Source organism: Panthera pardus, unplaced genomic scaffold (genome assembly GCF_024362965.1).
Source record: "Panthera pardus isolate Hobbes unplaced genomic scaffold, ASM2436296v1 HiC_scaffold_7, whole genome shotgun sequence".
Taxonomy (NCBI): domain Eukaryota; kingdom Metazoa; phylum Chordata; class Mammalia; order Carnivora; family Felidae; genus Panthera; species Panthera pardus.
The window spans coordinates 48,197,386-48,324,201 of record NW_026527002.1 but is presented as its reverse complement, the minus strand read 5'-3'; the positions used below and the strand labels follow the sequence as shown (position 1 = coordinate 48,324,201).

At 42.7% G+C, this 126,816-nt stretch overlaps 1 protein-coding gene, 2 long non-coding RNA genes and 1 pseudogene across 6 annotated transcripts; 2 read left to right on the top strand and 2 right to left on the bottom strand.

The window, feature by feature from the left end:
* Positions 1-6,027: 6,027 nt before the first annotated feature.
* Positions 6,028-26,142, bottom strand: LOC109277969 (uncharacterized). Its single transcript, XR_002085420.2, has 5 exons — positions 25,033-26,142; positions 9,956-10,074; positions 9,313-9,423; positions 8,718-8,881; positions 6,028-8,371 (listed from the first exon to the last, which is right to left on the bottom strand). It is a non-coding gene; the product is annotated as an uncharacterized LOC109277969 (long non-coding RNA).
* Positions 26,143-44,703: 18,561 nt separating this feature from the next.
* ATP6V1C1 (ATPase H+ transporting V1 subunit C1) lies at positions 44,704-92,350 on the bottom strand. 2 transcript variants are annotated; one of them, XM_019467945.2, is made up of 13 exons: positions 92,171-92,350; positions 75,018-75,188; positions 73,661-73,728; positions 67,602-67,687; positions 62,957-63,051; positions 60,907-60,998; positions 59,775-59,873; positions 57,711-57,779; positions 50,482-50,574; positions 50,296-50,389; positions 48,180-48,277; positions 47,197-47,323; positions 44,704-45,611 (listed from the first exon to the last, which is right to left on the bottom strand). In XM_019467945.2, the coding sequence occupies exons 2-13, from the start codon at positions 75,147-75,149 to the stop codon at positions 45,516-45,518; spliced, it is 1,149 nt and encodes a 382-aa protein (XP_019323490.1). In that variant the 5' UTR covers positions 75,150-75,188; positions 92,171-92,350; the 3' UTR covers positions 44,704-45,515. The 2 variants fall into 2 exon arrangements, with proteins under 2 accessions (XP_019323490.1, XP_019323491.1); XM_019467946.2 differs by lacking the exons at positions 73,661-73,728; positions 75,018-75,188.
* LOC109277971 (centromere protein N-like) lies at positions 64,158-65,224 on the top strand (annotated as a pseudogene).
* A 15,994-nt stretch (positions 92,351-108,344) lies between the features above and the next one.
* Positions 108,345-109,831, top strand: LOC109277973 (uncharacterized). Of its 3 annotated transcripts, none has more exons than XR_002085424.2 (4): positions 108,345-108,518; positions 108,593-108,732; positions 109,093-109,217; positions 109,724-109,831. It is a non-coding gene; the product is annotated as an uncharacterized LOC109277973 (long non-coding RNA). The 3 variants fall into 3 exon arrangements; XR_002085425.2 differs by having other exon boundaries at positions 108,346-108,518; positions 108,611-108,732; XR_002085423.2 differs by lacking the exon at positions 108,345-108,518 and having other exon boundaries at positions 108,529-108,732.
* Positions 109,832-126,816: the final 16,985 nt, after the last annotated feature.

Here is a 126,816-nt window from a genome sequence, read left to right as displayed (position 1 = left end):
TAAGCCCTATACAGAAAAAACAGTGAATCTCTTTTGGGTCCTCAAAAATGTATGGGGACATTTTAGGGGGACAAGGTGTGGGGGGGTGATTAGAGAACGAAAGAAAAGTCAGTGGTCATGGTGAGGAACGAGTTAAAGCTAAATATCTAAACCTCTCTGGTCAAAGCTCCGGGGAGCTCTACTTGCCTCAGAGACTGAGAAACCTCCTGGGAAGATTTGGGAAAATCAAGCTTGCTCAAAAAGCAAGGTCTGAGCGGTCAGAAAGAGAGACGGTTCTCAGTGCAGCCTCATGGCGGTTATTCAGTTCACCACCTGCCCTGCTGATGCCCCTGGTCCTCCAAACCCTCCCCCTCTATGAACCTGTTGGACCCAAAGCCTGTAGAAAGGAGGAGGCTGTAAGCAAAACTAGAAAATACTCCCACTCAGAGCTGTTTGTGGTGCTTGCCAGAGGCTGGGGTGGAGAGTAGGCGAAATGAGTGAAGATGGTCAAAAGGTATAACTTGCAGTTAGAATATAAATAAGTCCTGGGGGTGTCAGGGACAGCATGGTGACTACAGGTAACGACACTGTATTGCATATTTGGACATTGCGAAGAGAGTAGATGGATGTGAAGCGGACTTATTGTGGTGAGCATTTCACGATGAGTACAATTACAGAATCACTGTGCTGTCCGTCTGAAGCTAATGTGATATTACGTGTCAGTTATACCTCCATAAATAAGATTAAAAAATCTTTAAAGCTGTCGGATATTAGGGCATAGATGTCACCCCTTTGGCACTCCCCTCAGCAATGAAACATATAGAAAAACAGGAGAGATATGTGCTCTGGCATGTCTATCAGGAGACTGCAGCACCCAGAAGAGACGTGGAGACCCCCAGGGAGATAACAAGGGCGCCCAGTAGAAAAGCCAGACATCTGCTGGAGACATGGCAACAAGTGGGACTTTGTTATAAGAGCAACACAAAGTATTTTTCTCAGAAGAGACACTAATCTGCTTTTTGGTTGTTTTTTTTTTTAAAGATCACTTGTGTAGAGAACTGATTTTAGGGAACCAAGAGAAAAAGTAGGGAGATCAGTTTGGAGCCTGTTGCAATAATCAAGGCAAGAGATAGATGACAGCAGCGTACAGACAAAGGAAGGTGGCAGGGAGGATGAGGAAAACGGATAGACTGGAGGCACATTACGGAGGCAGAGTCAGGAAGGCTGGCTGATGTTTTGGATGTCAAGGGTAAGGAAGAGGGAGAAAACAAGAATGACTCTGATTTCTGCTTGCTTCGCAGGGTGGGTAAGGAAGACTTGCTGAGAAATTAATTTAGAGGAAAAAAATCAGGAGTTCTGTTTTAGACACTTTGAAGTTAATTAAGCATGTCTGGGAGTTAAGAGAAGACAGAACATCAAAGGAAGGTCAGTGCTGCAGCCACAAACAAAAGTGTGGGATTCCGCAAGGAGAGAGAAGTGAGTGCAGAGGGAGAGGGGAAGGGGTGGCCTGGGATCCACCCTGAAGAAACCACTCTTCAGAGGACAGGTAAAGGAAAATGAACTTGAGAAGAGGACGGAGAAGGGGAAATCAGAGAAGTGAGAGGTGGCATCCCAGAAGCCAAGAGAAGAGGACCAGCCAAGAGAGCAGCCAGTTTTGACAAAAGCTGCTGAGAAGTGGCACAGGTCAAGGATGAAGAACATTGCGTTGGGTTTCGGAACATGGAGTCACTGGTGACCTTGGTGAGAGAGATGTCAGTGGAGGCGGAGCCAGAGTGGGTGGGTTCATGAGCAAGTGAACATGCGCATTCAACTTTACTGCCTCTTGAAACACCACAAAAACAACAATAATGTGATCGTCTTTACCATAAACCCAAAAGGATGGTGAGAAGGGACGAACACACAACAACCACAATGTTTTGCAAGCTAAAAATCACCGATGAGCTATAACTGATTAAGCAGACTGAAGGAAGCCAGATCCTGAGTCAGTAGTGAGGAAGCCTCAAACTAACACAATTTACATTTTCAAAGTCTCAGGGAATGGTGGCACCAGGAAACTTTAAAAGTAGAGGTAAGGTTAGAGGACTGGGAATTGGCATTTGAGTAATGGAAACTGGTTGAAAGCAGTCTGAAAAGTAATCATATTTGCAACCCCCCCCCACCCCCCAACCATGTCCTGAATAGTTTTTTTACTGCTCTCCCCAGGCCTGGCAGAAGACAGGTTCATTCTCTGGAAAGATATGACCATGAGTCTCCAGACTGGGGTACCAAGCAGGAAGATTAAGAGACTGTATGCTTTTGTGTGCTGAGACTCCTCAAGACTCCTCCCCTCCTCACCTTCCAGAACTCAGGGAAGATTCTCTTGGGAAACTGCCCAGTCCAGAGGCAAGATACCTGCATCAGGGTTACCCAAGGAAATAGCCAGGGCAGACTGCCCTCCTCTGAAGCTCACAGTTGACAAGCTCCATTCATGTTAACAAAGCTTCAAATCAGCTTTTTTGCCCCCACTACCAAGCATAAGCAGGCAGCTATTAAAAGATATCTGAAGAAAGCCACTTGGAGAAAATAAAGACTATACAAGAGGAAGAAAACTTCCAGAAAATGATATATTTAGTATCCTCACAGCGTTTAGAAGAGATAGTGCAACCAGGAAAGAAGAACAGATTGCAAGTAAAAATAGGACCCTCAGAGAACAAACAACAACCTAAAGACCTTGGAAATTAAATTTATGATGGCAGAAATGAAAGCCTCAGTAGAAGGGCTACAAAAATAAAACTTAGGCAAAAAAAAAAAAAAAAAAAAAAAAAAAAAAAAACCAAAACCAAAACCAAAAAAAAAACACAATAAAATGGAGTATAGGAAAAAAAAAAAATATGGAAATTAGGGGATCTGTCTAGGAGTTCCAGTACCCAAATAACAGGAGTGCCAGAAAGAGATATGAAAACACAGAGGGGAGGAAATCGTCAATGAAATAATTTAAGAAAATTTTCTAGAGTTGAACTGTCAAAATGGATGAAGGTAAACCTATCCCCAAGCACATCATTGTAAAATTTCAGAACACTAGGGACAAAGAGGGGAGACTGCAGGCTTCCCTAGAGAAAATAGATGACATTCAGAGGGTTAAGAATCAGAATGTGTTGGGGCACCTGGGTGGCTCAGTCAGTTGAGCGCCTGGCTCTTGATTTTGAATCAGGTCACGGTCCCACAGCTCATGGGATCAAGCCCTGCATCAGGCTCTACGCTAACAGTATGGAGCCTGCTTGGGATTCTCCCTCTCTCTCTGCCTCTCCCTCACTTGTGCTTGCTCTCTCTCTCAAAATAAATACATAGACATTAAAAAAAAAAAAAGAATGTCTTTGGACTTTTCAATCATAACACTGGAGGCTAGATCACAAGGCAATGTTGCTTTCAAAATTCTGAAGGAGTTATTTTCAACCTAGATTCTTTTTATACCTAGCCCAACCATCTATTAAGTAAAAGCTTAGAATACAGACAGTTTCACTTGCAAGGTCCCCCCCAATTTACCACCCATCCACTTTTCTCAAGAAGTGACTGAAAGATGTGTCCCACAAAAATAGGAAAGGAGAAGAGTTTGGACTTGGGATTGAAGAAAAAGATGAAAAGAATCCCAGGCTGATAGTGAAGGAACCTCCTAAGAGACAGTGCCACCTACAACAGCTCAGGAAGACAGACTGGAGACGATCTACATGAGGAAGGTGGTCAGAAGGCTGTGGAAGAGATTTCCTCAAGAGGATAAACAAATTTGATAGCTGAATCTAAACATCTTGAGAGGAGTTAAATAGTGACAGCCTTTAGTGGAACTGGTGGTGAGTACATGGAAAACTAAGTAAATGAAAAAAGGCATTCCCAGGAAAATTAAAGGGTGTATAAAAAAGAAAAAGTCATCTACATTTCAGATATGCCTCAGCTCTCAATATCATAATAAAATAAACACTGATTTTTTAACGAAGCAAAACTATAACGTCACCATGCCCTCACCCTGATGTAAGTGTATATGTGAGTGTTGCAGGGAAGAGGAAGGAATGATGGAAAAAATGAGAGTCAAATCTTCACTCTCTCTAAGGGAAAGTCAGTAGGTAAAAGTGCCTAAAATTGAGGGATCAAGAAGAAGCATGATACTAGCATTTTATTTAAAAAACAGAGAGTTCAATGCCAAAAAGAAAATCAGCAGGGCCCCTGGGTGGCTCCGCTGCTTAAGTGTCTGACTCCGATTTCAGCTCACGTCATGATCTCACGGTTCATGGGACTGAGCCCTGCATCGGGCTCCACAACAACAGCATGGCGTCTGCTTGGGGTTCTCTCCGTCTCTGCCCCTCCCTCAGTTGTGCTTGCTCTCTCTCCATCTCTCTCTCTCAAAATAAATAAATAAACTTAAGAAAGAAAGAAAGAAAGAAAGAAAGAAAGAAAGAAAGAAAGAAAGAAAGAAAGAAAGGAAGAAAGGAAGAAAGAAAAAGAAAATCAGCAAAAGGAGTTATAAGTAGCTGTCTTTGATGCGGGAAGCAGACCAGGGGACTATTTTTCATCACAAGCCTTATGGAACTACTTGATTCTTTAAAAAAACATGTGTGGATCATCCCACCAAAAACAGAAACCAAAGAGAAATGAAGGTAAACAGAAAGTGCAGAAGTGATGATGGCATGTGTAGACAAGTGTTTTGAGATATTTGGTTCTAAAGGGGAACAGAAAAGTGAGGTAGCTTGGGTCAAGGGTGGGTTTTTTAAAGATGGGACAGGGAGCACATTTGGCATGAGACTTGTCTACCAAGAGAGAGACTGGTGGTGCAGCAGAGGGAGGATTCCAGAAGGAGTGAAGTCCCTGGGAAGATCAGAGGGATGGGATCCAAAGCCCACAGGGTGGGGATAGGTGTTGATATGGGAGGAACACCTCCTTCCCTGGAATAAGAACAAAAAGATAGACACAGACACAAATAACATTGCAGAATTTGTTGCGACCCTGCCTCTTGCCTTGTCAGGCCTCAACAAGATACCCAGAGTGGAACCCAATGCAAGACACTGGCAGTTATCCGAGGAGTAACACACACAGCATCTCCAGGCGTGTTCCTGGTTCTTTCAACCCTCCCACGGTGTGGGATGCCAAACTGCCTCTGCTCGATGAGTAACTCTCCCACAATGGATGTATTAACCTTTCATCTCACAGGAATAAGCACGTCTACCTTTGAAGATAAAGATGTCCACTGGTAAGGTGCTGGATTCAATTTTCCGGGGCGGGGGGTGGGGGGCTGGGGAAACCCTCCTGCTGCAAAACGACTACATCCCAGGTAAAAGCATACTTACTGATGCAACACTGGGCTTGTAGGAAATCAGGGAAATTGCCAAGGGACCCCCTCCCCGCAAAAAAAAGGAGCAAACCATAAGTGGAAATTAGAGCTGCAAGCAGGGATCAGGCAGGGAAGAACAGAACTGTCCTCGGAGCAAATGGTGGCAGCCGAGGCACGATGCTGATACCCTTGAGCCAGCAGCCTGGAGGGGGAGCCGAACCTTGGACTCTTCCATTAGGCCACAACTGTGGAAGAGGTCTGAGTGGTTCCAAGTTAGCAGCGCTTGGCAGAAACAGAAGCAAATACTTCCAGAAGAGAGCACCCCCGCCCCCGCCCTGTTTAAACCTGGAAGATTCCCACAGATGAAGATCTAACCCATGTGAGCACACACGCGCGTGCACACACACACACACACACACACACACACACACACGCAGAGATTAGCAGGCCAAGGAGGGGCAACAATGAGCATGAGTGACAGTCAGCAGGCACATCTTCATGAAAAGACAGGAAAAGGAGATTAAAACAAAGAACAACAACAACAAAAACAACAAAACCTGTCTTGCTTACCTGAATTTGGCCTTCGGAACACATACCACAATCGTCTGAGTTCTTACTACAATGCACATTCCTGGGCCCCATTCCAGGCTCACTGAGCCGGGCCTCTGGCACTTGAGTCTGGGAATCTGCATTAACCCTCACTCCCCACAGAAAGAAAACCAGACACGCAGACCTGGCTTTCCTTTCCACAATCACATTCCTACAGCTTTTATTGTTCACTCATTCATCAAGAAATGATCACAGCAGGCCCATCCATTCAAAAACCTAAAGGGAAACTTAAGAAAATAGCTAAACAAAAGAGCACCCCCTAGTGCCAGCACAGGGACCAAGTTGGCCTGGATGCTGTTTCTCTCCTGTTAGAAGCAGCAGGGACCTTGTCTATCCAGCCCCTGAGCCCTTGGAGCCGTCACTGTGCTGGAATCCTGGTCACATGTCCGTGACTGTAGTGCATACAATACTGTGATTGAAGACGATGGGAATTGGGGACCATAATAACCACCAATGTCATAGCTTAACGTAGACTGTGTTCACCAGGCATTTAGAAGTGCTTAGAAGATCCATGGTGGGCTGTCAGGAGACTACAGGAGGGACTGGGAGAACTCACTCCAAAGGAAGATAGGCATAGGCTGGGTCCAAATAATGAGCTCATTTCAAATAGAGGACTAATTTTGAGTACAACAGAAGCTGATTCTAATTTACTTGGCCCAACCCCCAAGGCCCTTATCCTGGGGAAAGTACTGGACAAAAACGAACCAACAAAAAGGACAAAAAATGCAAACAAAACATAACACTGCCTTGAAATTGTGTATCTTAAGGAGCAGGGGACAAGCTAAGGGGAAATGTTAAGTGCCTTGTGAGGAAATTGGCAATGACAACAATAGCCAATCAAAGTTGAATGGCTACTGTGGGCCAAGAAGGGTAGAGTATTATGACAGTCCTATCAGGCAGGCATTACTGTTATTATTTTACAGATAAGAAAGCTGAGTTCAGAGAGGTTGAGCCACTCGCTCGCTAATGCACGGCAATATATCGTGGAGCCAAAGTTGAACTCAGGACTGCTCAACCTCACAAGCCACAGTTCTAAGCTTGTTTTTCTGATTTGACTGTTTAAGCAGGTGATTAAATTTCAGTGTTCTCAATTTAGAAAAGTCATTGCAGGATGTTCAGTGAAAATTCCTTCCCTCACCACCGCCACCCGGCTCCGTTCCTCACGGACAGCTAGTGCCGTTAGATTATGTGTGATATTCCAGAGATATTTTAGTCTTTGATCTGTTGCACAAGTGACAGCAGATTACACACACTGTTCTGAACCTCACGCTTTTTTGCAGAGGAAAATGTCCTGTGGAGCAAGCACCCCGTATCAGTACCTAACGGGCCTCCTTGTGCTATTTTGCAGCTGTAGGATCTCACTGCGGTGTGGACGCCAAGGTCCTGTTTCCCAGTCCCTGGTCAGTAGACTTAACGGGTGTTTCCATTTTCCAAATAGAGTAGCTGGTACACTTTACTCTGAGCAAACTCCACTCCCTCTGGAGGGACCTTGAGATCCTCCCATGGCAATCAGGCTCCTGTAAGCTGAGAGACACAGCAATACTTCGGGTTGCCCTAACCAGTGGGAGTTTACAGGGAAGGCCGGAAAGAAGGGGAACTGAACACAGCTGGAGAACAGCAGGAGACAGAACAGCTTCTCCCAGGCACCGGGCACCTCTGCCCCCGGCAGGGGTGAGGTGTGCCATCAGCTACCCTCACTCTGCTCCCAAGCCTCCCTCTCCCATCTTGTGCCCCGGAGTCCAAACTTCGGCACAGGAGAGGGGCAGGGTCTCCGGCACGTGGATGCCTGGGGAGGCTTGGGGAGCTGTTGGCCCGTCAGATACCCTGGGAGCAGAGTCCACCCCTAGTCCCACCAGGTGTAGAAAAGGTAGTGGGGTCAAGTGGGTGAAAATGGGAGAGCCTGTGCATAAAGGGCCATGTCCCCAGAAAAGGCTTGGAGTTCCTTGCTCAGAGCAAAACAGACTCTCTGCCGGTACCTCTGGCCCAGCGATTTCAGAACCGCAGGGGAGGAATTTAAGTGAGCTGAACTCCAGCCAAGCAAGTGAGGCCGGAGTCAGAGTCAGAGGCTCTCTTAATGTTACCTGGTTTTTAGAACCAGGCTGTTTCAGTCTGGGGGGAAAAATGATCCCAGGCAACCACTGGTGAGGCTTTCTAGCTTAAAAAAACAAGCTCACGTACCTTAGTTCACCAGTCTCCTGAAGCGCCTATTATCAGTAGAGTTCCCATTTTATGGATGAGGAAAACCGAGGCTCGAGAGGTTGTATGAGTTACCTGGGATCACACAGCCAGTCAGCAATGGAGCTGAGACTCAAATCCAGGCCCTGTGACTCCACTTGGTGCTTTCTTGTGATTCCACACGTCGCTACAGTAGCCCCTCGCTTATGAGTGGGGCCCGCGCTGCAAGACCCCCAATGCCACCTGAAACCACGGACAGTGCTGACCCCTACATACACCGCGTTGTTTCCTAGACGGACATACCTATGTGACCTGTAAATGAAGCACAGTAAGAGATTAACAACAATAGTAAAATAGAGCAATTATAACAATACGCTGTAATAGGGGCGCCTGGGTGGCTCAGTGGGTTAAGCGGCCGACTTCGGCTCAGGTCATGATCTCGCAGTCCGTGAGTTCAAGCCCCGCGTCGGGCTCTGTGCTGACAGCTCAGAGCCTGGAGCCTGTTTCAGATTCTGTGTCTCCCTCTCTCTGACCCTCCCCCGTTCATGCTCTGTCTCTCTCTGTCTCAAAAATAAATAAACGTTAAAAAAAAAAAATTAAAAAAAACAAAACAATACGCTGTAATGAAAGTCACGGTCTCCCTCTCAGAATATCTTACCGTACGTACGCTTCTTGTGGTGACGTGAGATGATAAAACGCACGCGTGACGAGATGAAGGCACGGGAATGACATAGCTGTTGTGACGCCGCCTTAGGCTACCATTGACCTTGTGTTGATGCGTGAGGAGGGTGGTCTGTAGCTGGACACGGTGAGCTGCGGGAACTGAAACCACGGATAAGGGGGGGCTCCTGTACTTGAGTTTCTGCCATTCCCCAATGGCGGTGCTCCCAGCTCTCTCTGGGAGGCCCCCCGCTCCCCTCCCTCCCTGTGCTCTGGCGGGTTGTTCTCATTCACTGCCTTGTCTTAGTCTCATTCCGAAAGGTCGATGGCCCCCCGTTTCTCTGCCCAGCCCAGGCCTTCCTCCCGAGTTCCATGCTCGTCTATCTACTATCCTACTGGACGCCCCCACGTAGCCGCCCAAGTCACCTCAAGGTCTTTCTCCCTAAACCGCGTCCCCTCTTCCTCTGTGCTTTCTCAGTAGCAGTAGCTTCCCTTGCTCAAGCACACCATGTGCCATTGTACGTTGGCAAGACAGGGGTACCGTCATCCCATTTTACAGATGAAGAAGCCAAGGCACAGAGATGCTAACTTACTTGCACAGGGCCATAGCTCTAAGTCGTTGACAGCCGGGATTCAAACTGAGCTCTGTGGCGCATTGCTCCCACATTAGGCTGTCCGGGAACCGCAGGCCACGGTTGTCCACCCTGTTGAAGGAACGAGCCAGAAGTCGTGGGGCGCCCTCTTACTCGTGCTTCCCTCTCCCCCACCCCGCCCCTGCCCCACAGCTGCTCCAGAGCCAAGTCAGTCCACTCTGCCTCCTGAGGGTCTCTCAGGTCGTGCCTTCTCTCCATTCCCATCACTACTCACTCAGTTCAGCCCCTAAATGACGGCTTCCCCTGATACTGAAAAAGCCTCCTAACTAGTTTCTCTGTCTCCGGCATCAGCCCCCACCTCAGATCCTCTCTCTCTGGGAATGAGCCTTCTAAAATATACCCGAGTGGGGAGGGGGGCTGGGGGGCTCAGTCAGGTAAGCGTCCGACTCTTGGTTCCGGCTCAGGTCATGATCTCACGGTTCGTGAGTCCGAGCCTCACGTGGGGCTATACACAGAGTGTGAAGCCTGCTTGGGGTTCTCTCGTGCTCATCTCGAGCCCATCCCTCGTGCTCTCGCTCTCTCTCTCTCCCCCTCTCACTCTAAATAAATAAATAAATGAAATAAAAGTAAAAATGAAATATACCTGATCATCACATGCCACTGGTTAAGAGTCTCCGAAGGCTTCCTACTACCTTGAGGATGAAATCTCAAGTCCCCGAGACTGCCACTGCCTGTCCCCCCGTGCCACCTCTTGCTGGGTCTCTGCAACGGCCCGTAGCGTAATGGATAAAAAATAGGCTCAGCTCTTGGAGGTTTCCACGAATGGAGCCAATATGTATGCTCTGTCCATGGCACATGCTGCTAAGCCAGGTCGTCCATACTGCAGTCCAGTGACACGGAATAAAGCCTGGGTGAGAGGCGTTCAGATGCGACACAGAGAAAGACTGAATTGTGCATGAACTACTGACAAGTGTCCAGTAATCTAACATGCTGTCGTTTACCCACTCGGTCACATTCATATTGTCTTTGGCACAATGTAATCTGGTTTTACAACAGGGTCACCAATTACACCCAGGATGGCAGGATGTGTTACGGAATGATTTATCGCTCCACACCTCATAGAAAAGTGCACTTTATACATTTTCCAAAACTATTCAACGCAGAGAGCATAATTTGTGCTCAGCAGAAGAAGGATCTGGCTGTTTGATGCTCATTAGCATATTAAAGCCCCAGAGAAATCCAGCAATGCAGAAAGTAGAGCGATGTTGTTCACAGTTTTCTCTCTGCACATCTATCTAGTAACATCTTCTAGAAATGTTTCCTGTCCACAGATGTTTGGGGAAGCACTGTAATCCAGGGCAGAGTCTCTAAAGCCTTCTGGAATTTCACCTACTCTGAAGGCGGGATGTAACTGCAGATTGCCATTCTGCCTTGAACAGCTTGGGTGGATTCCCACCAGTGTTTCAAGATTCAGTTCAGGTACCACTTTTTCCCAGAAGCCATCGCTCTCTCTCGTTTTCACACACATACACACACACACACGTTTGTGACATGTAAATTGTATATAATCCCATAACACCCCTCTCTCACATTTTCTATTGTTTTAAATTATTTTGAGAGAGAAAGAGACAGCACCGAGTGGGAGAGGGGCAGAGAAAGAGAGAGACAGAATCCCAAGCAGGCTCCACACTGTCAGCATGGAGCCCGATGCGGGGCTCAAACTCCTAAAACCGTGAGATCAAGACCTGAGCCGAAACCGAGAGTCAGACGTTTAACCGACTGAGCCACCCAGGTGCCCCTTCTATTGGTTTTTCTGGAAAATCCAGCTTGGACTGACTACAGCTGAAATAGAATTATGTATGGGCTCCAGCACTGGAAGCTTGCTGTTAGAGCAGCTCCTGCCTTACTCCCTCCCAGGTTCAAGTTCAGCTGGAGGGCAGGCACCTGCCTCTTCAGCAGGCCCATCCCATTGGTCACATGTCTGATCACTGTAGACAAGGAAATGAGTGCAGGAATGTGGCCTAGACCATGGGGGCCACCTCGGAAGTTGGGAGGAGAAAAGCTCTCAGGTACCCCACCCCCCACCCCCCGCCCTGCCCCGATCACATAGGGCCTGCTGCTGGGGCCTTACCTCCCTCTACCCAGCCCTCCCAGGGCCAGTATGTGGCTGATTCTCTGGACCCAGCGCGACATGGGCCAACTTTTCCTTCCTCATCTCACTGTTGCTGCTGGTTTTCTAAGTGTTTGAATGCTGTGAAAGCGAATTAAGTCCTGCCCTGAGACGCTTGCTGGTGGTAGTAAAAACACCGTCTGTTCCAGGAGAACACCCAGCCAGGAGGGCTGATCCCACGTATGAAGACTTGCAGGCACTGTGGGGACATTTTCCTCGCCCTGCTAGGTCATTTTCCCCACTGATTTTGCCACTAGAATTTGAACAAGTTTGGTTTTAAGGGGACGTCTTCAATTTGTAGGATTTGAACAACAAATCCTGCCGGGCAGAACTTGTCAGAAGTGAGGAGGGAGAGCTGGCCAAGAGTGATTTCGTGGAGCCCCCTGAACACACTTCACTGGCTCCACACCTTCCAAGGACCAAATTCAAACTCTGTAAGTGACCTTCAAGCCAGGCTCATCCCTCAGCACGACCTGACTTGTGCTTGACCTTCCAGCACCTCAGAACCGCACATGGCCCCCACATCCACCATTCCATGCCCTTGCTCATGCGCTTCCCTCTACCTGATGCCTTCCACCTCCTGTTGGCCCGGTTAACCGCTGTCTTTTAAGCCTCGGCTGTCACCTCCTCCAGGAAGACTTCCCTGATCTTTCTGCCTATCGAGAAGTAAGCATTGTACGCATTGTAATCATTGTAAGCTTCCAGTAATACATTGTAAGCATTTCTATTCCTCTGAGATGAGGGTAGGAGGTACCGATGCCTCGCATTCAATGTACAGCCTGGTATGTTGTGGATATTCAACACAATTTTTTAATGACAATGAATACATTCATACAGGAATGAATCTTGGTCCCTGGCATTCCAGCCCCTAAACCCCTGATACCCCTTCTGGGTATCTGTCCCACATTTTCACTGTTTTATTTCTTTCCTTCCTTTCTTCCCTTCCTTCTTCTCTCCCCTCTCCCTTCCTCCCTTCTTTCGCTTTCCCTCCCTTACCCCCAGCTGCCATTAAAATCTTCCAACAAGAAAGCTTCCAATAAACTCAGCCTAAACATAAATGACTAAGAGGACATGTTACGTCTCCACCCACCACTGCCACCACCAGTGGGGATTTTTTAAAACCCCACGCACGGTCTTAAAGCTAAAGGAATAAAACTGTGACACTGGGGTTTAGGCATTGGCTGGAAGTGATCATCTCGGGTCTCTGAGGCCCCACTGGCCCCTCCTCTGCTCACACTCATCTTCTCTGCTACTGGGTGACAGAGCAACGTGTGTGTGAGGTCAGAGGAGATGCTGCTACCCAGCAGAAAAGTCGTGAGTAAAGGGAATGTGCAGTTCTTAGTGGTTGGGCATTTGGACCCTAGAACAGACTGTCATCCACTGTTGTGTGACCTTGGTCACTCAACTTCTCTGAGGGTGAGTAAAAAATGCTCATCTCATAGGGACAGTCAAGATTAAATGAGTTAATCCCTGCAAAGCACCTAGCACAGTACTTGACTCAGTCAGTACTTGCCAAATGTTAAATATCCTGTCATTGTGACATGACAAAGTGCCCCAAAAGTTAGGGGCTTAAAACAACAATAACTTATTATTTCCTCGCAGATCTGGGGATTCTCCCTTAGGGTCCCTCATGTACTAACAGTCAGACGGTGAGGGGGCTAGAACCGCCCCGAAGGTTCTCCCATATATCTGGCACCTGGGGCCGGGAAGACCCAAATAACTGATGGTTGAATGGCTCCCCAACCGTCATACTCTGTCTCTATAGCATCAGATATATACATGTTTGTTCTATGGACTCTCCAGCATGGTGGCTTCAAGTAGCCAGACTTCTCACACGGAGGCTCAGGGCTCCAGGGAAAGTGGACAGAGACACAGACGCAGACACAGAGAACTGACCTTTCCTGACCTAGCATCAGAAGTCTCAAGGCATCACTTTCTCCATACTTTTTTGGTCAAGGTAGTCACACAAGCCCATCCAGGTTCAAGGGGAGGGAGCACAGTCCTCACCTTTTGATAGGAGGGTGGCAAGGTTCTAAAAGAATATGTGGTGTGGGAAAGATTGTTATGACCATTTTTGGAAAAAACAGTCTGACACAGTATTATCACAGTTACCGTATATTGAGCACCTGCTGTGTGTTTTGTGACTTCCATATACTATCTAGAAAGATTAAAAAAAAATTTTTTTCTTAATGTTTATTTATTTTTAAGAAAGAGAGACAGAGCGTGAGCAGTGGAGGGGCAGAGAGAGAGGGAGACACAGATTCCAAAGCAGGCTCCAGGCTCGGAGCTGTCAGCACAGAGCCCAGCATGCGGCTTGAACTCCTGAATCATGAGATCATGACCCAAGCAGAAATCAGATGCTCAACTGACTGAACCACCAGGCACCCTCTTGAAAGATTTTTTTTTAAGTTTATTTATTTATTTTGAGAGAGAGAGAGTGTGTGTGAGCAGGTGAGGGACAGAGAGTGAGGGAGAGAGAAAGAATCCGAAGCAGGCTCCACACTGCTAACGTAGAGCCCAATGTGGGGCTCAAACTCATGAACTGTGAGATCATGACATGAGCCTAAGAAATCAAAAGTCGGATGCTTAACTGACTGAGCCAGCCAGGCGCCCCTCTAGAAATATTTTAAAGCACTGGATTGGTTGAATAAATTGTAGATTTAGGAGCTGAGCCTGAAAATAGACATGATATGGGGGATCTGCAAGAATCACAGAACATAAAATCCTTTTCCGCAGAAAGGGGACATGGGGATAGTTGCTCATTATCAAATGTACAACAGTTACACACAACTCACAGCTCAAATTGCATTCAATTACTCAAAACAAAGCTTACCAAATTTTGTTTAAACTGACTGCTGGAGAAAATTAAACTAATTTATCTGCACCAGCTAAAAATGATTTGTTCTATTTCTAACACATAATGTCTTTGAGGCTCTGGCAGCCTTGCTTTGTCATAGTAACCAATGCTAGAATGCATTAGCCTGCTTGTGCTCTCGCCTTCCCACGGGCCTAAATGGGAAGGTGTCAAAGGAGGAAGGGACGCACAAGCACCCTCATGTTGCCTCACGCATGGGCAGAGGAGATGTCTGTGCCTGTGTGCATGGAAATGACTGGTAAGCCCCTGGGACTGTGATTTCCTCCACTTCTGACATCCCCTAAAGGGCTTTTTTTTTTTTTATTTTTTTACGTTTGTTTATTTTGAGAGAGAGAGAGAGAGAGAGAGTGCATGAGAGTGGGGGAGGGGAGTAGAAAGCGAGAGACCGAATCCCAAGCGGGCTCCACGCTGTCAGCTCCCACGAGCCATGAGTCTGACATTTAACCTCCTGAGCCACCCAGGCACCCCCACCAAAGACCTTAAGAAGCATATTTATATAAACCAAGGAAGCAGGTTACCTGGGAGGGAAACACTTCAACTAGCTAGTATACTAGGGGATTGGGTCATCTTCCCAACACCCGTGATCAGGTCCTGCTACCTATCGGAATGCAACCCCAAGGGTGTGGGCGATCGAGAGGAAAGAATGGAAGGCTGGCAGGGTGGTGTGCAGCCTGGGGTATTGCATAGTCGCAGGGAGCATCTGGGAGTCAGAGCCCCGAAAGGAGGTGTCCCGGATCCAAGAACAAACCTCATCATTCACAGCCAGCCCTACACATGTAAATCAGTCCCAAAGGGACGTGTATCAACCAACTGGGCGTCAATGAGGAAAACAGAAACTACATGAGTTGCTCTAACAGAAAACTCAAAACGAGTACAAATAATGTATAAATAAATGATAGATGGATTTAAAAAATAAAGTCTGATACTTGAGGGAGAAAGTCTGATACGTATTCCAAATAGGTCCTCTCCCCAGGCCAGTACTTCCAGGACTTGGGCTCAGATGGGTCGGCTGACTCCGAGTGGAGTCAGAGAACAGGGGCACAGGGTGAAGGGATGTCACTTCAACTCCAGACCTAGAAAATGCCAACTGAATAGTCTCTGTGAATAAGGAAGAAAATGGAGCTTGCCGTATGCCAAGACAGCATGCTATTCCATCCCCTTCCGCTGGTACTTTCTTGACCTTTCTGGGAGGTCCTAATGGACTGTCCACCTCTTTCTATACAGCAGCCTCTCTCTATAGAGATGGCCACATGACCCAAGCCGGCCAATCAGAGCTTCCCGTCTCTTAGCCAAAGAGGTCGATTCACGGGAGGATGTGACCTGGGTTGTCTCTGGGGCTTATGGCTATGCGGACACGGCTGACACGAGTGCACTTTCTACTGTGGTTGCTGAGCATGAGAGATGGAGGGGGCCTGGAGACATTGTGCCCGTCGTACGGGGGAGAGTTTGTTGAATGAAGTGAAGCATCACTAGCAGAGCTGGGAGAGAGAAGCAGCCCTACACCAGCTATGTGTGACGCCAGATCCACCCCTGGACTGCCCAGCTATATGAACCAAGGCATTCTCCTTCAGCTAAGCTCGTCGGAGTTGGGTTTCTGTCACTCCCCACCAAAGAAGTCTTGACTAACACCAGCAGTAAAACATCATCAGATTCCAGCATAGAATTTGCAGTACTCAAGATACAGCAGATTCTTTGTCAACTATACGGCTGTTGTAACGCTATTTTGTGGTTTAATGCATTCCTACCCATTTCAAGATTCCTAAAAACCTATCTCACTTAATTGCAATCTTATCCAGTCATCTCACAAACATCATGCAAAGTACAGTTGAAGGAACAGTCATCTCTTCTTCTTTCAATGCAAAAAGAAATCCTTAACGGAAATCTATGTTTTTATTGCTAACTTGAGATTCAACCTAAATAAAGTTAATGACATGCCCTTTATGTAGATAGCCCCTTAGCTACAATAAGGAGAGTGGCCTCTGTTTTATTTCCAGGAGAGGAGGTTCCAAGGTTAACATTTATCTAACTACAACTTCTGTTAAAAGAGTAAGAGGGAATATGGTACAAACAGAAAAAGATCTCCATTCTTCCTGACCACTGCTTCTTTAAGCAACTGCTGACCAGTTGTTCCTCCCCGTCCCTGGATGAATTCTAAGCAAAGTCCCACAGCTTTTCCAGTCATTCTGTTGATTAGTGAATAGGCTCCTTCTTCAGATATTGGAAAGTCCAGTTCAGTCTACTATCAAAGCTATAATCCCACAACCAATTTAAAGTTCAGGACTGACTCAGGCTAAGCGACTCAAAACAGGGGCGCGTGCGTGGCTCAGTCGGTTGAGCGTCTGACTTCGGCTCAGATCATGATCTCACGGTTCGTGGGTTCGAGCCCCGCGTCGGGCTCTGTGCTGACAGCTCAGAGTCTGGAGCCTGTTTCAGATTCTGTGTCTCCCTCTCTCTCTGCCCCTCCCCGAATCGCGTTCTGTCTCCCTCTGTCTCAAAAAATAAACATTAAAAACAAAAATTTAAAAAAAAACACAAAAACTCAAAACAGAAGAGGAAGAACATGGTGGGCTTCTCCCCTACTCCTCACCTCCCTCAAATACTGTCCTGCCCCTCCCCCAGACTCGGAGCAGGGAGGGGAGAGCGGTAAGGGCGGCAAGCCCCAGGACGGTCCTTGACCAGCACAGGCCGTGTCAGGAACCAGGACTCAGGGGTGCAACCTGCCCCAAGGCTGACTCTCTCCCACCCGGAGCTTCTGCAGATTCCTCAGAGGTCTCTCTCTGAGGGAATACTAGACACAGGGCCTGCTCCTCGACCTGACCACTCATAACTACCCTCCTGGCCCCTGACTTCTGCCTCATCCTGAGTCACTCTGCTGGGGTCACTTTGCCTTGCAGATGATCCTTCAGGGCAGAGTCCCTTTAAAGGTAACTCAGGGAGCTCCTGGGGGGATCTTTCGGTTAAGCGTCGGCCTTCGGCTCAGGTCGTGATCTCGCGGTTTGTGAGTTCGAGCCCCGCATCGGGCTCTGTGCTGGAGCCCGGAGCCCGCTTTGGATTCTGTGTCTCCCTCTCTCTCTCTGCCCCTCTCCCTGCTAGCGCTCTGCCTCTCTCTCGCTCTTTTGAAAATAAACAGACATTAAAAAAACTAATAAAGGTACCTTAGCGCCAGCTCCCTTCCATGGGGTCCTCATGCAGCTGTGAGAAGCCCCCCCTCTGAGCTCTCTCCTCCTCCTGTCACCATGGGCCACTCCATCCAGGCTCTGCATTCATGGCTTGAAGTGTGGCCCAGTGTCGGTCCCTTTGTCCCTCCAACTCCAGCGGGCACCTGTGGGCGCTCTCAAGCCTCAGAGTCTCACCAGGCTCACTGTGGGGAAGGGGCTGGGGACCGTCACAGGCAAAGGGGCAGAAGCGGCACCTCACAGTGCAACGGCTCCCGCCCTAGAGAGCTGCTCTCCGCCATCTCACGCTGCACCCCGAGCCTCTTCTTCTGGGGTCTCCGGGGCTGTGACAAGCTGATTTCATAATGGCTTAGAGAGTCCTGCACACATAAGCATTATTTCTCTTTCCCTTTGGGGGGTCTCTGCCGAAACTCTGAGACAACAGAAGGTGCGTCTAACACCCTGGTGCATGTGATTCACAAGATGTTTTGGGTTTTGTTGTTTTTTTTTAAGTTTTATTCATTTAAGTAATCTCTACACCCAATGTAGGGCTCGAACTCACAAGCCTGAGATCAGCAGTCAAGTGCTCTTCTGACTGAGCCAGCCAGGTACCCCCACAAGATGGCTTTTTTTTTAAATTGTTTATTTTTGAAAGAGAAAGAGCACGAGCGGGGGAGGGCAGTGAGAGAGAGCGAGACAGAGAATCTGAAGTGCGCTCTGCGCGGACAGCAGCCCGTCCGACACGGGGCTCCAACTCCCAAACCGTGAGATCATGACCACAGCTGAAGTCGGACGCTCACCCACTGGACCACCCGGGTGCCCCAAGATACAGTTTCCAAACACAGTTTCCTCTGTTCCCTGCCGGCACCCCGAGAGACGCACAGGCCAGGCATTGTCACGCTCGTCCTCCATGTTACCAGGAAAGTGGAAATGGGAGCTCCGGAGCTCCAGGCAGACAGAGGAGAGGGACCTGGTGCTCTCACTTCATCTCTCGGTTGACTCTTGAATGCTCTTTCTGTGGCGAAAGGCCAGCACGGGGCTGGGAGGCTCCCCCATGGAAGTCCCCCCACCCCCCCCACAGCCTGCTGGTCACAGCCACCCACAGCCCAGCTGGAGGGATCGTGGAGGCCCTCTCCTCACACATCACCTCCAGCTACGTGGGACTCACCACCCTTCTTCACACACACGGGCTCTTTCTCCCACCAGCTTGCTGGGGCTTCCAGAACAAGGTAGCACCCACTGGGGGCTCCAGCCTCTGGGATGTGTTCTCCCACAGTTCCGGAGGCCAGGAGTCTGGGTGTCCCGTGGCTTGCACACACATCACTCCCATCCCTGCTTCATCTCTTTCTTCTCCTAAGCTTTCCTAAGATGGATGGACGTCTCTGATGGATTTGCAAAAGCCTTTTTAACAATCTCCCTAGGATCCCATTCTGGCATCTGCTGGCTCATGATGTCTACGTTAAAACACCAAGTTACAACTGAGGCCCATCTTCCCCCCCCACCTCCCGACCCTTGAGGGTGGGAAGACCAGTCAGAGAAGGACAATGTTGCCGCCCTCACCTGGCATGGCTCACGTCACAAAGAGAGAGCGGGTTCCCCCCCCCCACCTTTGGTGAACGGGGACCAGATCTGGGTGATTTCCCTGTACCCTACACTGTCCTGTTCCGAGGAAGGATTTGACTTCACCGATACAAAACCTGCCACGTATTTCTTCTCCCAAATGAGTCAGTGGGGAGGAGCTGAAATGGCAGTTGTTTAAGAAAAGAAGTGTAATATTTAAAGAGAGTTTTCCGCTTCCCCCTCGCTTGGGGAAAGGAGCCCTTAATATTCCCATCAACCGTGACACGTGTGAATCACACCCCTTTCGTTCTTACAGAAGCGGTATGATTCATCGCGAACCCTGCCTGCGAGCTGTGGGTTGCCTGTTATTCTTCTGACAGGGCAGACTTTCCCCGAGGAAGAGCTCTGGGGACCCGCCACTCCCAGCTGCGTGTTACTGTCAGCCGGCCTCTGTTCGCGTCCTTTCAGAGACCGGAGATGGGCCAGGGTAACCTGGACACCAGCTCTGAGCTTGTGACACGTTCCCAGAGTCTGCGGACGGGCTGTGCTCCCAGCGCCGTGCAAACCAGGCCGCCGTGGCCGAGAAAGTGAGCTGCAGTTTGTGCGTCTTCTGTTAATTTCAGATTTTGTGCATAAAGAAACATTTATTTTATGTTTTAGATTTTTTTAATTAAAAACATTTTTCATTATTTATTTATTTATTTATTTATTGAGAGAGAGAGAGAGAGAGAGAGAGAGAGAGAGAGAAAGAATCCCAAGCAGGCTCCTCCCTGTCAGTGCAGAGCTCAACTCGGGGCTTGAACCCACAAACCATCAGATCATGACCTGAGCAGAAATCAAGAGTTGGACGCTTAACCAACTGAGACACCAGGTGCCCCTACTTTTTCAATAAACCTTCCTGAAAATTTACATACAGCTGACTGCACCCATTTCATACACATATATATATATATATATAGAGAGAGAGAGAGAGAGAGAGAGAGTTTTGACAAATGGATAGATCTGTGCAACCTCCACCCCAATCAAGATAAAGAACATTTCCGCCGTCCCAAAAAGTTCCCCGCGCCCATTTAACATCAACCTCCCCCTCTCCCACCTTAGGCAAGCACTGAGCTGCTTTCTGTCACAACGGATTGGTTTTGCTTATTATAGAACATTATGTAAGTGGAATCACACAGTATGTGTGATTTCTCTTGTTCCGTCTGGTTTCTTTAGCCCAGTGTCATGTTTTTGAAATTCTCTGATGTGACTGCATGTATCCATAGTCTATTTCAGTGGCTGAGTGGTATTCCGCAGTATGGATACATCACAGCTCATTTACCCAATCCCCTGTTGAGACGCGTTCGGTTGTTTCCAGGTTTTGGCTACCATGAACAAAACTGCTATGAACATTACTGTACAAGTCTTTCTCTTGCACATATGTCTAGAAGGAGAGCAAGCTGCATTTTTAAGAATTCGTCAAAGGTGATGGTGCAGATCGTGGCCAGGAATTGGGGAGAAATGTGAATACTGCAGGTGATTAGATAAGAAAATTATCAATAGAATTTAGAACTTCAAAGAAAAATAAAGAGCCCTCCTCTAAAAAAAAAAAAAAAGAAAATTGTAAGATTATAATACAGTGAAAATCAAATGGTGTGGGTTCCTGTGGGATGGGTAAGACGGCAGCAGATATGGAATGTCCTGGAGTTGAGGGATTTAACAGTTCCCTCGTAAAACAGTTCCCTGACCTTTCTCCAGTCTCAGACTAGCCCCACACCTTCCGGAACCACCACAAAATGAAAGTAGATATATCTGATCCTTACTTCACAGAGCTCTAAGGTCATCTCTTGGCAAATGTTTGGGTCCTTTAGGAGAACGTTATCTATAAAAGGCCAAGGTGATGTATGCTGTACTTATAAATATGGACTGAGTGCGGGAGGTCAGGCACAGAACAGGCATAAGGTATTTAACCCAGAAATTCTCTCCAAAAGGTAGTACAGAATAAGATCAGTTTTATTACTGAATAAGCATTAAGCCAGACTGTGATGTGCGGCACAATGCGCTGCGAATTGCAGAGAAAGAACAAAGTCTCACTCTTTAAAGAGCCAGGCAGACACTACCCGTTCCATACGTGTTCTCAAGACAAACCATCACTAGTCCTCAAGTACGGGTAAGTGATGGCACCATTGGTCACACGTAGTTCATTCTAACTCTACCTGGTAGTTGAGGACCTTGTGTGCTAGCTAACTGGCTTTATCCAGAGGAGAAATGACCTTCCGACTTCATGATAGGAGGTTATCTTGAGGCTTAGAGGGAGGTGCTCACCGAAGTTAGGCTCCTACCCTCCCGCCTAAGACAGAGCACTGTCTCCCTTGATGTTCACATTTCAAAGACATGGGGCCTAGGTCACCGACAGAGACACTCCTGGGCCACAGCGTTGGCAAAATGCCAATCTAGTCTTCAAAACGATTTGTGTATCTTTCGGGGCGCCTGGGTGGCTCAGTCGGTGAAGCATCTGACTCTTGGTTTCGGCTCAGGTCATGATCTCGTGGCTCACAAGTTCGAGCCTCGCATTGGGCTCTGTGCTGACAGCTCAGAGCCTGGAGCCTGCTTTGGATTCTGTGTCTCCCTCTCTCTCTGGCCCTCCCCCACTTGCGCTCTGTCTCTATCAAAAATAAATAAATGTTAAAAAAAATTTTTTTTAAATGATATGTGCATCTTTCAAAGACAGGAGAAGGCACTTATAATGGCAAGTTTCCTAAAATCAATGCTTGGAAAAAACGAGAGAGAGAAAAGGGAAATCTCTTCCTTTATTTTCAGCAGAGAGAATTGAATCTGCTTTTAGTTTGTTTTTGTTCTGACAGTACACACTGGGTATTCCTTAAAATGATGCACACAAAATAAATCCATTTTGGCCCAGCGCCCAATCCGGGGCCTCCGGCTTTGGAGTGAGTAAAGTTGAGGGATATGGAGCCAGGGGCTTTGATGCAGGACGCTATTCTGGAGTCTTCCCTCCGACCCTTCCCATCTCATGGCTGCTAAGAAACCATCCTCCTCTGCTCCCACTGCCAGCTTGAGGACCTTGACTCTTATTTGGTCCTTGCAATCCTCCAGAGGCCCCAGTAAAGTCCCCGATTGACCCCTCACCTCTGGAGGCACCTAGGGTCAAGGACACCTCGAGGCAGGGGCCGTGGCTGGGCACTGTTTGGGCTCAGTGAATCAACGTCTACGCGGAACACAGAGAAGCTTGTTAGATCCAAACCCAGCATGACCTGCGCCCCCTTTCCTGAGCCAACGTCCCTTTCGTTCTGTCTACAGAGACGTGTGACGCTGCCGATCCAATTACCGCAGTCTCTTTCTAAGACGTTACCAGTTTCTAAATGTTTTGAACTGAGACTGGGTGGCTTCCCTTCCTAATGAACTCAAGAGGCCTCTTCCCTGATGGTGGCAGCTAGAATTATGGCTCGCTTCACTCTGAGAGGGGGGTGTACAGAGTGACCCTTTTGTCACTCTTGTTTATCTGGGCTTGTTTCTCGGGAGGAGGAGGACATTGTCCAACAGATGCGTTACTTTACCCCAGCCACTCTGCTCTCGCGGAGAGCAGCTGACACAGCGGGTGCGGGGCTGAGAGTTTGTGTTTGCTGCTGTGTGACACTGCGGGAGGGGGAAGATGGTCGATACTGTCATTATTTAAAGTCAGTTCCACCTACTGGGCTGAGTCACTGGAAGGAACGTCGCTGCCTGGGATTTTGCATCAGTCTCAAAAATATGCCTCTTACAAGGCCTCCTTAAAAGGAAGGCTGAGTGGGTCTGCAGTCCTGCACACAGCTACCTCTCTGCTCAGGGCCTGGGGTCCCCCGCGCACCCCGACAGCAGTGATGTGGCACGTTTGTCTCTGATCGGAGCTCGGAGGGAGGCAGGGCTCGTTCCCCCACTTGGCCCACAGGCTGAGAGTGGATGAGGCGGGGGCGCTGCCCCAAGGCAGCCGGAGAGCAGCCTGGCCCAGAATCGACATTCCCTTCCTCCTGGCCTAGTCCCGAACCAGTAAGGGAGGAGAAAGGGGCTTTGCGTCTGAAAACATGGACCCCAAAAGTGCACCTGTGGCCGGCCAAGTCAACAGAGACAAAAATCCACTTTGGCTGAAATGACCCAACCACCTGACATTAGATTTCAGAAGAAATGAGACCATTTCCTTTTTTTTTTTTTTCTTATTCTTCAGACCATGGTAAATATTCTCTCCCTGCCCCTCAAAGTCCCAAACAAGAGGCTTCCTATAAAAGCCTTGACTGGTTTCCAGAACACTTGTGACTATTCACAGGGAAACCAATTATTTCCCAAGCGGTGAGTTCTAACGGTTCTAAGAACACAGCTTTGGAGCCGAGGCAAACTTTGGTGACTTTGGGCAAGCGACCGTGACCCTGCATCTAGTTACTCATGATTTTTTCATCACAGGGTTACTATGAAGGTTAAAAGAGATAACGGATGCAAAACACTAAGCACAGAGTCTGACACTTATTAAGCCCCCTATAAATGCTGAAGATAAAATTATAAAATGTTCAATAATTATCTCATGCTACCTATCTGGACACTCAAAGTAATCGCTCTAGGTTTACTTTTTAAGCACTTTCTATAAGGACAGTCCCTTAAGATTTCCTCAGTAAAAGCGGTTTAAGCATGTGTCTTAAACTCTTCGTTCCACATGCTACCAAAACAAAGCTCCTCTAATGAAAACATTTACTTTTCATTTGTCATGTGGGTGACTGGAGCCCCCTACTGTCAGGGGAGCCCTCAAGTACTTGGTTTAGAGGATTTTCCATCCAATTTCCAAACTCTTGGGAGCCTTTCGAGAAGTCCTGGTTAAGGCTCAGGAGGATTGGTTAACCCATGAGAACAGGTCCCACACCACTAAGAAGGTGAGAAAAGAAAGCTTCCCTCTGCATAGTAACAGGGCACGCTCTCCAAGAGTGAGGTGAGCTGGGACTTCTCAATGCTGCTGCTTCTTTTTTTTTAATGTTTATTTATTTTTGAGAGAGAGAGAGAGAGCGCACAAGCAGGGCAAGGGTAGAGGGAGGGGGATAGAGGATCCAAAGAGGGCTCCGCGCTGACAGCAGCAAGCCCGACGTGGGGCTCGAACTCGCCAACTGCGAGATCACAACCTGAGCCAAAGTCAGACACTTAACCGACCGAGCCACCCAGGCGCCCCTCGATGCTTCTCGAGTACTCCAGAGCCCCTCTCCACCCTCCTCACCTCCTCGCAGAGTCAAGACTCCTTTCACTGCACCTCTGGACCTTGAGGTGTCTTTGGGGTTCTTTGCTACATGGATGCCAACCAGAACTACTCATGGCAGACACCTCATTGCCCCCACCTGGCCCTGCTCTGAGGAAGGGATGGGGTCTGGGAGCTTCCCCCAGCCTCCTAAAACAGGCAGCAGAGGGATTTAGCCACATGACATCAGTAAGGGCTGAGGGGCAGGGTGTAGAGATGGGCCCTCTGCCCACAAGTTGTCTGCACAGAATTCAGACCACCGCTAGTGAGTGGCTTTTCCAATGGAAGGTCCAGGTCCATCTGTCTGATCATTTGGGAACGAAAATAGCAGCATAACAACAAAAGACAGACACTTAAATAGCCCTCGCTCTGTGCCAGGCATCGTTCTCAGCATGCTACTTATATTAACTCTTCAGTTCTGTCCTTAGGCCCCAGAATGGAAAGAGTCTGAACTCCCTCCAGGTCCTGGGGTGAGGAAGAATGCCAGGTGAGAGATGTAGGAAAAAAGAGAGCTTTCTCTTTTCTGGAAAGTCTGCCAACTTGGAACCCCTCCCTCCCCATCTCCTCTGAGATGTTCCTGTTTCACAGAAATTCAGCCTTTCTTCTGTTTTGGAATTCGGGCATCCCCAAACGCTCCCCACCCCTGCAATGGCTGGTCTCCTTCCCCAACACCATCAGCAGACCACCCACCAGGTGGCTCTGGGGCTGCACTTACCTTCTCTGGATCCCACTCAGGTTTTTAGATCATCACCAGTATCTCTAGCCTAGGCAGCTGCCTTCACATCCTCTGGCCCCAGCAGGACATAAAGATCCTCGGTCCACAAGGAAAGGTCCAAGAGGGACCCCTGAGCTGGAGAGCAAATGATATTTTGAATCCTTCCACTACTGCTAAAGAAACAAACCCATGAACTTCTCCAGGGCTGGAATTTTTTCTTTTGCTTTGTATCTCCTGCAGCTCCTGTGACTACACACGGCAGGCACTCAATAAATGTCCACTTAGGAAAAGAATGAATGATATACTTGCCCGGCACACTCAGACCTCCCGTCAGGAATATCCAGATTCAGCATGTAGTTGGTGAGCAACCGGTGGGCACTTCTAACCAGAGCACCATACCAGTAACCAAGCTGAGAGAGTGTGGCGGAATCATAAAACCCTTTGTCCATCTGCCAAGACAGTTTGAAGGCAGAAGTGTTTTGTGATAAGGGCAGAAATGAGCTGTGCTTCAGAGGCCCTGTCAGTTCGAGGATTTCACACCAGGTCAAAACTTCAGAGACTCCACGATGGGTCAATAACAGCTAATGGGTAAAGAAATGCTCGAGCTGCTCTGGGTGCTGTAAAACCGATGTGATTCCCCAGAATAAGCGCCCGTCTCCTCAGTCGGAGCCCGCAGCTGCCACTTACATGCCCAAGAGAAAGGCCCAAGGAGACAAATGCCAAAGGAGAAAAGCACCAGGGCTCCGGTTAAATCTGCTCCTCTGAGAGGGAGGGGGGAGAGTCACCCAAAGGGAAACTCCTGTGGGTAACAGAGCAGCCATATCACTGCCCAGAGAGTGGAAGGTGCTGGAAAGGCCAAGCGATGTGGTGTACTTTTAAAATAACTGATGATCGATGGGTAGTTTTTTAAGTTTTTACTTTTAAAGTTGTTTATTTTGAGAGAGAGAGAGAGCACGTGCATGGGGAAGGGGGCAGAGAGACAGAGGGAGAGAGAGAATCCCAAGCAGGTCCTACTACTCTGTTGCGCAGAGCCCAACATGGGGCCTGATCTCACACACCATGAGATCATGACCCAAGCTGAAATCAAGAGTCAGATGTTCACCGACTAAGCCACCCAGGCACCCCTAATAATAAATGTATGGTTTTGATGAAATATTATTTTCCCAAGTTTTTAAAATGCAAATTTGTCATTAAGAACCCAGGCTCTCTCTTCTGCTATCTCAGAGGACTGGGTTTTTTCTAGGCTTCTCATCTCATTGATGCAAGACGGCTGCCACAGCTCCAAGCATCACATCCTCATGCAACTGCATCCAAACACATAATGAAAGGAGACAGGGAAGAAGGGCTCTTGTGCATATTTCTTTTTAGTAGGGAGGAAAATCTTTCCTACACGCTCTTCAGCAGATTTCCCTTTACATCTCATTGGTTAGACTGGGTCATATACCATCCCCCAACTACAGTGGAGGCCAGAAATATCAGACATATTTAGTCTCTACTGTGGGTGGTGAGCCCTTCTAACAGGGTATGGACTACGCTGAGAGACAACCAACAGTGTATGCCACAACCCTGTCTCTCTAATACCAGGATGCCCATCATCCATTGACCATCTTCCACCCACCATTAGACAGGGGGCACCTGTCTGTGCCCGGGAGTCAGTCTGTTTCCGACTTATGTTTTAATGTTCCAAACACACATAAAGCCTCTTCAAGGAGAGGAGGTCCCTAGACACCTCGAGGTGACGGCATTGGGGGAAGGAAATATTTGACATTGTACATAGGCAGGGCTAACTGGAGAGTTTGCTTGGGACTCGACTCTTTGCCACCCCTTCAAGCCAAGACACAAGGGCACTCCCTAGCCACCCCCCCCCCATTATATTAGAACACGAAGGCTTTTAGCCACGCCAGGCCCTGCTCTCAGAATGGTCACTACCAAAATACCATGAGAAGTGTGAATTCAAACCCACAGTTTTTCCAATCACCAGTCTAAGTGGAATATTCCAAGGAATAACATGGATTGGAAACAGAACTTGGGTCTGAGAATGCTGGCAGGTGGGATTTCTTTCAGTAGTAAATTAGGCAAGACTGGCTGCTGTTTTTCTATTTAGGACTCACCGCTTCTTAAAGCCAAACAGCAGAAGCACTGCTTCGTTGAGTAAAAATAGAAACAAATAACATGATCATCTATATCTAGCTCTATTTCCTTTTCTGTTAAAGGGAAATACCCCAAACACTTGCAGCAAAATCAATAGTAGGTAATTAGGCACACTAAGTAAGAATGCAATAGGTAAGTGAAAACAGAATACCAAACAGGACATTAAAAATTATTGTATTACACCACAGGCGGGTGCACGCGCGTGCACACACATGCACACACACACACACACACACACAGAGTAATGTGTTATAAAAATAACACAGTTATGTGGGATCATGAATTATTTAAGATCTTCTCTTTTTAGAAAACAGATATGAAAGATAACTGAATTAATTTGGCTTTCGACATATTGGAGCAAGATCTTGTTCCCTCCCTCACACTGAGGCTCTCCCACACCCCAGTTATAAGTCACACAGTACAGTGGATGCATCAAAGGCTAACTCGGGGTGCCCGGGTGGCTCAGTCGGTTAAGTGTGACTTTGGCTCAGGTCATGATCTCACAGTTCATGGGTTCGAGCCCCGTACAGGGCTCTGCACTGATGGTGCAGAACCTGCTTGGGATTCTCTCTCCCTCCCTGCCCCTCACCCACATGCGCTCCCTCTCTCAAAAAAATAAATAAATAAATAAAACTTAAAAAAAAAAAAGAGCTACCTTAGCTCCAAAAGAGGATGAGTAAAATGAGCTGGTTGCGATCAGGGAGAGAAGCGAGAGGAGACAGTTAAGTCTCCATGTATAAATGTAGGTCATGTGTGTTGAGTTCAGAAATTTCTCTTATTAAACATATTCTGTGTGTGTGCTTAATACCATGTGTTAGGTTTATAAGAACAAATATAACTATACTGTTGCACAGCAAAGACAAATTGTGTATCTATCCTAGACCCGTGACTTCAGAAAATTCACCTTTCAAATTCTTCCATGTGTGTGATAGGACTTTTTGATCCTTTATTCACAAATCTGAAATACTCATGATTCTAAATGTCTCTTTTTGATGTTTGGTAACAGGAAATCCAGGCTGACAGAGCAGTTATTTAGCTGCTGGTTAGTTTCCTCGTTAAGTTACAAAGGAATGCTGCGATTCAGAACCCAGAAGCCTCTTGAACCTCATTTGGAGAGGCTCTTTGCCAGTGCTAATGAGCACTTAGAAGGAGCAGACTACGTTTCTCTTTCACTTACAACTGCTCTTGGTTCTGCTCTTCCAAAAACTGAACTTAGTGAGAAAATGGCAAGAATGAATCTGCCGTGCCTGCTTCTCTTTTTCTTTAGTGTTTAATAATTCAAGACAACATACTCTGCAAATACACCAAAGGGAAAACAAAATATTCAGGTTTGTTTAGCAGCCTCCCAGGAAGAAAATGGGTTAGATTAGTGATTTTTCAAACTTTTGAGGCCACAGGCCACAGCGAGAAATACATTTCACGTGACAAAGCTTCACAAAACAGTATTTAACCTTAAAGCTTGTGAAGCACACAGTTTTATTTTATTCGATTCTGTTCTGCTCTGTTGTCTCCTATTATTTTTCTTTGCCCCCCCCCTTTTTTTTTTAAGAAAGTGCTGATGGAAACCCTCTACCTGGGGTTCACCACCCTTGGATGAATCCTGGCCCACATCTTAAAAACACTGGATTCAATGGTGATTATAAATTAACAAGGATTAATACAAAGGATATTTTAAAAGTCACGTATAATACCGGGGCTGAGGGAATAAAACAAATCCCCATGTTACAGACCAGACTATAATAGCAGGCTTTTGTGGGATTTTATTACTTCTCCCTCTACTTAAGCCCCCTCCCCCCAAAAAAGAAAAAAAAATCTGTATTAATTAAAATAATACTGGGCTTGAATACAGTCTCACTGTAAAATTTGCACAACATATAGCTAAAGTAAAAATCTTTGTGGGGCCCCTGGGTGGCTCAATCGGTTTGAGCATCCAACTTTGGCTCAGGTCATGATCTCGTGGTTTGTGGGTTTGAGCCCCGCGTCGGGCCCTCTGCTGACAGCTTGGAGCCTGGAGCCTGTTTCAGATTCTGTGTCTCCTTCTTTCTCCGCCCCTTCCTGGCTTGCACGCTCTCTCTCTCTCTCTCTCAAAAATATTTTTTAAAAATAATAAAAAATAAAGTAAAAATCTATGCAGGCCATTCCTCACTCCCCACCCTGAGCCTCCCCAGCAGTAACTCTTTCCAGGCCTTTCCTAAGCATCTACTATATAGGTCTATATAAAAAGGTGGAGTTTTGCTTTCTGTTTTAATAATATAGTCACGTATTATAATACTGTTCTTCAACTTGCTTTTTTTCTCATTAGAATAGCTAATATCTATTGCATGTGTGTGCAAACTACCATGCTAGGCACATTATATTAACATGCTTTTGGAGGATTTATTTTATTTTTATTTTTATTTTTTTTTAATATATGAAATTTATTGTCAAATTGGTTTCCATACAACACCCAGTGCTCATCCCAAAAGATGCCCTCCTCAATACCCATCACCCACCCTCCCCTCCCTCCCACCCCCCATCAACCCTCAGTTTGTTCTCAGTTTTTAAGAGTCTCTTATGCTTTGGCTCTCTCCCACTCTAACCTCATTTTTTTTTTTCCTTCCCCTTGGAGGATTTATTAAAATGCTAAATTAGATTGAGGTAAATCATTTCTTAGAAACCAACCAACACCTTTTAGTGTTTAACCATACCCAAGATACCTAGCTTTTTGTCTATAAACATGAATCTTCGTATTATTTTTTCAAAACGCCTTACTCCACTTGTCAGATTCATGTTTTCTTCCATGTTATTTTTTTCATTTGCTGGGTTTAGTGCCTCCCCGTTCAGCATGTTGGGTTTTCCTCAAATACTGGGGGATTCCTGGACATACGCGTGTGTTAGTGCTTGAGTGGCCTTCTAGGTCTGGCTGTGAGCGCTGCGTCTGTTGAGCAGACTGCCTCAGCGACAGGCCAGAGGGGAGCAGAGCAGACAGGGTTCCTTCCTTCCCTGGCTGGGTGTTATAGCCCCTCAAAGCCTGGCTGGTCTCATGGGTACAAGTATTCACGGTCTTGCCAACATCTCCCTAGAAGCAAACATGCCTTCCTACTGCAGCTATATAGGCACAGAACTACTTACAATTTTTTAAACGAATAAGCAGCCACTGACACTAGATCTGTAACTAAAGAGAGCTTCTTCCACGAATTTGTGGGAGCAGCTGACCTTCACATAAATTCCAGAGAAACAATAACAGGTCCCACAAGTAGTATAAGGTCTTTCAACAGAATCTCCATGAAGACCCAGAAGACAGAGCTACATTATCGGAACACATAAACCCTGTGATTCCACCTTCACTCACTGCCCGAGTCACGACACACGGTCATCACAAACCCAACCTGACCCCGCTAAGGCAAGGAAGGGAATTTATTGCTACATTATAACTTAAAAGTTCAGGTACACATCAGGCTTCAGAAAATTCTAAATCCAGGGGCTCAAACTAGGTCAGCACAAATCTATTGGTCTCCATGTTTTAGATCTGCTTTGATTTTTCAGGTTGGCCTCATTCTCTGGCAGGCTCTTTCCTAGCCTGGTGAGGTCAAGAAAGCCACCTCCATCTCCGGGCTGCCATTCTATCCAGCAGTCTGTCCCACTGGAAGGAGAAAGGCCTCTTGTCCAACCGTTCCAGGAAAAGTCCCCAGTCAATGTCTCAGTAGCCCGATGTCTGTCGGGTCCCCATTCCTGGCCCAATCACTCTTAAGCTGTGTGGTCACGGCCCACCACTGAGCTGGCCGACTGATTCAGCACCACCCCACTTACCCTGAGAACAGGGGCTGGAGGATCGGGGTACCATCACTCAGGGGAGGAGGACCAGTTCTGGGCTGCCAAAAACAACCAATAACCACGTCGCTCACCATGCCCAAGAAGAGGTGCCTGCTATTGCAGAGACAAAGGATTCTTTGGAAGAAAATGACCAGAGGATCATCAAGAAAGGGAAAAACATTTGTGATATTTCAGAGTTCAGAGAGAGGATAGGTGTAGCAGACAGAATAAGGGCCTCTCAAGATGTTTACGCTGTGGTCCCTGGAACCTGTGAATGTATTACCTCACATGGCAAAAGGGACTTTATGGATGTGATTAAGGTTATGGACCTTGAGATGGGGAAATTATCCTGGATTATCCAGGTGAGCCCGTTACAATCACACGGCAGGAGCAGAAACGGGTGTTGAGAGGTGGCCGAGTGAGAAGATTTGGTGCCCTGTGGCGGGCTCGAAGCTCTAGGGAGCTCCATGCAAGGACCAGCGACAGACAGCTACTCGCTAAACATGGCCTCCAGCCAATAGCCAGCAAGAAAACGGGAACCTCAGTCTTACAACCTTATGAAGTGAATTCTGCCAACAACCCAAACTGAGTGACGAGACGGATCTTCCCCTGGAGGCTCTAGGAACGAACCTGTCAACACGTTGATTTTACCAAGTGAGATCGGGGGCAAACTGCTGACCTACCAGACTGTAGGATGGGAAACACGTGTCATCCAAGCTACTGAGTTTGTGGTAACTGGTTCAGGCAGCAACAGAACACTGGAACAATCGGAATGGTGCTGGCGAGTGATGCTCAGAGGGGAAGGGGAAGGGGAAGGGGAAGGGAAGTGGAGAGCCCCCAGTGGCATTCTGCCCAACTATTCCCCACTGAGAACTCTATCAGGTGCCTTAATGATATGATCTCATCCGAGTCCGTGAGGCACATAGGGGAACCCAAACACTACTCATCCACAGTGGGGCGTGTGCCAACGTGCTCCCCCTCAGGGGTGGCTGAGTCACCATGCAGCCCGAAGGAAAAGGTGTCATGGGAAAAAGCCCGTGCCCTTTCCACCACATCACGCTCAGCAAGTGAAGGAGAAACTGGAAATCAGGTACACAAAACACACACCAGAAGAGAGACACGCATCTCACAGTGGGAACAAGGACGGAAGGAGGTGCAGGGGAAAGACTCCAGAGAGAAAGAGAAAGAGAAAGAGAAAGAGAAAGAGAAAGAGAAAGAGAAAGAGAAAGAGAAAGAGGAGAAGGAGAAGGAGAAGGAGAAGGAGAAGGAGAAGGAGAAGGAGAAGGAGAAGGAGAAGGAGAAGGAGAAAGAGAAAGGCATTTGAGCTGGCCCGGAAGGAGCAGGCACTTTCTAGGCAAAGGAGAAACATGGAGATGTGAGGGGGTGGGGACAGTGAATCTTTGAGAGAGAGAGAGAGAGAGAGAGAGAGGGCAAGCTGGGGGTTGGTGGTGAGCAGAGGAAGCAGGTTGACAGGAAGACAAGAGTTAAGGCTGGAAAACTGGGTTGCAATCAAAAGAGCCTTATAGGCCACACTAAGGAATTTAACTGTATGTGCGACAGGGATCCATGAAGATCCTAAGCAGAGAGTGGCCGGGCCAGGCTGCGTTTTAAAAAGCAAGGGGCAAGGATTGGGGCACAGAGATTGGGGAGGCTGGCAGGGGGCAGCTGCAGTGGTCTAAGGCAGAAACCATCAGGCCCCTAGGGACAGCCGTTATTTGCTGAGGGCCCGTCTGTGTCAGGGAAAAGTGCTTGGACCTCACTGCTAATCCTCGCAATAACCCTGTGAAGGAACTCTTATCTTCTCTTTATGAAGATGCTGAGACTCAGAGAGGTTAGTTAACTTGCCTAACGTCACACAGCTACTAAATGGCCAAATGAGGATTTTAATTGAACTCCTGCCAAGGAGCCGGATGTTAAAACCTGCGCTTTTAACTACGGAAGTAGTTAAAATCAAGGATTAAGAGGTGTTTTAGAACTAAATGGATGGAATTGGTGACTAATTAAAAGGGAGGGAGGTTGAGGGAGAAGGGAGAGGTCTCTGCTTGATTGATGGGGTGTGTGCTAGGATACAGGAGGTGCAGGATGGGGGAGTCCAGTGCTTCTCAGCTGGGACGGCACCACACCCCCGGGGGCATTTGGAAATGTGCGGGAGCGGGGGGATGGGAAAGTGGGGGGGTGTCTTGGTTGTTCCAGTGCCTGGGTGGGACCAAATATCCTGCAAGACACAGGACTGCCCCACTCAGCACAGAACTGTCACAACCCAAATGCCAAAAGCGCTACTTCCAAGAAACACTGAAGATAATCCCCAAGCACATCTCCCTGCCAGACCAGAGAGATGTGGAAATGAGAGACTGAGTTTCAGAAAATAAATGACACCAGAATCCATGAGATAGACAGGATGACACTAAGGAGAACTCACAATGAGAGAACATTCTGGAAAAACTGCAATGTCAGCATCGAGAGTGTGGTCTCTGGAGCGGCAGCGGCATCAACGGAGTCCGGTTAGAGGCAAAACCCTTGGGCCCGCCCTGGACCTGCTGAATCGGCAGTCCTGGGGTGGGGCCGGCAAGCCCTCGGGGCGATGTTCACGCACAGTCGCACAGTCGAGTGTGAGGGCCACAGTGGAACAGCTGCACAGAAGACGGAGAGTGCCGCGCAAGAACCAGGAGGAACGAGAGTTCCTGGGGGAAGGGATGGTCAGCAGTGACAGATGCGATGGAGTCAAGCAGGGCGGCCGCTACGTGTGACTGAACAGGATGCTCTCCGTGGCTTTGCCAAGAATAGTTTCAGTGGATGGGCAGATAGCAGCAGCTTGGGTCTCAGCAGGCTAAGGAGTTAGTTATTTGGAGTTAAAAATAAAGACTGGGGAATAAAAGGAAAAGAAGGGATCAGGAGCAGCTACACAGGGTCAAGGGAGAGCTTTTAGGATGAAAGAACAGAATTAGGTTTACATACCACAAATATAAAGGGGGAAAATAAGCAGGAAAGAAAATTATAGGAGCCAAGTGCCAGAGGCCTGTGCACCAAGGGCAGGTACTGGACGCTAAGATCAGTGCAGTGTTGCGCGTGGAGTGTCAGGGAAATACTGGTTGCAGCCCTTCCAGAAATGGGAAGGACATAGGCATCAAGGTTAGAGACATTGGGAAAACGAGAGCATTTAGCGCTTGGCTTGGTGCCTGGCTCTCAAGAGGCTCCCAGGACTGACAAGCCCAATCGCTCCAAATTAAATCCCAGTTTGACCATCCAATAGCCGTGTGACCTCAGGCCAGGTAACAGACCTGTCCAAGTCTCAGTTTCTCCCGTCTGCGAAAGAAGAGGCCAGATCTCAAGCAGAAAGCAAAGGGTCAGGAGTTAGGGAAAGATCTTAAAAATTAGGACATCTGGAGCAATTCCTATGGTGAATGAGAAGCCATTGACCAATGACCAAGAAAAAGAGCACATACAAAACGTGGTAAGAGGGTCCATGACCAGGAGAGCAGAGCAGAGGGGCGTAAAACCTGCAAAATAAAGTCATAGCTCCGAACTGAGGTTTCAGTCCCTTTTCTCTGGGTTCAGCTCCTGTTCAAATCAAACAGCACACAACTCCAACTCCAGGCTACTGAGAAAGCAACAGCTGCCTGTGATGGTTAATTTTAGTGTCAATTTGATGGGGCCACCAGGTGCCCAGGTAGGCGGTCAAACATTATTCTGGGTGTTTCTGTGAGGGTGTTTCTGGATGAGATTAGCATTTAAATTGGTGGACTTGGGGGCGCCTGGGTGGCTCAGTTGGTTAAGCGTCCAACTTCAGCTCAGGTCATGACCTCGCGGTTCACGGGTTCGAGCCCTGCGATAGGTTCTGTGCCGAGAGCTCAGAGCCTGGAGCCTGCTTCGGATTCTGTGTTTCCCTTTCTCTCTGTCCCTCCACCACTCGCACTCTGTCTCCCTCTGTCTCAAAAAAAAACATTAAAAATTTTTTTTAATTGGTGGACTTGAGTAAAGCAGATAGCTCTCCCTAATGTGGATGGGTCTCACCTAATCAGTTGAAGGCCTGAATGGAACAAAAGGCTGACCTCCCCCACGTGAGCCAATTCTCCTGCCTCATGGCCTTCAAGCTAGGACATCAGCTCTTACTGGTTCTACAGCAGTTTTGGCCTCTGGACTCAAACTGGGGCACTGACTCTGGAGATTTTGTACTTTCCAGCCTCCATAATCCTATGAGCCAATTCATTATAAGAAGTCCTTTTTGTGTTCCCCCGCGCACGCGCGCGCGCGCACACACACACACACACACACACACACACAGCTGACCCTTGAACAACACAGATTTGAACTGTATGGGTCTACTTACACACAGATATTTTTAAAGTACAGTATTATAAATGCATTTTCTCTTCCTTACAATTTTCTTAGTACCACTTTCTCTAACTTGCTTCATTGTAAAGAATACAGTATATAATACATATAACATACAACATAAGTGTTAATCAACTGTTGATATTATCAGCAAGGCTTCTGGTCAACAGTAGACCAGAAGTTAAGTTATGGGATTTAATTTAGTTATGTGCTTGGAGAATCAAAAGTTATACCCGGATTTTCGACGGCATGGGATGGGGTGAAGGGGGGGCCTCTAACTCCCACGTTGTTCAAGGATCACATGTGTATCATACTGGTTGTGTTTCTCTAGAGACCCTGATGAATACACTAAGTATTTTATGATTTTATCATTCATTCACTCAACTTAAGAAAGGTCATGCAATGGCTAGTGACATGAATTTCCAGGCAACTAGGTTTTCTTTTCAACTGCAATCCCTAGAGGAGAAAAGCACACTCACTGGAAAGGGGTTCTTAAATGAAGAAAGAAAAAAGTAAGAGGGGAGCTTTGGTGGCTCAGTCGGTTAAGCGTCCAACTTCGGCTCAGGTCATGATCTTGCAGTTTGTGAGTTCAAGCACCACAACGGTCTCTGTGCTAAAAGCTCAGAACCTGGTGCCTGTTCCAAATTCTGTGTCTCCCTTTCTGTCTCTGTCCCTCCCCTGCTCATGCTCGTTCTCTCTCTCTCAAAAATAAATAATAACATTAAAAATTTTAAAAAAAAGAAAAAAGGAAGAAAGAATAAGCAGAATTACTACCAAGGTGAAACAGTCAAAATGGAACCCGAATGTTAAAAGAAAGCCTTTGACCAAACAAAATTAAGAAGAAAGAATAGGAGGTAAGACTAGGAAACAAAAAAAGGCAAAAAACAAAACAAAACAAAAAAAAAAACAATGGCATCGAAGCGGGGAACAAAAAAGGAATCTAATACACGCTGCTGTTTCCTTACAAAGTTAGTGTGGGATTTAATGAGTTTCTGGAAGCTGATTAAACCAGGACAACACCATGTACCGGATTTCAGCTGCAGAGCTAACTTTCCCAGGCAGGAGGAACTGAAGCGCTACGTCTGCGTGTAAAGATAAGAGCGTTCCAAATCATTTATTTTAGAAAAGAAATTCTGACTCAGAGGCAAGCAGCCAACTAGATTCTGGAAAGCTCGGACTATGGAAAATTTGACACTTCCTTTCAGCATAAGTACCTATGACACAGGCCCCATTCCAGAACCGACACTAACACTTCTCAAGCAGTCAATTCATACACCGCAGGGTTCGTGTCTCTCCAAAGCTCTAGTATTTCTCCTGGAAGAACGTTAGGGGTCCGTTACAGCAGAGCCAAATGAATGCCTCCAATGACTTAAGAGGCAGAGGCAAGACAGAAGTTAGAGCGGCAGCAATTTGCGTGATACTTTTCACTTCCTGTATTAAGTTAGTGAGTGGGGATCATGGCCTCTTGTCTCCCAGCAGAAGGCTGGCAGTCTGAAGCAAAAAGACAACTTTCCCCTCTAAGGAGTGTGGAAGCGAGAAATTCAGACATATCAGAAAAATGAGGAAGAAACCAGAGTGTCCCTTCCATCCTCCAAAAGTCCCGTTGTCGTATGTTGGCTCTTATCAAAGGACTACTCTGTGACTAAATCAGATACAGCGTTAGCCAGTTATGTATCGAATGTGACTGAAAACACGTGATAACCATGATCTTGAAGAAATCAGGGCAGTTGCAAAAAAAAAACCAAAAACAAAAAAACATCAATAAGTTTATGAATGGTTAAATTCTGCCTGGATCTTCATGGACATTTGCAGGACAGCATGAAGTATGTTTGCAAAACACTTTTCAAAAGAGTGACAAGGTGCAGAGCTCTTGGCTGCAGAGTCGGACACACTTCCTGGCATAGGGTACACTCCATTTGCCCATCCCCTGGATGAACCAGGAAGTGTGCTCGACTCACTACATTTCATGCACAGGAATCAGACAATATGTGACCTTCGGGGTCTGGCTTCTTTCACTCAGCGCAATGTCCTCAAGGTTCAGCCAATGTGTTTGTGGCATTGACCGGGACTTTGTTCCTTTCTATGGCAGAGTATAATATTCCCTAGTGTGGACATATCATATTTTGTTTATCCATTCATTCATCATGGCCACCTGGGTTGTTTCCACTTTTTGGCTACAATAAATAATGCTGCTCTAAACTTTTGTGTACAAGCCTCTGTGTGGATCCAGGTTTTCAATTCTCCTGGGTATATAAACCTTGGAATTGCCAGTCACATGATCCTGGTGGGTTTTTAATGAAGGAATTTGCCTTCTAAATAGATGTACCTAAAGGGAAACGAATTTCAATTCACGTAAGCTGGAGGAGGACCAAAAAAGAAACGAAAACCAACTAGTATAAAAAAGAATACTAACAACCAAATGGCTGTTAGCACGTTGAACCCCCTCCTCTATCCATGTACTTTGCCAAAACTCTGAACATACCATGAGGTTTAAATGCTCACAATAATCCTACAGTGTTATCATAATTACCCCTCTTCTACAGATGAAGAAATGGAGTCAGCCCCAGGGTGGCAGGCTGCCCAGGACCACACCCGGACCCAGCCCCGGCAGATGTGGCCAGGAGAGAATATGCCACCAGAGTATTCGTAACAAACAACAGTGGTCTACATTCCCTCGTCAAAGAAACTCCAGACTAAATTCAAGACAAACGTAAAGCAATACCCCGCTTTCAAAACACACACAGAAAGGCTAAATTAAAAAGAAGGAAAAGAATCCAATATGCAAAAGGGGGCTTTGTGAGTCCTGTTGTGATCAGGATTTGTGAGCAGTGACCGGACAGTCCTCTGGCAGCAGTGCTAGGGTGATCTGAAGGTGAGCGGAGAGGGGACAAAAAAGCCAGTTAGGAGGCTGTCAAAACAGACTGGGGGAAGGAAGGGCTGGAGACTAGGGGGCATGGGGAGAGAACCTCCAGAATGCCTGAGTGCCTGGCCGCAGAGGTGGGAGCACGGGGCTGGAGGGAGGGGCTTGCTTTCCGACTGCACTCTGTCCTCCCTCGGCCAGCTGTCCTGCAAATGGTGCCAATGGGCTCAGGAACCAGGCAAGACCCAGGGCACCATACCGCTGATGAAAACAACCCGCAGACAGGTACTGTCCTCTCGGATATAACTCACCTCTTTCCCTGTACACTGTCCCTCTTCTTGCTAGAGACCTGGACCGCTTCACTGTTTTACGAACTTCTTAAATTCCTAAAGACAATCAACAGAGACAAGTAAGAGACAGGTTTCAAGAACCTGTGCTGAGCATCTCCTTGATGTCTCCCTACAGAGCCTGGCATAGTGCATGCCCTGCACACAATGAGTGCTAAGTGAGCACTGACTGACAGAAGAAAGTAGTAGGTCCCCATCAGAACCACACAGCTGTGTTTCCAATTCTGCTGATTCAATATTTCCCATCAGAAACAGCTTTTGGTCTTTCAATATTGCAACCAGTTTACCCTCATGCACACACAGGCACAAAGTACACGTAGTTGTCTTTTGTGATCAAAGTGAAAGCTGTGTGTGTAGCCATCTGAGGCACATCAACAATGACTCAGAAAGCATCCCTTCCTTGTTTCTCAAGCTGGCAGGGAAATTAAGTCTGGAAATAAGAGTGAATTAGAAGCTAGGCTGGCTCTGCCAGTTATTGGAACAAAAAAAAAGCCAAAGGACACAGGGCACACTGGAAACTAAAAGGCAAAATGGCTCACTACCTGAGCCTGACCAACTGGGCCTGTGCTGGCTGATGCAGGAGCCACTAGCCACAGGTAGCTATTTACATTAACCAAGTAAGATTAAAAATACACTTCCTCGGGGCACCTGGGTGGCTTGGTCGGTTAAGCATCCGACTTCGGCTCAGGTCACGATCTCAAGGTCCGTGAGTTCGAGCCCCGCGTTGGGCTCTGTGCTGACAGCTCAGAGCCTGGAGCCTGTTTCGGATTCTGTGTCTCCCTCTCTCTCTGCCCCTCCCATTCATGCTCTGTCTCTCTCTGTCTCAAAAATAAATAAACGTTAAAAAAAAAAAAAATACACTTACACCAGCCACATTTCAAGTGGACTACAGCTCATATGGGGGAGGCTACCAGCCTGGGTGGTACAGACACAGAATGTCCATCATCACAGAAATTTTTTGTGGACAGTGCTAAACCAGATTAACTGTGTGGTCATATTTGGAGGCAAAAAAAAAAAAAAAAAAAAAAAAGTCTATTCTTCACTCACTGACTGATATTATATAGGTTGATAGGTTGACTTTTATGGACAGATATCCTCAAGTATGTTTCAGACTTTTGATTTCACAGATCAGTAATTACAATACTTTTTCTAATCTCGGGTTGTTAGGCTCAGTGCCTTTTTCCTGCCCAGCATCACATCCCTGGTACCTAAAACAATACCTGATTGACGGTATGTGCTAGAAAGCTGTCTGCTGAATAAATGAACATATGTGCACACAGGTGGACAGACAGGTTGTATATATCCTTACTTTTTGCATTTTATCTTTGGTGAAAACTGTCACTGGCTGGCACTAGTCACCTCAAGGTATTTGGGTTCTAAACACTGGTTCTATACACAAAGCGCCTCATACACACACACACAGGTTGGATTAAGTCACAAAATGAATACAAGTTGTCTAGAATTTTCTGACACCTTTATATGAATAAATGCTTGTAACAAAATATTCCAAATCAGAACATTACCTAGTTTTTGCGGGCTTCTCTAAATTGACTGTATGTTTCGTAAACAAACCATAAAGGGGAGTTGGGGGTTAAACTACCTGTTTGCTTCTAGATGGCACCAGAGCGCCCTCTTGTGGTGAAATATAGTACCTGTGTAGTCACAATTTCTTTAAAAAAAAAAAACAAAAAAAAGTGACTTTCTGCTTCTCACATTAAAAACTGGACTGACCTGTACCTACTCTGAGAATCAACCCAACTATGTACCAAGATAGTTAAGATCTGGCAAGTTGTGGTGGTGATAAAAGGTAATTTAAGAATGATTTGTCACAGAACCATCCAAAGAGGTCATCCACATACCTAGGAAACAGCAAAATACATCAAAGCTGCTCTCTGGATTTGATACTCTGGATAGTTTCTGTTCATCCTCTGGTTAAAAAAAAATATTTTGAAGTTCAAATATATACAGTTTTTCCTTTTTTAGTCTGACATCAACAATTATCTTTGCTGCACCCAACTGTTTTCACTTTTTTCTTAATATCCTTTTGTTTCCTCATACAAACCATTCTCTGAAAATCTGTTTTGGTTGTTTTTTACACTCTTATAAGCAGTGATAAATCATTCCCAAAGTGGGTTTTCATATAAAGGATAGAAATGTGATTCTGGTCACTTTAGGTTATTTTTGCAAATTTCAATTTGATATTCTATGGCCTTGCCAGGGTAGAAGACACCTGCATTCATCAGTTTCTGCGGAGGCAGAACTTTCTGGTTCTGCTGATTAATAATAATGTAGAATGCTTCTTTAGGTGGCAGAGTAGCAAAGCTGATTTATCCTTAATGATCCTATTGAGTGTTGTCTGTGAGAAAGAGAGAAGAATCACTATTTGAACGAGACCCCAACATGCTCCCAAATCCTAAATCAACAACCCTATCTGGGGGTTCAGAGGAAAGGTCTTCCAAAGGTGGTCTCACTTAGCTGGCTGATCACCAGCATCCAAGTCTCTTGGGCGTTTGTTAAAAATGTAGATTATTCGGGGAGCCTGGGTGGCTCAGTCGGTTAAGCGGCCGACTTCGGCTCAGGTCATGATCTCGCGGTCCGTGAGCTCGAGCCCCGCGTCAGGCTCTGTGCTGTCAGCTCAGAGCCTGGAGCCAGTTTCAGATTCTGTGTCTCCCTCTCTCTGACCCTCCCCCGTTCATGCTCTGTCTCTCTCTGTCTCAAAAATAAATAAACATTAAAAAAAAAAATAAAAAATAAAAAAAATTTTTTTAAAAATGTAGATTATTCTTCAGACCTACGCAAGACTTACCACATCTCTGTGGAGTATGGCAATGAATCTGCATTCTTATTAAATTCCCCAAGTAACAACCATTACGGATCTAATCAATTTCACTATTAGGCAAACTGTCAGGAAATCTGTGTTTGCTCACTACTGCTTCATTTTAAACTTTCTTCTTTTTGCATTATCTTGACCATTCTTGGTGCGAAGTACGTTGTCGTTTCTCATCAGTTTCACTTTCTTCTCTAGCTAACCATCCCACGAGCTATCCCCTACTGCCGATCAGTTCCATGGCGTTACCTTGTTCCCTTTTTCTCCAAGTCACGGGGCCCGGATGAAAATCTGTCCTAAGGGTGAATCTGCTGGTAAATAAAATAGTTCTGGTGGGTTATGTTTTCTAAAAAGGCCAGAATTACATTCATATTAATCTAAAGCTATCTAGGCTAGAAAAATAAAGACCCTAAACAAGTTTACTTTACTGAAACGGTTAAACTTCAATTTACAGAAAACTAAGTTACCATAGTTTTCAATGTACTTCCTCTAGAACATAATATTGTTACAGATCTTCTAGTAGAAACCATCTTTTACTGATGCTAATAGATAAAAACAACCATTTTTTTTTCCTACAGAGCACGGCTTTCATTATAGGCTATTCTATAATATGTGTACGTATGGTTTTTAACCTAGTGCATTTGTTATTTCTTTAAAAAGGGGGGGGGGAGGGTGCCTAAAGAGAATAAAGGAGAATAACCTCATATCTAGATCAATTTCTTGTTATCTTATTTCCAACATTTGGGACTATTTAATTTTGAAGTGAGAACAAAGGAAAGTTTACATTTGCTGAGTATTTGTGATGCACAAAGTATTACTTGAAAGGTATTACTTGGTATGTCCTTATTTAAAAAGCTGCATGGGAGTCTGACCCATCCAGACCACATGGTGTCTGCCTAAGAACAACTTCAGCAGGTAGGAAAACCTTCCAGGTTGAATTACCTGAGCTGCTGAAATTAGCATACAACAGCTAGACACATCATGACCTGTCACCAACGAAAATGTCTGGGCTCCCAAGTTCCTGCCAAACACCAGCGCAGTTTACTATCTCATGAACTACACTTAATTGCCTTTTCTATATCGTGACCTTTTGGGGTGAAGGTGAAGGAATATGTCTGGCTCACTCCTACAGGACCCAGCAGAGGGCAGGAGGCATGATATGGACAAAAGAGCCCAGCAGTCAGAAGTCTTCAAGACTTCTTCAAGAGCTCAAGTTCTGACTCCAACTCAAAATCTGTGAGATCTAAGAAACCACTACAATGCTTTGCCCCTAAGCCTCCACAAGTAGAATGGGGACCACCAGTCCTTCCAGCACAAACAACACAGGGAAGGGGTGAGGCAACAAGTGTTGAGAGCACCGGCGGAATGGTCTCTGACAGACACCCAACAAATGTCTAATGAATGTCAAAGTTATCTGAGCTCTGTCTCAGAGAACCAGCAGCCTCTGAAGCAAACAAGGCAAAACAGTAGGAAGAGTCCCTTCCCAGGAACGGTGGCTGCCATCACAGGTGTAAAAACTTCAATGCAGACTGAAGCTCAGAGACCCACACTGCTTTAACATTATGCTACGTACACAAACTCTACTCACCCCACCACACACACACACGCGCGCGCGCGCACACACACTTCCTTCCTTCTATCTTCGGACTCCACAATGTCACAAATCTCGAAATTCTCAGATTAAACACGGGTGAAAAGAAGCTACAGGCACTCATCTAGGATGGTGAGTACGTGCATCTAATAAGCTCTCTCCCCAGCCACCATTCAAAGCACTCCGTGTGCAGGGGGGGATCTATTTCAGTCAGCACAGCGGCCCTATGAGGTGGGCACCCGGGTTGTCCCCAGTCTATGAAGGAGGGACCGGGGTGTGGAGATACAGGGCTCATCAGTAGCAGAGGTGGGCCTGGGCTCCACAGCTACACTCTCAGCCACTCTGCATCCCTGACAGAAATTATAGTGAAAGTTCCCAAGTTCCAAATGTACGCTGGGATTTTAAACTTGAAATAATCCCTACCTACATGGGTCAAAACATGTTACAGTCCAAGTAAAACCTTAAAGTCATCACGTAGGCCTACCAATCTTTTACTGTAATTGTCAAAACACATCCCCGACCCCACATTATGCCCATTGTACAGATACTAAGACTCGAAACGACGCTTGCAACAGAAGGCAGAGAACCAGAATTTTCTGATATCAAAACCAAAAATTTTCAGCTGCCTCTTATCCAAAGGAAAACTGAAAATAAAATCTGCATTCTGAACGTGTCTTAAATTTAGAATTCTGACAGATAACTTGGCAGTTCGTGTCGAAACTTTAAATATACATACCTATGACCTGTGAACCCCAGTCCCAAGGTCTTGCATATGGAAATACTAATACAAGTAAACAAAGGTATTAGAAGGATGTTTACTGCAGCAGTGTTTGTTAAGAGCAAAAGCAAAACATAACCTGTATAGTCATCCAGTCAGCTATATTATGGCACAAATACATGATGGAAAACCATGCAGCCAGTTAAGAGAAACTGAGGTAGCTCTAGACAGATGGACCTGTGGCTCTTCTGGATATTACCAGTAAGCAAAAAAGCAAGTGACAGAATATATGCGGTCTGATCCTACTTTTATTTAAAAATAAAGTGTTGGCATGTGTGTGATATACACGTTGTGGAAATCTAGTAAAAGGCCTGGAAGAATACACAAAAACTTCCTTAAGAAGAAATGTGAGAGGCAGGAAGGGTCATCTCTCATGGTTTACTTTACAAAAGTCTGAATTTGAAGTTAATTTCTCTTGAAATAACAGTATAAATTTTTGAAGTAGAAAGTATTTGGAAGGTTAATTTCTAGAAGGAATAGAATAGGTTAGAAATGCCCTTACAACAGAAACTTCTCTCTCCCACGTGCAAGCCTGGGAGTGCACAGGAAGGCTCGCACTGCCACAAAACCCGCTTCTAAAAGTTCCTTCAGGATGTGAAACTAAGTCACACCATTTCAGAGATTTTTAAAACTAACACTGCCTCTTTTCAGACCATGTCATCAAAGACATATATGTCAAAATGAAGCCTTTTATCACAAATCTTAAAAAGGAAACCTGTGGGGGCTCCTGGGTGGCTCAGTCGGTTGAGCGGCTGACTTCGGCTCAGGTCATGATCTCGCGGTCCGTGAGTTCGAGCCCCGCGTCGAGCTCTGTGCTGACAGCTCGGAGCCTGGAGCCTGTTTCGGATTCTGTGTCTCCCTCTCTCTCTGACCCTCCCCCACTCATGCTCTGTCTCTCTCTGTCTCCAAAATAAATAAACGTTAAAAAGAAAAAAAAAAAAAAAAAGGAAACCTGTAAAACAAGGACTTACACAACACAAATGACCGAAACCGCACAGTTTTGCTATACTTTATTCAAAGTTGGCCCTTCTCTTAATTTGAGCGAACTCAAAGTCTAGTGTCCAAATGTAAATATCCGTCATACGTTGAAAAATAATCTTTACATTTGTGCTGGGACCCAGATTTGGCACACTTAAATCATACCCGAGTCAGACACAAATGGTCGACACTCCATACATAACAAAACCCTGCAAGTGGGACAGCAAGTTAGCTACAATATCATTTATCAAACTCGCAAACTCAACTGTCACCTTCCAAAGTTACACACACCACAATGCACCTTTGCACAGGTCATTTTATTCTCTCCTGTGGGTGTCAACAGTGCTCACAGATTGTAATTTGAAACATTCAGAAAGCACATACCTGAATATTGTCACATTTCTTTACATCATGATTCAGTCACTATTAAACAGTTATGTCTACTAAATACAGTGAACAAAATGGTATAAACGTTTACCATTCCCTTGTAAACAAGGTTTTTGTGCACAACAGTAACAAATGGAATTAATGCATACCACAATGAGGAAAGACCTTGTCTTTAAATAAACTATTCTGTTTATAAATAAACTCTGATTTTTTTTTTTTAGTACACATTTACAGACCTGATCAATAAAAAGAAATAAGACATCTATTTTCCTTGAACAAGAAAATACTGAGAAATGGACCACTACAGAAGAACTCACCTAGGAGAGGGGGTCAGAAGCAAGCAAAGGACAATAGAGAGTTAAAAGTACTGTCATACTGTAACCTATTTCTGTTAGAATACACCAACACAAGGACAGGATTGTCTGGGAAGGAGCTCTCTTTTACTTGAATTCCAGCAAGTTGCAATCAATCTTGTAGTACACATAGGGGTAGTATTCCTGCTGACTCAGGTTTAAGCCTGGAATATCCATAGGAGCCTATGGAAAAAATCAGAATTATTCAATGAAATACTTACAGAAATCAAAAAAAGAAGAAACTAAGTATTACCATTCACCTTCCTATTGACCACCTACTGTGGGCTAAGTTTGTATGTTTACCCTAATTTAATCTGAGTTAGGCATTATTACTCCTATTTTGCCAATGAGGAAACACAGTAAGTAGTAAAGCCAGATTTAAGCACTGACTCCAAAGCCTGTTGGTGTTTAACCATAATCCTACCAATGCATAAAATTTTTAAAAATTTTTAAATCTCAGGTTTGGGATATTGGGTTTATGGGACATATGGCTTATAAAATGTTGAACAGAAGTAAACCAAGCATAATTTTAATGATATCACTTACTATTTTAAATGTTTTAAAAATGTTTTTATTTATTTTTGAAGGAGAGAGAGACAGAGCATGAGCGGGGGAAGACCAGAGAGAGAGAGAGAGAGAGAGAGAGAGAGAGAGAGAGAGAATATGCAAAGCAGGCTCCAGGCTCTGAGCTGTCAGCACAGAGCCCTCCTTATGCGGGGCTCAAACTCACGAACTGTGAGATCATGACCTGAGCCAAAGTCAGTCACTTAACTGACTGAGCCACCCAGGCGCCCCTGATATCACTTACTATTTATGCATGTTTTAAGAATACACTGGTAGGAAATTATGTATCAAATAGTTGGACATCATTTTTTATTGATAATGTAGGAAGTAATTTCCTTCATTTTCTTCTATCAAGAAAAACTGACTTTCCATGGGTTCTAACTAATGCAAATGTGAGTGACATACTACTATCCTTAAAACGAAAAGAAAATCAACAAGGTATTTGAAATAAAAAATATGAAATAAAAGCCCACTACAATTTTAAACAACGGCAATACCAAAAACACACGTATGTTGTTTATATCCTCTGTTTAAAAGAAGATATAAAGACACCCGTTTAGAAAACTGACAGTTCCCTTTATTTTTTTTTTTTAATTTTTTTTTTTCAACGTTTTTTATTTATTTTTGGGACAGAGAGAGACAGAGCATGAACGGGGGAGGGGCAGAGAGAGAGGGAGACACAGAATCGGAAACAGGCTCCAGGCTCCGAGCCATCAGCCCAGAGCCTGACGCGGGGCTCGAACTCACAGACCGCGAGATCGTGACCTGGCTGAAGTCGGACGCTTAACCGACTGCGCCACCCAGGCGCCCGACAGTTCCCTTTAAAATGCTCCTCTATTGACTTCGCTACTTCTACCAAATACAGTTAAAATAACTACTTATTTTCTTCTTCTCTGCCATTTATTAACTTTTGTAAACAAGTGTATCACTGGTTGCTTCTTTATTTCCACAGCTATGAACATCTGATCTATAGCAAGATAATGACTGGCTTAGAAGCAAAGCACTGCTCTAACTAGTATAAAACAGTAAACAATGTAAATTACTTGCTATGTTTAGCTAACAAATTAATGGAGAATCTCAAAGCAATTAAAAAAGATAGATTAAATAATAGGATATTTACTATCCCTTTTCTATCTCCTTCCAATAATTTTTTCTGAAATTAATTCCAGTTCCTACTCTAATAAAATACTGAATAAGTACTTACATCAATAATAGCTGCCGCACTGCTGTCTAGATGTTTATACAATTCATATAATACTTCTCTTAGTTTCTTCATTGTTTTCTTATTGGGCTGAAGGAGCATTGCTTGGAAGTTCACGGGCAAGCCATACCTTATCAGGAAGCAAACGTGTAGTGTGTAACACAAGTAAACATATAAACAGACTTCTGTTTCAAAGCAAATATTCTCATACTCTTCTTTAATCACAGTTAATAGAGAGAGGATACCTCATTTTAATGATCACCTTTGCAAGTTCAGCTAATTATACAAAGAAACTCAAATCTTCTCTGGTCCTCACTGTCCACTAGAAATCTTTCCTTAAAATGAGAGCCAATTGTCTACTAGGAATTATTTTTAATTACTCTTCAGTTTCTAAGGTAATCTATGAATCTATGAATCCCAGCAAATAGCAATAATATGTACACTTAGTAGACACCTTCATAATAATAAACATAATTACTCACATCTTGAAAAACCAATGAAATTTACAAAGAGTGAGCATGGCTACAGGCAAGCATTTTGAACTATTTCTAATATAAGCAAAATGTACAGAGGATCACAAGATGATTGAGATTTTTAAGTGTCTCAAAATAAAATATTTTAGGTTAATATGAAACAATGATTTCAAATAAGTCACCAATAAATACACTGTGTACTAAACTACCTATAAAACATACAAAAGATCTTCTTTTAAGCAAACATTGGCTAAATAGTGTATAATTTACTTTTAGCTTAACTACACAAGAAAAGAATCAGGGAGTACAGCAGCATGGATCACTTTTTCTAATCCTGGTATTAAGGACAAGACTAACACGCACGTGTGATACTGCCGATCTCTCCCTCATAGCTGTCCCTTCGGTTTCTCGGCTGCAATTTCCCATCACTGGACTGTGTGTTATAACAAAGAGGCCAATGTAAAGGGACCTATGACCCCTTCAATTTCAAGTTTCTTAATTAACTTTCTTTACCTTAAGACAGACTCAACAAAAACTCTCAATGCTTTCACATGAATCCACGCAATAAACGCCTCACTGAAATTTACTTTCAGCCACCGTACAAGTGGTCCCTATAAAAAGGAAAAAAAATTACCACAAATTTAGTATAGAAATGGCAATTAAAAATAGACAAATCAAATATTTTTATTTTTTTAAACATTTTTTTAATGTTTATTCTTTGAGAGAGAGAGAGCACACGAGGACAGGGGCAGAAGACAGAGACATAGAATCTGAAGAAGACTGCAGGCTCTGAGCTGTCAGCACAGAGCCCGACATGGGGCTCGACCTCACGAACTAGGAGATCATGACCTGAGCTGAAGTCAGACGCTTAACCAACTGAGCCACCCAGGCGCCCAACAAATCAAATATTTTTAAAGGAGTGACTATCTAGTAAGAATCTACAAGAAAATCAAATCACATTATAATTCGTTTTTAAAAATGTTTCATTATTCTCATTATCTTGGATGCTTCATCTTCAATAAAATTAAAGGGTTAGTCACTACTCTATTACCTCAGTAGACACTAAAATTCACAGAACCTACTCACTACACAGGAAAAGACATACATTTTAATGAAAGTAATTTAAACTGATACAGAATACAGATGTGCCCTATGCTTGAAAACCAAAATACAAAAACCTGGATGTATTATGCAATACATTTCAGACATTTAAAATAGAATTCAATTTACAAACAACTTCTCAGGAACAAGGATAAAAAGTTATGCAATAAGTTTTTTTTTTTTAATGTTTATTTATTTTTGAGAGGGTGTGCAGAGAGGGAGACAGATGATCTGAAGTGGGCTCTGTGCTGACAACAGAGAGCCCAAGCCGGGGATGAATTCATGAACCGTGAGACCATGACCTGAGCTAAAGTCAGATGCTTAACCGAGTGAGCCACCAGGCGCCCTGCAATAAATCATTTAATACCTATCCCTAGGTCTTAATTTTTTCTTTTGTAAAATCAGGGATGTTCATCTAGATCTCTTAAACCTCTGCACATTCCAAACTTTTAAAGATTCGGTTACATTAAGTTCTTTTTGAACTTAAAGTATTCAGTATGATTTCCAGTATTAAATAAAAATACTTCTTCAAAGAAACAGCTTTCAAATAACTCAATACTGCCTCTCAATACTTAAAAGACATACATGATAAGTTCAGCTAAGTTATTTAGACAACATATTAGGCTCATTCAATGTACCAACCAATTAATTTAAGGAAAAAGGATCATAAGACAAAGTGAAAAATCCTTGGTTAAAATATCTGTTCTTTAAAAGGGTTTTGGTCCTTCCTAACAAGTTGGTTTTACTGGGCATTACTTGGTTAGGGTTAGTTTTATCCCAAATGAGATGATATGGTTTATAAAGTACCTAGGAATAATTTCAAATGGGATTTGCTTTTATTTCTTTTTCCATTTCAAGAGAAATCCATTTTCAGTCATTCTTCCCCTCCCAGACAAGCGTTTTGTCTTCACAATAATCCAGCACTTCAAAGATGGCAAGGAAGTTGACACCATCTTCCGTTTTCACAATTCTATCCCCCTTCCCCATTTTGCCCAGAACATACTAGAACTCTCCAGTGGTTTAAATACCAATTGCTTCAGTATGAGATTGCGGCATTAAAAAAATTTGCCTCAAGTGAAAATTCTTACTGAAAAAGAAAGAATACTATTTAATTAAAATAATCGCTCGTAGGGATTTAGATGGAATAATTAAAGGTATGATTTCAAGATAACTATTCACAGATCGAAGTCTGTTTAGAGATAATAACCAGAGGCGCCTGGGTGGCTCAGTGGTTAAGCATATGACTCTTGATTTTAACTCAGGTCATGCTCTCACAGTTCATGAGTTTGAGCCCTGCGTCGGGCAATGCACTGACAGCGTGGAGCCTGCTTGGGAGTCAATCTCTCTTTCTCTGTCTCTCCATAAATAAATAAACTTAAAAAAAAAAAAACTATTAAAATAGAAAAAATAACTAAAACCAAGTGTCTGAAAAGTAAAATCAGAGTTTTCTTTTAAATAAAAAGAAGAAAGCAGTGCTGCCCTCTTCTTTTGCTTAACACTGATAATATTGAATATTAACAACACATACAAACTGCTTTTTCTTGTCAGTAGAAAGCCTGTTCATTTCTTCTTTATCTGCTTTCATCTCCTCTTCATTATACTGGAAGTCACGAACGATGAATCTAAATTTTGGGGAGCGGGGAGAAAACCAAAATTGTCCACTCTGTGTATATAGGTAATCAACAAATTAAAAATCAAAAAATAATAATCTTACTTGTTTTCCCTGGCTTTGTGTCTGAAGTCATCAACTGCCTTCCTAAACAAGGTGACATTGCAAAGGTAACTGTCTTGGTCCTCTGAGAGTACACTATGGGGGAAAAAAGTCCATTTAAAGTTTGATATTTATTCCTCTCTTTCACACTGAGGGCAGACTTCACAAACAGGAGGAGGAGGAACAGTAAAGGGCAGCAGCCCTTCTTCCCAAACCACCTCAATGCTAACCATCTGTGTTTACGATTTTTTATTTACAATGCCTTCACAGCCCTATGTTACATTTACCTCTCTCTAACCCAACAAAATCCAACATTAACTCAAGTGAAGTGTCCAAACTCTAAGGACCATGCTTTTCAATCTGTAACAGTGCCAGGCCGGCTGAGGCAAAACCAGGAGCCAGTTTATTTCCAGAGTTTCCCTGCTTTCTTGCTAATAAGTACCTTCTTCTCTTCTGGAAAACAAATTCTCTCTCTCTCCAGCCCAACCCAGCCCACTGAGGCCTGGCCCACCCTCTCTGCATTGCCAGTACCTGCTACCACAGATCTTTCCTTTGTCTCCCTCCACATCTTAACTCAAAAACTGACAAATGCAATGGTCTAAACAACTTCTGACGCATCTCAGATTTTTTTTTATGCATCTCAGGGCTTCCTTCTAGGCTCTAGAAGATCCCAGCAGCGAGATCACAACTTCCTCCAGTCACAGTTCCCATGGACATCACTGGAATGACTTTTCTAGACACGATGGGGAAATTTTAACTACCATATACATCTGAAATGCCTGGGGGAAAGACCCACTGATTGGAAAGGCAAACTTCACAGTTCATGTATACTATGATCCTGATTTGGCTTTCAAAACTTACCTACAGCTACTTATGTACAGAATCCCATGTATGAGGTCTATGAAGCTATACACTGAATTGTTCCAACAGTGATGATGGTGGGGCAAGAGAATCACTTGGTGATGGGTGGCGGGTCGGGGTGGGGGGGTCTCTTCTCCTTTCTATCTTTCCTGTATCGGGTTTTTTTTTTTTTATTTGTTTAGTTTTTATTTATAACATGGTACTTCTAAAATCAGAAAAAAAGGTTTTATAAACCTGAGGGAGTGCTTGTGGAATTCAAAGATATTTTACTAAATATGGGGGGGGGGGGGGACAAGTTTAGTTTTTCCAGGAAGTCTAAGAACTGCCTGATTGGCAGTTAATTCAGGAGGCAACTACAATGCTTTAATGCAGAATGGCTAGAAGAACTGAAGCCACTGATTCTCAGTCTTCCTCTCCAGCAATAGGCCCAGCAGATGCCTCTGGGAGGAATGGCCACTGTCATCACTGACACAGAAACCCAGCTACTGCGGATTTAGAACATTTAAACTTCCTTTTAAAAGGTGCCCTCTCTGGCTGGCTCAGTCGGCAGAGCGTGTGACTCTTGATCTTGGGGTTGTGAGATTCGGCCCCACATTGGATGCAGAGATTACTTTAAAATAAAATTTAAAAAAAAATTTTTTTTTTTTTTTTTAAATGAAAGGTGCCCTCTCAAAACGATTACCCTTAGTTCCTGCTCCCAGTGACTATCAAATCCAAAGCAAGGCAGCTACCAAGTGGACAGAACTTAATAAAAAAACCTTTAATGATCTTCTGGTCTACCAGGCTTGACTCTAATATGCACACTGTGATCAAAAGAAATCCAAATCCAACCTGACAGGCTACTACAGACCCCTAACAATATCCCACCACTGTCACAGTAATCTTTTAAATTCATACGGTACTCTGCTGTTTTAAAGACCGTTTCAAAAGCACCTGATGTCTGACATGCTCTGAGACCATGAGCAGGGTGTCTATTACGCAGGCTCCTCTGTCATGTAGAGACCTAGGTCACGGCGAAGTTGTTTGGTGTATTTAAAATCCTTATGATGAAGGGAGCCACGATAAAAATTCAGTCTTATTTTAGGACTAAATCCTGCTGTGCTACCTTATTAAGAAAAAAATAAATAGAAACCATTTATTTGCTTTTCCTTCCTATCCCCAGGAAAGAGATTTCTTAAAATCTTATAAAAAAAAACCAACCACGTGTCCTTGGTACAATGGACTTTCAATCATTTAACATGTACTCAGCCTCAAAAACAAAACAAAACCACACACACCACCACCACCACAAAAGCACGTACTGCGTCTCTCTATAAACGTGCACAGCTCTTGCTACGTATTAGGAATAAAACTAGGGGGTGCCTGTGTGGCTCAGTCAGTTAAGTGTCCAACTCTTGATTTCGGCGCAGGTCAGGATCTCATGGTTTCAAGCCCCGTATCAGCCTGTGCACTGACAGTGTGGAGCCTGCTTGGGATTCTCTCTCTTTCCCTCTCTCTCTCTGTCACCTCCCTCACTTGTGCTTTCTCTCTCAAAACTAAACTTTAAAAAAAAAAAAAAAAGGAACAAAACTAAGACAAAGTGGTTCTCTGACCTCAAGACACGGGTCTAATAAAGGAAAACAGAAAGAAACAAGTAACACGATACAGAGTTGTCAGTGTATCAGAAGATATATGTGACATATTGGGGCAAAAAGGGAATTAATAACTTTATCTCAGGGGCACCTGGGTGGCTCGGTCAGTCAAGCGTCCCACTTCAGCTCAGCTGGGGATTGCACAGTTCATGAGTTCAAGCTCCACGTCGGGCTCTGTGCCGACGGCGTGGAGCCCGGAGCCTGTTTCGGATTCTGTCTCCCCCTCTCTCTGCCCCTCCCCCACTCATTCTCTCCCTCTCCCTCTCCCACTCTCTCAGATAAATAAACATTAAAAAAATAATTTCAAAAACCAACTTTACCTCAGAGAATATTAAAGAGTTTCACAAAAGCAGTGATGCCAAGTGGAAGTCTGAAAGACAGGCAAAGAAGAGAACATGCCAGTAGAAGCCCATATGCAAACGCATATAGGTGTGGAACAGCATGGTGCATTTGGGGAACTGCCAGAAAGAAGTGTAGCTGGAACACAGGGTACGAAGGGTGTGTGTGTGTGTGTGTGTACACACACGTGCCAGTAACAGACTGGTACACCACAAAAATGAAAATGGCAGCAATGCAGGAGACTGATGAGAAGAAGAAAATATTGGAGATAAGGAGCCCAGATAATGGCAATTACAATAGGCCAGGCAAGAGATGGGAGTCTAAACTAAAGCAGTATTAGTAGCTGAGGGAGTGAGGGGCGGGGGAGGAGGGGAAGAGGGAGAGGAACAGCTTTAAGTGGGTGGACCTGTATGAATTGTTGGTATCTGACCACTTTTGACCTACAAAATAGCAATTTCATATGGTTCAACCAAATGCTGCGGATGGTAGAAATAACACAGCTGGTTAAACTGGGGTGGGCCGGGGGTGGGGGAGGGAGAGGGAAGAGTTCGAAATGAAGGACTCTCATGTTCTGGTTTGGTAACTAGGCAGATCTTGCTCCCACACACACAAGGGAGATGGGCGACTGAGGCTGAGGTTGGGGGGACAATGTCCTATTGTGGTTACCGACGTACAGACATGTGCAGTGCCCGAGAAATCCAGGCGTGTAAGTCTGAAACTATGGGGATCACCAGGCCACAGGTGGAGATTTCAGGGTCCCAAAGCTGCAGGCAGAGGCCAGAGCCCTGGGGGGGGTTGAAAAGGCGCTGACAGAAGAACAGGTTGTCCCACTAAGACAGAAGAGCCCAAGTCCACTAGCCAATACTCAGGGCTACCACATTCTGTCTCACTCATGCAATTCAGGCATAGAAGCCAGGAGGCTGCATTACAGGCTAATGAGGGGAGGAAGTCACAGGAAGTCACAGGGTCCAGAGACGATGGTGCACGCAGGACAACAGTTAAAGTGATGACTTCAGAGTCCAGGTTCAGCAGGAGAAGCAGCATGACTGGAGGAAATCAACAATGTCAAGGTAAAGGGGTGGACTGGAGATGTGGACAAGGTCAAAGAGCAGGTTCTGTCACAGTGAAAAAAAAAAAAACCAGAAAGAAGGCTCTGGGTCAAGAGCTGGATTACAGGTTTAAGCCTTTCTAAAAGTAAAGCCTTTCTAGAAGTCAGGGATGTGGCAAGGGAAGAGCATGCAAAACTCAAGTGGACTTGGAGATCTGTGAGTGGCAGGGATCAGGGAGCTGACAAGCCAGAAGCTGGAGGGATTTCAAACCAAGCCAAAACAAGCAGTGACCTTAAGTGATATATGAGACCAAGGTATAGAAACAAAATGAAAACCAGAAGGAGAGGAAAGAGGTAAGAAAGTACCATCTTTTCATGATTAAACATGGACGTAAACACTTCCCAGATGTGATGCTGGCTAGGAACTGGCCAGCAACAGCCTAAAAAGGAGCTCAGTTTGGCTTAACTCAGCTTGCCTAAGTTCTACTAGATTCAAATAAATGACCCAAACACACTCCTTGCTTTTAGTTCTATTACATAGAAGTAGCAGCACTATCTTCACACAGATGTAACCAGGCCTGAAGGAAACGTCAACATTTTCCAGGTGTTTCACGGCACTTTCAGTAACCCATGTGAGTGGCCGTGCTTCTGGAGCTCACTGAACTCTGCCTGCCACTTCTGATTTCTTAGTTCACTCCTAAGACTCAGACCTGCCATCTTCTCTGTCCCCTAACCAATCTTCCCATGTCACTGCAGGGGCATCTCTCCTGCTTTTCTTCATAAAAGTTACCTTTGCAAGCCCAGCTATACAACCCAAAGGAAACTTTTCTCTGCACAAGTTTTTTCTAGGCTTTCCTAGCTACGTTCCTCTAGCCCCCTGAACACCAATCTCAGTGAAGAACCAATGCATTTGTGGTACTGCTTCCAAAAACACAGAAAAGGCAAAGCTAACTAGCAATTGGACCTGGTCAGACTATCTTCACAAGCAGAAGTACGTAAAAAAGAAAAGTGGTAACCCTAAGTACCACTTAGGTGGTGAAAAACACCTCTCTTTGAGCAGGCTTTCCAACAAGAAGCAGAACAGCAGCCAGCCTCCACTTCTTTGGCCGTAACTTTGCATGGCATTTACACGCATCCCTACACTTATCTACACAACAGTGGCATGGCTCAAAGTCTGCAATAATTTTAAGAGTTAAGTAGAAAATTTTGCAGACAGCAAGATTCTAAGGGTTTTTTTTTTAAGTGACATTGTTTCCCTCAGGTTTGAAGACAGTATTTTTCAATCCATTCTCCTACCTCACAATTCCACTCTCCTCTTCACTGCTCCCAAGTAAGGACTTACGTACCAAGAAGCGACAAGTGAATGCATTACTACTCACAAATGACTTAAAAATAAAGCACTTAGAAAAATTACTAGCACACAGCAGCTACTCAAAAATGTTAGTTACTATGATCAGCAAAAAAAAACCAGCATCAAGTCCTAGAGTTCTTTCCTGAACAATGGACAAGATTCCAGACTAACCCACTACAGCCTGTCTGTCCCCCATGAGTGAATCGTGCTATTCACGATGCCGGCTGAGATGCTGCTGTTCTTGTGGACTAAATTTAAAAAGCTAAGCCTCACGGCAATGGTTCCAAATGTCTTTTGAACTGAGAAAAAGGTAGAACAGATGTTTCCACCGACTGGTGGTCAGGGAGTACTCATCTGTCATTCAGAAGTGTTGTCTACACTAAACCATTCCCACCTGGCATTTTTTCCTCTAAACTACTAAATTAATCTTCAAAAGATGCAACTCTCTGAAGTAATATTTTTAGAGTCCTTCTTTCAGAGTAAATTGGAAACGTGTCTCCACACCACTCCTCTGGACCTTAGGCCTGGCATATATACAACTTGCATTCCATATGCACTGGGTCCGTAGTCCCCCTCCTTCCCCTGCCTCTTGGACACCAAGTCAACCTCTTTGGCTTTAATGGCCTACAGAGTACAAAGGTGTATGCAGTTGTTATTTGTCGTTCAGTGGAAAACTAATATGAAGACACCACCTTGCTCTTCAGTTTGCCATGCGAAGGGCTGGTGTGTGAACAGAAGGTATTCCCCGAAATGGGGAAAAAAAAAATTTGTGATGAGCAGGGGTTTGTGGTTCAGTTCTCAAAAAATCAACATTCATGAAACTACGATAATCATATGACCTCATGTTTTGTATACCTTATCAAGCCTTAAAACAACCTCATAACGTGTACTGGGAAGGTGCTATGCTCTTTTTACAAAGAAAATGAGGCCCGGAGAAATTAAGACTTACCCCAGGTCACACAGCAAGTTGGTAGCAGAACCAGCAATAGAACTCAAATCCCTGGGTCCAGTACTCTTTCTATTATACTAAGGTACCTCCCATATAAAAACTGGAAAAGCAAATACTTCATGGGCCCAATCTCACTAATACCACTTCTTTACTATCTGCTATACCTTCCTCTCACCACACGTTGCCACCTCTTGAGGGGTATCCACACAAAAGAATCCTTGGGCGATGCATATATACTGTATTTAATACTTCCTCGGAGAACATCTCACGTGGAATGATAGAACACAGGAAAAAAATGACAAGGTAGCGTCAACAGTACGAGCCCTAATGTTAAAAAACCTGACTTTTAGTCCTAACTTTGTCACCGGACACTAATACAGCCAAATGCAGCCATATGCCTTAGATAACTATTTAATTCTTCTTGCATTTTTACTTCTTTATCCACAAGAGCGATAACTGCTCCAACCAGTTCACAGAATTGTTGTAAATATCAAATTAGATAATGTATATTAATCTATAAATTTAAAATGCAAAATTTTTAATGGAAAATACAGATTACACAGTCTCTATGCTCACTGGAAAGTGATGGTGAGTATTTACAGAACAACATGGTACTCTAGCAGCCATTTTGGTACACTTCCTTTGCAAGAGAAATGAATGGCAGACACATAGTAGGTATACAATAAATACCGGACAAAACATTTTCAGAAGGTGGCACAGCACAGCAGAAAAAGTACCACACCAGTGACCCAGGTTCTAATTCTAGCCCTACCATTAATGACATGTGCGACTCTGGGCAAATCACTTCACCTCTGCGGCCTCAAACTTCTACACCTATAAACATGAGTGAGTCGATCATATTGTACAAAATCCCCTTCAGGTCTATGATCGTGATAACTAGAGTTGGCGTAACTTATTTATGAGGTGAAAAAGATGGTTCTGAAACCATAAACTTACCACAAAGAAAAGGTAAAAAGATATTTCCTAACCCAACATCCCAACTATAAAAGGAATTCTAGGAAAGCAACAGGTTTTACAAAGACTACTACTTACTTGCTAGACCTTGGAACTACCATTTCAGCTAGTGTTTCATACTGCTTAATCCAGTCGTTGTGGTTTAACCTGCAAAAAAGGTACAGTAAGTAGTGGAAAAGAAAAACAAGTCTTACCTCCTGCCATGCTGAGACAGAAAAAAATATGGGACAAACAGGAAATTCAACTAAAGTATACTTCAAATCTATGTCACACACAAAATTCAAGTTTCCTACTGAGAATGAATTTCAAATACAGTGAGCAGTGAAGCAAGAAATACAGTTCACCACTCTCTTACATCCAGTAACTATTGCAAAAGAGGCACATCCTAGAACTAAGTTTGGAAAGGTAGTAAAGCAAAGTATACATTCTAAATTACCTTCAAACTTCAGAGTCAATAATGCATTACCTCATTAAAAATAAATAAATTCAAAGGCCATACTGAAGTCACTATCATTTCTGTTCACTGGCCATTATGAAGGGCTGGATCAAACTATTTACCAAAAGCACAAAGTACCAGGAAGTATTGAGTAAATTAAGTGACAGTAAACCATGCTCCACAGAACATTGTGCAACAACTTTCTCTACAGACCAACGGATTTTGGGGGTGTGGGGAGAGAAGGTTATATTTGCAATATAAAGAACTACAGGATTTATAGGTCAGGATGGTGACTAATTCATCATGGAAGGTGCCCCAGGTCCTAGGTTTCAATAATAGCGAAGCGAAAACTATAAAAACGTCTGATTTTAAACACAAGTTTTCAATAAAAACAGAGACAAATCTTTTATCTGCACAAAGGTTATTTTCCTACATGCATAAAAACATAGACACACAGAAGTTTATTATAAAAAATCAGTGCTCTATAGTATTCTGAAGTTAGGGGAGAAAAGCAGAAGTCAGATGATAGTGTAGCCACAGTAAATTCAACGGAGGTGCTTTCCCATCCTTTCCAGGAGGCATCATTTTCTAATACTCCCCATTTCGTAACCAGATAAAAAAAATGGAGAGCACAGCAAAGGAAGAATTCGTACACCGATACTGTGAAGAATCCCCAACTTTTCCACCTCAGTTTGGATCCTCCAAAGATTCCCTGATAGCAAGACTTCAGTTCAAGTCAGAAGTGAAATCATTAAGTGTTTCTCTCTCATAGACACACATGCACACAGAGTTCTAATTCTTCCTATGAGTATCGAAAGGCCTCATTTTATTAACAATGATCAAATGTTAATTAACACAGAAGACCTAATCTAAAGATTTCAAAGGGTTATCTAACCCAGCAAACTATGCCGAGAGCCTGAAACTGTTTTTGTAAACAAAGTTTTACTGAAACAGAGCCACATCCATTCTGTAGGTACAGTGTATGGCTGCTTTCAGCTACAACCACGAAGTCGACATGGCAAAGGTGAGTAGCTGTAACACAGACCCTATGGCTGGCAAAGTGTAAAATATGAACTATATGACCCTTCACAGAAAAAATTTGCCAACCCCAGATCTAATCTATCCTTTGCTTCTTAAAGGGCTTAATTCATCCTAACCAATCATAAAGATTTTTCACAAGGGCCACCTGGCTGGCTCAGTTGGTTAGGCGTCCAACTCTTGATTTCAGCTGAGGTCACGATCTCACAGATTTGTGAGTTTGAGCCCCACGTTGGGCTCTTCAAGCTCTGTACTTTCTCTCCCCGTCTCTGCCTCTCCTCCTCTCTCTCTCTCTCAAAATAAATAAATAAACTTAAAAAAAAAAAAAAATTTTTTCAGAAAAACAAAAGCTTCCTACTATAGAAAAATCTAAAATCTATATTTTTTTTAAAATCTAATAATTTAGCATTATTTAATTTTTAAATAAGCCAACTCTACTAAGCTGCTAAATTTGATTTGGAATCTCAATTTATAATTGATGTCTCCATTATCAGATTATGAACTAAATTCTACTTACGTGCCACCTGAGTACATGTTAGTTGATGGAATGAATGACAACGTAATAATATTCCCTTTACAATTGAGTTCTATGGAAAACTTCAAATTACAGTATCAGACACTAACATTTTTTTAATATTTTAACAAGCAAAAGTAATTAAAAGACCTACTTGGGAACCACGACCAGTAATGTGACGAGATACTCTGAATCAAGAACAAAGTCATCCTTCTTCACAATTTCTGCTAAACTTCTAGTTAGCAAACTTCCTCTGAGGAGTAAGAAGAAAATAATCAGGCTGATCATGCCTCCATAACATAAGAAGTATCAGGCTAATTACATTCACATCTACTATATGTACACCTCAAGAGACTGATTAGTCTTAGGTAACGTTTCTACTTTGTAAAAAGACTAAATTTAGCTGAGTATTTCCCACCCTCACTATCAAAGAAATGCTACCATTTATCAATATTTGCCTCTAGTATCTCCCCTTGTGTTTGCTTTAATTATTATAATTCAACTCTTCTCCTGATTACATATCTAGTACCTTGACTGGGCAAGTGTTATTCATTGTATGCCAATTAAAACCTATTTCATCATAATTACAAAATTACATCATCTAAGGACAATCTCTGATCTTCCTCCCTCTCCCCAGGTATCATCTGATCCTAGGCAATTTTGGTTAGTTAACCCAATAATCAAATCAGTCTTCATTTGGTCTCCCAGTACATTTCATAATGAAAGTGACTTGCCCTGTTTGTACCACTGATAGTATCCAACCAACTTTCCCTCTGGAATATGAATGTGTAACTTGAATAGTTAAACATTTAAAGCTACACTTGCAGTGGTCATACTACAATGAGATCAAGAAAACAAACGTGTCCTACTTTTGGAAAATCTAACATGTAAAAAAGCTAAACTTGGAAAACAGATAAACAGACAAATTACATTCTTTGATAGAATTATTCTTTGATAAAATTCAAATAGAATTCTTTGATAGAATTCTTTTAAGCAGCAGGTGATTGCTATGCAATTAAACTATGATTCAATTTGAAACAATTTTAGGCAATCTTTCAGTGAAAACACAAATGGATCAAGGGACAAATTAGGACCCAACTCACAAGTTTTATAAAACAAGAATAAATCAGCTTCATCTGTTTTGACTAGTCTGAATTAATAAATTTTTCTCCGTGAAGTGAAAACACACCATTTTAATTATAGAAATAGAATAAACTGGAATTCACTAAACCCCAACAATAGCTCATTCAGCACTTGCCCAATTCTTAATATTCACATATGCTTACGCATTCTTCCGTTCCAAATTCTGAAGATTCCCTTTCAAGTTATTATATGCGGATGCTCTAGATTTCAGGTCATTGTCAATCTGAGTCACTCCCTTTAAAAATGAAAAAGAAAAATAAGCAAAATTTTTCTAACAGAAATAAAGTAGCTGTACCTGAACACTTTAAAAAACAAATACCACTAGTTGCTGATGTAACAACTATTATTTTAAAAGGACAACTTTTTTTTTTTAACGTTTATTTAAATTTTAGTATATAGTGCAATATTGGTTTCAGGAATAGAATTGAGTGATTCATCACTTACGTACAACACCCAGTGCTGATCACAACAAGGGCCCTCCTTAACACCCATTAGCCATCTAGCCCATCTCCCACCCACCTCCCTCCATCAACCCTCAGTTTGTTCTCTATTGTCAAGAGTCTCTTGTGGTTTGTCTCCCTCTCCTTTTTTCCCCCTTCCCGTATGTTCATCTGTTTTGTTTCTTAAATTCCACATGATTGAAATTATATGGTTTGGTCTTTGATTATCCTATTTTGCTTAGCATAATACATCCTAGCTCCATCCACATTGTTGCAAATGGCAAGATTTCATTCTTTTTGATGTAAAAGCACAATTTAAAAGATGATTAAAAAAATAACTTCCTTCATTTTTAATAACCCTGGTAATTTCCACATGAATCTTTTCTACTAAAGATAATGTTTTAGTCCACATATATTTTAATTACTGTTATGATACTACATCTTAAACCATAAATGGAATCTAAGCCACTGGGTATAGAGATTATTAATTAAAAAGCTTTAAATTCACAAGGCTGAAGGATTAATTTCCAAAAGTAATGAAGCTACACAGAGTTTTATTGTTCATAATGCCACTGTTCTTACATAGAATATTTTTTCAATTAAATTAAAATTGTGGTTAGATGTATTTATAAATGTTACAGAAGCTGATTTTTCAAAAAGAGTCCTAAAACTACTAACAATGTAGGGAGAACATACAAATCAGCAGATTTAACATTTGAAGAATGAGTTTCAATTCAGCTCTACCATTATCAGTTGTGTGGCAATACGGTAAGTCAATTCACCTCTCTGAGCCTATTTCCTCATCTATAATAGTATCAGAAAATGATGATTAAATCCTTGATAACTGGACCAAAATAAGGAGACTTCAATCATAGTAAGAGCACCACTTTATATTATCAAACTACTCATTTTCATTATATTATAATGATTACCTCAGCTTTAAAATCCTTGATAATCTACTCATTTATATTTAACTATACAGCACTTACTCAAAGTCACTGAAAGCTAGGAAAAGGAAAGTCTGTCCAAGGAATTTAAACTCCACTTTTCATCTCAGTCAGGTCAGAATGTTGACAAACAGTTAATAGATCCTTGTCTATCTGCCTTGTTTGGAGTTTCAGGTAAGACTTTTATATTTTCTCTCAAGTTCAATGACTGTAATATAAAAGGAACTCTTAACTCGGTGAGTTCATGGATGAGCTTCAGGATCTGTGTACTCATTGAAACCGTACATAAAATCATGTGTACATGAATACAGGCATTTTTCTGTGTCGAGGGTCAATACTGAATGTCTGAAGGTGTCAGAAAACCCATAAAGTTTAATGTCTGAAGCAGTACTGTATGTAAACATGCCAAAGTAATCATTATCACTAGCTGAATGACTCCTAAATCTTTAATAGATTCCAATTTCCTGTTCTACATAATCTCAGTTAACCCTTAAAATTTGTATCAGTAATAATTACAGGATTTTAAAGTTTTTTTTCCTTACTTAAACACTGTTGATGTAATATTTAAGTTAACCACTTAAGTAAGTAAACTACACAATTTGGATAATGTACACTGGAAAGCATAACACTTTTTAACATCTTTCTTTTTTGGTAAAGTTGTAGTAATGGTACCTCCTATTTCTATCAGTCACATATAATTTAGTTGCTTTCTCAAAACCTAAACAGTATTTCACAGCTAAATACTTATAAAATCAATAAAGCCACTATGAATCAGTGTGTCCTACCTGTGTCATTTTTTATCTTACCTTGGCAATTATTTCAGAAATATTTTTCAGGGACTGCTTGATTGGGTATTTAGCCATGTCCCACTGAAACCTTGTTATATAAGTAACCAAGTCAACTGAAATAGGGAAATAAATTAATTACTGAGAAGCAATAGAACGTTCATAGTTTGCTACACAGTAATAAATTTTAATGCTGAAATTTGCATCGAGAAAATCAGTAAAAACGTCATCACTGCTGGAGAGTCCGGATTTTTAAAATGTGGAACTATATTCAGTAATGGATTAATCAACATTTTTACTTTGTCATCTGACTGGATCTCTTCTTACTCAGAATTTTATATTTATAAATGCTCCTTCTAACGTGATGACTTAATAAATGGAATATGCACATACCCATGATATACCTCATATGTAGGAGAAAGAGACACAAAGATTAAGAAACTACTCCTCAATAAGTAGAATTTGATGCAAGTATGTTCTTTCTTTGCCAGCCTACCCAAATAAACTGAAAATAAACCTGTTAAAACCAGGTAACAACCGTTTCTAGGAGTCTTTACAACAATCTTCAAAACACAGGCCCTTTCACATTCAAATGAAAAGAATAAAAAATGTAAAGCCAAAGAGACACTCAACAACTACTCCCTGGAAAGTTCAGTAATCAAGATGACTTTACTTCTCAAGTCTAATGGGATCAAGGTCAAGGAGACCAAATGGCTAACTGGCAAAAATAATTTACATCAAAATATCCTTCTCTCCTCAGTTTCTTCCTACATTAATGTTAAGGGGTCAATATGGATGCTATTTCTAAAAGCAACTGCAGACGCAGTGCCACCCAGGTGGACTGTCAATCCCCATTCCACCTACTAGACTGCATGTCCTAGTTCATCAAATACCTACAAGATCAGTAAATGCATCCTAACTTAACATATCTACCTTCTACCCTTCTGCCCCGAACCCAAATTAACAGAAACAGTAAACAACTAGGTCAGGATCACTATTGTAACAAACAGCAAGAATAGATCACTAAATTTTTGTTTTACTAAGTATTTATTCAGCATCTATTATTTGCAAGGAGAAGAAATGAGGTTAGAGAAACACTAAATTAAAAATACAGTTAACTCTTGGCCGAGAAGAAACACTGCTGGAGATAACCGACTGTTAAGAGACCCGTGCAGTGTGGGATCAGGCCCTTGAGTGTGGCAGGAACCTTGAGAAAGCCACATCCCAGGCTTGTGGGGCGACTTTTCCACGACCGCCACATGTTCCAATTGCCAAAGAGATGGATGAAACTGTTGCCACGTTTATCATGAGGACCATCTTGAAAATCCCAATGACTGAAATGATGAAAATCCTCAAAGCCTGGGATTTTTTGTCTGCAAATCAACTGCAGACCGTAAACTTCCGGCAGAGAAAGCAATCTCTCGTTCAGGACTTGGTTCTGCTCTGTGAGATAAGTGTGCAAGTCTCCACGACACAGCCCTTTTAGACATCATTTATACTCAATTTCATCGGCACCAGAAAGTTTGGGATGTTTTTCAAATGAGTAAAGAACCAGGTGAAGACGCTGACCTTTTTTGATACGGAACAATTCAAAAGTTCATTTGAGAAAATTCTTCGGAGAGCATTAAAAAATGTGAGGGTCAGCTTCAGAGACGCTGAGGAGAATGCAGTACGGATCTGAATTGACTGGGGAACGCAGCATAGAAAGTCAAACCAGTCCAAACCTGTTTGTGTGCTGTATTACTCCCAGACTCCCTACGCCTTCACTTCCTTCTGCCACCTGAAGAGCAATATACCCCTTCTGGGTCAGGCACTGACAGTGGCTAGCAATCACCATAAGATTGTGAAAATGGACCTCAGAAGCCAGTATCTGGACTCTCTGAAGGCTATTGTTTTCAAACAGTATAGTCAGACCTTTGAAACTCACAACTCCACCAAGCCTCTACAAGAAACCCTTGAGCTGGACATGCACACGGATTCAAGGACCATTCATGAAAACAGAATCGAAAAAGAGAGAGTCCGGAGAGTGACTCAAGAAACTTTTGGAGACTATCCTCAACCAAGACTAGAATTTGCACAATATAAGCTTGAAACGAAAATTCAAAAGTGACTTCCATGGGGGCATCTTGGCCGAGAGAAAAGAGCCCCTCCGGTGCCTAATGAAGTTCTCTAGCTTGCATCTTCTGGAAGCACTGAAATCCTTAGCACCAGCTGGTATTGCAGTCACACCACTTTCTCCATTGCTCACCCAATAAGGGAATGAATTATTTTAAAATCAGAGATAAATAAGATGTCTGTGGTTTTGTAAGCACGGTACTTCCTTGACTATATTGCATATGCATTTCAGTTAACAGCTAACTGGAAAGCTTCTGTTTATGAACTTGTGTTTTAGAAATTCATTCTTAATATTGACAGTCCAGAAATGTTCAATGTGCTTGTTGGGACTGATTCTTTTCTCCTCCAGTATGCACCCCGCTCCCCCATATCCTGCAAAGCATAGCAATTGAGGGCCTTTAAAAAGCGATAAGGTGTCCTTTTCCTCACTCCTATCTCTCCTTGATCCTGGAGAGACTGGGTTCTAATTGCTTGTTTCCAAGGATTTTGTCTGAAGCCTTGGATCATGGAAAGAAACAGCAAGAAACTATCCTCAACTCAAAACTTTCTAGGAAAATCATAAAATTGGTCCATTCAAAGGGTAGAGTTGGGTCCATTAAGTTATTGCAGGGAAGTAGAATATCAGATGATTCAGTAATATAATAGTTTCAATGTAAGTATGATACTTTTCATAATCTGTTTTATCCTACATATGGCATTCAAACTCACCATACTATACTGATTTGTGAATAAAGATTTCAAAACTGGTACATCAGTTACGTCTGATGGCAATTCTTCGGTGATCATCACAATATAGCATGTCCTTTCTTAATAACATTTTGAAATCTGCTTCCTATTGTGTTCCACAAAGGATTTGGGGTATAAAAATGTATATTACAATTATGATAAAATTAAAAGGTGAGGCAGTCTTGGACAAATGGGAAAGCAAACGAAAAGCAAGGACCGAATAAAGGTAGAGATAAAACTGCCATGTAACAAGATACGAGTGCCTCCATCTGCTAGAAGATTGAAAAACTGGAGAGGAGTTAGCCAGTGGTCAAAGCAGAGAAGAAAACACCATTCGTGAATGAAGATATTTAAAAACTGGTACATCAGGGGCACCTGGGTGGCTCAGTGGGTTAGGCATCCAACTCTTGGTTTCAACTCAGGTCATAATCTCACGGTTCGTGAGACGGAGCCTTGCGTCAGGCTCTGAGCTGACAATAAAGGGCCTGCTTGGGATTCTCTCTCCCCCTCTCTCTCTGCCTCTCCCCTGCTTGTTCTCTTTCTCTCTCTCAAAATAAATAAAATTTAAAACAAATTTTTTTAAATACAGTTAACTCTTAGTCAAACTACTCCATACTGCTGCCTCGGCATCCATTTTGTGTGGCCAAGTGGCCCACAGGGAACTAGAAATGACAGAAGCCTTTTCCTTGGGAGCAGTTCTAGGTAAGAGCCTGCAGAGTGGCAAGAAATGTGAGTTCCTGATAGACTCCCACTGACAAAACACTCTCCCCCACTGCCCAGGGCCTTCTCCCTAAGACAAGACCCCCTCAAAGTTTGCCAAAGCCCTACTCTTTTTGGTTTGAACTGACCAACCCCAACTTAGCCTGGGAACCCCAAAGCACTCCACCCGCAGACCCTAATAAAGGCATGTGCCCCAGGTCCTGCCACTCTCTGCCTGGACCTTGATCTCCCCGTATGGTGCCCCCTCCCACAGGACCCGTGAGTAATAAACTTCTCTATTTCACTTTCCCTTGAGGTCTTTTGCTGAATCATGGCTCAACATCCCATGATACTCCAGGACTCTCAACTCAACAAATGTTAATATAACAAAATCACAACAGTGACATTCATCACAGTAGGCAATACAGGACAGAATGAAAGAAAAGGGTTACTTCTTATTATAATGACATAGCACTAAAGATGAGCCTAAATTAAAATGAAGTGTCATTTCATAAAGAACACCAAATACAAGTACAAATGACAACAGTGAGGTCAAACTATCTTTACAAAGTCATTATTATGCCAAGCAAACTATTAGCTTCCAGCTACAGAGAGGTCAGTAGCAGACTACTCCATGGCACTAAGATAAAGAAATGCCATATTCAAATTTGAGGGGAAAGGCATTTCCCCTGCACTAAAATTAAAAATTTTTATTCCAAGGCTTTAGAAGCTGGATGCTATTAAATACAAAAGCTAGAGAAGACAAGTATTCAGCTGGAAAAATGCTGAAACACATAACCTAGAAACACTGTGAATGTGAGTTAACAACTGGCTCCAGGAAAGAACTCAGGGAAATCTTTATAATATTGCTTTTAGAAGGACGTGACATCCATGTCATAAGCTGTATTATCTACTATGTATGTAAGACTGTCTTACACAAAATGTTAAGGGGGACAAGATGTAACTAGAATATCACCAAATTCAGTAATAATAATTCTATCTTTAGTGGCTTTCTATTATATTTAATATCCTTATCTATAGTTTTTTTTTACATTCTTTTTTTGTTTTTATATTTAAGTCATTCACCTTATACAAGTCAGTATCAAATCTTGAAACATTAGCTTACCTCCATTGGCCAACAGATTCTCCTGAACTTTATCTTTACTATCTTCCAATACATCAGCCATATACTGAGCCACTTTCTTAACCACCCTTGGGAGGGGAAAAAAAAAAAATCAATAATCGTTTCCAGGAAAAAGACCTAAATTCCATGCTTCACAATGAACACACTACATACACACATGAATTGGACTATATATCCCTTTACATGTATCTATTTAATACAGAACAAATGGGTTATAACTTCTTAAGTAATGTTTTAAGGATAGAAGGGACCAAGATTTTGTAACATGCAAAGCTGAACTCAGTAAAAGTAGACTTTTAACTATTTCTTAACTATTATTTAACTATTTAACTACTATTAACTATTAGGAACAACGCTAAAGAGAAACCATGGTGTCGTTAACTACTGAGGCACCTACACATTACCTTATCAATCCCTTCATTTTATATAAGTAAAGACACCAAAGTATAAAGAGAATAAATGACTTAGTCACAAAAGTCACAAAATCACAAAAGCAGCTAATGGCAGAGCTGAGACTAGAAACATAGTGTCTGGACTTTGGTGTTCTTTCTCTGGTTCCATGTCTGCCTCTAGGCCCTAGGAGGTGGGATACAAAAGTATACAAGACAAAATATCAAGTTGAAAAGATACCAAAAAATACAAATGACTAAATACAAAGCAATGTGTGGTTAAGTGCCAACTGAGATTACCAGGTTACAGAGAAGAGAAGCATAAAGGAAAAAGGGATCACTTTCAGCTACTGTAATCAAAAAGTCATAATGACTCTGGGGCATCAGGGTAGCTCAGTCAGTTAGGTGTCCGACTCTTGATTTCGGCTCAGGTCATGATCTCACGGCTCGTGGGTTTGAGCCCTGCATCGAGCTCTGTGCTGATAACGTGGAGCCTGCTTGGGGTTCTCTCTCTCTGCCCCTCCCCAGCTTGCGTGCTCTCTCTCAAAATAAACTTTAGAAAGAAAAAAAAAAAAGCACAATGACTCATGAGCAGGGCAATAAAGGATAGGAATGGTCTTGAAAGGATGATTAGATGGGGAGAAAGTATACTCTTGCTACAGGGCACCCTCCGAGTCAGGATCAAGAGAGGCAGAAAAGCCAATGGGCCTTCACAGTATTATGAGGAATCCAGGCTGCCCAGCGTGCTGAGAGGGGGATGGGGGGCGAGGAAGGTGGCCCAGAGCCAGACTGCAGATAGACAGCCTCTGAGGTCAGACTTTACAGAGAAGTACAGTATAACACGGTCCAAACAGGGTTTTTGACAATTCATCTGAGGACCATATATTCAATGGCAGGGAGAGTAAACTGGTAGACAAATTAAGAAACTCCATGCAATATGAACCAATAAGGCCCAGAAAAAATCCTATGCTGAATGACCTCAAACCTAATCAAGCAGAACTGCAGAAAAAATGATAAAGCTGTTAAGTCTTCAACTCGAATTTGTACACACATTTGGCTATGTCTCCAAAATTCACTTATCCCTTCAAAGGAGACAAACCATTATTCCCATATAATTTCCCAAGCATCTTGTAAACAGAACCATTTACTATGAACATGCAAAAATGGTCATATGTTTGCCACAGAAATAGTTCAAGAGTGTAGAACAGACTGGTGTCAAGTTTATACACTTAATGTGTAATTGAGAACTTCACAATCTCCCTGTGCATCTCCACAAAAGTTATCTATGTCCGAGTACACATGGTAACCTCAAAAGCTGCTCTTATCATTAGATTACTTGGTAAGTAAAAACTGTAATTTACTCCACATTATCACAATGTTCAGACTTAAAAAGCTAACATCTGTCAATTCTACCAAGGTCTAACAACCACAGATTTTTAAATTCTTCAAAGGTTTCAGGAAAACTGACGAAGACAAGTTGCATAACAGTGCAGAAGAGGAGACAAAATGCACAGGCAACTTTTAATTCCACGACCAAACAGACTGCATTTACCCTAAATACTTTCCAGATTCCTTCCCTAAAAAATGTGAACAAACCTTAAACTATATGCAGGACATCCCAATGACAATTTAAAGAAAGACCTATAGAGCCACCCAGGTGATTAACAAGAATACAAGTAAGTGTTGATAATTACATTCTCAGGGACTTCCCTTCTTCAGATTTCTTTGGTTGTCACCACCTGAAACTGTAATGTGGGGATGGGACTGTAGGGAAGACCATCATCTCAGGAATGGCAACTACAAAGAGTTTTCCTCAACTAAAAATGTGTAATCCAGAAACCAAGAGATGATTCATACTATCAATCAGTCCGCTGAGAATATCATCAATAATTACTTTCACATTTGCCCTACCATGAATACATGAAATTGGTAACCATAAAGTGCTGTTACTTTTTCTTTCATCCTTTTACTAATTCTTATGCCAAGTGTCTTGCCTCAGTTGAAGCTTGTAATATCTCTTGCCTAATCTACTGTAAACCTGTCTCCTAATTGGCCTCTTTGCCTCCAGTGTTAAAGACCATCAGTATATCTTCTGGTCTATTTACTTACTATATGCTGGTATGTTAAATCAATGTAGAGAGGCAATATTTGCCTCTATTACCAGAAAGATTGCATTACGGTGGTTCTATCGATTCAGAAAAGCCTAATACCATACATGGGAAATCCTTCTACACAGACTTCAAGTTCCCTTAAAGCTTCAATCAAATACACATTTCTAAGATTCTCCAAAATTCTGTATTTTACAAAATTGTACCTATTCACCTAAACCCTACCTATTTAAAAGCTCTGTATTCCAAGAGTCAAGGGGATTATAGACTGATTCTGCCAATTAATCAAAATGCAAAAAGTTATCAAGGACCCACACCCATCTTCAGCTAAAACACAAAGTAAATTTCAGAAGTAACTGAAACTGGAGTTTAGAAAAACCTATGCTCATGGATGAAAGACTTAATATTGGTAGGATGGCAATAATCCCCAAATTGACCTACAGATTCAACACAATCCCCCTCAAAATTCCAGCTGACTTCTTTGCAGAAATTTGACATGATCCTAAAATTCATATAAAAATGCAAAGAATCAAAATAGCCAAGACAACCTTGAAAATTTAGAAAAACACAGAGAATTCACACTTTCTGATTTCAAAACTCACTACAAAGCTACAACAATCAAGACAAAATGGTACCGGCATAAAGACAGAAATAAGGAATAGAAAGAAATATAAAATAAAACTGAGAGTCCAGAAATAAACCCTCACATTTACATTGAATTGATTTTCAGCAAGGGTGCCAGGACAATTCAATGGAAAAAAAATAGTCTTTTCAACAAATGGTGTTAGAACAACTGGATATCTACATGCAAAAAAAAACCCCTGAAGTGGGGACTCCTACCTCACATCATATACAAAACTTAACTCAAAATGGATGTAAGACCTAAATGTAAAAGCTAAAACTATAAAACTCTTATAAGAAAATATAGCTATAAAATTGTGTCACCTTGAATTAGGCAATGGTTTCTTAGACAAACAAAACACAAGCAACGAAAAATAGATACATTGGACGTTAAAATGAAAAAATTTGTGCTTCACTCTCTCAGGTTTCCAAGATGACCAAGAAAGAAGGAATAATGGTCATGCCAAAAAGGGCCGCGGCCCCATGCAGCCTATTCTCCGCACCAACTGTGCCCGTTCCGTGCCCAAGGACAAGGCCATTAAGAAGTTCGTTATTCTGGGGCACCTGGGTGGCTCAGTAAGTTGGGTGCCTGACTTCAGCTCAGGTCACGATCTCACAGTTTGTGATTTCCAGCCCCGTGTTGGGTAGGCTCTGTGCCGACAGCTCAGAGCCTGGATCCTGCTTTGGATTCTGTGTCTCCCTCTCTCTCTGCCTCTCCTAGCTTCTGCTCTGTGTCTCTCTCTCTCAAACATAAACAAACATTTAAAAAAAAAAAAAAAAAAAAAAAGAAGTTCGTTATTCAGAATATAAAAGAGGCTGCCGCAGTCAAGGACATTTCCGAAGCGAGTGTCTTCGATGCCTATGTGCTTCCCAAGCTGTATGTGAAACTACATTACTGTGTGAGTTGTGCCATTCACAACAAGGTAGTCAGGAATCGCTCTCACGAAGCACAGAAGGACCGAACACCACCACCCCGATTTAGACCTGCTGGTGCTGCCCCACAACCTCCACCAAAGCCCATGTAAAGAGCTAAGTCCTTAAGGACTGAAGAAAAACTGTTCTCTGTTAAAATAAGACAGAGATTATACTTAAAAAAATTTTGTGTGTGTGTGTTTCAGAGGTGCCTGGCTGACTCAGTTGGTAAGGCACGTGACTCTTAATCTCAGGGTTGTGAGTTTGAGCCCCGCACTGGGTATAGAGATTATTTAAAAATAAAATCTTCAAAAAAAATTTTTTGCATGTGCTTCAAAGGACACTATCAAGAAAGTGAAGACAATCCACAGAATGAAAGAAAATATGTGCAAGTCACATTATGATAAGGAACTTGTATCTAGTATAAAGAACTCTTAGAATTCGATAATAAAAAGGCTAATAAGCCAATTTAAAAATGGGCAAAGAATCCAAATAGACATTTCTCAAAAGAAACAGAAATGGCCAGTAAATGCATGAAAAAATGCTCAACACATCATTAATCATTAGGTAAATGCAAATTGAAAATGCAGAGAAAGGGGTCTCTGGGTGGCTCAGTTGGTTAAGCGTCCAACTTCAGGTCAGGTCATGATCTTGTGAGTTTCATGGTTCATGAGTTTCAGCCCCGCGTCGGGCTCTGTGCTGAGCCTGGAGCCTGTTTCAGATTCTCTGTCTCCCTCTCTGTTTGTCCCTCCCTCAACTCATGCTCTGTCTCTCAAAAATAAAATAAACGTTAAAAAATTTTTTACAAAAAGGAAAACGCAATGAAACACTATTTCATACCCACTAGAAAGACTATAATGAAACAGATGAATAGTAACAAGTTTGTCAAAAATGTGAAGCAATGAGAACCTCCATACTCTGCTGATGGGTCTGTAAAACGGTGTAACCACTTTGGAAAACAGTCTGGCAGTTCCTCAAAATGTTAAAAATAGAGCTACCATATGACCTAGTAACCCCACTCCTAGGTACACATCCAAGAGAAATGAAAACATATGAGTACACAAAAACTTGTACACAAATATCCATACCAGTATTCTCAAAAAGTAGAAATAGCCTAAATGTCCACCATCTGATAAATGGATTAATAAAATATGGTACATCTATACAATGGAGTATTATTTGGTAAAAAGAAATGAAATACCAATACGCGCTACAACATGGATGAATCGTGAAACATTATGCCAAGGAAGAGAAGCCAGTCACAAGAGATCACGTATTAAAGGATTTCATTTACACGAAATGTCTAGAATAAGCAAATCTGAAAGTGGGCAGGGGGTAAGGGGAGGCAAGGAATAGGATGTCTGTGATGGTGGTAGTGGGAGAGTGATGAAGATGTACTGTGACTGACTGTGGCGATGGCTGCACAACTCTACGACTATTCTAGAAATCACTGTACACTTAAAAGGTACACGTTGTACGCTTTAAACAGGTGAATCGCATGGTATGTAAGTTATATCTCAATAAAAATATTAAAGATAGTCACCATTTTCATACTTCAAACAGGTATATTTTATTGTATATAAAATGTACTTTCATAAAGGTGATTTACAAAGAAAACAGAGTCATCATTTTCTTTTATTATTTTATTTATTTAAATAAATTACTTATTAGCATTAACTTAAATTATTATTATTTATTTATTTTTATTTATTTTGAGAGAAAGAGAGGGGAGGGGAGGGTCAGAGAGAGAGGGAGAGAGAATCCCAAGCAGGCTCCACGCTGTCAGCGCAGAGCTCCACATGGGGTTCAACCTCACCAACCGTGAGATGATGACCTGAGCTGAAATCAAGAGTCAGACGCTTAACTGACTGAGCCACCCAGGCGCCCAAGAGTCAGCATCTTCTAAAACCATTCCAGTAAGTAGACTATACATGTGATAATAAACCCAATGTCCAGGTAGCCTGAGAACAGTGACTCATTTTGCTCTAGTCAATGCATATAAATACATTACCCTTCTACAAATGCATCCAGTTTAGCCAGTTCATCCGACAAACCAACCAAGACATCCAGTGTGCCAACCTGGAAGGGAAATACAGCATTTTACTACTTAGGTTTCATCCCCTGCCATTTTTTTTTTTTTAACAAGGTGATACAACATCTTGATTTGAAGGGCCCATAAATCCTAAGTTTTCCGTATTTTATTCCATGATGTGCAAGTGTGGTTAAAAAAGTTTGCCCAGACATTTCAAAGGTATTTATATGCACGGGATAATCCTCTAATTCATGGGTACAGCCAGCATTTAAGAGGTGAAGATTCTGCAATGGCAGGCCTATGCGTCTGCTTCTACTGCCCAGTGATGGGTGGACCATTTGAAGTCATGGTTTACAGCAGCAGCTCTTAAATAGGGAGGGGTCCATGACTATCAGTGTCTCAAAGGAATTCGTAACTCCCAAAATACGAAGAACCAGTAATTTCAAGTTATTTCTTAAATGAATGCTCTATATAACTACCTGCTAAGTTACCCAGCAAAATAAAAATACTGTGATCTTTCCATTCTGTAAAATTACTGATAACCTGCTTCCCTTTGAGGCTGCTAGGTTACAGACCTTCAGTAAATATTAAATAAATTAACCACATTAAATAACTAAGGTAGACCTGCAAAGTATGATTAAAGAGGTCTAATGGTAAAACGTTTACAACATTACTGAAACTTGCATGAATTTAATAACAAAAAACTGGGTTTGCTGTGATATTGAAGTATATTACTAAGATTTTTCACTTCTGAAGATATATGTGAATATAATATATCAAATATTTTCATAACATTTCTCATTACAATTCAAATTACAATTTAGAAAAGCACAAAAGTTTAGAAAAATGTTATTCACTTTGGTAGTTTACTTCTAAAATCTCAAGTTCTTCATTATTTAAAATGTGAAGATTAGAGGGGCTCCCGGGTGGCTCAGTCAGTTAAGTGTCCAACTTCGGCTCAGGTCATGACCTCTCGGTCAGTGAATTCGAGCCCCGTTTTGGGCTCTGCGCTGATAGCTGAGAGCCTGGAACCTGCTTCAGATTCTGTGTCTCCCTCACTCTCTGCCCCTCCCCCGTTCACTCCTCTGTCTCTTCTCTCTCTCTCAAAAGTAAATAAACATTTAAAAAATTTTAAAGACCGAGAGAAAATCAAATTAAAAAACAAAATCTGAAGATTAGAAAGAACAAGATAAGTTTTCAATTATGCCAATGGCTAGAAATGAGCTTTTTTTTCTTTTGAAGGAACCCAGATCTCTAATTTCTACCAAAATGTAAGCAAAGACAACTGTTCTCTTCACAATGAACTCATGCACTACTTTGCACCATGCCGTTTTACCTTTAAGTCAGGAATGTTAAATTTTGAAGTAATAGCAAGATTATTGTTCTTCGTAGTTGCTGCATGCAATTTCTCCCATGTTTGCTGACATGTTTTCTCCCCAGGAGCAGATATAAGCCAGAACTCAGTCATATTTGTTACCAAGTGTTTCTTTCCAAATCAAAAGGGACTCTGAAAGGTAAAACGAAACAAACAAAAAATACCTTCAATGCCATTTGTTTCTAAAGTATTTCAGAGTCACAGGATAAGTGATAAATATTAACCTTTTTCAAAACGAATCCAGCATTGGCAGCTGATCCCAAGCAGAGTCAAATGTACCTACCTGAAGTAAATCCACATAAATGGTAAAAGGGGATTTATTTATGACACTAGGGGGAAAAAAGATGATAAAAACCTAACACATTTAGTATCTAATTTTTTTTTTTAATTACAAAACATTCTAAAATGGGAATTATTCAAAGAGGTGCAACTACGGAAAATACCAGCCACCAAGGGTCTCATTCCACAAAAGCAGTAGGAAGAATCACAAATTTACAGGCTAATCTTAAACTTTTAAAACAAAAAACCAAAATAGGACATTTTAAAACATGCATAACTTTTACCTTTGAGAAGGAACTGAATCAATGCACTTGAACAGAAGCCACCAAATAAATTTGTCACATCTGGCTTAGCAAATCCTACGAAGTTAGCCAAATTAGTTATTAATTTTAACCCATATTCGACCTAAGGGAATCTCCTCACATCCCTGGCATACAGTTAGCTGCCATCAAACTTTACGAATTTACAAAACAATCTTCCCAATTGGCCTTACACTTAAAAATATAACAGGGCGGGGGCTGGGGGTGGTACACTATTGGATCTAAGTGAGAGGCTGTGGACCTCCCTCTCCAGGCAGTTCCATTAAGACACAACCAACCCTCTTATACAATCTCTCTCCTTCCCTCCCACGTGGAAAAATAAAAGTCCAGAGCCAAATCTATTCAGAATCTAAGTAGGTAAAGCACACAAGCTCCTAAAAATGAAAATATTACCGCACCATTATTTCTACTTGAATATGTCTTCATTAGGACCACCATAAACTTTCTACTACCAGTCACTGTTGACACTCTCCCGAATAGAAAAGAACTACCTTACAAAGGTGTCCTGATAACAAAATCATGTAACGAATGTGAAAGGACTTTGTAAATTTAAATTTACTTTAAAATATAAAGTAGAATAATCATAATGGACTTTTATTAACTTCATAACTTCACTCATTTATTAACTTCATAACTTCACTCATCCTATTTTTAGAATTGTAATTAAGGTACTCCTAGGCAATCATTACACAATTGAAAGTGAACACAGATGCCATTCTATATACTTTATCTTTTTCCAATTTCTGTTTATACAGATCTTCTACATACCAGGTACTGTTTTAAATGTTTTAGGGGCACCTGCATGGCCCGGTCAGTTAAGCATCCGACTGCAGCTCAGGTCATGATCTCATGGTTCGCGAGTTTGAGTCCCACATTGGACTCTGCTGTCAGCTCAGAGCCTGGAGCTGGCTTAGGATTCTGTGTCTCCCTCTCTCTCTCTGTCCCTTGCCCACTCACATTCTGTCTCTCTCTCAAAAAAGAAGTATTAAAAAAACAAAAAAATAAAATAAAAATAAAAATGGGGTGGAGCACCTGGATGGCTCAGTCGGTTGGGTGACCGACTTGATTTCAGCTCAGGTCATGATCACAGGGTCGTGGGATCGAGGTCCATGTCCGGCTCCACGCATGAAGCCTCCTTGGGATTCTCTCTCTCTCTGCCCCTCCCCTGCTGGTGCTCTCTCTCAAAACAAATAAATATTTAAAAAAATAAAATAAAAATATCTAGGGAAAATATGGTACAATGTTAATAACTGTTAAATCTGGGTAGTAGGTACACGGATGTCTGTTAATCTAAAGTATTTGAACTTTTCTGCATACTTGAAATATTTCAAAATTAAGTATTTTTAACTGTTACAAGAATGTAATTACTTCACAATAAAATAAAACAATGTTTAGCAAATTTATAAATTTTAATGGACTCTCAAACAGAATATCCAGAGAATAGTCTTGTTACCATGTTGATCCCCCAAGCACAACTTTTCTGTTTTAAAACTAGTCAAGATGCTTTCTAGTCTGTTCATACTGTGTTATGACCAAGTATAGTAATATACTGAACAAAAACCTTCCTGATGTCTTGGAATTTTTTGTCAAGAAATACTTCAGGGTCAACATATTCAGGAACTCTAACTGCATAATATTGTAAAGGTAAGAGCTTGGGCTACACTTGTATTAACTCCAGAGTCCATCTCAGTAAGTTGCTCTTTAAATTCCTGATAAAATGTTGTGGTTCTATCTCCTGCTTTCCTGTCTTCCCCTAACCCGAGTCACCTCACCTAAGCTGCTCCAAACCTTGCTATCCTTTCATTTGCCTTTGGCAACTTTGGCTCTGGCTTTTCCCCTTCTCTGGTCTCCTCCATCTAATATTCTTGCACTTATCAAATCTAGTTTTTTTTAGCCCAAACACCAGTCATAGCACTACCTTAAACTTTAAAATTCTAAGTTGATCAGAGAATTCCATAACATCTTTAAACCTCTTTTACTAATCCAGATCTTCTACATGATGGTAGTTTTGGGAAATCTGAGGTTTTATTATTATTATTTATACAAGCAGTTTTGTTAAAGTGTATCTGATGACATTTTATACCTCCTCTCCCTTCCAAAATAGCAGGGATTAAATCAATAAGTTCTTTCTGATATTTTAAAATTATCCAAAGTGCAGCTTCTTCAAAGACTGTAATAATATGAGCTATTACAGTAGATGTCACTATCATACCATTTAGAGTTCTAGAAAATCTTTTTTATCCAACAGGTTTCCAAAGTATTTCAAAAAATAAGAAAAAGAACCCCATTTTTCATCTATAAGTAACTGCCCTATCCTATTTCACTGAGCTATTATCAGGACCACATAAAATAATGTCACGATGATTCTAAACAAAAGTAGAGTCTAGAAATGTCTAGGAAAGAGGTACCTGCTGGCTCAGTCAATGGAGCATGTAACTCTTGATCTCCAAGTCATAAGTTTGAGCCCCACACTTAGCCACCAGAAATCATAAGTTTGAGATTGGTTAAAAAAAAAAAAAAAGAAAAGAAAAGAAAAAGGAAATGTCTAGGAAACTTATACAAAGTACTCTAATTCCATTTTTAACTGGAGCCCTCTCTAGGGCCTAATTGTTTGGATATGAGGAGGAAAAGGTGTTCTCTATGTTTGGTATTATGCTATACACATCTCATATGCTATCTCATTTAATTCTCATGACAGCGCTATGAGGTAGGTAGTAATACTTGGGAGAGGTTCTCATTTACCAAGACCACATGAGTGGCAAGTGGGGTTCAAATACCATGGAGTTTGACTGTAAAAGGCTATGTACTCTCTATTGTGTCATACCAGAAGAAAATGTTCCGCACTCAGACCCACATGAGCTCCGCTATTTGAAGAAATCCACGTGTAACCTTAAACCCTTTTGTCCTGCTTCCTTCTGGGCTCCAAGCAACCGGTAGGCCCAAGGAATTCTAAATAAATTGAGCTTCCCTTCCCTTTTCTTTTCATCTAGGATCATCAGAATGATGATGTTGATGTCTGAAACAGCAACGCCCAGCACCCCAACTATCCTAGCTCCTAGAAGGAACAATGATACCTCCAAACAGAAAAGCAAAAAAAATAGTTTCAAGAGATATGGAGATAGAATTTAAATTTAATTAAATTTAAAAAGAGAAAAACAGCACAAACTTTAGAGTCCCATTAAGAGTTAAACTCCTGACTATTCCCTCAGTAGTTTCCTCATCTGTGGAATGCTATAAATCTCTTCACACAACTGTTGGAAGGAATCAACAAAATGATGAACCTAAGAATTGCCTTTGAGAACAGCATCAGTAAGTCTTATGCAAAATTCCTTTTGTTCTGTTTTTGAACAATGTCCACCGTTACCCTGTGGACACAAGTCACATAAAAAAATTTCTCCTTGAGGGACGCCTGGCTGGCTCAGTTGGGAGAGCATGTGACTCTTGATCTTGGGGTCATTGAGTTCAAGCCCCACACTGGGAACAGAGCCTACTTAATTAAAAAAAATTTTTTTTTCCTTCAAATTTAAAAAACTTTAAGCTCAGCTCCATATAAAATTTATCTTTGCAGATGAATATACATATATCTTACATGAAATTGTATTGTTAAACACATTTCCCCTTTTCTCTCAGCTGCACTGAAACAGTCAAAACTGGGTGTCCACTGGTTATCTTCTCATCAAGAACCTAGACATTTCCATCTCCTCTGAACGCTTCAAATGACTTCTGTTTTTATTCCTAATCATTTCCCTTTTTTCATCTTGCATACTGGAAGTCAGGCATAAATACACATGAATCATATGTTTAACAAAAGGGAAAATTAAAAGGTACCCTAATCAAATGTTGGAATTCCTCAAGACTCAGACCTAGGTCTGACTCCCTCTGTTACATGTGGGTATAAACATGTGCATACAATTTTTCTCTTGAGGATGTTATCTATAACAAGACAATTCCAGGCTAGATGAACTCTCTCAAATTTTTACCTCCAGCTCAGACTCCTCTGCTGCATCCAGAGCCATACCCAACAAGCCTCCTCAACTAACTACAAGACCTCTCCACTTGGAGGCCTCAAAAACATCTAAAACCCAGTGTTTTTAGTCAAATTCATGTCTTCCCCTAAACCTCTTCCTACTCCAGTGTTCCCTGGGTTATTACAGGTATACATTAGACAATTAGAACTGTCAAATGTCATCAAGGTAACAGCCAATACTTACTGGGCACTTCCTATCTCCTAGCACCAATAAAAACACTTCATATATATTAACTCATTTAGTATGTTTAAAACAACCTTATCAGATGGGTAGTAGTTGCAAAGAAACCAAGGCACAGAAAGTACCTCATATGAGATACACCACAGAATGGATATCATACATTGTGACAGTATATATTATATGCTACAGATAAATATGTTATATGCTCTCATAGCACCTTCTTTTTAGTGTTTCCCTGAGGGACACTTTTTATTCAAGTCTTTCTTCCAAATAAACTGCCCATTAGAGTTGGTGGAAACCATGATAATTTTTGCTCACAACTCAGTACCTGGCACAGAGGCCAGTATATAGAACCTCAAAAAGTACCTACTGAATATTTGTGAATGAATAAATAACTGTGAGGATTAAATGAGATAATCTAGTTAAAATATCTGGTTTATTACTGATTAGCTCCCTTCACTTCCCCTATATTTTTAAAAATCAACTTTATGAAAATATAAAGTTTCATGAGTTGTTGACAAACATATACACCTGTGTAACCACTACCACAACCAAGATTTAAAACATCTCTTTTGTCCCAAAGCCTTCCCCCACACCCAGTCCCAGTCAACTCCTACTGCACTGCCAGCCCTGGGCAGATGCTGATCTGCGGTCATACGACAGCTCTGCCTAATCCAGAAGTTTGCTGTAAATGAAAATACATCATGTACTCTCCGGTATCGGACTCCTTTTGCTCAGCAAGTCTTTCGTATTTGTCCATGTTGTATCAACAGCAGTACATTCTGTTTTACTGCTTATTAATTCATTGCATGAATGTACTACGGTTTGCTGATCTATTCGCATGTTGAGGGATATTTAGACTTTCTGCTTTGGAGCCATTGACAACAAAGGTGCTATGAACATTCCACGACAAATCTTTTTTTGAAAATATATTTTCATTTCTCTTAAACATCAAGAAGTGGAATTCCAGAGCTGAAGGATTAGCGTATGTTTAACTTCATAAGAAGGCGCCAAACGGTTTTCCCAAGCAGACAGGCCATCAGAAAGGTATGCAAGCTCCAGGTGTTATATGTGCTCACTCAGTGCTTTCAACTTATCAATTCTGATGTCTAATTTACCAACTTTTTCCCCATAATATATGCTTTCTGTGACATAAGAAAAATTTGCCTATTCCATGGTCACAAGGGTTTATCCAGCTTAGACTTCACTGAGCTTCCTGAATCTGTGTTTACTTTTCATCAAATGTGAAAAAATCCCATCCATCTTCTTCTTCAAATTTTTTTTCTGCTTCCCTTTCTCTTCTCTTAATACAAAAGTCACACATTAAACCACCTAATACTGTCCCACAGGTCAAAAAGCTTCCATTCATTTTTTTTTCAGTTGTTTTCTATGCTTCAGTTTGGGTATATTCTTGCTCTATCTTCTAGTTTGCTGAACTTTTCTTTAGAGTATCTGCTATTCATCTCACAAAGTGAATTTTTCTCTTTAGATGTATTTTTCAGCTAAGTTCCATTTTCAAAAGCCTTTCATTTTTATCCTCATTATGTTCCGTTTTCTGTTAGATCACTAATTCACAATGTTACATTGCCAATCACTGGATTTTGTCGTCTTATAAGAATGTTGTACTCTCTTCTGACAGGTACTTGAAAATTAGCATAATACACTGGAGGCTTATTTTTAAACTTTGTTAGAATGTGTCTAAAGCTAATTAAGCTCTACTACTAAGGTTTTTCTGGGGATTCTAGCGAATGCCCTAGGTATTCAAACACTTCCCAGCCCCATGTGCCCTGGATATTGTTCCACTTAAAGCTCTCTAGTCATTCTTTGCTGGGCCTCCTACAGAGACCTCTATACAAATTTTTGGTGTTTTTTCTGTCTGGCTCCCTCCTTTCTGACAATATGATCTGCAACTTCCAGCCAGGTAAGTGTTCCCCAACTCCAGTCTCCTCAATTCAGCAAGACCAACATGCTTTACTTGGTTTTTCCTTCTGAGACCATGATCTAAAGAGTGACTCCAGACAGAAAGCAATTCCAAGTAGAAAGCAGAGGAACTATGGATCTCGCTTCATTTGTTTCCAGTCTCTCAGTTCAAATACTACCTGTTGTCCAATATTTGGAAGAATTTTTTCATACATTTTGTCCAGTTTCCTAGTTGTTCATGGTAAGAAAGCAAGTATGGTACCAGAAGATCCATCATGGCCAAAAACTGAAGTCTCATCTAGTTTTGTTGTATAGACTGTTCATCAGTTTTTGTTATAAGTTATCTGTTTGTTTCTATGTAGGGATCCAGCCATAACCTTCCAGCCTCTCTCAGCAGTGTTTTAACACTCAATAGAAAGCAGGAGTAACAACAATGAACTTGAGAAATGTTAACAAGTTTAAGCTGACTGTAGTAATACTGTGAACACAACAATGAAAATGTATTGCTTTAGTAATATGGGGAGAAATTGTTCATTTTTGTTAAAAAAAAAAAAAAAAGAACAGATGGGGCTTGAATTAATGTCCCACACATTCATACATGTTATTACTTCCGAAATGTATGGCATGCCGACATGATTGATGAAACAAATTCATTTAAAACCATTAAAAAGACATAATAACTTGCTATTAGTACTTTCTCCTCAATCTAAAATAACTATATAATACCTGAAAGACCAAAAAGTTTTGTGCTTAAAAAGAGACAATTTCTAGAAGGCAGTTTCAATATTTATCAAAAGCCATAAAAATGTACACATGTCCCAGCTATCCCAACTTAAAGAAAGGAAAGGATGTATGTACATGTGAACATTAAATTATAAAGAAATTGTTAAAGATTATCTCTTGGGAGTGAATAATGAATGTTCTCATTCTTCCTATACATTCCTGTTTCCTAAGTTTTCAATAATGAAGTACTATATGTGAACACACACACGCGTGTGCATACACACACACACACACCCGATACAATTTATTTAAAAAGGCAGTATCCTCACTCTTGAAATCATGTAAAAGTTTAGAGACCACTAAATGGCATGGTAACAATGAACCCTGGAGATAATACAAAAGGGCAATGCTGGTTAGTAATAGTTACGTCTGAAGCATGAGATCAAGGTTGGTAAGCAATCCTTTTATCTCACTGGAAATTACAGCCAGAGAAAACCCAAATGCCAACTTCAGGAAGCACAATGTAATGGCCAGAGCACTGCACTGAAAATATGAACACCTGAAATCTAATTCCAGTTCTGCTTATCACTGTCTGTGTAAGTTTCTTCATTTGTAAAATGAGAGGACTGGATACGATATCCAAGATCCCTTTCTCCTCCTCTATTCCATTAATCTATACAGGGTGAGATCCAAGAATTTTTTTTTTTTTTAATATTCTTGTTACATCCCTCAGGTAATTCAGGTGATCACTCCGGTTTCAGAACCACTGTCCTAAAATAGGCATTTCCGTGATTAAGTAGTGGATTGCATACTGATTATATGGTGAATGTTATTAAAAAAATGGTAGATATTCTTTAATAAGATGGCTAAATGTCATATCATCAAGAATCATACAGTATTGCTAGTTCTATAACACAGAAATGGATTTTTGTTCTGTGGAGTTTAGAAACCCACTTTTTGCATGCTTTCCATGGCAGGTTATAAGCTTAAAATGTGAAAAGCAATACGATATCAAGTACAGAACAAAACAAAATCTGAGTAAACTCTTACTTTGCTCAAGAAATGCGAACTTTTATTTAATTTATGAAGGACAGCATACAGAGGATTTTAAACGCCCTACATAAAAGTCCTTTCTTTGACCACGGTGTAGAATCCAGATTCATTCCCAAAACTTCTCCTTAAAAAATTTTTCCAACTCTAAAAAAATTACTGTAGATGATAGAAGGCTGATTAACTCACAAAAATGTCTGCCCCTACTTTGCTTCTTTCCTGGAAATAAAACTCAAATCTGCCAGTCTTCACTGTCATCACTACTGATGTCCTTGTCTGAGTTTTTCTACTTTATCTTCACAATCTTCCTGAACTCTATCAATCTTGTCCTCAGGCCTGCCTACCTTTAGTCCTCTTTCTACTTGCCTCCGCTCAGTCCATTTTGCACAAAACAACTCCTTTCCTGTTTAAATCAATTCAAACTTCCCTTCATGAAAGATTTCCCCAACTACACCCAACCATGCACTAAAACCATTATTATGTCCCCCTCAGTATGTTCTCCCTCAACCCATTTAGAACCATGTAATTAACTAACTGCATTAAAGCAGACATCTATTTTGTGTTTTGTCACATGTCTCTTGCTTGACTGTAACTGTTTTCAATTTAGGATCATATCATTTATCTCACCAAACGTTGTGGGTGCTTAAGTTTCCAGAACCGTAGTAGGATCTAAGAAGCAAAACAAATAAAATGAACTCCCTATCGTGAAGGAGCTTACAATTTTGAGCACGCAGGTCTGTATGAGTAGGTAGGTCTGTGTGTGTAGCTAGGGGTGGGAGGGAAATTTAATCCAGATGACAAGATAAAAAAGAAAAATCAAGGCAGCATCCAGTGGAAACACAAGAGAAACACTGATCAAATTTTTAAAATACTTCTATATTGTCTGACTGCAGTAAGTATGCTGCTTTTAAAAACAAAGAAACAAAAAACAAACAGTGGGGCGCCTGGCGGCTCAGTCAGTTGACTGACTGACTTCGGCTCAGGTCGTCATCTAACGGTTCATGGGTTCAAGCACCACATCAGGCTCTCTGTTGTCAGCAAAGAGCCAGCTTTGGAGCCTGTCTCCTTCTCTCTCTGCCCCTCCCCTGCTTGCACTCTCGCTCTCTCAAAAATAAACATTAAAAAAAAAAAGCAGTAACAATTATTTTTCAAAATGGAAGAAAGGAGAGAAGAAAGGAAAACCTGGGTGCAAAGCTCTGAGACTATTTACTGTTATCAACCCATTGCTGGGAATCTGAAGGCCGTGGATTATTTTCCTACCACAATTCACTTGAATATAAAACAAAAACAGTAAAGCAATAACTATCACAACATAAATGGTGGGGATAATAAGCTCAAACAGAGAGCTGCTAGCATTTCTTTTTGAAGGTATGAGCCTGACCCAACTTAGGGGCAATCACAGAAAATATAGCACCCCTGTAAGTGCTCCAACACTGAACTGACTTTAACTCTTTCAGAAAACAATATGTTAATCTTTGAAATGCAACCACCTTTCACAGTAAATAAATTTTTGCAATGAGACTGCAAGTGGTCTACATGCAAAACCACCTCCTTTTCAGTCCTTGAGAATACAGGTTTACTAAATAAAGTGCCGATTTCAATAAGCACGAGAAGAAACACCTTGGATGTCAGAGAAATATCACATAGCCTTCCAACTGTGATTTTAAAAACTAATAAATTATTTAATAAAATTAAAAAAAATTTTTTTTTAAATGGGGGGCACCTGGATAGCTCAGTCGGTTAAGCATCTGACTTCAGCTCGGTCATGATCTCACAGTTTGTGGGTTTGAGCCCTGCATGGGGCTCTGTGCGGACAGCTCAGAGTCTGGAGCCTGCTTCAGATTCTATGTCTCCCTCTCTCTCTGTCCCTCCCCTGCTCACACACACTCTCTCTCTCAAAAATAAACATTAAAAAAAATTAAAAAGAAAAAATAACAACTTTTTCCTCTTTGAATGTTAAAATTCTACTCTTCAAAACAGAACCATCTTGAGATTGTGGGAAGGGCTTGGCTTACTGGTAATAAAACTTGTTTAAAAGTTTCTAGTAACTAAAAGGGGAATTTTACCTTTCAAGGAGTAGTCTCATGACTCATACAGAATGAAACTTAAAAACTGTCAGAACATATTTCTTTAAATAAGCCTTAATTTTTGCTTTTTTCTGTTTTCAACTAAAGTATTTAAAATTGTTCTATAATCCCATTACAGACTACCTGAATTTCATGCCATAAATACATTTAAAGATGGAAGACAATTTCATCTTTAATAGACATAGTTTATAAATGATCATCTTTTTTATTTCAGTTGGCTAGAAACAATTTGTAAAAGCCAAGCCTGGGGCGCCTGGGTGTCTCAGATGGTTGAGCACCCCACTCTTGATTTTGGCTCAGCTCATGATCTGAGGGTCATGGGATCAACCATGGGTCGTGGGTCACCTCACCCGTGTCAGGCTGAGCGTGGAGCCTCCTTGAGATTCTCTCTCCCCCTCTCCCCCTCAGCCCCTCTCTCCCACATGTGCTGTCTCTCCCTCAGCCCCTCTCTCCCACATGTGCTGTCTCTCTAAAAAATAAATTAATAATAAATTGGCAGCGCCTGGGTGGCTCAGTCGGTTAAGGGTCCGACTTAAGGCTCAGGCCACGATCTTGTGGTTCATGAATTCAAGCCCCACATCAGGCTCCATCCTGACAGTGCAGAGCCTGCTTGGAATTCTCTCTCTCCCTCTCTCTCAAAATAAATATATAAATTTAAGAAGAGGAGCCAAGCCTTCCTTTTGCATAGATATCTGTCTTAAACACTGAAGGGTTAGGGAGGGGGTGGTGTTAGGTTGTGTTAGGGAAAATTTCTGGTAATTTCTGGTAAGCTAGACATGGCAAGGAGGGCACTGTACACCTATTACTGAAAGTAATCATCAGGACCTTCTGAGCTCCTAGAGACTTCCTCTCTGCCATATGCAACTCAGCAATGACCCAAGGAACAAACAATTCCTTCCAATCCAGGGGAATCCCTGAATCTACACTCATGGCTTCCAAACGTTATTTCCCTTTTCTTTGGGGTGGGTTTTTTTTTTTTTTTTAATTTTTATTTTAAGTAGGCTCCACACCCAATGCAGGGCTCAAACTCACACCCTGAGATCAAGAGTCACATGCTCCATGGACTGAACCAGCCAAGCAACCCTGGGCTGGTATTTTGTAACCGTGAATGGACCACAATACCATGTTCAGCCAGAAGATGCTTATATCTACAACACAACGTATCCTAGCCTGAAATTCATCAAGTTACAGACTTACAACATGTTAGTTTTCTCCCATTCTTCACTCTAGAAGCTTGAGATTCTGTTTACTGGTAGTGACAACCACTTACTGAATATGCACTATGTGATAACCACTTCAGTATGCTAAGTAATTTTGTGCTTAACTCAAAGAAGATATTACTACCACCCCCACTAGAAAACGACAGAACAGTTAATGAAATTAGTGCCCAAAATCACACAGCTAGCGGCTATACACATTTTACATGCTAGCTTATTAAAATACTACTCTTAACTTCTAGATCCCCAATAACTAACAGAGTGCCTATCACTTAACAAGCACGCAAGTATCTGTCCAACAAATAAATGGTAGCACCACATGTGTTTTGCAAGCAAATGGTACCTCTCTCCTCCAGGAGTCTGAAAATATACGGGAGCATTTTAGGTTCTCCCCGTACAGAGGCCAGACAACAGAGTCCTGTCCAAAATGCCAGTAGCACTCATACAGGAACACTAAAGTATAGGCTGCTTCATAAAGAAAAGCTTTCATGGTAAAGTTACTCCACCTATTATCAGTTTTAATTTACAAGTAACTTTCTATTCACTGATAGCTTGCTTAAAATATCTTTAAAAACACATCGGTTTCAGGGGGTGCCTGGCCGGCTCAGTCAGTTAAACATCTGACTTTGGCTGAGATCATGATCTCACAGTTTATGGGTTCGAGCCCCAATTGGGGCTCTCTGCTGGCAGCTCAGAGCCTGGAGCCTGCTCCAGATTCTGTGTCTCCCTCTCTCTCTGCCCCTTCCCTGCTTGCTCTCTGTCTCTCTCTCTCTCTCAAAAATAGTAAACATTAAAAAAAGAAATTTAAAAAAAACAACAACAAAAGAATATAGTTTGCTGGGAATGCAAGCTGGTGCAGCCACTCTGGAAAACAGTATGGAGGTTCCTCAAAAAACTAAAACCAGAATTACCCTAAGACCCAGCCATTGCACTACCAGGCATTTATCCACGGGATACAGGTGTGCTGTTTCGAAGGGACACATACACCCCCATGTTTATAGCAGCACTATCAACAATAGCCAAAGGATGGAAAGAGCCCAAATGTCCATCAAGGGATGAATGGATAAAGAAGATGTGGTGTGTGTGTGTGTGTGTGTACATATATATATATGTATATATATATATATATATATATATATATATATATATGTATATGTATATATGTGTGTATATATATATGTATATGTATATATATATGTATATATGTGTGTATATATATATGTACACACACACACAATGGAGTATTACTTGGCAATCAAAAAGAATGAAATCTTGCCATTTGCAACTACGTGGATGGAACTGGAGGGTATTATGCTACGTGAAACTAGTCAGTCAGAGAAAGACAAATATCATAGGACTTCACTCATATGAGAACTTTAAGATACAGAACAGAAGAACATAAGGGAAGGGAAACAAAAATAATATAAAAACAGGGAGGGGGACAAAACAGAAGAGACTCATAAATATGGAGAACAAACAGAGGGTTACTGGAAGGGGTGTGGAAGGGGGGATGGGCTAAATGGGTAAGGGGCATCAAGGAATCTACTCCTGAAATCATTGTTGCACTATATGCTTATCTGGATGTAAATTTAAAAAAATAAAATTAAAAAAAAAAGAATACAGTTTGAAATTTCTAGTTCCAAAGGTCAGTCATCTCAGTAAGATTTTAGAATGGTCTGGGTCATTGCCTGAGCTATCTTTCCAAGGGCACTATGCTAATGGTTTCTACTAGGTCTTAAAAACATTTATGAAATGGGAATCTAACATGAATTAGTTTATACATAAAAGGGTATTAAATGTCACATCCAAAGGGTGAAAAAGATTTACTCCTGCAGACAGATCAGAATATGTACAAGAAAAAAATTTACCTAGGAGGTACTTAGTCAAAACTGTAGCTGCCCCTAAACAAACTCAAGTTCAATAGGAAGACTGCTCTGGAACTAGTGGACTACAAAGGAGATCCTGCCATAAAGGTTTATTTCGGCATTCCAGTTTTGCTCTTTGGCCAATGGAATTATTTCACAAGTTGTGGAAATAATCATAGTATCCAACTTTTGAAGCCCAGAAGTTTCTTTTTAGGTTGTAAAAGCAAATGTAAATGAAGCTCCTAAGACTAACATGCCAAAAATTAAAAACGAGTATCTTCTATCCAGTTTAAATGCAAAATTACACTATCTAGCTCTTAGCATTTACTTTAGTCAGATGCCAGGTACTGTTTCTTTAGATTTTATCTAGTCCCTGCAAGATATACCAAGAGAAAAAGATCCGGGAGCTCTGAGACACAACCCTGAGGCTCCGCTGCGTCTTCAGCACACCTTAAAACCTGCTTGTTGCCAAAGAACCGTGATTGACAACCTGAGCACTTTGAGCTCTACTTTGTTGCTCATTATCTCCTCCAGCCGCTGTGTACTGACTAGGTTTACCCAAGCTTACAGAAAAGCAGTTTTAAAAGCGCTGACCACCACTGCCAATCCTTTGAAGGTGTCCTACTAGAAAAAGTTCACCAAAACTGCTGAATCAAAGATTACAATGTACTTTAGGAAACTCAGCCTTCTCTCTAGATATGATTGTGGTTAAGTATTATGTAGGTGTATCAGCAGGAACAATACCAGGAGTCAGTACACTCTGGAAGTTATGCCACACTGAGACAAAACTGTTTCTAGCTCCAAGGGTCTTAACAGGTTCCTACCTTTACAATGAACAGCATTTTCATCTACCTTCTCTCAAAGACCTGTGAGAACAAGATAAACATGAAAGGTAACTGAGTCCGCCCTTTACTATTGTTCAATAAAAGGTATTCTGGAGAAGATAACATTACCAGACGATAAGTCTGAGAGACCAAAGACAGATTTTTGCAAAAGAATCTCTAGTCAACTCCCAAACGATTCCCTGTGGACTTCAGGACTGCTTAGGGGGTAGTTAGAACTGCCCTCAGTGAAGGGTCAATATAGAATCTAATCACTCTTTCCCTTCCCTGACTCCTTGAGTCTCAAAAGTGAATACAGTTAAACCTTCTCAATTCCTTACTGGAGAGAGAAGGTATCCTAACTTCAAACCCTTCAGTGGCTCTCCATTTCTTACAGGAGGATCTATTAATTGCTTTGCCATCTCTTGGCAGGAATTACAACAACGTCCTCCCAAGGTGGTTTCCCCTCATTTACTTTTGCACCCTCCACTCTCTCAACAAAATTTTATTTTTAAAAAAAATTTTTTAATGTTTATTTTTGAGAGAGAGCATGAGTGAGGGAGGGGCAGAGAGAGAGGGAGACACAGAATCTGAAGCAGGCTCCAGGCTCCGAGCTGTCAGCACAGAGCCTGACATGGGTCTCGAACTCATGAGCTGTGAGATCATGACCTGAGCCGAAGTCAGACACTTAAGTGACTGAGCCACCCAGGCACCCCAACAAAATTTTATTTTTAAAAACCACGTCTAGGGGACCTGGGTGGCTCAGTCGGTTAAATGTCTGACTTTGGCTCAGGTCACGAACTCAGGGCTGGTGAGTTCAGGCCCCATGTTGGGCTCTCTGCTGTCAGCACAGAGCCCACTTTGGATCCTCTGTCCCCACCCTTCCACCCTTCCCCCACTTGCGTGCTCTCACTCTCTCTCTCAAAATAAATAAATATTAAAAAACAACAACAACATGTCTAACTCACTTTACTGACTATAATCTTCACTGGCTTCCCTTTACTTTTAGGATAAAAGCCCTGCTGGGCCTGATCCCAGCCTTCCTCTGCATGCCTCTCTCACATAGCTCCCTCCAGGTTTGGCCATGCTAGTCCTCCTACAACTTCTCAAAAGCTTTATTCCTCTTCACATCTCAGGGCACGGACATACATACGCTGTTCTTTCCACCTGGAACATTTTCAGTCACACCTTCTCCTCCTTTCTAGCCTCTTTTCAGCTATCAGTTTGAAAGTCACATGCTCCAAAAAGCCTCCTTTGTACTTTCTAAAAAGGCATCTCCTTTACAAACTCTTTCACACCACTGTTATTCCTTCCAAGCACATTTCACACTTGCACGATTATTTATTAAAACCCATCTCCTCCACTTGACTGTAAGCTTTACGAGAGAGATCCTGTTTCCTAAACCTTAATAGCAGCATAGTACTTGGTATATATATATATATATAGCTCAGTTGAATGAGTATCAGTTGAATGAATGAGTAAATATCATTCAGTAGTCTTCATTATCAGACCCCAACTTTATTTCTCACTTCTCCGTAATTCAAATCCACCACAAACATGGATTTTTTACTCCCCTAGAAGCACTTTCTTCTCATCTTCAGGCCTTCAGATCCTGTGGATTTCCTCACCTAGAAAGTTCTCCTCATTTCTCTCCACCAGTTCAAATCCCACTGGCTTGCAAAGGCCCAGCCCCAGTTATCTTTCCTCCAGGACATTTCATGATACTGTCGGGTCATATCTCCATCCCTACTTCACAATTCCAAAGCACTTAGCATTCTTTTTGATCATTTCTTGCAACTTCATAGTACTTCAATGTTTCATGTGTGTGTGACTTCTCTCCCCAACACTGGTGGGAACTCCTAAGGCTGGACTGTTTACACCCCACTCCCGCATTCCTAGAGCAGTGCTAAGTTCTGAGCTCTCACTGAAATATTTTATCTTTCCCTAACATACCAGACTTTTCCTCTGAAAAGAGTATCAGCTTCTATTTACTCATTTTCAGATGATTCAATTTGCCTTACGTGACTCTCTCAAGTTCCTTTGCAGGGTTTCTTGCCTACCCTTCCCCCATTCTAATAAAAAATGGTTTGAGTTCTCTGGATTCTCACTCTTTCCCCTGCCTACAAAGATCCTGCATCCTGTGCGAGAGACCCCTGCCAGTAGTGAAGGGCTCGCAGACCCTTTAAACTGCCATCCCCCTACTCACAAGCGCGTACACCCAGTGAAGGCTCTCGAGCTCGCGGTGACTTCACACAACACCACCCCAGATCCTCATCTGGGCCACTCTGTCACATTTCATCCCTCTCAATCAGGGGGCGTGGATTTGCTCCCCACCCTCAATGCAAGGAGAAATGTCCCAGACCCTCAGTGTTTTGCCTTCCTGTCTCTGCTATTCCGTACCCCCTAGGGCCATTTCTTTTTCCCTGCTTCCTCTTCCTTAGAAACAGAACCTACGCCCAAGGTTTCAACGAACTGGCGCCGAGAAACCAGCCACAGCCACCCAGCCAGCTCCAACGCCACAGCTTCGGCCCCTGCGCCCGCCCCCATCCCTCCCAGACGGCGACCGCAGCGCAAGGTTCGGCCTGGCCAGGACTCCCCATCCGGGGTAACCATCGCTCACTGACCCAGGAAGATGTCAAACGACGAAGTGGCTGCACTAACAGGTACGGAGGCGGACAGCCCGGCAGACGTTAACGGCTCAGCGCTCCATCCCTCCCGGACCTAAGCTCCGGCCCCACGGCTTTCACGACCCCAGCGTCTACGGAGCAAGTCACGTGCCAGCCGGAGCAATCAGCTGACCGCGGCGCGCGCCGCTTCGCCTACGCGCGCGCCACTGCGCAGCCGCAGCTGCCGTCGCAGCAGCGACCTCCGAGGAGGGGCGGGGCTGGGATGCGGTCCCGGGAACCTGGAAGACCCGGGAGGGCAGGCGGCCGCTGTTCCGGGGTGGGTGGAGTTTGCCGCCTCTCCCAGAGTCCTGGCGCCGTCCGCTCCGCCCCCTGCGAACGTCACCACCGCCATCCCTAACGTTATTCCACTTCGTCAGGTGTCTGCGGCTCAGAATTTGTCTCCAGCCGCCCCCCCATACGGGCTATTCCATTCGGGGTTTTCTTCAGACAGCCCCGTTTTCTAAGTAATATCCTTAATAGTTCTCTTCAAGTGGTTCACGTTTTCCTGCCAGTCCACTTCCAGTTAATTCCATAAATGTTCGTGGAGCATTTACTGTGCACTAGGCGTTCTGCTAAGTTTTTAAGAATTTACCGGAGCGAATCCCTCCTTGCCACGAGAGCACGTTCTCTAGTTCAGGAGTATGTGTGGCGTGAGATAAACATCACAACAGTCGAAACCACATTAGATAATGGGAAGCCGAGAAAGGTTTCAGGAAAAAGTATGGATGGGAGAAAGCATATCCTTAGGTAGCAAGGCGCTCTTCCAAACCCTGCATAGTTCATTGGCTTGGGAAAATGGGGGGGCGGGGGGTATTATTCTAATTTAGAACATAGTTTTAGAAATGGTAGAGAACTTTGGGGTTTTCTAATTTAGTCCTTTTAGACTTGCAGATGAGGAAAGTGAAGAACCAGAGGTTTACAGGGGTGCTTAACACATGAGCATAAAGCTATCTTGTTTTAGATCCTGGCTCTGCTACTGTGTGACCTTAGGCCTCTAAAGTTCAGCTTCCTTACCTGTGAAATGGTGGCAACGATACACATCTTTTAGAGGTTTTGTGAGGATTGAAGGAAGTATGCATTCAGCACAGTGACTGGCACATAGGAAACACCCAGTGAATGGTCACCAGTTTTACTGGATATTACAGGACGGAAGTTTTCTGAGCTATCCTGGGCTTTTTCTGCTCTTGTGTTCCTGTAGAAGAAATTCACCACAGAATTTCTTAGAGCCTTAGTATTATATTGGACAGAAAGTAACAACCAACCAAACTATCCCCAACCTGATGCTTTTCACCAATTCTGGAGGAAGTTCAGGCAACTCCAACAACCAGTTCTGTTACACAGCTTTGGAAACTTGTCAGGAATTCCAAAAGCTTTATCTGGTATCACAAAAATGGCCCTGAAAGCAATATTCTGTTAGCTCTGCACTGTCCAATAAAACTTTCTTCGATGATGGAAATGTTACTCTGTGCTGTTAATATGATACCTACTAGCCTTATGTGGCTGTTGAACACTTGAAATGTGGCTAGTGTGGCCAAAACTGAATTTTAAAATTTATTTCACTTTAGTTAAAATTTAGATACGCATGGGAGGTTAGTAGCAATCGGTTTGGACAGTGCAATTTTAGGGTCTGCATTTAAAACCTTTCCGGGGTTTTTGTTTGTGTGTGGCCCTGAAGCAGAATTCTCATCCCAGTTTCTTAAATTTTAAACTCAAGCGCATCCAATTCTGGCCTCCCGACACATTCCAGTGTTGTAAACACCATGTTATACTTGAGAGATCGTGTAATGTAGTGCTCGGTAAATGTTAGCTCTAATTATTACTAGGTCTGGCATATGTCAATTAAAAACCTAGCAAGTGTTTATATAAGCAGGGAATGATTGCTTTTAAGAGTAGGAGAATGTGTTTTACAAAAGAGAGCAAGCTCACTTTTCTATACTACATGTAGGAGCATGCTTACTAAGTATGTCAGTGTGTATAACAGGCATGCCACACTTTCCCCTCCATTTCCAAATATATACTCCCCACCAGGAAGTGCCTTCTAAGCTTAAAGGCACTGAAAAACTGCATAGAGAACACTTATTTTTTTTCTTACAATTTTTTCAAGGGGAAAAAGATAAATATTTTAATTAAACAAAGTGAGAAAAGTAGTTCAAACTAATAGCACAATAGGAATCAAAATCATGTCACCTGGGGCACCTGGGGGGCTCTGTTGATTGAGCGTCCAACTCTTGATTTCAGGTCTAGTCATGGTCCCAGGGTCGTGGGATTGAGCCTTTAGTCAGGCTCTGGGCTGAGCATGGAACCTGCTTAAGATTCTTTTTAGGGGCACCTAAAGAGAATGGATGGCTCAGTCCGTTATAGTGTCTGATTTGGGCTTAGGTCATGATCTCACAGGTCGTGAGTTCAAGCCCAGTCTTAGGTGCTATACTGACAGCTCAGAACCTGGAGCTTGCTTTGGATTCTGTGTCTCCCTTTCTGGTTGCCTTTCCCCCACTCATTCTCTGTCTCTCTCTCAAAAATAAATTTAAAAACATTAAAAAAAAAGTTTTTTTTTTCAAGATTCTCCTTTCTACATTTCTCCCCAACTCATGCTCTCTCTCTCTCTCTCTAAAATAAAAATTAAAAAAATGTTTGTTCATTTGATAACATTAGGGTGGAAGTAATTCAAAAGACAGGAAAATATTTACACAAAATATGTCCATTATGTCATAATGTCTGTTTTCATCAACAGCAACATCAATTAAAGATTTAATTGAAGGACTAAGCCCCCTATAAAGGTGAAGTGTTGAAAATGATTTGAGGTTTATATCTTGAATGTTGAGTTTAATATGAATAATTAATTCATACATAATTAATGATTAATGATATATAATTAATAATTAATGAATAGAATACACTAGACCAGTGGTTCTCAATCAGAGGACATTTGGCAATGTCTGAAGATGTTTTTGCTTGTCACAACCTGTGAGGAAAGGGATATTACAGGTGTCTAGGGGTAGAACCTAGGGCTACTGCTGAATGTCCTACAATGCATAGGACAGTCCCCATGACAAAGAATTTTCTGATCCAAAATGTCACTAGTGCTGAGGCTGAGAACCCTAGACTAGATGCATGATATTCTCAGATTCCAAAGTTTTTATAACTTTTTTTTTTTAAGTAATCTCTATGCCCAGTGTGGGGCTTGAACTCCCAACCCAGAGATTAAGAGTCACATGCTCTACGAACAGAGCCAGCCAGGCATCCCATTAGATTCCCAAATTCTTGATTACCAATATGATATATAATACTCTGAGTTTTCATCTATAAAATTGAGACGATAATATCTACCTCTATTGTTGCTGTAAGATTTAAATGGAATCAAGTAATGTTATGGTCACATTACCATTTTGGGTTGTCAGCCAGACTCACTTACTAGCGAAGAGATTGGTTTCCATATGCCACCCTCCTAGTGAATTCTGGACTCATCGTAGTCACAAATTTCTGCATATTATAGTCCTTGCTTGAAAAGAATAGAAACACAATTTTTTATCAATAAATGCCAACTGTTTAATGAATAATGGCGTTTTAAAACAGGGTTTCATTTATTCCTAATATAACAAATAATAGATATTAATTATTAGTAATTAGAAAGTATAGACAAGCAAAAATAAGAAAGTAAACATCACCTGTCATTCCACGACTCAGGGAAAATCAATTGGGTACATCCTTCATGAATATTTCAGTTCAGATGTATGCACATATGCAACCTTTGCCCTAGGCTCAGAGCAGCAGGTGTGGAATGTCTTTGTCTAGCCTTCCCCAGAGCAAGACCCAAGGACATCCATGTTTCTAGGGCCTCAGCTGGGCTGTCAGAAAAGGGATGTCTGACATTGTCTCCATTCCATTCCCTGCTGTTAACCAGGATCACCTGTAGTGACTTCTCATTCATAAAGGTTGTTTTTTTTTTTTTTTTCCTGAGCTCCACAATCATACATATAACAACAGCAATTACAGCTGGACTTCTAAAGCACTTAGCTTTGTGCCCAGCACTGTTCTGTGTGGTTTGAATATATTAACTCATTTAATCCTCAAAACAACCCTTTGAGACAAGTATTATTATCCCTATTTTACATATGAGGAAACTGAAGAACGATGGGATAATGTCATTTGACTAATTAGTAAGCGGCAGATCTGAGTTCTGAACCCAGGCTGTTTCCTGAGTCCATGCTCTTAGCCTCTGCTACATAAAGCTCTCTTTGCACTCTGAGACATACTCCTTTTCTACTCTGAATTCTCACGGCATTCTTAGGGCATTTAATTTCACTTGCATTACGATTTATCAGCCTAACCAAGACCACCTTTTACTCAGTCTTGAATGGGTATTGTACATGGTAAGCATCCAATAGACGATTAAATAGATTTTATAATTAAAAGAAAGGCAGGATTTTCAAACATTGAGTGACAGAGGGGAAGGGACGAGGTTACTGAGTCATTAAACCTGTCAGTTCCTTTCTTCTGTTCCCTGCATTGTTGGTCCCTGAACTAATAGAAATTATCACCTTTGTCATTGTCTCCTTGGAAATGTTATGAAACGTTCTTGGGAGCAGCAAATATTCATAGAAGTAGGAAGATAAAATATATTTAAAATTTTTTTTTATGTTTTATTTATTTTTAAGAGAGAGAGAGAAAGAGAAAGCAAGGGAGGGACAGAGAGAGAGGGGGAGACACAGAATCCAAAGACAGGCTCCAGGCTCTGAGCTAGCTGTCCACAGGGCTCGAACCCATGAACTGCAAAATCATGACCTAAGCTGAAGTCAGACGCTTAACCGACTGAGCCACCCGGGCACCCCTAAAATATATTTTTTAAAAAGCAGTTCTGTCCTTGGGCACCGACTCTTGATTTTGGCTCAGGTCATGATCTCGTGGTTTGTGAGATCGAGGCCTGCATCAGTTCTGCACTGACAGCATGGAGCCTGCTTGGGATTCTCTCTCTCTCTCTCTCTCTCTCTCTCTCTCTCTGCCCCCCGCAAAAATAAATAAATAAACTTAAAAAAAAAGCAATTCAGTCCTTTCATCTGTATTTCAAGATTTTGTTCCCTTTATCATTACTTTCTAATTTGCTCATTCCAGCTTTAAATAACACAGTGGGCAAGATTTTGAACAAGTACTGTTCTGTACTGGGAAGTGGCTGGCTTCAGACCAAACCAATTTAATTTTCCTCTTATTTACACTAATAGCCTAGAAGTAATAGCACAGGAAGTTAGCATCCAGTAGTTATAATGAACCAATCAGGTTTTTTTTTAAAGGAAAAAACATGCCAAAAAAACCCTGATAATAATCATAAACATGTTCTCTTTAGTCCCTCATTTATTGTTACATCTAATTCCTCAATTTACAAACATAACATCTTTCCAAACAGTTAATAATACAATGGGTTTACTGAAGGGAAAGTGTGTTAAAACAAATTAGCAGACATAATGAACACTGGTTTCAAGTGCCTTTTCAATACTTTTATCTCAGCCCTCACTATTTTATTAAATGTATTTATGTGACCCATGTAGGGAAAGAATTCTTCATGGGTCTCTCACATCTCTGCACGTCTTGGTAGTAGAAGCACCAACTTCCCCAGACTATCTTTTCCAGGATGTTTGTATAGCACACAGCGTCTCCTTCTGAAGTGCTGGACAGCCACACATACTGTACCGTATGAAAGATCTGGGTTCCCTAAGCTCAGGGTTACACGCCTGTAATGAAATCGACTATGTGTCCCCGCATCCATCTATGTCCCCGCCGTGGGCATCGGGGTGGAGGAACGGATAGAAATACACTGAGGCCCCCACCACATACTGTACTGTGAGTCTAAGACCTCTGTTTCTGACCCAGGGGTCTTATGTCTGCGACTAGCATCCATGAAGCTCTGACAGGCCAGGCTAACTTGTAGTATTCAATCTCAGACCTTTCCCAGCTCTCGATAGTGTTTGTGACAGGGACTACGGACTACATCGCAGACACAGCTTTCTGGAAGAGGAAGGATGAGGATCTCATGGGCTGATTGATGGATTTTGCAAGAAGTCCCTGAAAACAGATAATAAGCCAAGCTGTATGGTCCCTGGGAATCAGTTGTAGGCTACATCGAATGTCTGCTGAGCAATAAATGGTTCTCTGCTTTATAGCCTGTTGCCAAGGAGGAACTGGGGAGGCGGCTGCAAGTCATGCGGTCTCAAAGACTAGCTGGGGCCAGGGTTGCTGGGCTGCTAACTCTCCTCCAGGCGGAGGCACTTCCTCACCATTCTGGCAATCAGCCTCAGCTCTTCCCTTTATAATGACTGGTACTGATACGTGTCCTGGGTGAGCAGACGCCCCTGCCCCCACCCCAGTCAAAGAACAGTTACAGAGATCATAAGGATAACGAACACTTGGCTGAACACACTATTCATCAAGTCTCCCTAGAGTGGCCTGTTGGGGGCCAGAGTGGGGACATAATAAATCACGGTAAGTTTATAAAAATTCCTTATCCTTCTTGCAAGTTTCTTCCAGATGAAAGGTCCAAGTGAGCACAGAGAATGACTGGGGAAAGGTGAAGGGGGAGCCGCTGGAATGGGACACTTGGATTTTGTGTTGGAGGAGGGAGAATAACCCAGCCCCTGGGCAAGTAACACCCTAGACCTTAGCAGGTATGGAGGAGGAAGGACCTTGAGGATCTTTGTCATTTAGATCATCCCCAGAGCCTTCCTCAGAAAGGAGAACATCCTATTGTGATTCTCCTAAACTTTCCTAGCACTTTCCATTTCATTCACTGCTTTTCCCAGCCTGTTGGCTCTGAGAACAACTGGAGGTTTGATCCTCTTCCCCTTAACCTTACCGCCATGTTTATCTGAAAGAGCAAGGAATGGTCCCAGCTCCTGCATGTCCTACACAAAGCACCTGTCAACACTCCTGGCTGTCTTGCCGAGCCCCACTCGTATAGTCATTGCACAGTCATTCCAAGGGGTGGATGAATGCCACCTGCCTGGTGACACGGACAAACGGACAATTTTAGTCTGACTGCCCCCAGGCAGCTCCTCAAACAAGACTAGGCTCAAGTATTCCAAGTGACATGAGAACTCTAGGACTTAACAGCTGGTGGGTGACCACATTAGTGGAACTGTCAACCTGTGCCCATTGAATGACGTAGGTTTAACTTGGGGGGCTCCGACAATTGTAAACAACACTTTCTTTCCAGGGCTCCTAGGTACACCCCCAGGAGTGTATTGCTTGCCTAGAATCTAGGCATTATCTTGACTTATGATTAATATCATCACATCACTTTACTTGTGGAGGACGGAAAGTGTATTTAACACAAATTAACATCTCGCAAAATACTCTTGGCATAACTGATTCTCTGGGGACCACGAGAGTTTTGTGAACATCAGGAGTGAGCTGGGAAAGGGAAGGGGCATTGTAAAGCATGATCTTAGACAGACTGGGTATTGGGCAGGGACTCAATGCACCCGTTAAGGGTGGCCCTGGTTCTGTCACTTGCTACCGTAACTGAATCTCAGTTTTCTCATCCATAACCCTTGCAATAGGCTTATTAGGAGGATTAAATGAGATCATGCACTTATGCAAGCACCTGGTGCCCATTGAGTCCCCACAAAATGCTAGCTATAATGATCATTATCATTTATGAATAAAACTGGAACACAAGAAAGGGAATTGAGTCTCAAAAAGGCAGCCAAGTTCCTAGAATAGTAGCTGGTGTGTTAGGCACAGGGTGATGATCATGAATCTCAGCATGGTGAGCTAGAGGGCCTCATATCTCGGCTCAGAAACTGGAACAGAGTCCTGAGCCTCCAGGAAAAAATTAAATAAATTAAATAAATTTAAAAACTGCTGCAGAAACTGAACACAAGCAGTATCTAAAGAACCTTGTGAATGATCATAACCTATTTTCTGTTAACACACATGAACACACACAGACACGTACACTCGTAAAGCTTTTTAGCCTTCATTTTTAATTTTTTTTTTAAATATTTATTTATTTTTGAGAGAGAGGACAGAATGTGAGCAGGGGAGGGAAGACAGAGAGAGAGAGAGACATAGAACCCGAAGCAGGCTCCAGGTTCTGAGGTGTCACCACAGAGCCCGATGCGGGGCTCTAACCCACGAACCGTGAGATCATGACCTGAGCCGAAGTCGGATGCTTAACCGACTGAACCATCCAGGCACCCCATAGCCTTCACTTTTTTTTTTTAATTTTTTTTTAACGTTTATTCATTATTGAGACAGAGAGAGAGAGAGCATGAATGGGGGAAGGTCAGAGAGAGAGGGAGACACAGAATCTGAAACAGGCTCTAGGCTCTGAGCTGTCAGCACAGAGCCTGACACGGGGCTTGAACTCACAGACCACGAGATCAGGACCTGAGCTGAAGTCGGACGCCCAACCGACTGAGCCACCCAGGTGCCCCATAGCCTTCACTTTTTAAAAAATGTTTTTTAATTATTTATTTTTGAGAGAGAGAGAGAGAGCACAGGTGGGGAAGGGGCAGAGAGAGAGGGGGACAGAGGTTCTGAAGTAGTCTCTGCACTGACAGCAGTGAGCCCATGTGGGGCTCCCCTGAGCCAAAGTCAGACACTCAACTGACTGAGCCACCCAGGGGCCCCTAGCCTTCACTTTTAGAGGTTAAATTCACATTAAGCATCCAGATTGCACTAAAACAATCCTTGACATTAATAACACCCTAACCATATCAATTTACTTACAGAGCATCCAGATGTAGCTACTATTGTATGAATGAAAGCAGATAAGATGATCTATCTTTTAGGTTTTAAAAAATAATCCTATAAAATTAAATCCAGTTTATATGACACTACCAAATCCACCATGGCTTATAATTTTTCTCCCCCTGGCTGCCCTATTTACTAACTGTATGATCCTGGAAAAATATCAAATTCCTAACCTGCTAAATGATATGCATATTAGCACCTAATAAGTTTTGAAGTTTGAGATAATGGAAGTCACAGTGCTTTGAAATCATGCTTGCTATATAATTATAGTTATGATTATTACATACATTCTCCAACCAGGCTTTACAAATATCCAATCCAAATGGTATATCAATACCAGTGCATTCACTGAGAAAATAAAATACACACACACACACACACACACACACACACACACACCCCAGCAAAGGGAGTGAGTACAATGCAGAAATAAAAGGGTGAATTAGGAAAGGGAAGTAAAAACTAACCAGATATAAATGAAAATGACATTGGCAACATGAAAGCAAGCACGCGTGTACCTGCTGGTTGGAATTTAGACCCTATTTCTTCAGACAGTTAAATAAGAGCTGTGGCAAATTAAGGTTTTCTTCCCGTCTAAATGTAAATTTTGCAATTCAGAGGGAAAGAATAGTCTCACCCTACACCTACAAGTTTCTGAGTACAATAAATTATAAAGAAATTGGGGCAGGGGGTACTGGTGCTGGGGAAGAATAAGAATGAGCAAATGTTTTCAATCCATTATAAAACAGCAGCCTGATCATTGTATGTGATTGTATTCTCAAATAAAACAAATACCTTCGAATTTGGAATTTGGAAACACTGTTTGATTCACCTTTTCCTCAGCAGTCGATCAGCTTAATTAAGCCCAGAAGGGAAAAGTTGCACAGTAAGTTCCCTTTGTACTTACGGTTCTTTGATAAGAACTCTAAAACACTATTTTGTGGATCCTAGCAACCATTTTACAAATATCAGAAGGTAAATCACCAGTTCTTTAATTTGATGATTCATTAGATGGCTTTAAACAAAATTTTACCTACCTACTCCAACCACACCCTTACAGCCACCCTCCCTAACTCTCATGGAGCTTGTACTAGAACCCCCTAGGCTTCTTGTTTAAAAATGCAGGTAACTGGGGCCGTGAAAAAACCTGAATTTGAATTCTAGGGGTTGTGACTTGGGTATCTGTATTCTAATAGAACTTCACTATACTTGATAAATCTTTGCACTAGAACTGATTCAATACATCTGAATCTCTGTGCATGGTTGTGTTATTCATTTAGCATTTAGGGTGTACTGGTACGTATTCATTCATCCAGCAAATTCATACGCGCCTACTATGTATCCAAACTGTGCTAAAAACTCTGCTGTCATTTTTTGGAGTGTCTACCACCAACCAGATTACAAGGCCCTTTCAGATAGGGATCCTAAGCAAACATTTCTTCATAATCCTAAAGACTGATAATATAGCCTCCATTTAAGAGTTGCCCCCTCAGGGTCCATTCCCCCTCCTTCCTTTCTAACAGAATTTCAATTTTGTCCAGGGACTCATCTGCATAGCCAAGTATTTCAGAGGAAATTGTCAGGAATGAGTCTGATTCCTCTAAAGGTAATGCCATTACCCTTACGAGAACTGTGTCAGGCATTTGCATGTGACCTAATTCTGGCCAATGAGGCATGAGGGGAAGTCGGCTGGGAGGCTTTGGCAAAGTTTCCTGCCTCCTCCAAGAAAGCTACAGGAAGAGGTGGTCTCTCTTTTTCCTCCAAATAGCGATACTTCTGCTGTGTTATCTGAAACTGCGGCAGCCATCTTGTTACTTCTCTGAGGAAGAAGCTTCCACTGGGGACAGCAGAGAGGAGAAATGGGAAATACTTCGTTCCTTAATTAATTAATTAAAAAAAATTTTTTTTTGAGCCTCTAATCAACCAATGGTGACATCTACTCTACCTTAGGGCTTCCGATTCACTGAGAGAAAGAGAGAGACACAGAGGGCAAGCAGGGGAGGGGCAGAGAGAGAGAGAGAGAGGGAGACACAGAATCTGAAGCAGGCTCCAGTCTCTGAACTGTCAGCACAGAGCCCGACGCGGGGCTCGAACTCACAAACCATGAGATCATGACCTGAGCTGAAGTCGGACATTTAACAGGCTGAGCCACCCAGGCGCCCCAAGTCTGCATTTCTGTATTTGCAGCCAAAGCACACTGATGATTCTAGATGATGTTGACAATGACTGCAAAAATAAAATGATAGGCTTTCCATATTCACAGATGGCACTACTGACCACAAGTGAGGTTTATTTGTGGGGCTGTAAATAAAAACATCAATGCAAGACCTAGAATCTGTACAGAGCTACCTTCTTTCTCCTAAGCCCCTATAACCTTTTCATGTGCCTTTCAGACAAAGGAAGGTCAGGAGAAGGTGGGTGGCTCCCAAAAATGTCTAGTGGCCACCATTGCCCTCTTGCTTTTTGGCCACCTCCTCCACCCCCTGGCTTGAATCCTCCTCCTCCCTTGGCTTATCTGACACTTGCTTACTATGTCGCTTTTCTTCCTTACATGTCAACACTGTTCTCCCTCTCCTTCAATGGCTCCCTTCCTCCTCTACCCACAAAAGATGAGTCTTTCCAAAGAATGGACTCCTCCCTTCTCCATTTCTCCCACTCTACTAGAGTTTCTGACTGCTTCGCAGGCAGTTTTACCTAGATATTATCCTCTAATCAAAATCAGTGTGTTCAAAGTCAGACCTACCCGTTTCTATCTGAACACCATCTCCTCTATCTGGAAACGATACCATAATTTTTTCAAGATTAAGACCTTGATTGTGATCTTTGATTTCTCCACCTTCCCCATCATTTTCTCCTGGCTCCAAGTCCTAACAAGCCCTCTTGCATAATTTCTCCCTCACACATCCTTTCCTTCCGTTCTTACGGCCACTATCCTGGTTCAGGCTCCGACTTTATCACCTTAGACCTGGAATACCACAGTAACTCTCTAATGCATTCCTCTCTGTTCTTGCCTCCTGCCCTGTGCCCAGCCCTTCTTGCATAGTCCAGAACATCTGCCCCATCAGAAACCTTCAGTGAGTTTCCACTGCCTTTAAATTTATGTCCAAACTCTCTGGCCAAGCAAGGCTCCAAAATGAGACCCGCAGTTATCTTTCCAGGCACGGCTCCAAACATGCCTCTCTACAAACTCAACACAAACAAGCAAATTTACTCATTTTTCATGTATTCCTTACAGTTTCCTTCCTTCAGCCTTGGGTTTATACTGGACTACCCTCTGCCTCCTCCCTGTCTCCAGCCACCAACACTGAACCTGTTTTCCAAGGCTCAAGTAAGAGTCTGAAAGTGTCCTGATTGCCTCATATGGAAGTTATTCATAAAAGTAATAATGACGATTTAAAACAATAAGTACTATTCAATGAGTGCTTACTCTATGCCAGCCACTTGTAAAATGTGGATGATAAAACCCACCTAATGGAGTTATTATGAAGAGTCAATGAGCCGGTGTACAAACAAGGCTGAGACCAGATCCTGGTATATGTGGAAGGTGCCCAACACACATTGACTGAATTGTCACTAATTATGCCATTGAAATGTCACAATGAGGTTTTGCTGCAGTCCAAATGCCATGTGTTGGCTACTCAAAAGAGAATGAATGTGGAGGAAGTGGTTAAGATTACCAGGGGGGTTGGGAAAGGAGAGACCCAGTTCCAGTCCCTCACGGCACCCCCAGCACAACTTTCCGAGTCGCAGGCAAATAATTATGTCTTTGTTTCAAATCACATATATTGTCTGGTGATATGCTTGTTCTTCACATTTCTATTGTGTGTGTGTGTGTGTGTGTGTGTGTGTGTGTGTGTGTGTTTCATAGCCCTTCACTTCCTTGTTCTGGGAAGCGAAATGCAGAACTCCGAGAGCATTGGGAAACAAGTTCTTTCCAATGTGATTAGAGGTATAAAATCATGTGGGAGACTAAAGAGAAAGCTCTTTTCTGGTGAGCAAAAGCTCCTCATAAATTTTTATCCCCTTAAAAATAAACAACAAAGTTTCCCCCTCGTGCTATATTTATTCTTGCTGTTTCTCAAACCAAAACACAACTTCAGAGACCGTTACTACACAGGAATGTAAAATACGTGGTTTGCATGCTAAGTCTGTGACAATCCTTACTCACATTCCGATGCTAGGAAATTAGCAATTTAAATCTCTCTTTGAAACATACTGTGGATTTACTCCTCAGAATTTCTCCCCCCCCCCCCCAAATCCCAAACTACATTCAGTTACACTAAGGTTAGAACGTTATGATTTGCATAATAAGTATTTGTTAATAAGTAAATATCCCAGTCCTCTAAAACTGAGATGGGAAGTGTAGTTAGAGTTCGGACCTACTTAAAAAGATTCATTTAGACCAAGGAAAGCCCCGATCTGGTGCTTTGAAAAATATGGGGCCATACGTTCATGAATGACACAGGATTTAAAATTCCTGGAGGGAGAAGGTCCACCTGCTTCAGTAGGGGGCTGGATTATGACACACAGGGATGCAATCTCCATTTCTCGGGAATTCAGGTACAAATTAGCATGTCAAGGATAGCCGAGTTACTCCCTGGAAAGCTACAGCATATTCTTCCATCCCAACATTCTTCTATAGTCAAGACTCCCTGCTTGGGTTTTAGCGCCACACCGCCTGGGGTGCTTCTTAAAAATACAGATTCTCACGCTCAACCCAAGGCCTGAAAATCTGTATTTTTAACAAACACCCATGTCTCAGCTGACTCATCCTTCAATCCACATCACCTTGCAGAGAAGGTTGTTTTATCTTCGTTTGTTTGTCGTGTGGCAACAGATCCTCTGGCTTTCTCTTTTTTGAAGCGTGTCCTTCCGGGGTGCTGAAGATTCCCCAGGTATGGTGCCAACACCCAGCTCTGTCCTCTGAAGCAGATCTTCCTTTTCTTTTTGCCTCCTCAGTATTCACCTTTTCTGCAGCACCCTTTCTTTCCTGGGGGGGACGAAGCTCTTCTGATGTGTGTTAAAGGACACCAGTGACAATTACTCACATGAGCTTTTATATGTGACTTTCAATGCCTTCATTATGATTATTCTGTTCTTCCATGGGCCTCTTGTCAGAAAGTGGTTTGAAATGCATAAAATGAAATACAAAGGAAACCAACTGTATTGAAATACTGCTCTCAAAATATGTTTTGAAATGTGAAATAGTAACGTGTTCTTCTTTATTGATATATCAGAAAACAAGACCTAGAGGCATATCTAATAGTTTTCTTAATTTGAAAATATCGTGAGCATCAATGGTATCTCGAAATATTCATAGCGACGGTAACGTCATACAAAAATACCTATGATTTCTATTGGTGACGAAGTCTTAGGTGGTGCTAAGGTGTGTTGACTACATTCATAATTAAAATTTCAGTTAGGTGAGAATGCAGATATAATTTAATATAATTTTTTTCTTCATCCAAGTTCACGGACCCCCTGAATTCAATGTCCTTGGGCCTTGGATCCTGATTAAGAAATCTTGCCTTCATCAAATGGTTTGATTAATTGTGGAAATTTAGTCACTGTGGCTGGCCAGTGCAGGCTTTTCCTACACAAATAGAGCGTGTTTGAGTTTGAGTCTCTGAAAGTCACCCACCATATTGCCTGGCAGTTAGTGAGGGATTACAAATGTTTTGCAAGGCTTCTCTTCCTTGGGTGTTTATTTGTTTTATGTCCCCTGGAGACTTCACCTGTTCTGGTAATGCCCCCAGGCCTTCCCATCCCCCTCCCATCTCTCTGTGGAATCTTCATTGGCTCCCAGGCCCTTACTGGGCCAGGCCCCCTTTCCCCTCCCCCATCCAGCTTGCTGCTCCAGCCTGGGTCCGTTCCCTTCCCTCCCCTTGGGCTTCTACTTTCCACTGTGTCCCCTAAAAAGCTCCTGTCCCCTCTGGGAGTTACCCGGTTGTGTTTTCCAGTTTGCCAACAAATGCTTACAAAATCCTTCAGAGGTCTCGTCCCGTGAGAGATACTGAAAAATACCATTTCTCTTGCCCCACTGATCAGTCAGCTTTGGACAACACTTTTTTCACCCTGTAGTCACAGGCATCAGTGACAGACACGTCAGCAAGTTATTTGGCTGAAGCCTCGGTGCTCACCAAAGCACTGACCTGGCCTGCTTCTCTCTAATTGAGTGCCAAGCCCCCAACCCACACCCACATTAAAATAAGCAGTTGATATCCGAGAAAGAGAGAGAGAGAGAGAATTTTCCATGTTTACACAGAAGGAAATTTAGACAAAAGTTTCAGAGTCAGTGGTTTTTCACTTCTATTCCCTGGACACAGATTTTGAGACAAGGAATATTCATAGGAAAATGATGTATTAGGGAGTGTTCCCAGGAAAAATCATCAGGGGAATAAGGAAGTGGGGCAGGGAAGAAAAGAGGACCAAGTAAGGCTGTGATACCAAGCCGAGGTGACCTGGGGAGGGGTAGCTCACACCTCAAGAGTTGTCCCACCCAAGGACAGGGATGGGAACATTCGTATCCCCGTTTCTGCCTGTGGTCCATTACGGACTACAGGTTGTGGAGGGGGATAATCGCCAGGGAGACCCGGCTTTCTGCAGCACAGGTAAAGCAGGCTACGGCAGAGATGGGGTGGCTGGTGGCAGAAAGCACACCCAGTGTCAGGGCACACTGACAGCATCTACTGAGGGGACCTCAAGAAAGGAGCAGGACCGGGGTGGCTCGGTCAGTTAAGCGTCTGATTTCCATTCACGGCATGATCTCAGGGTTCACGAGATCAAGCCCCATGTCGGGTTCTGTGTTGACAGCACAGAGCCTGCTTGGGATTCTCTCTGCCCACCCCACCCCCCGCTCTGCCTTTCCCCTGCTCTCTCTCTCTCTCTCAAAATAAATAAACTTAAAAAAAAGGGGGGGGGGGAAACAACAACATATAACTCTGACTTTGTTGTGTTCTATCTGTATGGATAACATTCCCTGCTGGAGAACAAGCACCAGGAAGAGAGCAGCAGCAAGCACTGTTCTTCCAGTCAGGAGGCCTGGGTTTCAGTCAGGGTTTGGGCCGCAGCGTGACCCTGGGGGAGTCGGTCAGTCCCGCTGGCCCTCAGCTTCCCCTCCGGACCCCGTGCAACGTCAGAGGCAACAATGGAGATGCCAAGTAAACACTTGTGGGTCGACTAAAATGGTAGTATTTCAGCACCGTAGGAATTTAGGTCGTGGCTAACCTCCAAGCTCCCTCCCTGCTGGGTCTTTAGCACGAGGCCGCCTCCCGGTTTCCATGTTTCTGTTATTCTTCTAGGGGGAGTTTGCTTTCGTATATGTGATTCAGCTCTTCAGAGGGAACCCGTGACAGTCATGTGAGATGTGTTTAATTTTGTACGGTTTAATTGTACATTAGCCACAGGGTCTGCTAGATGACTCTGCTTTTCCGAGGAAAACTTTTTCAAGATTTTTTTTTTCTAGGAGACCGAAAAGAGGGAAACATCAATGACTATTTCCTTTGTAAATATCCATGTCGGAATAGAGAAATCACATAGAGTGGCTTTTTGGCCAAAACAGGTGAATAAATGACTCTTTTTTTTTTTTTTTTTTTTATTCAGGATGAGATTTACACTGTCAGACTTGTACTCCAGTTTTGTGGTATTCTACAGTCCGGTCACAATTAGAATGAACGTTGTCAATGCCGTTATATGAGGCAGAATCGGAGTGAGGAAGGCAACTCCCGTGATCTGGTAGACACAGAGGGGTGCCGCCCAGATCCCCCTTCAAGGAGGTATGTGCTGTCTGGCTGGGGGCGGGGAGTGCAGTCAGCAAACAGCCCAGCCGGCCATCAGCTCCTTCTTGGTGGGTCTCAGCTGCCTAAACGGCTTCGTGGAAGGTCATGCCCTTCCCAGGAAAGCCTGAGTCCAGTGGCTGAGGAAAGTGGGGCGGGGGGGGGGGGTGGTATTAAAGCCTAATTGTTTTGACCTAACTGGGGAAAGCATGACAATAAATGCTTGCTCCAGATTGTCCTGTTGGGTTGCTGAAGCCTTTGTTGGGTGGATGTAACAGTTAACTTCTTCCCCAAAGCAGCCCTGCTTCCTCTCACATCCTTTTACGGGTGTTCATCTCTGACAACCATCTTGCACCCCAGACTTCCAGAGACTCTAACCTGTGGCCATCGGTGCTGGGCGTGGTCCCAGAAAGCAGGCGACAAAGTGAGGGTTTGAAAGTGGGTCACACACCACCAGGCTGGCCGTGAGGCCCCCATCGCTGGTGGTAAGTAGAGTCCAGATGCTGCTAGCACCGGCGGCCATTCAATTGTTACATCTCCCAGGGCGGGGGGCTGGGGGGTGGGGGGTGATTTGGGCACGAGTACCAGGAGAAGCCAATGCACTAGTGGGTGCGATGTATCAGGTATTTGAAACTTGGAAGGAAAAGGTAGATATAAGGATAATTGGATCGGGTGGCTCTGGCTAAGTCCCACTGATGGCTACAGAAACTTAAGGAGCAGCTGAGGGTGAAAACCATGTATGAAATCCAGGCGTGAACGCCAGAAGGCTCTCACTGGATATTCACAGATGCACCTTTAGACCTGCAATGGTGGGATCAGAAAAAATTTTGGACTCTTCCAGCTAAGAGACTGGACTTCATAAAAAATTAAAGCAGGCCCATGTCAAGAGAGGGGACTAGGTTAGAAAAACCTTTAGTCCTAACAGATGGAATGGAGACATCTTGGTGGATGTCCCCAAAGATTTTGACATCTCACCGTCTGAACTTCCTAGGCCGTTGGCCACCCGAGAACTGGCATGATGGGCACATGAATGGAGAGGCCACCGTGACAGAGATGGAGGCTGAGAATATTTCCAAGGGCACATAAAGGCAGTTCTTGCCTTGCACAGTAGCGCGGGATGGTAAAAATGACCATGCACCCTGAAACCGTGCAGTGTTAATAATCACTGGGGAAGGGGCGCCCCGGGGGGCTCAGTCGGTTAAGCCCCTGACTTCAGCTCAGGTCATGATCTCATGGTTTGTGAGTTTGAGCCCTGCATGGGGCTCTCTGCTGTCAGCACAGAGCCCACTTCAGATCCCGTGTCTCCCTCTCTCTGCCCCTCCCCAACCGTGCGTGTGCGTGCACACGCGCACATGTGCTCTCTCTCTCTTCTGTCAAAAATAAACATTTTAAAAAAATCAGTGGGGGAAAAATGATGATCATGCTGCGACTTTAAAAACGTTTTGTCAAAATATTAAAAACTGTTTTACTGTTGGTTATACATGTATAGGGAAACAAAAAAAAATAGTGCGACTAATATTTTGTTAGTCAACTATGACTGAAAACATGAGAAAGTCTGGAAATTAGTGGTTTATTCCTGTATAAGTAAACTTAGCAACAAGAGTTCGGACAATGTTTACCATCTTGTATACTTTTCTATATGGAGAGAGCATCTCTTTTATGCCTCTGTGGAGAACTGTTGTATTCCTTTCTAAGTCTGGATCAGTTTCCGACATTTGATGCTTTGCGCTTTCCACGAAATTGAACGGGAATGTCATGAGAATTTTCAAAGAGCCGCTTGCGTGTGAAGTTTCTGCCAGGTCCGCTTCCTCTGGGACACCTCCGCTCTCTTGCTGCCACCTCGTTCTCAGTTCCGTCGCTACCTTTGGCCTTCACTAAGTTCCTCTGCTGTGCATCTAGAGGCTCCCAAAAGGCAGCTGGGGGTGTGTTCCCAGAGTCAGCTGTTTCTTCTATAATTCGTTTGACTCGAATTTCACTTCCAGCCTTATCACTGTGGGGATTCATTGCCGCGCTTTCATCTCTTTGGCCAATTCCCTTTTTCGAGTATCCATCGTAGTCAACCGTCACATGGGTAGCTTCGCTGGGAACCAGGTAACACAACTAGATGCTTGGCTGCCCTCGCCTGTGTGTGAACCGAACAAAGGTGGGCAGTGACCGGTCACCACCTGACTTTGAAAGAAGTGATGTGATCAGCACCGATCATGACATGCATCTTCTATTTACGTAGTGATCGTTGGCCTACAGAGCTAACATTGGGGTTTGCGCTCTGCACACTTTGTACAGTTAATACAGTGTGGTAACAGATATTTGAACCGTGTTGTTGGGGGACCGGTGTTATTTAACTAAATCATGGTAACTGAAGTTTTGTGCGTATTGGAACCATGCAAAGCAAGGACTAACTGTACTTCCAAGACTGATGTAGCTACTGCCACTGTCCAACGTCCAATTTGCCTGCAACAGAGACCAATATTGAGCCCCTTACTCCTCAATGAGGCCAACTGGCCAACTGGGGGCAAGTTGGCCATGTTGGGCCCCTTCCATTTTTGGAAAGGTCAACAGTTTGTTCCCACAGGACATATTCCGGTATGAGCTTTCCTTTCCTCATCCAGCACCACTATCTGAGGGCTTACAGAGTGTTTGACCCACCAGTACCAGATCCCACGTTGTGTCAGACAGGGGAACTAACTTCACCAGAAAGGAGGTGTGGAAATGGGCCGTGACCGTGGGATCCGATGACCATATCACCCAGACGCTGCCAGCCTGATGGGGCTGGAGCAGCCTGCTGAAGACAGAGCTGAAGTGCCAGCTAGAGACATTACTCTGTGAGGATGCATCTTCCAGAGCACATCATGTGCCTTGAACCAAAGTCTTTAGGTAGCTTTGTATTCCCAATAGGAAGTGTAAATAAGTCCAGATGGCCTCACTTACCATCATTCTCAATGACCCACTTCTGAGGGACTTTGTGTTTCCTGTCCCCACATTGCTGGGCTTTGCAGGCTTAGAGGACCTCAGCCCCAAAGAGGATTCACTTTTTCCAGGGGACCCAGCAAGAGCGCATTGAATCATAAGCTACAGCTATTGCCCAAACACCTTGGGCTTCTTGTGTCCAGGGGCCAGCAGGCAAGAAGAGAAGTCACCATTGTGGCAGGGGTAATTGACCCTGATCATCAGGAACAGGTAAGGCTATTATTACGCAATGGGGCGGGGAGACATTCGTGCCCAATCATGACTGTAAATTGACAAGTACAGGAGCCTGGCCAGAGAAGGAAATGGTGACCAGGGCTCAGGCCCCTCATTGATGGCAGTCCAGATCAAGCCCCCAGGTAAGACTCCAAGGCCAGAAGAGCTGGTAGCCGAGGGTGAGGGGGATCTACAATGGACGGTGTAGGAGGAAAATGATGTAGGTCAATTGTTGCCCCAGACCAATTGTAGAGACGGAGGCAGAATTTGTTTCTCAAAAAGTGTACCTCAAACAGAGAGGCCGCTGGAATCCTGGGGAAGCTGCTTTTTCAATGCCCATAAAGAATGGATTCAAGCAGCATAAGGAGACGAAGGACATGGAGACGCCAGCCCAGGATCTCCCTTCAAAGAAGGCCTGAGGTGCAGCCCAGCTGCAGGAAGAGGGGTTCATGGATAGCCTGTAGCTGTCCTTTTCTTCAGAGCTGTCACAACTACAGAGAGCCACGTCACCTGAGCTTGCACCTTTCTCTGGTGCCTCGTAAGGCAGGAGTATAGAGACCCAGCCCTTCCAACCTGAGGCAGGACACCGATGGGGAATATGCACTTCAGGGCTCGCCACCAGGCTGAAAGCTTGTGGCGGTATATCACAGTTCAACCTCTGCCCAATCCTGCTCCTCCCCCAACCCTTTTATAAGTATTTTTTTTTAATTTTTTTTTTAACGTTTATTTATTTTTGAGACAGAGAGAGACAGAGCATGAACGGGGGAGGGTCAGAGAGAGGGAGACACAGAATCTGAAACAGGCTCCAGGCTCTGAGCTGTCAGCACAGAGCCTGACGCGGGGCTCGAACTCACGGACCGTGAGATCATGACCTGAGCCGAAGTCGGCCGCTTAACCGACTGAGCCACCCAGGCACCCCTATAAGTATTGATCCCTAACAAACATCCCCCAAATTTCCTCCCATGCCTACTTCTACTTCTCCAACAGTAGGTGTCCATATCCTAAGAACTTTTTGGGTTAAACCACCTATCATGTAATTTTCATGTTTCAATCTTATTTTGTAAGTAATTTAAGAGGGGAAGAAAGCTCTTAGTCCCCTAAATATACGATCTCCAGCAAGCCAGACTGCAGAGATCACTAAGTTGTGAACGATAATACTATTTATTTATGCCATGTGTCACAATTTACGAAGCATTTTTATATTTACAGGGTTACTTGTTCCAAGCAGCCATTCCATGCACTAGGCAGATATCTGTATTCTTTCCAGAAAAAAACAAAAACAAAAAACAAACCCAAACTAAGATAAACTGCAGAATGTCTAGGCATAAATCCCAGAGAATATTCCCCACTTGTGCTCAAGGAGTAAATACAAGGTTATTCACATAAGTGAAAAATTGAAATGGTGAGAGGCTGGAACATTCCTAAATGCCCCTCAGTAGAGGACTAGACACAATGTGATCTGATCATCAATTACAATACCATATAGTTAGTTAGAACAGATGAAATGTAATACATCATTTATAAACTACATCAAGTCTCAGTATAAATCTCTGAACATAATATTAAGTCACTGAACAGAAAATTTCAGAATATATATACTATGATATCATTTAAATAAATTTTTAAATAGTGTAAAAACAATACTAAGCATTAATACATATATAGAATTTTTTAAGTATTCTTATTTTATTTTTTTAATGTTTATTTATTTTTGAGACAGAGAGAGAGAGAGAAAGAAAGAGAGAGTGGGGGAGAGGCAGAAAGAGGGAGACACAGAATCTGAAGCAAGCTTCAGGCTCTGAGCTGTCAGCACAGAGCCACACGTGGGGCTCAAATTCATAAACCGTGAGATCATGACCTGAGCTGAAGTCAGACGCCAACCGACTGAGCCACCCAGGTGCCCCAAGTATTCTTATTTTTAAGTTTATTTTATTTTATTTTATTTCGGTAATCTCTACACCCAACATGGGGCTCAAACTCATGACCCTGAGATCAAGAGTCTCATGCTCTTCAGACTGAGCCAGCCAGGCACCTCAAACTTTTTGAAGTATTTTTAAAAATTAAAAAAAGAAAAAATTTAGTGTTTACACATTTATTTTTGAGAGAGAGAGACAAAGCCGGAGAGGGGCAGAGAGAGAGAGGGAGAGAGAAATCCCAAGCAGGCTCCGTGTTGTCAGTGCCTGATGAAGGGCTTGAACTCATAGACTGTGAGATCGTGACCTGAGCTGAAACCAAGAGTCAGGTGTTTAACCGACTGAGCCACCCAGGCGCCCCTTAAGTATTTTTAAAAAGACTGATTAGAGGGGCGCCTGGGTGGCTCAGTCGGTTAAGCATCCAACTCTTGATCTCAGCTTACGTCTTGATCTCAGGGTTATGAGTTCAAGCCCCGCATTGGGAGGAGCTGGAGCCTACTTGAAAGAAAGAAAGAAAGAAAGAAAGAAAGAAAGAAAGAAAGAAAGAAAGAAAGAAAGAAAGAAAGAAAGAAAGGCACTGTACTCCCTGCAAGGCTTTAGGTGGTAAAGCATAAAGACATGGAAGGTCCCTTGCTTTATAGGAATTGTCCTTAGATTCAAGATACTTTTAAGGCGACATTGGGACCTGGCAAAGAAAGACCCCATTGAATCATGGCTGGTAAGTAAGCACAGCTTGATTTTTTTAACTTCCAGCTCTTTGCAGAGACTCATGATCCTCATTTCCCTTTCTCTAGGGCTAACCCACTCCTTCCCACGCTCAGATTTCTGATTCTAGAATACAACGTGTGCTCTGTGAAAGTCAGAGGCAAAGGAATGCCCCTCACACCCCAGCCCTTCCAGCCCCCCAGTGCCTTCCCATCCTCATCACAATGAGGTTTAGTTCCGGGGTTAAGCCCAGTGGCGGTGAGCACCAGTCCGCCTACCACTCAGCACTTGGGGCAGTTTTAGGAGCCTTCTGTCTGCCACCCCCAGACTGTATAAAGAGAACAGCTGGGTGGAGGCCCATGGAATCTTTCTTATAGAAAGGCATTTAATCGGAACGGGAGGTCCATTGAAAACCGACCCAGTGAGCAAGGCACACACATGTTCATGGCTCTGGAGAGTGCCCACACCTGGGTTTCTTCTACCCTGTTCAGTGGGACTGAGCACTGAGCTCAGGGAGAAGCAAGAAGATACAATTTTATCCTTTCCTAGTCTGGACAAGGCAAGGAAAGACGGTCTCCATGCCTCCTCTGGTAAGACAGGGCTTAGCCTCTTTTTGCATGAACTGTTGATGAATGCAGTGTTGTAGGAGGACCCCAAACCTATTCTAAACTCTCTAAGATTTGGCTCAATCTGATTTATCATTTTTGAAGTCCACTTAACAGTGTGTATTTCTTGCTTTTTATTTTTTTTACCCCTGTTCTAACCAGAGTGCTTCTGAGTTGTCTCCCACTTCTCATAGGTTGAAATTATCCAGGCATCTGAGATCATCCCAGCTGTGAGAGTTTGCAACGTAGGGAACAAAGAGAGCAAAAAATATTATGTCAAAATATTTTACATATTGAATTTTAAAAAGCAATTATTTGAGGTTTTGAGACACTAATGTATTCTTTACACCAAGTTCAACCACAGAGATCACAGACAGCAGAGAAGATTGTTTCGTTACTGAGAGTAAAGATCACCTCTATTTCATAAGACTGGGACATTTGAGAATTAAGTAGACAGGCTTTGCGAAGCACTTGGTAGTGTGCCTGGCTCATAGTAGGTGCTTAATAAACTCAGTTGGCATTCTGTTTTGCGTGTACCATATTAAGTCTTCGGTGCAGTTTAAGAAGATTCCTGCTCTCTCTGAAACAGCACTTGTCACAGGTTCCAAGCAAATAAAATTAACTGGGGATTTTGTTAAATTGCAGATTCTGACTCAGTGGGTCTGGGGCGAGGCCTGGCAGGCCAAATTTCTAGCCCCCTCGTGTTGCTGATGCTGCTGGAATGAGATCCACTTGAAGTATCAAGGTTCTACCTCAGGCATTCTTGGAGTACCTGGCTGGCTCAGCCAGAAGAGCGAGCGACCCTCGATCTCAGCGTTGTGAGTTTGAGCCCCACGTCGGGTGTGGAGATTACCTTTTAAAAAAATGATCATTCCTACTTATCTCTATCTGACAGTTGTGAATATACTGTTTCATCCCATGTGCCTTCCTCGACCCCTGATCACCTATTCAGATCCTTTATAACTTTCAAGGAGTACTTTAAGCTCCACTGTTTATTTTTTCAATTTTTTTATTACATTTATTTATTTTTGATAGAGACAGAGCACAAGTGGGGGAGGGGAAGAGAGAGAAGGACACACAGAATCCGAAGCAGGCTCCAGGCTGTAAGCTGTCAGCACAGAGCTCGATGTGGGGCTCGAACTCACAAACTGCAAGATCATGACCTGAGCCGAAGTCGGATGCCCAACCGAGCCACCCAGGCGCCCCAGAAGCTCCACTCTTTCGATTAAGCCTTCTTCCCAAATTTTTGCAACCCTAAATGATTAATATCGTCTTTGAAGCCCTGAATCAAATTTAATAAGACTGGAGAGGGGGGCCTGGATGGCTCAGTTGGCTGAGTCTCTGAATTCGGCTCAGGTGATGATCTCATGGTTTGTGCGTTTGAGTCCCACGTCGGCCTTTCTGTTGTCAGCAAAGCCTGCTTCAGATCCTCTGTCTCCCAATCTCTGTCCACCACCCCCCGACTCATCTCTCTCTCTCTCTTTCAAAAATAAACATTAAAAAAATTAAAAAAAAAATAAGGCTGGAGAGAGATTGGTTAGTTAACCTAAAAATTTGGTTAAAGTGGGAATATAATTTAAATATACCTGCTTTACACTTTTAATAAAATCATCTAAAATCACCTTGTTGACCAAGTTTTTTAACAATTAAAAAAAATTTTTTTTAATGCTTATTTAATTTTGAAAGAGAGAGACAGAGCGTGAGTGGGGGAGGGTCAGAGAGAGAGAGAGAGAGAGACAGAACCCGGAGCAGGCTCCAGGCTCTGAGCTGTCAGCACAGAGCCCATTGTGGGGCTCAAACCCATGAACCGTGAGATTGTTACCTGATGCTTAACCGACTGAGCCACCCAGGCGCCCCTGACCAATGTATTTTTTCATGCGAGGCCTAGTTCTTTTGTGCAAGTAGGTTTCCCGATGGTAGAGATTTGGAACTTTGCACGTATCAGTACTAGGTAGGAAGTTGTTCCTGCTACAGTGTCCTCGTCTTTACCTACCCTATGGATCACTACTGCTCTCCCTGAAGCACTATTTTTTCTTATTCTGTCTGCCTGTGCCAGTGTTAACGTCGGCATACCCCTTGGTTCTCAAAAGCTTACCAGCATGGATTTGGTCTGTGTCAGCCATGCTGCTTAGTCAGATGTATATGTGTCCTGTTTTAAAATACAAATATATTCCTCTTTTTAAGTCTTTTAAAAAATGTTTTATTTTTGGGGCGCCTGGGTGGCTCAGTCGGTTAAGCGTCCAACTTCAGCTCAGGTCACGTTCTCACAGTCCGTGGGTTCGAGCCCCGCATCGGGCTCTGTGCTGACAGCTTGGAGCCTGGAGCCTGCTTCAGATTCTGTGTCTCCCTCTCTCTCTGCCCTTCCCCTCTTGAGCTCTGTCTCCCGCTCTCTCTCAAAAAAATAAATAAACATTAAAAAAATGTTTTAAATGTTTTATTTTTTGAGAGAGAGAGAGAGAGAAAGCGGGGAAGGGGAAGAGAGAGGGGGACAGAGGATCCAAAGCAGGCTGCGCGGACAGACTGACAGCAGTGAACCCGATGTGGGACTCGAACTCACGAACTGCAAGACCCTCAACTGACTGAGCCACCCAGGCGCCCCTTAATATAAATATTTTCTTTCTTTTTTTTTTTTATTTTTTTTTAACGTTTATTTATTTTTGAGACAGAGAGAGAGAGAGAGCATGAACAGGGGAGGGTCAGAAAGAGGGAGACACAGAATCTGAAACAGGCTCCAGGCCCTGAGCTGTCAGCACAGAGCCCGATGCGGGGCTCGAACTCACGGACCGCGAGATGATGCCCTGAGCCGAAGTCGGATGCTCAACCGACTGAGCCACCCAGGCGCCCCCATAAATATTTTCTTAAAAGGAAATTAAAATGAGTACGCTTACCTTTCAAAAAAAAAAACCAAAAAACCAAAACGTGTTCTGCTTCGTCTTTCTTACACAAATCATCCCTATTACATATTATTTAATTGTTTTGGATCTGACATTTTTTCCCTCAAATTTTCACAGATTTCCTGGCCATACCTAATTTGACCACATTTTTAAAACGACTTGCCTTAGCTTATTTACCTTGTTCCATAGATATTGCAACTCTTTCTTTTTGCCCCCCAGAATTCATTGGTTTCATTATATTTAAGTTAAATTAGGGAGTTGCAAGAACAAGTACAAAAACAGAGCTGGAAACAAACACAACCGACTGGTGGGAGTATGATTCATCTGTGAGAGAGGAAGTGGAGGAGTGGGATCTGTGGTAGGCTGAATAATGGCTCCCCAAAGACGCCCCTCTCCTAATCCCAGGAACCTAGGAATGTTACCTTATATGGCCATGAAAATTAATAAAGGGAAACCTCCTTAAAATAGAGTCAGGAGACCACAAGGGGGAGCCCTCAGGCACTACCACTTGCCATCGAGTACAGACCCTCAACAGAAGAAGCTTACGGAGGACCTCAATAGGAAGAGAGGCATGTTGCCACTTGATACGACTTTACTAACACCAGCAAGAGGAAGGAAGATTTTTCTCTTTGCCTGGCAACAGCCCAGACAATGAGAGACAGTCACAACTCAGCCAATGAAAAGCCACTACATTTTGAGCTCTGAATTTATTCCTACGGACTTTTTGTTTATAACAGTCTTCCCAGCTTGCCCCTTTCCTCTATGAAAGAGTATTCCTTGGGGTGCTTGGGTGGTTTAGTCGGTTAAGTGTCCGACTTCAGCTCAGGTCATGATCTCACGGTTCATGGGTTCGAGCCCCACGTCGGGCTCTGTGCTGACAGCTCAGAGCCTGGAGCCTGCTTCGGATTCTGTGTCTCCCTCTCTCTCTGCTCCTTGCCTGCTCGCACTCTGTCTGTCTCTCAATAATAAATAAACATTTAAAAAAAAAATAAGAGTGTTCCTCTCCTTGGTGCTGTGGACTTTGCCTATGGCTTTAGCTATAGCTATAAAAGCTATAGCTTGCTTATTCTGAGTTGCAAATCCTTTGCTATTTTCAACTAAACCCATCTTGCTGGTAAAATAACTGTGATTAAGAGAAGGATTTTGAGATGGGGAGATTTTCCTGGACTATCTGGATGAGTCCAACATAATCTCTTATAAGGGTCCTTGTAAGAGAAAGGCAGGAGGGTCCGAATTGGTGGCACAGTATGTCACAATGCAAACAAGAGGTCAGAGTGACAGGAGGAAGGAGCAGTGAAACAGAACACAGAAGCTTTCCGGAAGCTGAAAAAGGCAAGAGAATAGATTTTCCCCACAGAAATTCCAGAAGGAATCAGCCTGGCTCGCACCTTGACGTTAGCCCAGTGAGACTGATTCTGGACTTCTGACATCCAGAACTGTGAGATAATGGAAGTGTGTTGTTTTAAGCCACTGTGTGTGTGGTAATTGCTGCGGTTTCCATTGGTACTAGCACGGGACCCAAGTGTCGTGCTCTGGAGAGGCACCCAGAGTGCTGGGGGCAGAGTGGCACTGAGGACATGCGTCAGTCTGTCTGGCAAGTGCAGCCGGTGAAGAGGAATCAAAAGCACTTCTGTAATTAACTTGGCACTGTATTTTGTTTACTAATTCTTTCCTATGTCTTGCCGGAGAGATGGGGAGATTCTCGAGGGCATCGGTATATTCTTTTGCCAGCTTTGCAACTTGAAAGATTACATTTTAAGTCAGCAACTGATCACTTTTGTGGTTTATAATACAAGATGGCCTGGGTGGAGTGTGTGTAGCTTAATCGTCAGATTGGCATATTTAAGATTTTTTTCCCCCTGTCAAGAAAACTGGATTCTCGACTGTGCTAAAAACCTTTTACCTAGGAGATGTGAGATGGAGAAAACTTAGCAAAGGTTTTGGGGTCCTACAGGCCTGCATTCTGCTACTGGCAATGCTATGCCCTGGGACCTGTTAGGGAATTTCTCTCACCTTCGTTCTTTTTTACCAAAATGGTGATTATAATAGTATCCACCTGCTAGCCTTGCTGGGAGGAATGAATAAAGTACAAAAAAATAAATAAATAAATAAATAAGCTTGGTCTCCAGGTACACAAGTAAGGCTAGTAGATTCTTACAATTGTATTGTTGATAGAGATAATGCTCTAGAATGGCACGAAGGAGTAGACAAAAGGATACCCTTAACAGCAGTGCAGATCATCAGACTTCTTTATATATACACTTTCTTAAATTCTATTTTTTAAAATTTACACCCAAATTAGCGTACAGTACAACAATGATTTCAGGAGTAGATTCCTTAGTGCCCCTTGCCCATTTAGCCCATCCTCCCTTACAACCCCTCCAGTAACCCTGTTTGTTCTCCATATTTATGAGTCTCTTCTGTTTTGTCCCCCTCCCTGTGTTTATATTATTTTTGTTTCCCTTCCCTTATGGTCATCTGTTTTTTTTCTTAAAGTCCTCATATGAGTGAAGTCATATGATTTTGTCTTTCTCTAATTTCACTTAGCATAATACCCTCCAGTTCCATCCACGTAGTTGGAAATGGCAAGATCTCACTCTTTTTGATTGCCAAGGAATACTCCATTGCGCACACACACACACACACACACACACACACATATATATACATATATATATATGATTGCCAAGTAATACTCCATTGCATATATATATATATATATATATATATATATATATACATCCCATCTTTATCCATTCATCCACCGATGGACATTTGGGCTCTTCCCATCCTTTGGCTATTGTTGATAGTGCTGCTATAAACATGGGGGTGCCTGTGTCCCTTCGAAATAGCACACCTGTATCCCGTGGATAAATGCCTAGTAGTGCAATGACTGGGTCCTAAGGTAGTTCTACTTTTAGTTTTTGAGGAACCTCCATACTGTTTTCCAGAGTGGCTGCACCAGACTTCTTTATATTTTTTAAAGCTAGAAGGACTCTCAGGGGTTGGCAAACCACGGCCCACAGGCCAAATTGGCCTGCTTCCTGTTTTCATAAATAAAGTTTTATTAGAAGACAGCCATTCATTTACCTATTGTCTATGGATGCTTTTGCACTACAAGAGCAGAGTTGAGTACTTGTTATAGAGACTTTACCGCCTGCAGGATCTAAAATACTATTTGAGGGGCGCCTGGGTGGCTCAGTCGGTTGGGCATCCGACTTCGGCTCAGGTCATGATCTCACAGTCCGTGGGTTTGAGCCCCGTGTCGGGCTCTGTCCTGACAGCTCAGAGCCTGGAGCCTGCTTCAGATTCTGTGTCTCCCTCTCTCTCTGTCCCTCCCCCACTCGTGTTCTGTCCCTATCAAAAAATGAATAAACGTTTAAATAAAAATTTCTTTAAATTTTTATTTTCTTTTTTTTCTTTATTTCTTTATTTTTCTTTAAAAAAATAATAAAATAAAATACTATTTGGTCTTTTGCAGAAAAGTTTTGACCACCTGATCTAGAACATCTAATTTTACAGAGAAGGAAAAAAGTCCCAATAAGATAAGTGACTTGGTCCAAAGTCACATGGCAGTTAAGACAGAACTAAGACTATAATTTAGATGCCTTGACTCCCAGGTCAAAGCCTGTATGAGACAGAGAAAATGGCAGGTCTCTGAATTCAGCTCAAAATGGGGTCCTTTGGTGGAGTTTGGCTCTGATCTAGGCTTCTAGGGAAAAGACTGCCAGGTGCCTTCTTCAGACACTCCCCGGTTGGTGCACACCTTCATATCCTCACATATGCAACTTGTAGACCTTCCCCAGAAGAAATGCTAATGCAGAAATAGAAGGCATAATGTGAAGCCTTATGAAGGCTTCATAAGGCTTCATATATGAAGAAATAAAGAGCATTGAAATATAACCACAAGGTAAATACAAAGCCAGTATTATATTTTTAATTTGTAACCCATTTTTCCCCGTACATTTTTTTTTTAATGTTTATTTATTTTTGAGAGAGAGATTGAAAAAGAGACATCGAGTGGGGGAAGGACAAAGAGAGAGGAGGACGGATGATCTGAAGTAGGCTCTGCACGGACAGCAGCTAGCCCAATGCGGGGCTTGAACTCACAGACTGGGAGATCATGACCTGAGCTGAAGCTGGGTGTTCAACCAACTGAGCCACCCAGGCGCCCCTCCCCCTATGGCTTGAAATACAAATGAATGAACAGCAATTACAGATTTATGTTAATGGGCACATCATGTACAAAGATGTAACTTGTGATGAAAATAACAACATGAAAGGGGAATGGAGTTGCACAGAAGCAGATTCATATATACGATTGAAGCTAAAGTGGTATTAATTCAAAACTGATCGCTGTATGTTTAAGAGTGGAATTGTGATCTCCAGAGTAAGAGTATGAATATGATTAAGAATATGACTAAAACCAAATAAACAAAACATTTACAAAATGGAAAAGGAAATAAAAAAGGAATCAAAACAGTACGCTACAAAACAAATCAAACATAAAAGAAAAGCAATAATGGAGGAACTGAGGAACACTGATTTCCTCCCCCGGTTCTTCTCTTGACTTAACCTTTGTGTTAATGACTGCAAAACAAAATGAAAAGAAGATGCTGCGTATTGAAGAATATTTTGCAATGCTTCTCCAGCAACTGGGTGTCACAAAACGGAAGTCGTCGCTCGTTCCTCTGCGCGTCTCACTGGTGCCTAGCTACTCTGACTTCTCCTTTCAGTGTACTGGCCTGCTGGGCTCTTGCAGTGGTTCTGTAGGGCAGCACCGGCACTGAGGTGATTCATTTCTTTAGGTTTTATTATGCCGTTTGAAAGATTTTTGAGTTATATTCTTTTTTTTAAGTTTATTTATTTATTTGGAGAGAGTGCGTGAGAAAGTGTGTATGCACGATTAGGGGAGGGGCAGAGAGAACCCCAAGCAGGCTCCAAGCTATCAGCACAGAGCCCGATGTGGGGCTCAAATCCACGAACCATGAGATCATGACCTGAGCCAAAATCCAGAGTCGGAAGCTTAACCCACTAAAACACCGAGATGCCCCATATTATTTTTAACCGTGAGTTTACATGTCTTTTATGTAAGAAATTCCAAATACCTGAAGAAGCTCAAGTAGACAGTGAACGAAGGGAAACTACCTTGTCATGTCAGGATCTGACAACTGACGTTAACATTTCAAATTATCGAGTCCTTTTTAATAACATTGGGTGTTACTGAAACAAGATTTGGAAAATTTTGGGCTCTTTCGGCACATTAATAGAAAACCCAATGTGCGTTAAGACAAGAAGAAAACCTACTGGTTCAAGGAACTGAAAAGTCCAAGGCTTTGGGCACTCAAGACTATGTCATCGGGATCTCTTAGGTTCCCCCAACTCTGGGCTCTTCTGCTTCTGTGTTGGCTCATTGCTGAGCCAGGCGCTCCCCTGGGCTGGTAAGACTGCTGCAGCAATCACATCCTTGCTTCACATCCTTGCAGGTTCAGGTAGAAAGACAAAGTCCTGGGACTCATTCTGATGGACTGGCCATGGGTCCTGGAGGATTTGGGGCACTGATGTCCAGGCCTGTCCCGGACAAAGCACATGGGCAGAGAGTATGGGCAGGGATGGCTTCCCTAAAGGAACTCAGAATGTTACCAACAGAAGGGGCCGTGGATGCCGAGTGGCTGCTATACTCCTTCCTACGTAAAATGCCAGATGGCAAAAAGACCACCAATGTCCACACAGTCTTCCCTCAGATGCTCCAGAGGGGAGAGGCTGGTCAAGAAGGAGGTCAGACTGCCAGGGTGTTCAATGTGACTGCAGTCCAACCCCCTCCTGTGACTTCAGAAAATTAAATGATTCATTTCTGAATCCAGAAAAATGAATGACATTCACAAGATTACAACTTCTTTGCAGTGTTTGCTTGAAGGGTGAGGGAGTCCAGGTATCCTGGCCCCTCATGCAGGCCGTTCTACTAAGTACCCCTGGCAGAAGCGGTTAATTAGTAGAAATACCGAGTGCCCAAAGATAAAAATTTTTCTCAGAAATGGACAAAGATGGTAACTTACATTTTTTCTACCTCCTCCTATACCTATAAGATGTTGAAGTATATATCCGTATATGTGTAATACAAAAAGATTTATGTTATATGCATTTACATAGATATTACATAAATAGATATATGTATGTGGGTGTGTGTGTATGGAACACATATGTGGAAAGAGATTATCTGCATTTTAGACTCATGCCTGAGTAGAAACACTTAAATAAAGGTTTTTTTTTTCCCCCTTCAAAATGTGTAAAGTTATAGGATAATTATAATTCAATACCAGGGAGAAGGAATTGATTTTCTCCAAGTTCCCCCACAGTTTGTGTTATTTTTATTGACTTTTTCTGAAGCTCATTTCCAAACATCTGAGTAAACATACAAAATAAATATTCCTCTTAAGTCATTACTATTGTTGTTGGGGCTGGAAGCCAGGCCCTTGCATCTGTCCCCTTTCCCATTATGATTCTGTAAAGTGCCCGTGAACAGATGGCTTGCGTGCTCCGCTGAAACATCTGGAAAGCTTGGGCTGTGTTTGGCTACAGAGTCACAGATGTGGCCGGGCGCTGTATTACACTGGAGGCCAATCTCGGCACAGCTCGTTTGGCTATATCATACCAGGACAGAGGAAAAGGCTCTCAGCTGAGGACATAAACATGGAGATCTCATACTTGAGATGGGGGGTGTTTGTTCCTATGATTTAAGAGACATCAAATGACTAATCCAATAATCAAACATAGGTACTAGGTCCAACATTTGGTTTCCTTCCCCCACCCACGATAATCCAACAGGCAACATGTCCTACGAAAAATAAGCCTTGTTAAGACCTCCTTCTGTAAGTTGGCCGTTCACCTGGCCTTTTCACTGTGGTCACTAGTCTTGACTACAGTTTTTAGGTGTGGATCACCCAATAAGTATCTAAAGGGGTTCTTCGACTTACAGCTTTATAAACGTATATAATAAAATGAACTTGGTACAGCCATTTTGGAAGACAGTTGGCAGTTTCTTGCACACTAAACATGCTCTGACCACACCTTGTGGCAATTGTGCTTCTTGGTACTGTATTTACCCAAAAGAATCAAAAACTTATATCCACACAAAAACTTACACATGGATGTTTCTAGCGGCTTTATTCATAATCGCCAAAACATGGAAGCAACCAAGATGTCTTTCAGTAGATGAATGGATAGATAAACTGTGGGTCATCCGGACAATAGAGTATTATTCAGCACTAAAGAAATAAGCTATCAAGCCATGAAAGGATATGGAGGAATCTTAAATGCATATTACCAAGTAAAGGAAGCCATTCTGAAAAGGTTGTATATTGCATAATTCCAACTAGAATCATAAGATAGTGGTTTTCAGTGGATGGGGGGGGGGATGAATAGGCTGAGCACAGAGGATTTGGGGGGGTAGTGAAAACACTCTGTATGATACTATAATGATAGATACACATTATTATACATTTGTCCAAACCCACAGGATGTACAACACAAAGAGTGAGAACACAAAGACCAACTATGGCCTTTGGATGATTATGATGTGTCAATGTAGGCTCATCAATTGTAACAGATGTACTGCTCTGCTGGGGGATTTTCTTAATGGGGGAGGGTATGCATGTGTACGGGGGCAGGGGCTATATGAGAAATCGCTGTACCTTCCCCTCAATTTTTCTGTGAAGCTAAACATGTTCTAAAAAAAAAAAAGATCTTAATAATATAAATAAATCAGTAGATAAAATGAAGTCTAAGCAATTAATTTAAGCTGCTTATATTTATTCATTCATTCTAAAAATATACTGCATGCTTCCTACAGTCTAGGCACTGAGCTACTGAGCTCAAGGCAGGAGGCAACACCACAAATAATATGCAAATTTTTTGTATGAACCCATTATCCCTCTTGAGTGAATTGGTAAAAACCCTTAGACATTCTGATCCAGAAGTCTCTCTGTGTGGTTCAACCAGCTCCATTTCTTCTGATGCCCAATAAACCTTTTCTGCCTCACTCAAGAGTTTAATCAGTGGCTGTTAATCCCAACTGCAGAAAATCCTCTCCCCAGTTGTACATAAAGTTCATTCTCTAAGTTCAGCCATCTCTTTGGCAATAGAGTTCATTAATATTGGCTATGGCAGGAATCACTTTTTGAAGGAAATAAAAAGCGTCCAAGTTGAAGGAACAAATTCCAGGTACTTTAATTACCTGGAAGAGTTGCCTCTATTGCTAAGAAGTTCTTGAACTATATGATACTTCCTGTTCAACACCATTAGAAGCTTCCTCTAAAGTTGGCATTCCTCTGACTCTCTCAATTTGCCATGATTCTCTTCCATAGTTATTACCTGAAGCAGGGGGTTAATATTAAATACTTTGTTTAGCACACTAAACGGGAACTGAAAGGTCCTGGGGGTGGGTAATCAAGAGAAGGTCAAGGTGCCTCAGTATGAGACTCTTTCGGACCTTATGTCAATCCCTCCCTGCTCTCCTGACGTGGTCAACTGGGAAGACTGTTCAACGCCCAGCTCAAGACCACTTGCCACAAGCTATAATGTTTCTTCTCCTTTATGCGTTTTTAAGAAAATGTTTTATTTTCAACAGTCATATTTAAGGTTAAGGGCTCAATCTTGAAAACTGCATAAAGTTGAAAGTTTTGGATGGCAGATGTGGACAATCTGAACCAAGTGATCTTCAGTCCCTGCCTGCTCTAGAAAATTATTTGAAGGCTATTTCTTCCGAAATTCACTCTTCAAAATGACCAG

What these genes read in the sequence shown, in the direction of transcription:
- ATP6V1C1 (XM_019467945.2), bottom strand. Translation starts at nt 75,149, where the DNA reads ATGACTGAGTTCTGGCTTATATCTGCTCCTGGGGAGAAAACATGTCAG. An exon ending in TTTCTGAAATAATTGCCAAG is followed by an intron (nt 60,999 to 62,956) that starts GTAAGATAAAAA and finishes TCATTTTTAAAG; the next exon opens with GGAGTGACTCAGATTGACAA. An exon ending in TTTGTTGAGTCTGTCTTAAG is followed by an intron (nt 47,324 to 48,179) that starts GTAAAGAAAGTT and finishes CTTCCTGATAAG; the next exon opens with GTATGGCTTGCCCGTGAACT.